At 38.0% G+C, this 144,179-nt stretch overlaps 1 protein-coding gene and 3 pseudogenes across 1 annotated transcript; 2 read left to right on the top strand and 2 right to left on the bottom strand.

The window, feature by feature from the left end:
* The first annotated feature begins 38,067 nt into the window (after window positions 1-38,067).
* LOC142433496 (tubulin alpha-8 chain pseudogene) lies at window positions 38,068-42,464 on the top strand (annotated as a pseudogene).
* Window positions 42,465-57,373: 14,909 nt separating this feature from the next.
* LOC142434174 (sodium/potassium-transporting ATPase subunit beta-3 pseudogene) lies at window positions 57,374-58,215 on the bottom strand (annotated as a pseudogene).
* A 12,508-nt stretch (window positions 58,216-70,723) lies between these two features.
* LOC142433495 (bromodomain and WD repeat-containing protein 3-like) lies at window positions 70,724-135,316 on the bottom strand. Its single transcript, XM_075538389.1, has 6 exons — window positions 135,173-135,316; window positions 129,522-129,672; window positions 127,421-127,519; window positions 86,612-86,772; window positions 85,096-85,317; window positions 70,724-70,843 (listed from the first exon to the last, which is right to left on the bottom strand). Exons 1-6 carry the CDS (start codon window positions 135,314-135,316, stop codon window positions 70,724-70,726), a joined length of 897 nt encoding a protein of 298 aa, XP_075394504.1.
* Window positions 100,456-101,572, top strand: LOC142434708 (tubulin alpha-8 chain pseudogene; annotated as a pseudogene).
* Window positions 135,317-144,179: the final 8,863 nt, after the last annotated feature.

The raw sequence follows: 144,179 nt of genomic DNA, 5'->3' as shown, positions 1-144,179 counted from the left end.
AAATATGAAACTATGACTCTAACGCAGAGGCTAGAAATTACTGGGGAATGTGATAGGTGTTTGAGTATTAAAAATAACTCAGAACATATGAAATGGTGATAAGAGATTCTATTATGGCAACAAAGATATGTGTACTATTAAGTGTGCTGAAGCAATTTGGTAGAAAATATATAGAATTTAGAGTCAAAAGACTTAGGTATGAGACTAAATTTGGATTATGAAAGTAGAATTCCACTATAGTTACATAAGCTGAATAATATTTTCATGAAGATAACTGAAACACTGTAATCTGTGAGCCATTATCATTACAAACATACGTATCTTCCTCTATAATCTAATATAATTACAAATCAGGTTCTTATAACATTTTACACCTTGTAAAGTAACCACACACATCTCATTTGAGTTTACAATAATCCTTTGAGGTTTGCTTCACTTCGTAAAAGAGTGAGATGAAGTCAATTAATAAGCATTTGTAGACACAATCTCTTATGCAATGTATTATAAATACTAGCTTCTATGCCAGTGGTTATAAACCAAATTTGCTGTGATTTTTCTTTTACAAAATTAAGGTGGGGTATACTGATTTCCATCTTAGTAGATAGAAGGTGTGAGATAGTTAAGGTTTATTGTGCCAACGTGGCCAATATACACATGTGGGATGAATTGAAGGGTGGAAAGATAAATGACTTGGTGAGACTTTCCTTTCTAGTTCTTGGGTCTCTTGCTTTCTGATTGTCGGATCAGGGCCCCGCTGCCTTAGCCAGTTCCTGCTTCAGCTGGCAAGGCTCACTTCCTGCAAGACATCCCTGAGGAGAAGCCACATGGACCTAGCCTGATGCAGCCCTGGGTGCTGGAGCAGCCCTGTGGAGACCCCTGCCAGTGCTGGGATGCTTACATGATATGCTCACTGAATCGGCTTTCCTCCTGCAGTTGACGTCATAGTGTGTGTTTTGTGAGATGGAGGAGGACTTTGTGGATTGGTGTCAGACATATGGGTTAATGTTGAACTTGTGGGCTTGGGCAGCCCAGGATTGGGACATTTTCTTGATGTGCACTTAACCTTTATATAAAACTCTCTCTTATACATTTTCTGTGCATTTGTTGCTCTAAAGTACCCAGACTAACACAGCAACTTAAAATAATTACTATTTTCATACCAATGATGTCCTCAGTTCCACTATGCTAATCTCATTTATTATTGTAGATACACAATTCCTAAATTATCCTTGTCTCAAAACAGTACCCCATCCCTGTTTTTTCCCAGCTTCTTCCAAACAGCCTAAGAAACAACTACCAATCCAGGATGAATCTTGAATTCTCTACTCTGACTTATTCAGTAGTAAACCCAAACTTTCAAAAGAAACCTCTCACTCCTCTGCTCTGGAAACCTTACATGATTCCTCAGGGGTACACTCCCTTAGTACAAGTCAATAATTCTGATTTTGTCAAATTAGAGGCTTCCACCATGTGGTCTTTGGCTGATTACTCGTTTATAAGGTAAATTATTTTGAATTTTCCTACAGATTCAGAAATTTGGTGTTGACATAAGACTAACAGATAATATGGAGACTAAACCAGAATATCTCCGACCACAAGAGACTTTCCCTGCCAACACAGAATAACTCATTGAATTCCATTGTTTATATTACCATATTCTGACCAATCATGTTAAGAAATACTATATTTAACCAAGTCCAGGTAAATACAAAATCTGCTGGGAGAAAAAGTTGATCCCTAATTTGGTATCATGTTCCAGATAAAATTAAATGTATATAAATGGGTTTCTGATTTTCAATGCAAAAGAGTCAATTTTATCTATCAACTAAAAGGCATAACCAGTAATAATAATGTATTACACAATAGTCCTGAAATCCTATATTATTGTAGCTTTTAATTTTAAATTTTTAATATGAATTATATGTGCGTGTATAATAGAATGCTACCAATTATTCTGTAATGATAATGAAAGACAAAGGAATCTTATTTTCACTAGTTACAATTGGCTAGAAGAGATCCATATTTGTGCCCATTCCAAAGAAAGGTGAACCAACAGAGAATATGCAAATTATAGAACAATGATCTTTATCACATATAAGTAAAAATTGCTGAAGATCTTCCAAGAATAGTTGCAGCAGTAAAATAACCGGGCACTGCCAGAAGATTCTGAAGAGAATGTGGGACAAAGGCTCTAACTGCTGATATCAGAAGGATCTTGGCTAAAAGCAAGAAAATACCAGAAAGATATTTACTTGTTTTTCCTGACTATGCAAAAGCATTCGACTGTATGGACCATAACCAACTATGATTAGTCTTAGGAAGTATGAGAGTCCCGAAACACTCCATTGTGATCGTTTGGAATCTGTATGTGCATCAAATGGCAGTTGGCAACCAGAAAAAAGGAATACTGCATGATGTAAAATAAATAAAGTCCTGTATCAGGGTTGTATCGTCTCACTCTACTTATTCAATCTGCATGCTGAGCAAATGACCAGAGAAGCACAGTCTATGAAGGGAATGCAGCACCAGGATTGGCAGAAGGTTTATTAACAATCTCTGATATACAGATGACACGACCTTGCTTAGACTTGAAGAACTTGCTGATGAAGAGCAAGGTTTGCAGCCTTCAGTATGGACCACAACTCAATGTCAAGATGACCAAAAGCCTGACACCTGGACCAATAGGTAAAAGCATGTTAAATGGAGAAAAGTTTGAAGTTATCAAGGATCTTGTCTTGCTCGGACCCCCAAACAATGCTCATGGAAGCAGGAGTCAAGAGATAAAAAAAGATGCATTGCATCAGGGAAATTGGATGCAATTTAAATGTTAAAAAGCAAAGATGTTGTTTCGAGGACTGGGATGTACCTGGCCTAAGCCATGGCATTTTCACAGAAAAAGAATCAATACATTTCAATTGTAGTGCTGGAGAATACTCAAAGTGCCATGGTCTGCCACACACACACACACACACACACACACACACACACACACAACAACCAAATAACACACCAAATCTGTCTCAGGAGAAATAGACCCAGAATGCTCTTTAGAAGCAAGTATCTTGGAGAGAAGCAGAAATCCATGTACTCTAGACATATTATCAGGGACACAAGTGTCTGGAGAAGGATCTCATGCTTGACAAAGTAGAGGGGAAGGGGAAAAGGGGAAACCCGAGGTGAGATGGATTGACATAATGGACTCAAATATAGGAACAATGGTGAGGGTGGCACAGGACGGGCAGGGTTTTGTTCGGTCGTCCATAGGGTCACTATGGGTTGGCACTGGCCCGACGGTACCTCACAACAATGGGATTTTCTTTGGAAGCTTGGTTAGGCGGTTCATTCTAAAAGCTCTAGTACCCGAATTAATACAGACAAATATTGTGAAACTTTCACAAATAAATTCATATAAAACCTGACAACTGCAATAAAAGGACAAGACAGCAGAATTATTTATTTGAGGGATTTTATGTTACTAAGAATGAAATTATACCTCCAAAGTTAATCATATGTAACAAAAGCCATATAGCTTCAATGTTTATGCTAATCCCATCTCATAATGGAAATCTGTGGTAACACTTAAATAACACTAGTAAATCTTATAGAGTATTGATATTCATGTTTATTGAATATAGTAGTGTTAGGATAAAGGAATACCAGTGTTGTCCAGGATAATAGTGATGGAAATATGGTAAAGAAACATTATTTCCAATTCCATTTATACTTTCTACGAAGATTACCGAATAGAAGAAGAGATATCCCAAATCTTTATTTTTTCTATCCCTTTCCCAACCTAACTTGGTCTGGTTATTGCACAGGGAAAATTTTAGAGTACCTTTTCATCCAGCTATATAAATCTGACATTACCTTAATTTGCTTTTGTGAATATAAAGTTCCATTTCTACTAGGTATGGAGTTAAATGCATAGCAACAATGCCAAGATTCTTTTACAATGCACTGGTGTATGTTGATAGAAAAGAATGAGGAAATGAAAAAGACGTTCACAGTAGGCTAAACAGAAAATCCAGTAGAGATTCTTTGTGATTTTAAAATAAGCAAAGATCTCTTTTATAGAACAAAAAAGTATAAACTTTAGGGAAAATGTATATATTAAACATAATTAGGATGCATAAACTTCTTTTCCTCAAAGTATAATGTAAGGAAGTGCAAAGGCAAACCTGAAGATTGGGAGAGAATATTGGCAAACATGTATCTGATAAAGTGCCTGCATCCAAAAAGTATGAAGACTTCTTAACAGTCAAAAATAACGAAAAAGCAGCCAATCAGAGCCAATCATGTAGACCTCGCTTGCTAGTAACATTTAGAAGACAGAAGAGTATTATCAGGGATATACTTCAAAGTGTCCTATTTCCCTTAAGAACCTTGGTGTGTTTTAAATCAATGTTCCTCGCTAAATATCTTTTTAATTTATAGCCCCAATTTATTTAATTTTGGGAAAAATTCTATATATCGTGAAAATAAATATGCTTAGAAAAAGAAAAGTTCTTTATTCATTGGAAACATATCCCTTTCAAAACTTAAAGTGTACTCTCTAGACCCTTTATAAAATTATATAATTTCTAGAGTGAAAAAACAGGAAGCAACATGGCAATTATTATCCAGCTATTTGGGTGTTCACATACCTTGTGCAAACTAACTTCAGTATAAAATATATATATTTAAATTTCTTAGTAATAGTTGGGTCAGCATAATCCCAAGAAAACTATGAACAGGAAGGGATTGTTTGGTCTCAAGACATGTAAGCTATCTAAATTAAATCATCATAAGTTTAGCGACAAGCATAAGGAAACCATATTTTTGTTTATTTCTGAAGGTTATCTTTGCCCCTTTTAACATAGTTTCCTATAAAATCCCTGGAAGGTTAAACACAGAGATATGTAACTATACTGCCATACGGCTAAAAACACCTGTGCAACATAAAAAAGCAAATAGGTCTGCTAAAAAAATAAAGGTTTTGCAAGATGAATGAAAAAAAGGCCAAATCTCATATTATCACAACTTTCAAGTAAAAATGTTTTATGCATCAGGACCAACCAAGAAAGTCTTAAATAATAGAATCAACTTATTTATACTTCAAATCGGATTCTGGTGGCTATTTTTGGCTTTCTAGTGAATTTTGGAAGGAATGAATCAAGAAAATGTTTACAACTCACATAAATATTACTTACCCACATTTGGAGGTTTCACACGATTTACAGGTAGTTCTGGAGGCCTCCAGAGCTGCAAAACCAGAGCCATTCCATAGTGTACTCTTACAATCTATGCAAAAATATCACCAGTTAGTCAAAGAATAGAGCAATGTTTTGTTTGACTGTGCAACAAAAGCAAAGGGCTGATTCAGAGTGCATTTGTTGAACATACTTTTAACTATTAGAACCATGATAAAAGTACCATGCATATATTTGAGAACAATAAAAATAACATGTATATGCTAGAAACTAAATTATGACTAGTACCTGCCACCATCTTAACATATCACCAAGATATTTTATTACATCGAATATAACTGAGTCTTAGGTAAATGTGTCAGGGATTAATAGGATTTCTAGTTGGCATTGGGAGTTCCTTGATTGAAGGAGTTAATTTATTGTCAGTTAATTGTGTCAACCTGGCCAATAAACACAGGTGGGATTGATTGAAGGGATAAATGGTTCAGTGAGCCTCGCCTTTCTAGTTCTCAGGTCTCTTGCTTTCTGATGATTGGACAAGGGTGTAGCTGCCTTAGCCAGTTCCTTGCTTTAGCTGGAAAGGCTCACTTCCTGCAAGACATTAGTGGAGAAGCCACATGGACCTCCCCTGATGCAGCCCTGGGTGCTGGAGCACCTGTGTCAAGACTCCTGCGAGTGCTGAGATGCTTACACATTCACTGACTCAGGTTTCCTCCTGCAGTCGGCGTCATTGCGTCTGTTTTGTGAGATGGGGGAGGACTTTGTGCATTGGTGTCGGATATATGGGTTAATGGGTTAATGTTGGACTTGTGGGCTTGGGCAGCACTGGGTTGGGACGTTTTCTTTATGCAGACTTAACCTTTATATAAAACTCTCTCTTATCCATGAGTTTCTGTGGATCTGTTTCTCCAAAGTACCTAGACTAGCACATTGACTTTTAGGCTTCCATATGTAACATTGTATAAGCAAGTACACTACTATCACACAAATTTGCTAGCAAAGTTCAGACCCAATGATACTTGGTGCCTGTCCACGCCATGAGGTTCCTGATAGTTGTGCCATTACAGATAAGAAGACTGCATGTCAGATGATAACAAACCAAACCCATTGCCCACAAGCCAATTCTGAGTCAAAGCCATCCTGTAGGACAGGTGAGAACTGCCCCATTGGGTTGTCCAGGTTGTAAATGTTTTTTATAACAGATTGCCACATCTGTTCCAATCAAGCAACCAGTAGGATCACACTTTTCAATGAACAACTAAGCACTTTGACCACTGACTTCCAGGGCTCCCTGTCACGTGGTCCCTCACTATAAAAAGTTGTGAGTGCTTTTTCTCTGACTTTTAGGCTTAAGTCAAGAGAAGTAAGTATTTTTAGGCAGTTTTGAAATAAAACATTCTATTATAATTCATTTCAAGCTTTCTACATTATTTGAATTAATTTTTTCCTTAACTTACAAGATGAGATGCTTAAAAACTGATACAATTCATGGAACTCTTTCACTTCGTGACTCAGCATTTAAAATAAACACAATACTAATAAAATAAGACATCGATTGTAACTGGCTGTTAGAGATTATTATCACTCCAAAATATGTCCTTAACCCCTAATTTAATAGTTTCTTGTTTATAAAATAACACTATATAGCTTATATATTAACATTCCATATAAATTTCTCATAAAAGATCTGTAAATTGAAAAACACTGCTGTAAAGAATTTGTTATGAAACAGCTCCTAATGGGTTAGTATTTTTGTTTAAATATTTTTCAATTTAAAAAGTAAACATATAATTTTCATTTGTGTGAGGTAAAATGATAAATATGGTTAGGGAGCAATTATCAGGACTCACAAAGCATAAGAGCATTATAGCAGAATAAGAATGTTGAAAGCATTTATACTACACTGATCAGCGTGACAAGGAGCCCTGGGGGTGCTGTATGGTAAGTGTTGGACTGCTAACCACGAGGTCATTAGTTCAAACCGTGGGAGAAATTGGTCCATGGAAGAAAGCTGAGGCCATCTGCTCCTGTGCAGACTGAACGGTCTCAGAAACACCAAATAGGGTGTCTGAGTCGGAAGTGACTTGATGGTAGTGTGTCTCCAATCTGTACTCCACAGAATCAAAGGGATTTACCTTATCTCTACCATATTCTGCCTTTATGTTTTTGTTTGTTTTTTAAAAAGGCCCATAATGATCCCTAAAAATGTACCCATGCATTAAATGAACGAAAATAAGCATTCGCAAGATAAGAGATACCAGATACAAATGAATAGACAGACATGAAAATATTTCCCTAATAAAATAATAGTTTCCTTTTCACAATTTTATTTGATAACCTATGCTATTAACAAGTGAAAATCTTACCTTTAGCATCTCATAACAAAGACTGCAGACCTACACCCAGTAATGTCTGCACCCCAGGAAGGCCCTGAGGATCTCCTTATCTAGTAAAGGACCAATTTGCTCACAAATTTTAAGGAGGTAGTCTGGTGGAATGTGTCTATTGACTACCACCGAAAAGGCATAAAATAAAAATACAGAATCAGGAAGATAAAAATGTTAATGTATCCTACTTTAATACTTCAACCATATGGGCTTTGTTACTCCCCTGCTCAATGGCCACTTGTTTGACTACAAGCCTTTAAGGCCCCAGATACTACGTGTTTTAATAGTCAGGCACCATCAGATTTCTTCACCACATTTGCTTATGCACCCATTTTGTCTTCAGTAATCAGGTTGGAAAAGTGAGTATCATACAGTGCTACATGATTAGAACAGACTGTTCTTGTACGTAGGAAGATGTTGGTCGAGGCATGAATCCCATCTGATTCCTTATTGTGTTTATATATATGTACATGTATAAACAAATACACCTATATTTATATAATTACATATTTACAAAATAATATATGTATATTTATATCTCTACTATATATGTTTTTCGTTCGTCTTTCCTCCTTTTCTTTTTCTTTCCTCCTGCCCCACTATAATGCTTACCCAACGATCACCTCTCAATAATTCCTCAGGCACACTTTTCAAATGATCAGAACCGACCAGGAATACTACACCCTCCCCAACATCAATTTTATAACCCTTTCTATACCCCTGTCCCTGTCACTATTGCCTCACCACTTACCTCTCCGACTCCTCCCCTTCATGGCCCTGCCCCAACCATTGATTGCGATTGCTTATCCAAGAGATGGAGAGAGAGAGAGAAGGACCCTAAAAAGAGTTCCAAGTTTAACTGGTTTCGGGACCCATAGTAGATGAACAGCTCTCTGTTAAAAAGCAGGCAGGCCCTGTTATGACCCCTCAGCCTGATCCCCTTTTCTTTCTGAGTGCCGTATCCCAGGACCCACACACCTACCAGCACTTATCCCCTTTTAGGCCTTAGCCTTTGTGTCTGAAAGGTGTGCATCCTACAGGCCCCTATCGCTCTAGAAGACAGATCTTGAAATGTGCTTTTTGAAAATAAGCATACCATCATTCCTCTTCAATTTCTCATTCCCAGCATAGTTAGCTGACCATAAGAATGTCTGATTCTAAAGGGCCAATAGCAGTGCATTCCAGCTCATTAATGCCTGTGATATTAATCGGTATGTACTGTTTCATTTTAAAAAGTTCCAATTTTGCTATATTCATACTTCATATACAGCCCATGTTGTAAATATTAATAGATGCTTGCAGCCATTTCATTTGAGTTGTAATACATAAGCAAATGAAGGTCCCAAAATGTTAGTGCATTTGCATCTTTAAGATCAACTCCAAGGAAGCAGCTATTCCCCAGTCCTATTTTGAAGTCCTTCCAAGCTGAGGGTCTCATCCTCAGACACTCTAGCTGACAACGTTGGATCGCTCTTCAGAAGGTTTTCAGTGGCCAATTTTTTCAGAAGTAGATCATCTGGTGTTTATTCCTAGTCTATTTTAGTCTTTAACCTCTGCTAAAACCAGTTCAACGTGGGCAAGGCTGTGGTTTTTGAAATACCCGGGGCAGAGCGCCCAGCACCATAGCAACATGCAACATAGCAACATGCAACATGTAAGTTTCCACAGTTTAACAAATGAAACATGAGTGGCAGATTTCTGGCTACACTACCAATTCTTTCATATGCTACAATAAAATATAACTATGTGTTACCACCAAATCTCTCTGATTGTCATTGAGTCTATTCCAATTCAGAGTAATGATACAGGCTGGAGCAGATCTGCCCCTGTGAGTTGCTAAGACTATAACTCTTTACATGAGTAGAAAGCCTCCACTTCCTCCTGCAGAGGAGCTGGTTTCAAACTATTGACCTTGCAGTTAGCCTTCCAGCTGTTAACCCACTATGTCGCTAAGGCTCATATTATTTAGAAATTACCCTTCAAAACAAAGCAAACTAAGTTTACTGTCATTAGTTGATTCTGATTCACAGTGACCCTATAAAACAGGGTAGAAATGCTCCAGGAGTTTCAAAGACTGTAACTCTTAGCAGTAGAGAGTCTTGCCTTCCCCCAAGATATTATCCCTTATTAAAAAAATAATATGAGACAAAAGAATAATTTTATAAATCAGCCCTATAGAACACCTTAAGACTTTGTATGCTCTGTCCGCCCCAGAATGTTGAGCACCCAGATAGTGCCTGGCATGAAGTAGGCAAGTCAAGTATTTGTAGAGTGATTCACTGAATAACTACAAATCAAAGTGAAACTTAAGTACAAACAATGTTTATTTACAGAGCAAATTCTTAAGCTTCAGATCAAAGTTCCTCTGTTTTCTTAGATATTAAAGGTTTAGGAACTTCAAGCAATGTGTTGTCAACATTCAAGAAAAAGTTTTTCTACTGTGAGATTTTAAAAACCTAAAAATCACCAACTTTGAGTTGATTCCAACTCATAGGTGTCCTGTAGGCGGGGTAGAAACGCCCTTGTGAGAACTTCTGAGAAGGGAATTCTTTATGGGAAAGAAGGTTTTGTCTTAACTGCACAGCGTGGCTAGAGGCTTCAAACTGAGATCTTTGTGGTTAACTGCCCAACATGTAACCACTGCGCCACCAGGGTTCCTCTTATTTGGGGTATTATTCTCAAAAAAGTATGCCGCACCAATTTCCTAAAAAGACAACAATTGGAGCGGGGACAACTGATAAAATGCAAGGAAGAATGGTAATTTACACTGTTTATTTTAGGCTTCTATCTACAAAGTTTAGTTTATAGTATAGAACAAAAAAATCAAATAAATTCTTCAAATTATTGCGCATATACCTGATTTTGTTTCTGAAGCAAGTAACTACATAGAATTAACTTTTATCAAAATGCATAGTGAATATTAAAGTCAAACCAAATGACAATTTTATCTAAAAATATTTCAAATTTTCTTTTTAGTGTATAAGAAATTTAGTGTCAATATTACAGAAACCACAGAGGTGAAGTTGACCCAAACAAGTATTCCCATCGCTCAAGTAGAGAGTGCATTTAATATGCTTAGACAAAGAAAAGTATTTTATTCATTTGAAACATATCCCGTTCAAAACTTAATGTATGCACTCTAGGCCCTTTTTAAAAATTATATAATTTTTTTAGAGTGGAAAAGTTGGGAGCAGAATGGCCATTATTTATCCATCTGTTTGAGTTTTCACATGCCTTGTGCAAACTAACTTCAGTATAAAATAAAATTTTTAATTTCTTAGTAATAGTCTGGTCAGCATAATCCCAAGAAAACTATGAACAGGAAGGGATTGTTTTGTCTTAAGGCATATAAGAAATATAAATGACATCATCATAGTTTTAGCAACAGGAATAAGGAAAATATATTTTTGTTTACTTTTGAAAGTTATCTTTCCCTATTTTCAAATAGTTTCCTATAAAATTCCTGGGAAGTTAAACACAGATATATGTAAATACCCTGCTCTGTTGAGATACACATACCACCTCGAAGATTAAAAGAAGAATAAAAAGAATAACAGCAACTTAAAAAATACTTGTGATTATTTCATTATTTGTATCCTATCTTATATTAATCAAAGGATTCTCAAGAAATCCAGGGATATATTCTAATGATTAAAGAATTACTAATTTTTAAAAGAAAATATTACAGAAAATTATTCAAAGAACATTCATATCATTCATCCAATAAAATCTACTATCAGTACATCAAATACAAGTGTTTGGATCTTAAATACTGAAGATCGCAGGCTTAGATATTCCATGCAGAAATCACTTGTCATTGTTTGATCTCATGAGTCGAATAATCTCTATCTACAATTCCCTTTCTGTTGGTTACTGGAGTTGAATTTTAAAAGCTCAATCACAATTATATGTTCATTAAAATCTCAAATGTTTTTTCTTTAAATGGTACGTTTTGGGCATGTTTCTATTATCACTTATATATATATTTTTCACCAAAGAGTTAAGAAATATATCACTTACATCTGAATCTTTTAGTGTTTTGGATACTCAAAACATATTCAACTTTTATACACACCAGAACTGAAAGATGAACAAGGTATCTGAACTCAAGTTCTGGATCTCTCAGGAAATTTCACTGCGTGATCTCTAAAGAGGAAAGTAAGGCGTTTACATTTTTTATCTTGCTCATTTAATGAATAATGATCTCAGCACAATGCTGGCTATTAGCAAATTTACTGTCAATATTACAGACAACCCAAAGGTGAACTGGACCCTAACTACTATTCCCATCACTCAAGTAAAAAGTGCATTTATCCTTAAATACCCCACATCAGTATTAGCAAGAAAGAAATTCTCATATTCCTCACTATCATCATGAGAAGTTCAGTCTTTTCCCAAAACAACAAATGAAACTGCTACTCCTTATAAAATTTGTGTGCATAAATTACTCTTTAACAATGAATAAATGAAATTTTCTTTTTTAAAACACTAATATCTAACTCAAGTATGATTTGAGGGAAAAATGTGTTTTCAGAAAATCACAGAAACATTTCCTAAAACATCCAAATATGCAGCTATTGTTTCATAACATACCCCTCTTCTAGATCTATGGGCTTTTGAAGACAATGCATATTTACATATCTTGAAGCCTTCACTGCAGAATCCTGTGCTCTTTTGTATCTGCTATTTTGACATGTACACCATCACAAATTGTCAGTTTTGATATCCTTAAGGGAGACAAATCGTGTTCCTTTTAAATTTTGAGGTCTGGGAACAAAAACAAACTCTGAAGGGTAAGGTCAGGGTTGTAGGGTAAATGGGGTAAGTTTGCTCAACAAAGTTCTCACAGGATAAGCCTTGCTGACCTTAAAGAGTGAGTGGGTATTTTGTGATTAGGAAAAAAAACTACCTTGGTATAAATTTCCTGTCCTTATTCTCACCAATGTACCTTTCCATCTTCCTAAAAAATTCATAAGCTTCTTTCACCCAGTGTCTCCCAAGAAAATCTCTCAAGATGATGCCTCTGGAATCCCAAAGACAACTGCAAAATCTGAGCTGATCTTATGCTTTGAATTTAGCTGGCCTAGCAGATCTCAGCCTGGTCTTTTTTTCCCCTGAAGCTCCCCGAACAAAATTAAGAGAATTGTCAACAGCTACTCACTACTCAAGGGGACATGGTAACACACTAATCTTAGAATTAACCAGAACATATGAACTAGAGTCCTGTTAGCAATAATTTTTTACTTCCCCGTGTGTATATACAGATACATACAAATATATTTCTCTTTATTTATGTAATTACACTACTAAAAATCTCTCAAGGTACTAAGTAAAAAGGAATATGTGTAATATTTTCACAAAGTTTAAACTTTCAGATTTACCTAAACTTCATTGTTTTCACAACACTTTGCCAGAATCAGATAGTTACATCTGCACCAGCAGAAGTGAGGTATCTGGTTGTGCCTTTAGTTGATGGACACAACTAAAAAATAATAATTTAATTTAAGGAATTTTAAGTACAAACTTATACTTCAAACACAGCATGTTTTATGCTAATTCCTGCCATAGCAAACTTATAGGACAGGGTAAAACTGCCCCCTGAGGGTTTACAAGACTATACATAACTTTTGTTAAAAATCATTTTATTGGGGGCTCATACAATGCTTATCACAACCCATACATACATCCATTGTGTCAAGCACATTTTGACATTTGTTGCCATCATGATTTTAAAAACATTTGCTTTCTACTTGATCTCTTGGTACCAGCTTCTGATTTCCCCCCTCCCTTCCCAGTACTCCCTCCCTCATGGACACTTCATAATGTATAAATTATTATTATTTTGTCACATCTTACAGTCTCTGACGTCTCCCTTCACCCACTTTTCTGTTGTCCACCCCACAGGGAGGTGGTTATATGTAGATCCTTGTAATCGGTTCCCCCTTTCTATCCCACCTTCACTCTACCCTAGTAGTATTGCAACTCTTACCACTTCTCCTAAAGGGTTCCTCTGTCCTGGATTCCCTGTGTTTCCAGTCTCTCTCTGTCCCGGTGGACATCCTATAGTCTAGCCAGATTTGTACAGTAAAATTGGGATCATGAGAGTGGGTGGGAGGAAGTATTTAAGGACCAGAGGAACGATGTATGTCTCATCCTTGCCACACTGCACCCTTACTGGCTCATCTCCTCTCCATGATCCTTCTGTAAGGGGATGTCCCGTTCCAGACAGATACCCCGATCAGCACTCCCCCTCATTCACAATGATTTTTTTTCATTGATGCCTGGTACCTGATCCCTTAGGCACTTCATGATCACACAGGCTGGTGTGCTTCTACCAAATGGGCTTTGTTGCTACTGAACTAGATGGTGCTTTTTTTACATTCAAGCCTTCAAGACTCCAGATGCTATGCTATATCTTTTGATAGCCGGGCACCATCAGATCAGTTTCTTCACCACATTTGCCCATGCACCCATCTGTCCTCAGTGATCATATCAGGAAGGTGAGCACACAATGATATGATTTTTTTCTTCTTTGATGTCTGAAACCTGATCCTTTCAACACTTTGTGATCACACAGGCTAGTGTGATATAACTCTTTATGGGAGTAGAAAGCCTCATCTTTCTCCCATAGAGCTGCCTGTAATTTGAAACTGCTTATCTTGCGGTTAGCAACCCAACGCTAACCCAAAATTAGTCACATAATAAATTCACAATTCATATCAGAGGCCACATAATAAATATGCTTTAAAATACATTACGTAATGAATTTATACCAAGAGATCTTAATATAAATTCTACTGAGTAATAACCACCTTTCAAAACAAACCAACATAACCCACTGCTGTCACGTTTATTTGCACTCACAGAGACCTTTAGGACAGAGTAAACTTGGCCCCATAGGGTTCATAAGCATGTAAAGTTTTACATTGACAAAACTTTCTCCTGCAAAGTAGTTGCTGGTTTCGAACAACTGACCTTCATATGTTAGTAGCGGAGCCCTTTAACCACTCTTCCAGAGTTCCTCAAATTTTTTCCCATAAAGTTAATGTACTAAGAACTGTAGAAAGAATAAATTAGTAATTGAATGTAAGATAGAATATTTTAGTTCTAAAATGAGTTATCCTATACTCATTTGACATCACACCCTAATGGAATTATTGCACAACTTTTGGTTCAATAAACTCACTGACATTACTGGTAAAGACATTGCAAGCTTGCTAATTAGGCTTAAAGAGAAAAAATGTTAGAATTTGTACAGCTTCAATGGGACAACCTTTGAAACTCTATGGAGCAGTTCTACTCTGTGTGTCAAAATCAACTCGAGGACAGCTGGGTATGAATTTGGTATATGAGTAGAGGATTGATGAGTAACTCCAAAAATAGTGCCGAGAAATTGATTAGTACATTTTGGGATTTTAATATTTTGATTTTATACTTCAACTGCAATAACTATGGTATTTTTCATTTTGAAATGTAAATGATATTAACTTGTCACCATGGACAATGCATAATAGGTCAAACATTTGTTCATATCATATTGGGAAAAAGATATTTAAAATAAAGTACTACAATTAGAAACTAAGATAAAACCAAACTAACTGCTATTGAGTCACTTCTGCTCCATTGCTACCCTAAAGGGCAGGGTAGAACTGCCCCTGTGGGTTTCCAAGAGGGCAACTCTTCATGGGAGTGGAAAGCTTCATCTTCCTCTGTGGAGAGACAGGTAATTTCTAACTGCAAACCTTGCATGTAGCAGATGAATGTGTATCCACTATGCCCCCAGGGCTCCATAAGAAATTGAGACATACCTACCTAAATGAATGAACACACCACGTTCATGGATAGGGGAAAAAAATAAAGAAAACATTGTGAAAAAGTTAAAACTACCCAAAGCAATCTAGAGATACAACTCCATTGAAAGGGAAAAAAGGCAGTCTCTTTAACAAATGGGGCTGTCAAAATCGGATATGCTTTGCAGAAAAATTAACCAAGATACTTAACTCACATCATAAACAGAAATTCCTATACATAAATCCTAAAACTATAAGGATAATCAAAGAAATATAGGGCCAAATCTCAGGGCTTTCTTTTATGGCATAAAGTACAAGCATAATCTGAAATTCATAAACAGCAGAATACAAACTATAATCCAGAGATCTCTACAAATTAAGCCCTTATTATGCACATTGAAAGATTTATACAAAAGAGAACCTATTGATTGTGAAAAAAATTGACAATGAGCGAGCCCAAATTGACAATGAACTAATCTCAAAAATTTACAGAAAACTTCACCACCTCTACAACAATAAGACAATTGAAAATTAAATAATATATTTTTAAAATGGACAAGGACCTCATGGACACTTGATTAAAGAAGAGACTCAGGCAACTAACAAATACAAATGATATGAATAAATATCCATATAATCAGCTAGTAAAGACATATAAGTTAAAATAACACTCAGAGATCACTTCACCCCAGCATGAGAGTAAAACTCGATTAAGGACAGTGTAGCAAAGAGCAATTACCAAAAGCCAAATGAAAGCCAAACTTGATAGTATGGTGGGAGGAAAGTAAAAGGAAATAGAGGAAAGACCTGGGAGACAAAGGACATTTACAGAGGTTGAAATAAAGGCAAGTATATATGAAAATACTTTTATATACAGTGACAGGGGAATGACATGTATTTATTTATAAAACATTACGGTAGCAGATGGACATTAGGCCTTCACTCAAAAACTCCCTGAACACAAGAATAATTTGTTCTGCTAACATGGCACTCCGTGATGTTCACCTTCCCTGACACGATTGCTAAAGAGAAAATTGGTGCATAAGCAAATGTGGTTAAAAAACTGATGGTGCCCAACTTGAAGATAAACAAGGGGCCATCTAGCTGAGAAACAAGAAAGTCCACATGGAAGAAGCACAGCAGCCTGTGTGAACAGGAGGTATTGATGGGGTCAGACATCAAAGAACCAAACCAAAACAAACAAACAAGTAAAAAGAATATCAATGGGAACTAGGTGGAAGGCAGAGTGGAGACCCGGAGTCCAATGGTAGAATTGAACACCCCAAGCGAGGGCCAGAAGGAAGAGAAGAGCCAGTCAGGATGCAGAATAACACCACTGAAATACACACCCTGCCTCTAGTTCTTTACTGCCCCAACCCCACACTACCATGACCCCATCCTATCTTGCCAATCTGGCTAGACCAGAACATGTATACTGGTACAGATAAGAGCACACCACACAGGGAATCCAGAGAAGATAAGGCCCTCAGGACCAGATAGGAGGTCAGCTGTACTAGGAGTGTAGGGTGGGGGTAAGGGGGAACCCATCACAATGATCGGTGTATGGGGCCCCTCCCAGATGGATGGACAGCCGATAAGTGGGTGAAATGAGACAAGACTCAGTGTAAGACACGAAAAATAAAGAGAATCTATAAATTATCAGGGGGATGTGGGGCGGGAGGGTAGGTGTGGGAGGGAGAAAAAAATGAGGAGCTGATACCAGGCACTGGAGTAGAAAGAAAATAATTTGAAAAAGATGGTGACAACATATGTACAGATTTGCGTAGCACAATGGATACGTGTATGGATTGTGATAAGAGCAGGAAGAGCCCCCAACAAAAGAAAAAAGTGCTGGTGAGGTGTTAGAGAGATTGGAACCCTCACACCCTAATGGTAGGAGTGTACAATGGTACCAATATTGTGGAAAATGGCATTTCCTTTCATTTATTTTTATTTTAAAAAATCATTTAATTGGGGCTCATACAACTCTTATCACAATCTATAAATATATCAATTGTGTAAAGCACACTTATACATTTGTTGCCCTCATCATTCTCAAAGTTCACTTTCTGCTTGGGTTCCTGGAATCAGCTCCTCATATTCCTTCCCCCCCACCTCCCTCCCTTCTCCCCCCTCCCTCATGACCCCTTAATAATTTATAAATTATTATTTTATCTTATCTTACACTGCCCGGCATCTCCCTTCACACATTTCTCTGGTGCCAAACCCCAGAGAAGGGGTTATATGTAGATCCTTGTGATTAGTTCCCACTTTCTACCTCCCTTTCCTCACATTATAGCCACTCCCACCACTGGTCCTGAGGGATCATCTGTCCTGGATTCCCTGTGTTTCCAGTTTCCATCTGTACTGCTGTGCATCCTCTAGTCTAACCAGGTTTGCAAGGTAGAATTGGGATCATGATAGTTGGGGGGAGGAAGCGTTTAAAAACTAGAGGAAGGTTGTGAGTTTCCTTCTTGCTACACTGAACTCTGAGTGGCTCATCTCCTCCCCACTGCCCCTCTGCAAGGGAGGTCCAGTTGTCTACAGATGGGCATTGGGTCCCCATCATTCGTTTCCCACATTCACGATGATATGATATTTTCCCCCGAACTTGGTACTTGAAACCTGGTCCCCTCAGGCCTTCATGGTCACACATGTTGATATGCTTCTTCCATGTGGGCTTTGTTGCTTCTGGGCTAGATGGCCGCTTGTTTATTTTCAACCCTTTAAGTCCCTAGACGCTATATCTCTCGATAAATCCAGCAATCACACTACTAAGCATATGTCCTAATGAAAATACAGCAGGGATAAAACCATACATACATATATCCATGTCAGTTGCAGAATCATTTATAATAGCAAAATGATAGAAGCAACTGTGGGAGTTATATAAACTGTTACCAATTTGAGAGGATTACAAGTGAAGGGGTGGAGTCTAGTGTGTCAAACATTAGATAGTCAATGAGACCGCTGTGTGTGTGTGGCCTTCCCCTGAGGATTCTGGGAATTCCTATATTTCCTCCTTGAAGGCAAGAGACACACACTCTCATTCTCTGCGAACTCCCTGAGGATGCTCTACTGACAAGACACATGGCTAAGCTGATTGAGCCTGTGCCCTTGGAGCTGGAGAAGCCATGTGGAGACGCCTGCCAGTGCTGAGATGCTTACAATGACACTGGATGCACAAGACTTCCTATGCACTGGCCTATGATCTTCCCATACTTGGTGTTATTGCATGTGTTTCGTGAGTCTGAAAGGAGTTTATTGATTGGTAGTGGATATATGGGCTAATATCAGACTTGTGGATTTGATCTTGAGTGGGCTGGGATGTTTTATCAGTATTCAATTGCTCTCATTTATAAATATCTTCCTTACACACATATGAGTGTCTATGAATTTGTTTCTCTAGTCTATCCAGACTAACGCAGCAACCTAAGTGTCCATCAACACATGAATGCATAAACAAAATTATGGTACATGTATGTGGGAAGCCGCAGCTCTCGCCGCCATTACAAGATGGCGCCGGGCAGTCAGGGCGGTGGCCCAGTTAAGTGGTAAACAACCACTTAGAGCATGCGCACTGCTTAGATGAAGGAGTCATAACTCCACCCTGGAGTATGCTAATAAGGGTTCTGGCGAACGCACCAATCAATGCACAGCATGTCCCCATAGAGCGCATATAAGCAGCAGTAGTTTGGGGCTTCGGGGTCTTTTTCCGCATCTGCAAATTGAACCCGCATTAAACGCCTGTGGAAGAATCCTGTTGTGGGGCATCCTTCTTGCTGGCGAGACTGAGCGCGCGACACATGTACACCATGGAATACTATTAAATGTTGAAAATAAAGTAGTGCTGCATCTCTTAATGTGAATGAATCTGAAGAACATTGTGTTGAGTAAAATTAGCCAATCACAACGGAAAAATATTGCATTAGTTCGCTATTATATTTCACGGAAAGCTTGTCCAAAGAAAATACTATGGTTTGATGTTTACCAGGGATAGAATGTAAGAAAAGGGAATGTCATAACTGGATAACGGGCACGTATTAATATGGGTGAGTAGAAAGACAATATACAATAAGGGGTGATTAGCACAGTATCACTAATGAAAAGGAAAGTAAGGCAAGGGGCACAAACGTTACAGATAACACAGGTAAATACAATGTGTACACAGCCCTGCAATGTAAGTAATAATACACATTCATATGCAAGTGACTGCATAGGCACACAGGCAAAGCAAACAGGGAGGAGGGGACAATAAATAACTACTAATGACCATATATAGGTTTGGCAGATGATATTTCTCTATACATATTTATTTACTGAAAATATGCCGATGCATATAATAGACCTAGCAGGCTATAAAATTGGATCACCTGCTTAGCCATAACCAAACATATTGAGCTGCTGGGCCTTGGGGCTTGGGAACCTATTCTTGAGGGAAACATCAAAGTCAATTGGTAAAAAATAGTCAACCAAGAAAATGTTCTACCACATCATACTTTGTTATGTAGTGACCGGGCCCTGTGAGCAGCCATCTAAGGGGCAACAATTGCGCTTTCTATCAGGAGCAAAAAGGTAAAAAAAAAATTAAAAGCACGTGGAAAGTATTAGTTCAAAGTACTAACCGACCATGTAAACCTCAGCTTCCAGACGCTGAGACCAAAAGAACTAAGTGGTGCCCAGCTGCTACTCTGAAAGGGATCACAGTGTAGAGAGTTCTGAATAGAGTAAGAAAAATGTGACACAAAACTCAGGAACATCTTTATTAGCCCAAGAAAGAATGGTGAAACCCCCAGTACTGTAACGCTTAATCATAATTCTTCAGGTCCGTAACTGAATTCGCCCCACAGGCTCAACTTTCATTCAAACAGCAGGTCTTTAAAAAGAAGTGTGAAACCAGGGAGATATGCACTCCTTATTACAATCAACCATATGGAATCAAAAGGGGAAAAAACTAGAAAATAAGCACAAATAGAAACAGCAAACACTGGAAGGAAGTGGTAAGAGTGAAGTTGCACGGTGGAACTAACCATAAATGTCATGTAACTACATGTTTAGTTGAATGGAAAAACCACTTTAATTTGCTGTGTAAATTTTCACAGAAATCACAATTAGGAGGGAAAAAGAGAGGGAGGGGATATATGTCAGTAGCTATTTTAAAAGACTACTACTATCTCGATTGGTGCGATAAAGCCGTTATCATACAGGCTTCTCAGGCTTTTATTCTCATTATTTTTATACCTCATCAGAAAAGAATCACAAAGAAGGGAACAGTCGTCAGGCTTATAGCATTTAAATGCAATTTTAATCCGAAGCAAAAGAAAAAAGAGAATCCAAATCTGCTGCCATTGCGTTTATTCTGACTCATAGAGCCCTGACTGCAAGGTTAGAACTGCCTCCATGTGATTCTGAGATCGTAATTTTTACAGAAATAGAAAGCCTTGTCTTCCTCCCATGGAGCGGTTGTTGATGTCAGACTGTTGATCTGGTTGCTAGCAGCGTGATGTGTAACTACTCTACCCCCAGGGCTCAGTAACTAAAAGAAAGCTGTCACTAAATATTAGATATCACCAAATATTAGATGTCGGGTTTTACGTAGTCTTTTTCTATGAAAGCACACTCTAAACATCGTGGACCTGACTCCAAACTAACATTAATACTGCGCATTAAGTGATTATAGTAAAAACAAATCAGTACTCAGGTTGAATACTTGTGTTTTCATTTCTGATGTAAAAGAATCCTACACCAAAAAGTGTAATGCATAATCTATGGCAAAAGTTTGCAAACCCTTGTTGCTCCTTGGTTAATTGAATAAAGTCTCATGTGGACGGCCAATCTTTTATATCCATTGCTTATAGCTACTTTTCAACTATATGTAGCAATAGACTTTAGTCCTAAAACGTCTAAAACATAAATTTGTCTTGACAATTGCATATAAAATTGCATAATTTTACTAAGTTTCAAGAAATTCTGAGACTTTATAACTTCTATGTCTCATCAATCACAAGGGGTAGTTTAGTCCATTAATAATAGAACCCTAATTGCGTTGACTCCAACTCTTTGCAATATCATGCATGAGAGAGTAATAGGGTTTTCTATGGCTGATTTTATTTTTAAGTAGGTCACTTTTCAAAGCACCTCTTGGTAGACTGCAATCTCCAACCTTTTGTTTTACATGAACCAGTGACTGACTCCTGGCCTATTAACATGTATCTTAATTGGATGTTTTTAAAATGACAAATCATGTTCAGGAAGGTAGTTGGGTTTGTATATCTAATATACAATTTAATATATTTAGTATAAAAATTTATGAAATGCACAATAATAAGTAAAATTACTTATTGATAATCACTACAGTTATATTGTCTAAACTTTTTTAAGAAAGGAAGCGATGTGAAGGGTAGCAAAGGGAAGGGAAGGGGTGGGAACTAACGTGGGAAGAAAAGAAATTTGGGAAGACAATATCCGATAAATTAGAGCCCGTCAATAAATAATAAATAAAGAATGTGTATAGTATGCAAAATGTCCATCATTACTATGCACAAAAACAAAACTATGAATGAGAAATTGAACGTTTAAATTGAAACACCAAAAACAAACAAATAAACACACTACCAATAAGTCAATACCTACATATATTGACCCTATAGGACAGAGTAGATTGTCCCTGCGCTTCTGAGATTACCACTCTTTATGGGAGTAGAAAGTTCTTTTTTTCTCCCAAGGAGCTTTCGAATTGCTCATCTTATGTTTAGCAGGCCAAGGCCACCAGGACTTCCATAGATTGACATATCTTGCCCCCCCAAAATATTTGTAAATTCTAACTTCTATGCCTGTGGTTTTAATCTCATTTGGTAATGGGTTGTCTTTGTTATGTAAATAAATCAGGATTAGTAAAGGTGTACTGTAAATTAATCTCTTTTGAAAGATAAGAGATTAAATAAGATTAAACAAATAAACCAAGCAGAGATGGGAGAAGAGAGAAACTAACCATATAAAGATCATCCAAGAACAGAAGCTGAAAGAAACATGTACTTTCAGCTCCTGTAGAGCCCTTCCCTGAATCGAGATTGTGATTTTTACCCTCTTAAATGATGAGTCAATGCATTTATTTGTTACAGCCATCCACTTGGGTGTTTTTGTTAGAGTAGCCAATCAGGTGTGGTGTGTGGCTTACAGTTTCAATTACAAAGCACTAAGATGGTCTCAGAGAAGGTATCTCTGAGGTGACCCTTACACACACTACTTATAAAGTGCAGGGAGGTCGGTGGAAAGCCAAGTGGATATTTAAGGATTCTAGAGACAGCAATCAGCCAGCCAAATGGTAGGAAATAGCTAGCGTGTTCAAGATAAAGCAGAGAGGGTAGCAGCTGAAGGAGATTAAGAAAGGGCAAGTGAGTATTGATGAGGTAAGGTCAAAAGGAACAAAGTTTTCTAGGGCCTAGTTGGTCATTTTAAAGACACAGGCTTTAACTCTGAGAGTGGAATCTACAGGGTTTCTGAACAGTCGCGACATGATGTCCTTTCTCTTTTAACATCAATCTGACCGCTGAGGAAAGGCAACACAGGGGCAGGAGCAAAGACAGGAGACACTTGAAGATCAGTTAGGGGCATATTCCAATGTAGGCCTAAAACCTACAATGGAAGGAATGATCAAAGTCCTGAGAATTTGTCAGAATGTGAATATATTTTGACAGTAGAGCAAATATCATTTGTTGGCCAATAAAAAATGGGGTGAAAAAGAAAAAAAGCATGAGATCACCCCAAAGGTTTGATATTCGGTAATTGGAAAAAATGAAGTTTCCATTTGTTGACGTGGGGAGATGCAGATGTGAACATATGCAGGGAAGAAAATGGAGAAGTGAATTACTGAATATGGTAAGATTGAGATGCTTCAGAGACTACCACTTGATGATATGAAAAGATTGAACACACCAGTATGTAGCTAAAAAAGAGGTCCAAGATGATATATCAATATCTATATCTGTATCTATATATATCTACATCTACATCTATATCTATATATTTTTGAAGCCTTGAGACTCAGTAAAATCTCTAATGGAGAGATTGATAGAGAAAATGCCCATGAATCTCTAGGATACACCAATATCCAAAATGTGCAAAAGAAAATGAGAGAACACTAGTAAACCAAAATATAAAGGAATCAGTTTCATAAATATTTTTCAATGTAACCAAATAGACATTATTTTCTGTTTTCGAGAGGGTATACAGGTTCTAGAAATAATCAGTCAGATTACATGGTAGGAATATAAGAAATTGATAATCTCCACAAACAAAATCCATGATATAATCTTGTCTGCTCAAATTCTGACATCAACATTTTTAATTGAATACACATTCAACCCAATTCTTGCTAACTCATCACATAGGTGAAATATTATTTAAGTAATATACAGAAAAACATTAACTTGTATACCAATAGGAAAAGTAAATGAAAATTCTCTCATCCTCAAAAGTGACCTTATTGACTTACATGTAAAAGATCATTTCAGAAAGATTCTGGTTTTGCTTCCAGTATCATAAAGAAGATGGCAAAGTTCTACTTATTAGGTTTTATTAAGTGAAATATTATTTGGTGGTTCCTAAGACTTTTACCATCAATATCTGGTAAAAACATTTTTTCAAGTTAGAATCTATATCTTGTCCAAGAGCTATTAATGTGTTTCCTAAGGCATTTATTTACTAGTCATATCTCCTCTTTACAAACTGAAGAGATATGGAAGTTGTTTCATATTGTATTTGAAGAATATATCTAATCCATTTGATCATTATTACTAAATGAATAGATTCATATGAAAAATATTGATTTTAACAAATTGTCCGCAGTCTAGGAGGAATTCTCCTAAGAGAGGATCATTCTGTTGTTGATATCTCCACAATGTGTGTGTGTGCTTTTGTGTGCATGAATGCTCATCAGAAGTTAGAGGTCTGGATTCATTTTTCTTACCTGTATGGAAGTAATAGAAGCTGAATGTCCCTGAAGCACTGCCACTGGTGCACGCGTTCGAAGACACCACACTCTTACAACCTTATCACAGCTCCGTGTGGAAATCAGGGTATTTTCATAGTTCACAGCCATGTCAGATATTTAAGCAGAGTGACCTCTAAGTGTAGCAAGGAGACGCCCATCATCTGTGGCCCAGATTTTGAGCAGTCATCTGAACCCTGTAGTAACACAAAAGCACAGGTTTACAGTGAAGCAGAAATTGGCCAACACAGACACACACAAGACAGGCCCCCATCCCCCAGATAATCAGAGAGTATTGTATTAAGTTCCTTCAAAGATTTTCAGTTGAAGTTTCTTCTCTGTATAATATGGATCGAGTCATAAAAATAAACACTACATGGTAGCACTAAAGGTGCTATTCAAATTGGCAATGGCAGTTATAAAGACTCCTCACAAAATATCCATAGTCCAGATAACTCTAAATTGTTTTAACTCACTTTTAAGTGACTTGGCATTAATTGACTGATCTGAAGTAGTTTTATTTTCATTGCTTGAATAATTGTCTCTACAAATACTTAAAAATGTAAGTAAAAGTCTACATGCATTTCTTAACAAACCCGAAGCAGTTAAATAATGGCTGTTGAAAATTCTGAATTAAACTTCCTACTGAGATTCTCAAAAGAGTTTTTAAAATTGTAAAAACAATTATTTTCTCATGTGATTGATGGTATTTAGTAGTTCTCTGTTAAGAAAGAGGGCAATTCTCATCCTCATTATGATCCTCAAATACTGACGTGACACCTTTAGAGTCCTAAAGTTGTCAGTGGATGAATTTGCAATGAACTTTAGAGCTATGCTTTCTCCAAGTGCAAACGTCTTCCGATATTGTAGCAAACCATTGTAAAACGAAAATGATGACATGTGAACTTCTGTGTTAATTTAGTACTTATGCATTCAGATTAAGCTTCTTGGGAAAGGTTAGTGTGCTACAATTCTGTATTCAAAAGCATACAATATTTTATGATAAATAAAAAACTTAATTTAAAAAGTAACGCATACTAAAATAAAAATACATGAAACAGCTATAATATTTATAAGCACACAGGTTCAGCTACTCAATGAGAATACTGTAGTTAATAATAAGTAAATTTGGCATTATGCTAAGTGCACTCTGTATTTTAATAAAAGTTTGTAAAATGGAATAAAATTCAGAATCTAAACATGTTTCACATAAATTAACAACCTCTAGACTATAAGTTGATTATATATAGAATATAAAAATTGAAGATTTAAATTTCTTATATTGCTTCCCCAAAGAGATTAGGCACTGTATTATCATTCACCAATTTACCCATACAGTATGAGAAAAAGATGTTCAGTTTCCAGTCATCTTTTTCCACACTCATGCATCCAAAAAGGATAAATTCTCTATAAAGTATAATGCAATGTTATGAAGTCTAGTTCCCATTGCTACAAATTTCCAATATAGTACAGTATCATAAATGTTAAACTCACTGTGAAAATTCTTCTCCCACTGTGGTCAAAGGCTACACTGTAGACAGATGATAAGTGACCCAGAATTCTCTTATGCATCTTAATGTGCTGGTAAGCAAATGAAGGGAAAATATCGCTGCAGCTACTACATCCAGTTAATTGCCTGGCAGAAGTGATATTCCCTGAAAATATCAAAAGATCCACTTCTTAAAAACTAAAATTTACTTTATAAAGTTAATTAATGAATATTAAGATGAGACAAAACAGGGAACACAACACAACACAGCAATTCTAGGCCATGAAAAGTCTAAATTTCCTTCTTTTATAAATTAAGTCCACGATCCAAAACCACAGCCTTATGTTAAATCCCAGGGGTCTGATCTATCTTGTTGTCTTATTATGTTTTCTTAAGCACACGCATCTTTCATGATTCACTCTAGTAAAAAACACTGTCAGTTAAAATGCAAAAGGAACTCTTACTGTACAATGAGAAGTTTTAAAATTAATACTGTATTTGGTTCAAACGTATACCAGGATTTTTTAGGGAACTTGAGCCTCAACCCTGCACATCGGTGAAGCACACTTACAGCTCTCCTTAAACATTGCAGACTAGTTCAAGAGATTTACCCCTTGACAAGAGAAGATAACCCTGGTGGCATCATGATAATGCGTTGGGCTACTAGCCACAAGGACAGCAGTTCAAAGCTACCAGCCAGCTCAGAGGGAGAAAGCCAATATTTTCTACTCTGCTAAAGGTTTACAGTCTGAATAACTCACAGAAGCACTTCTACCCTGCCCTATGGGTTTGTTATGAGTCACAATTGACTTGATAGCAGTGATTTCTTTGGTTTTATCATGTTATTTAGGTTTTAAGTTGTAAACGATCCTTTCTAGGATTGCCTATGTGTGCTCCACTTTTGGGTTTTTGAATCTGTAGACATTCTTCATGTTAACAATGAACTTCAGAAGCATCAACTCCTGTAAAGCCATCTTGGGTTCTGCCGCATTATTTAGTTTGCTTTGCCTTGTTCCTCATTTTCTTAAAAAGCCACTGAAGTAAAGCATAAGTCTACACAACTCTCCAAATACAGCCTGGATTCTCCTCACTCTCCTGAAATGAAAAACTTCATCCCCATGTCAGGATTTACAACCACCCACTGGCACCATAAACTTTCTCCAGACTTCCGTTATACAATGACAATATTTAATACCCAACATCTTCTATTTGAACCCCCTAAATTCAAAGTCACTTTGAATCAAGATCACACCGCATAAATACAATACAAGTGATAATAGCTTTATATTTAAGCAGGGAAAATTAAGGCCAGAGTTGAGTTCTAGCTAGATTAGTACAATTAGAACCATGCCAGAATGAAAACTATGAAACCTTTCAATGTCTCACAATCTTAAGAGCAATGGAGTCTTTCTTTCAGGCAAATGTGGATCCACTGGCCACTTTAAACTGACAAAATGAAACAATGAATGGTGAAGAGCATTATCAGCAACACCTGGGACGTAAATAAAAAAACAAGTTAGAGATCTGAGTACTTATGTGATATTGAGAAGCTGAGTAAGTAATGGTAGAATGTGCATAAGCATCAGTATTATGTAAGGTTTTTCTTGGTAGTGGCTACGCATCTCAACCCCCAGAAAATTCTATAGGTATAAGGTGAGAAGTGCATGTATCTCACTTTGGAACTTTAGAAATAGTCCTCTCATCAAACATGCCTTGTTTTCGATTTTCTTTTCTCAGTATATACTTTGCATGTGGATGGAGGAACAAATATGTTACTTTAAGGCAGAGTTTCTCAATCTTGGACTTGGTGTTATTTTTAGCTGGATTATTCTTTGTTTTAGGGGTCTATGTGACCATTTTTTGGGATTTTTTTTTAACAATTTATTGGGGCTGATACAATTCTTTTCACAGTTCATACATATACATACATCAATTGTATAAAGCACATCTGTACAGTCTTTGCCCTAATCATTTTTTTCTCTTTTCTTCTTTTACATTTTATTAGGGACTCCAACAACTCTTACCACAATCCATACATATACATACATCAATTGTATAAAGCACATCCATACATTCCCTGCCCCAATCATTCTCAAGGCATTTGCTCTCCACTTAAGCCCCTTGCATCAGGTCCTCTTTTTCCCCCCCCTCCCTCCCCTTTCCCCCCTCCCTAATATGCCCTTGGTAATTTATACCTCGTTATTTTGTCATAGCTTGCGCTATTTGGGGTCTCCCTTCCCCCCTTCTCTGCTGTCCCTCTCCCAGGGAAGAGGTCACATGTGGCTCCTTGTAATCAGTTCCCCCTTTCCAACCCACTCACCCTCCACTCTCCCAGCATCTTCCTCACGCCCTTGGTCCTGAAGGTATCATCCACCCTGGATTCCCTGTACCTCCAACCCTCATATGTACCAGTGTACAGCCTCTGTCCTATCCAGCCCTGCAAGGTAGAATTCGGATCATGGTAGTTGGGGGGAGGAAGCATCCAGGATCTGGGGGAAAGCTGTGTTCTTCATCGATACTACCTCACACCCTAATTAACCCATCTCCTCTCCTAAGCCCCTCTATGAGGGGATCTCCATTGGCCGACACTTGGGCCTTAGGTCTCCACTCTGCACTTCCCCCTTCATTTAATATAATATATATATACACATACATATATACATATACACATATATACACATACATACACACACTTATATCTTTTTTTTTTTGCATGATGCCTTATATCTGGTCCCTTGGGCACCTCGTGATCGCACTGGCCGGTGTGCTTCTTCCATGTGGGCTTATTTGTTTCTGAGCGAGATGGCCGCTTGTTCACCTTCAAGCCTTTAAGACCCCAGACACTATCTCTTTTGATAGCCGGGCACCATCAGCTTTCTTCCCCACATTTGCTTGTGCACCCATTTGTCTTCAGCGATCCTATCATGGAGGTGTGCAGTCAATGATATGATTTTTTGTTCTTTGATGCCTGGTAACTGATCCCTTTGGGACCACTCGATCACACAGGCTGGTGTGTTCTTCCATGTGGACTTTGTTGCTTCTGAGCTAGATGGCCGCTTGTTTATCTTCAAGCCTTTAAGACCCCAGTCACTATCTCTTTTGATAGCCGGGCACCATCAGCTTTCTTCACCACATTTACTTGTTCACCCACTTTGGCTCCAGCCGTTGTGTCGGGAGAGTGAGCATCATAGAGTTCCAATTTAATAAAAGAAGGTATTCATGCATTGAGGGAGTGTTTGAGTAGAGGCCCAAGGTCCTTCCGCCACCTTAATACTTGACCTATAAATATCGACACAAAGATCTATTTCCCCAACCTCCTATATATATTTGCATGTACATGTCTTTGTCTAGACCTCCATGAATGCCCTTTGACTCCTAGCTCTTTCCTCCATCTCCCTTGACCTTCCTCCTGCCCTACTACCATGCTTCATCGCCACCTGGGCTAGAGTATACCTCTTCTCTAAGCAACCTTACCCTTGATCATTTCCCATCAGGCCTGCCACTCCCCCTTCTCTACCCTTTGGGGTCCCATGTTTTTCCCTTGTCCCTGAGTTTGTTAACACCACTTCCTTACCCCCCCTACCCCCCACCCCAAGTCCCCCCGGAACTGTCGGTCCCGTTGTTTTTCATCCAGATAGTTCATCCAGCCTGTCCTATTCAGACAGACCTGTGGAGTCACTAACATGCACGAAAACTAGACAGAGGAACACAAAGCAACAGTATACAACCAGACAACAAAACAACCAAAACAAACCACTGAAAAAGAACAGAACAAAACAGTTCACAAGAGAAAAGCTTGTAGTTAGTTCAGGGATCTTTGCTGGCCCTTAGGAGCGTTTTCCAGTCCAGTCTGTTGGGGCACCACGCCCTGGCCCCAAAGTCCACTTTCAGCATTCCCTGGGGACCTTGCCACTCCATTCCCTTGCTGTTCCGCTGCACTCCCCCAGTGATTTGCCTCGGTGTGGTGGGATCAGGTCAGGTGCAATTCCCACACTGTGTCTCCGGTGCTGTCCCCTGTATCGCCCTTAGTCACTGAGGGGCATCATGTCTCATAGTAGGGCCAGCCATGTTGTTCTCTCTGTGGACTGGTTTTTCTTGGTAGTGGCTACGCATCTCAACCCCCAGAAAATTCTATAGATATAAGGTGAGACGAACATGTATCTCACTTTGGAACTTTAGAAATTCTCCTCTCATCAAACATGTCTTGCTTTCGATTTTCTTTTCCCAATCTATACTTTGCATGTGGATGGAGGAAAAAATATGTTACTTTAAAGCAGAGTTTCTCAATCTTGGACTTGTTGTTTTTTTGAGCTGGATTATTCTTTGTTTTAGGGACTATGTGACCATTTTTTGGGATTTAACAATATTTGAGGCCTACACACTAGATGCCAGTAGCAAAAACTTTTCTCAAGGTAGAATAACCAAAATTGTTTCCAGACATTGTCAAATGTCCCCTTAGAGGAGTAAAACTAGCCAGGGCTGAGAACCACTACCTGAAGGTATAAAATAAACCTAAGAAGAACAGGAAAAAGAACACAACAAAAGAGAAAACTTTCAGGGAAAGAAAGAGCCACAGGCAGGAAGGAAGGAAGGAAGGGAGAAAAGAGGTAAACAGTTACCAGTGAGGAAAATCATTCATTTATTCATTCATTCATTCATTCATCCAACAATTAAGTTGTGTTTCTCAAAAGAGTATAAATTAGCATGTAAACACACAGCTTATAACCTTAGTATATAAACATGATGATTTTTATCCACAATAATTAGGATGGCAGACTTTTAAATAGGAACAATTGTGGGGTATTTTGTACATCTTTATAGTACATATAATTTAGCTTTACTTAAAAAAATTCCTTTACCAAAAAGTAAGAAATAATTGAGAAGAATATTGTGAAATATTTGAAATCAATATAGCAAAATTTTAATATTTAAAATGCATATAAAACTTAGCAACCATCAAACCAAAGAGATAATGGGTAAAAAAAATGAACAATAAGGCTCAGCATAGAAAATATGAATAATGACCAGAATCCCAGATAATGTTCGATTTTACCTGTCAAATCCTATTGAGAATAAGGTATAGTTTTGACCCCAGTATGTTAACATTGAAAAATGCTCTAAAATTTAATGCTGGTAATGAAAATGGAAATGGCACAGTCTACTCATTCACTAGTACTGTGGACTAATATGAGCCACCTGGAAAATGATTGGACAATACATTTCAAGAATCATGAAATTGCAACATCCACTGTCTCATCCCTGGGAACCTATCCAACAACTATATATACCCGAGTACCAAGAAAACATGTACATACACTATATATTTACTGGTGTGTCATGAAAATAACTATGAGTTCACTTAACAGGAATGGATAATTAAAGACTATACAATGGACTAATATGTAATCATTAATAGTGAAAATATACAACATTATAGCAATGTAGAAGTTTTTAAGAACTCTAAAACAAGGTATAAAAAACACGATTGAATGTGGACTATGGCTTAAGTTATGTAAAGTGTAAATTATGTCATTGTGTAAATTATGTAAAGTGTACTACTGCTTAAATTATGTAAAATTATGTGTACATAAATGGATAAAATCTAAACAGAACAAAAAGAAATGAAATGAATATCTTTGGGTTGAACATAGTTATTATTTTTCATGAAGTATTTTTTCATATATTTGAAATAAATTTGTTAGTCACTAAAGACTCCATGTCATGTCAGTTTTACTTTTCCTCCATTTTGTAGTTACTCACACTAATATTTAAGTCGACTGTGAAAGGAATGTGTAGGTGTTTTTTGAGGGAGGTCGTTAAAGAAGCAGTGTATATAGTTACTAAATACTTTCAGCCATACTGTTTATCTTACATGTATGTTTTCCATTAGAGTCTTCCCCTAGTCATCAATGCCAGTGCTCTGGTGGTGTAGTGCGTCATACACTGACTGGGCTGCTAACCACACAGTCTGCAGTTCGAAACCACCAGCTGCTCCATAGAAGAAAGATGAAGCTGTCTGCTCTCTGCCAGGCTTACAGCCTCAGAAACCCAGAGCAGCAGGTTCTACACGGTCCCACACGGTTGCTATAAGGCTGAACGGACTTGTCAGAAATTGGTTCAGTTTTGATTTTGAGTCATCACTGAGCCACCACAGCCACTGATGACTCCGTCTCACAGCAACCCCATCTATAGAACTTCCTCACGTGGTAGCTGGGGACTTTGAACCACCAACCTTTCAGTCAACACTTCAACACTTACCCCCACAGTGCCACTGGGGTTCCTTGCTACTCATAACAATTATAAAATGTTCTAATGTGTTGCAAATATAACCTCAGAAATTGTCAAAAATTTATTTATGTATTCCATGAGATGACAAAATCTATACATTTTTCTCAGTCCAGTGAACAGGTAACGTTAGCAAGCCTTTGACTCCACTCAGTTAGGAATTCCAGAAACACTTACTTTTGCATGTTTTCGCCATTTAGTCAGTTTCCCAGTACTGTTTGTTGTTTTATTCAAGTATTGAACAGAGTATTGTGCATTTTAAAATTAATGCACTTAGTTAAATAACATGTGCATACATATTAAGGGGCATCCAAATGGAATGACATCATTTAATTCCAATTTTCCATAAACTTTCTGAAACCCCCTTCTATATAGCACATACCATATCGAAGAAACTAATGTTCAAGGAGAGCGTGGTAGATACATAATCTGGTGTCAATTTGAGAGGATTATGAGAGAAGTGGTGGAGCCTGGTCTGTCAATCAAGACATAACCAATGAGGCTTCTGTGTGGGCATGCCGTTCTCCTGAGAATTCTGGGAACTTCTTATTTTCTTCTTGGAAGTGGGAGACGCTTTGCTCTCATTCCCCTGGAGACTCTACTGACGATGCTGACTTCCTGGGAGACATCCCTGAGGAGAAGTCACATGACTTACCCTGATGCAGCCCTGAGAACTGGAGGATCCACATGGAGACCCCTGCCAGCGCTGAGATGCTTCTACCGCCACTGACTTTGCACCCACTGGCCTGTGATCTTCCTGCATTCAGCATCATGCATGTGTTTCATGAGTCTGAAGAGGACTTTATAGATTGGTATCAGACATATGGGCTAATGTTAGATGTATGGGCTTGGACTGGACTGGGATGCTTTCTTGATGTACAATTGCCCTTTATATAAAACTCTCCCATATACATAAGAGTTTCTATGCATTTGTTTCTCTAGTCTACTCAGACTAGCAAAGGGGGTTTCGAGGTTTGATGCATTATTTGCATAAAAATATGACAACCAATTCCAGTGCATTACCAGGAATCTTTTCCCCAGTTGTGAATGGCTGATAAATGAATAGAAAGAAACAAGGAAAGGGCTCATTTTGACCAATATCAGAATATTCTAGTAAAGAGAAGTAGATCTCATCCTTCTCGCACACGGGTCAGCAAACAGCAGCTCTCAAGCCATATGCAGGTCTCGCAATGTGCACATGAGCCTCTGACGTGAAATTGAAAATGAAAATAAATCTAACATAGTTTTATTTATAACATTTAAAAGGATATTATCAGGTAATGGTGATTTCATTTGTTTTTAAATTTATATCTTGGGCTCTTGAATAATTTTTAAATTGGTGTGAAAGACTGATTGGCTTTCCCATCTCAAAAGGTTGCCTACTAGCAGAATTCTCCTGTCGCTCTTTTGTGGATTGGGAGTGTTCAAAGCCACTTTTCCTTTTCTCAAAAGGAACAGTAAAAGCACACACACTGCATTGCGTAAGAAAGTCTCCATCAAATGCACAATGTGAGTGACTGGTTTCCTCTTACTTCTACTGTAACCATAATTCACATGGAGATATACAATTTATCTTCCAACATGTACCCAAGTTGAATACAGTATTCAAATGCGACAACTACGTGTAGGCCCAAGTTACTGATGTCCAACTTACAAAGCTATAAAGCGCCCTTCTAAAAACCTATTACATTAAAAACTTGAAGTCACATACAATGGTTCACAGTAACAAATGGTGCTACTTTGTGTTATGCATAAAACATTATTATATTGACTGTATTATATTTAGAATGTTTCAATATAGCTGTTGTTTCTTTAATGTTGTTATGCATACAAAGTTAACTCCTTGCCTCAATTCTGATTCATGACTCATTCACTGACATCAAGTTGATTCTGACTCATAGAAATCCTAAAGGACAGGGCAGAACTGCCCCTTTGGGTTTCTGACACTGTAACTATTTATGAGAGTAGACAGCCTCTTTCTTTCAAGGAGCAACTGGTGATTTTGAACTGCTGACCTTACAGTTAGTACCCCGACACATAGGATACTTCAGTGCCATCATAGTAACCTTATATGATTTGAAGAGGGGCCCCTTGGAGGTCAGCGGTTTGAAACCACCAGGTGCTCTTGTGAGAAAGATCAGTAAAGAATTTTAGCCCCAGAAACCCAAAGGAGCAGTTCTCTTCTGCCTTATAGGGTTGCTATGATAGAAAGGAAGACAATATACTAAGATAACAAACCACAATGAACTGTTCTGACAATGTACAAACTTAACTTCAAAAGACAGATTTAGGACAGTAACTTGTTCATAACTGAAGTACTATCTATACAAATAAATGAGAACATAACTGTGCATCCTTCTGATCTACTTTTATTTCATTGTACTTCTTATTCCTACTATTAAACCAATTCATATTCATTATAATTCTTTGTAGTTATGTAATAAGCTTAAAATTTATGTCATTAGTTTAAAAGTTTTCTTATTCAAGGGGGTACGCCCCAAATCTGGAATCCCCTCTGCCGAACTATGTATTTAAATTTGTTTATAAAACCACCTTATCACCTTCAATGTACTCTCCATTGCACTTAATGCATTTGTAAAATCTACTATTTCATTCTTGGAAATATTTTTCAAACTCATCTGTTTGAATGACTAACAGGACACCCCCCTCTCTTTTCCTTCATCACTTCTAAGTTGTCAAATTGCTGTCCTTTCCTGTTCTTCATCATTCAAAGAAACACAAAGAAGTTGCACGTAGTGAGGACAGGGGAATACAGTGTGTGCAGTATGAGAGGCACAACATTGAGATGGCTACTTGAGCAGGTGCATTGTCGTCAGGTCAGAACCAGTCCCCCATCTGCTACAAATCAGGATTTTTTTCATACACTGTTATGCAATCTTTTCAGAACCTCTTCTGGACTGGTGCAACAAACTCGAATGCACTATGAGTCAATATTTTCATCTATTCGGGAAGTTGACAGACCTTCAGAAGGAGCTCTGTCATCAACTGCCATTTCACCTTTTTTGAAACAAGAAAGCCACTCATAAACTTGAGTTTTTCCCATAGCACTGACCTTATACGCTGTGTTCAACATCACAACAGTTTCTGCAGCATTTTTCCCAAGCATGAAACAAAATTTCATAGCCACTTAAATCAGCTATTTACAAAAAAAATGTTTGAGTGCAACTGCTTTTATAAGAAAAAAAAATTCACTGTGACCAGAGAGAACCTTCCCAGGCAATGTCACTGCATGCCCTAACTCAGAGTGATTTGCTTGATGGTATCCTAGTGGGAAAAATTCATACTCAGAAAGCTCTACTCCATCCAATACAATTCCATTTTGGGGGGTTACCAACTCATATATATGCCTCACTGCTATTTCAAAGTTCCAACTTTGAAAACGTTCTCAGGGAGATCCTCCAAATGGACAGGACCCTGTATGAGGATGCCAGTAGGACTGGGGCACCATCCAGAGGGTACCCCAAATAAGCCAGGGGCCTCAGTGACAGCCATGCCACATGAGGGACTATAGACAACCAGCCACAGAATGCCCTCTCTAGTTCTTCCATGACGCCCTGGTCAGACTAAGAGGATACAGGCCAATGGTGAGATGATATGACCTCATTATGCAGACAGGGAGAGGGCAGGTGAGTGCCTAAAGGTGGCCGTGTGGGGCTGTGAGAGTGAAGCCAGGGCACAGAACAATTGGCAGACAATATCTGAGGACCACCTCCGCCAACACCAGCCCTTACAAATTACACAGTAGTAGGAAGGCATGGTGGAGAGGGAATGCCCACCATCACACACACACACACACATACACACACACACACACACACAGATGTACCTGGGTTGCGTGAAGTTTAGTGAGCACGCTGAGTAGGGTTTGGAAGGTACGTGGGTAAGAATGTGGGTGGGTGGGTCGGTGTGTGCATGGGCACTAAAGATAAGGACAAAACCCAACTTGGGCATAATGCTGACTTTGTCCAACAACCTGGGCCTTGGGACCTAATGATGTCGATAAATGAGGAATGGATGTACAATTAATCCTAGTTCGGCATCCATTGACACTGGCGGTATGTTCTGTGAAATATGGCATTACAGGTTTAAACACTGTGCAAACACCATATCTAACTAGATCTAGATCTACATGCAGTCCCTGGATTACAAATAATATCCTTTCCTAAATGTGTCTTCAAACTGAACCTGTATTTAAGTTTGGACAGGTAGGAAACCATTGTATCTAACTTCAGTTAGGCATATGCTTGTCTTAGTCTGTAGAATGTAGGGTACCATTTGATGTACAACAAACATCAAAGGAACACGTCCAGAGACAGAAACATTTTAACATAATAATACAACAATAATGCTTTGAGGTCCACACAGAGCAGTGCCATTTATGATTACAAAACATATACTTTGGTTTTTTAATATAATGGGCTTTATGGGGGTTGGTATCATGTATGTATAATTTATGTGTTCAAACTCTGCCTGAATGGATGTTATAATGCCCATGGTTATGTTTAATCATTTCAAAAGCATCATAAAGGGTGTTATTATTCTGTCCTTTATTTAAGGAATGTAGTTTTACAGTCCTAAAGTCAAATGGCAAACCAATTCCAAATTACTGGTTACAACAGGGTAACCAAGTATGCTAAGTTATGTTGGGTTAAAAAAAGTATACTTCTCCATCCACTAGTGTTAAGGATCAGGCAACTCTTTTTTTAACAGAGTACATTAAAATTATGGGTTTCTAATATGGGGTATGAGATGGTCAAATCATGTCCCAATCATATTTATACATTATATTCTTTTACGTGGAGATGTGAACATAACTTTATCATATAACTTCTTGAGAACTCTCTTTTTGACAGACACTTGGTGTCTAAATATACATTTTTTGTATATAACTATGTGGACAGTTTAACTTAAAAAGCTAATCAAGTACATGTACAAAACATTTTTAAATTTAAAATAATCTATTTGAAATTCATCATGTCTCCTAAATCCTTTTTTATAATTTTGCAAGCTGTGCTTCCAAATTGTTCACATATTAAAAATACGATATGATGTGGCTTCTGTCAGTGATAGATCAAAATTACTTTGAGTCAAGTAATGTCTACAATGCAGTGATCTACATAAATATGGTCCTTCTAACCATAATCCTACATTTTGTGATCTACTGCATATCCTAGCCTCTATGCTTAGGATTATAGTGTCATTTAGTAGTGACTTGTCTGTAACTTAATGATGTGGGATATATCCAATGACTCTCTACCATATTAGGCAAATAGCCAGCTTCTTGCTTAATTAAGAAACGGGGGCAGCTGGGTTGCAGAATTGGCTGAGATAAGATTCAGCACACCTAACATGCACAGTAAAGACTAAATGCCCTCATTGTGACCTTTGGACATCCAAACCAAAAACAACCAATGCTGACTCACAGAAAATTCTCCAAGTAAGGCTGAACTTCTGCCAAATTAGGAACAACCATTTTTATTTACCCCTCACCCACCATGCTAAAGCATTCTTTTCTATAACCATATAAAAAGACAGCAAAGAAAGAAAAGACTAAAGTGGATGTCAGAAGAGACTCTGAAAAGTGCTCTTAGTTGCAGAGTAGCTAGAGCAAATTGAAGAAATGATGAGGCCAAGGAGGCAAATAGAAAATTTCAAAGGTCGCTTTGAGAAGACAAAGTCAAATAAAACAAAATGTGCAAGAATCTAGAATAAGAAAACCAAAAGGGAAAAATTTCAGCATATATGAAACTGAAAGAACTCAAGAAAAATCCAATCGTTGGCGTGCCATTTTAAAAATTTCTACAGGCAAAATACTGAACGAAGCATCAAGAGGAAATGGAAAGAATGCACAGTCACTGTACAAAAGGAGCTCGTTGGTATTCCATCATTTCAGGAGGTAACACAAGATCAAGAACCAATGGTGCTGAAAGAAGAAGTTCAAGCGACACTGGAAGCATTCGCCAAAACCAAGGCTTCAGGAATGGATGGAAAACCCATTGAAATGTTTCAGCAAACTGAAGAAGCACTTGGAGCACTCACTTGTTCTCTGTCAGGAAATTTGGAAGACAGCTATTTGGCCAACTGACTGGAAGAGATGCATATTTGTTCCCCTTGCAAAGGAAGGCGAACCAACAGAATGCTCAAACTACAGAATAATCTTATTGATATGGCATGCACGTAAAATTTTGCTTAACATCATCTAACAACAGTTGCAGCAGTGCATTGATGGAGAAATGCCGAAGATTGAAATAGATTCAAAAGAGGATGTCAGACAAGGCATATTGTTGTTGAAATCAAATGCTTCTTGGCTCAGAAAAGAGAATACTAGAGAGATGTTTACTTGTGCTTCACTGAATGCAAAGGCATTCAACTGTGTGGATCATAATGCTTTGTGGATAACCTTGAGAAGAATGGCAATTCCAGGACACTCCGCTCTGCTAATTTAGAACTTGTATATGACTCGAGACACTTGTTCAAACAGAACACTGCATGGTTCAAAATCAGGACAGGTATAGGTCAGGGTTGTATCCTCTCACCACACTTGTTCTATCTGTATGCCGAGAGAATCATTACAGAAGCTGTACTGTATGAAGAAGAATTGGAGGAAGGCTTACTAAAAACCTGTGGTATGCAGGTGACACAACCTTACCTCCTGAAAATGAGGAAGAATTGAAGCACTTTCTGAGGAAAATAAAGGACTACAGCCTTCAGTGTGGATTAAAATTCAATGTAAAGAAGACCAACATTCTCACAAACGACCCAACAGATAACATCATGATAAAGGGAGAAGACGTTGACATAGTCAAGAATTTTGTCTTCTTTGGTCCCACAATCAATGCTCATGGAAGCAGCAGTGGGGAGATGAAAGATGTATTGTATTAGGTAAAGCTGCTGCACAAGACCTCTTTAGGGTATTGAAGAGTAAGGGGGTTGCTTGGAGGATTAAGGCGCTCCTGACCCAAGCAAAAGCCTTCTCCATTGCATGTGAAAGTAGGATCCTTATTCAGTGTTCTTATTTGGGACGTTCATAGAAAATAGGTGCATTTGAATTGTGGTGCTGGAGAAGAACATTGTAATTACCATTGACTGCTAAAAGGGCAAACTGATCGGTAGTGGTAAAAGGTCCAAGTGTTCCTTAGATTCAAGGATGTCAAAACGTTGTCTTACATGTTTTTGGACATATTGTGAGGAGCGATCAGACCCTGGGGAAGGATATCCTGTTTGGTAAAGTGGAAGGACAGCAAAAAGGAGGAGGCCCTCAGCAAGAAGGATTGACACTGTGGCTGCATCCATGAGCTCAGGCCTGGGAATGATTGTGAGGATGACACAGACTGTGCAGTTTCGTTCTCTTGTGTATGTGGCCGCTACGGCTCAGAGTCGACTCCATGGCACCTAACAGAAGCATGTAACCAGATCACCATTCACTTCCTCCTAAACCTTTCTAGGGGAAAGAAAATTGATATTTCTATAGAATATTCAATTATTCTGTTGAACTCGGCTAAGTTCTATGAGACTTGCGCCCATATGGCTGGACTGTTACCCACAAGGTTGGCAGTTTAAACCCACCAGATATCTGAGGGAGAATGCTGAAACTGCTCCCATACAAAACTATAAAGCTGCAGATAAGTTATATAGGGTCTCTATGAGTCAAAATCCCCTGGATGGCAGAATGTTTTACTTTTCTTGTAAATCTTAAATTACAGAGACAAGGATTTAATAGTAGATATGCTTGTCTTCTCTGAAGGGACCTGGCTCTATTCCTGTCTAATGCACCTCATCAACAGTTACCACCGTTCTGCGGTATATGGCATGTTTATCAGACACTGAATAAATTTCAATAAAACTCTTTACAATGGGCTTCCAGAAACAGAAGTGCTTGAGAAAAATTGTAATGGGAAGTTCCATGAAAAATCTGCCCTGCTGTTGTTGTGTAAGCATCCTGTATTTAAATTAATAATATATTCACTGATAGTTTCATACCCTTAACCAATCATGGAATCCAACATGGTATCCCCAAATCTTAGATAAACTCTAGCTCTTAGGCTTTCAGTTGATTAAAATTTTCTGCCTTGGGCCCTTGCTTCAATTATACTGGAAAGTATGATTCTTCATTATTCAATGGAATGGCCATACTTGCTCTGTGAATTTTAATGTCTTCCCAATATGGAATATTGCTGTACTTTCCAATACACTTTTTTCTTAAGAATACTTTTAAAGAGAGTGTGTGTTCATTTTGGGACATTTACATGTAATAGTCATCTGATTTCCAGATACGTCATTGCTGAACGCATCAGTTATGGGATTTAATCATATTAAATCCAATAGTTATTTATGCTCCAGTTACCTCTCTGGCACTCAGAAGAAGAACCAGGTGAGTCCTCTGGAAACAGTGATCTTCCATACTCTTGTGTTTGAAGCCCTTTTCAAAGTTCAAATTGATCACTTTTTATCCTTTAGGCTACTCTCCAGTGTAGTATCAAAGTACAAATTCATTGTCAAGTCCATTTCCTTTTTCACATTCCCTTTTCAGCCTGTCTGGTCATCACTGTAAAGACAAGTGAGGGTCCACTGTACTGACTGACATCTAGTGGCCTATAATTGTTAAAGCAGTTTAACTTTTTGCAATTTTCTAATACTCAAAACCCACTGCCATCGGGTAACGGCCTACTCACTGTGGCTGTACAGTACAAGGTAGAACTGCCTCTGTGAATTCCCAAGACTAACTCTTTAAGGGAATAGAAAGCCCCGTCTTCTCCCATCGACAGCTAGTTTCAAACCACTGAGTTTATGGTAGCAGCCTACCGTGTGATCACTACACCCTCAGATCTAATTATGGGAAATGCACAGGCTGTGTATTAAGGAACATCTTCCTTGGGAAGATGGGGAATGCTATGTTTGAAGATTAAGCTTGACCTCCCACCAGTGTACCAGTGACATACATATGTATCCACTAAGGGAACCATGACTTTCTCAGGCAGTCAACTTGACATGCAGTTATTAGTGATTCTTTAGAACCTTAATGGACAGAGTTGGGTGGATAGTTTTAATGTACAGAGGTAATTTTCTGCGCAGTCTATTAGAATGTGAAGGTCTCTAGTTAAAACCACCTCATGTCTCACCATAATTTGATTTTGCCCCAACACTGCCATCTACTGGCAGAAACTTTGGCTAAGAGAAAACAAACCATTTTTTCTGAGCAAATTGAATTTTTTTATTTTAACGAGTGCCATCTGTTGGCACTACGATTGTCAAAAAATTACAACCTACTACAGCACAGGCTGGAGCGGTTGGGGCGGGAAAGCAGTCGCGTTGCGGGAATGCATTTCAGTCCATGTGGGCGAAGCAGGAGTCCAGGTTGGCAATGGCTGCTGGGAGCTCTTCTGTCTGGAACAGGGCATCCAGGCGGATGGCACCAGCAAGGTCAACGATGATGAGTCTTTCACCACTTTTTTCTGCGAAAGGAGTAATGGCAAAGATGGACCCTGGTTCCATCATCGTGGACTTGGAGCCGAGCGTTGTGGATGAGGTTCGGGCAGGAACCTACCACCGGCTCTTCCATCCAGAATAGCCGATCACAGGCAAGGAAGATCCAGCTAACAACTATGCCCGGGGCCATTACGCGGGGGGCAAAAGAGCATCGACATTGTTCTGGACCGCAGACGGAAGCTGACAGATACCTGGTCGGGCTTGCAGGGCTTCCTGATCTTCCACAGTTCAGGTGGGGGCACGGGCTCGGGCTCAGGCTTCACTTCTTTGCTGATGGAGACCCTTTCCATGGATTACAGCAAGAAGTCCAAGCTAGAGTTTGCCATCTACCCAGCGCCTCAGGTGTTCACTGCAGTGATGAAGCCCGACAACCCCATCCTGACAAGCCAACCCACACTGGAGCATTCCGATTGTGGAATCATGGTGATCAACAAAGCCATCTATGACATCTGTCGCCGGAACCTTGACGTCAAGCGCCCGACCTACACCCACGTCAACCGCCTCTTCAGCCAGATCGTGTCCTCCATCACTACCTCTCTCCTCTTCGATGGGGCCCTCAATGTGGACCTCACTGTGTTCCAGACCAACGTGGTTCCCTAACCCCGCATCCACTTTCCCCTGCTCACCTATGCCATGATCAACTGCCCAGAAGCCTATCATGAACAGCTCTCTGTGGCCGAGATCCCCAGGTCCTGCTTGGAACCCAACAGTCAGATGGTGAAGTGTGACCGGAGACATGGGAAACACAAAGCCTCCTGTCTGCTCTACCTGGGGGATGTGGAGCCCAAGGATGTGAATGCCTGTTCTAACAAGGTGTCTCTACCCTAACTAAAAACCATAAAAGAAATATCTTCTCTGTGGCCACGCAGATGAAAGATACCATGATCAATCCTCGACAGTTCGTTCTTCTATGGTCAAACAGATGTAGAATGCAATAGCCTATGCCCGAAAGCTCTCAAAATAGAGCATTATCAATCAGTCTTTGCAGGGGACCCTAGAATTGTTATGCTTGAGAAAATAATATAAAAGTAGATTTTCAGAAACCATGTTCTTGTCCTGTGACTATCCTGCAATTAACTAAAGAGCAGGTACATGCAGCTATGTGTCCTTAACCAATTGTATAATCATACATATTTGTCCACCAATCCCTGTCTAACCCCTTCTTCTGACTATCCAATCTTTGCCTCAATGAATGTCATTCAAGGAATCGTGATTCTGGGCTTGAATTCCTGTTTCAGCTGAACTAGAATGCTTGCTGCTTCACTGTCCAACAGAATAGCCACTTCAGCCTCTGAATTTGGTCAACCTCCTAATCCACACTATCTCTAAATTTTCAATAAATATCGTCATTTTAATTTTATGGAACGTGTGTTTTCTCTCTAAGACAAAATCTAATCAAGAGGAGCTTTGACAGAAAGACCTGGGGATCTACTTCTGAAGAATCCACTCTTGGCACCCCCAGGGAGCACAAATCCACCCTGACACACATGAGGTGCATGAATCGTACTCAGTAACTGGTCTAATATTTGATCCTTAAACCTTCTCTCAACATGTGACTCTACAGACATAATATCCTGGCACCTGTCTGTCCTACCACTCTCTAACAAAAAATACCCCTTTACCAAATCACCGCTGTAGTTATTGTCTTCTGAAAATTCTCTCGTTCATCAAGCAATGAGTCTCTTAAAATTACAATAACAAGTGAGCAAAATATTCCCTTGGTATGAACAGCCCCTAAAATAGTAAATTATCTCCTTTGATCGGGAAACTATACTCCCATGAACACAGCTCAAGATTTTAGACATTGCATTAGGTTTCTTAAAATAGCTGCCTTATAGCATTCGATTATAAAGAGGAAATATAGTTTGACATGATCCTAAGGATGTTAACTTCATTAAAGTTGACAGCCTTTGGAGACGATATTTTCATAAAATCACTTTGTTGTTGACTGCTACCGAGTGAGGTTTTGATTCAGGGCCCCCGAAGTAAAAGAGTAGAACTGTCTCATAGGATTTCCTGGGCTGTAATCTTTTTAGAAGCAGATTGCCCATTCTTTCGCCAGCAGAGCTGCTGAGTGACTTTGAATTGTCAGTCTTTAGATTAGCAGTCAAGTACTTAACTATTGTACCATGTGGATCTTTTGAATTTACCTTTAACCCAGATCAAAATTTCAATGTTTAGAAAATGAGGATAGCAACATATATAGACAGCAACAAATGTACAAATACACTTGATACAATTGATGTGTGGATTTTTATAAGAGCTGTAAGAGCCCCCAATAAAGTGTTGTTCTAAAAGAAATTTTAAACAAGCTTATTGAAGAGTAGTTTCTGTGCTCAGTCAAAACTCCGAATATAACTTTTAAGTCCCTCAAAACTTGACTACTTAGAGCCTCTCACTGACCATAACCTTATGAAGCAGATAAAGAATGAACACATTTTGTATATTATATGAATGAAACCTACTGCAACTACATAAAACCTGCATTTTCAATATGAGATACAAAGCGTTTTCATTAAAAACAGAAAGGTTTTAATGCCTGACTTCTTAATATACTCTTTTTGTCATTAAAAGGGTTTACACTAGATTCAGTTATCTTTACATGTCAGGCAACTGCAGATGCAGACCTCAATCAAGCAATTTAAATTTACTTACAATGTTATGGGTTTTCTCTACTTCTTAGGAACATTTCCAGTATTGGTGTGGCACTTAGCTCACACAAAATTGAGTACATCACACAATGTTTTAAATAAAATTCATGTATACACTGTTCAAATTACCTTTGTTCAAAGACCAACTCTATAAACACCTTGGTAGCATCATGGTTAAAGGACTCAGCTACATTGCCAATGGTCAGAGGTTCAAACCATCCAGCCCTTTCTTGGGGACAGATGTGGGTTTGTTTCCATGAAGACCGTCGCCTTGAAAACCTTATATGGCACTTCTACTCTGCCCTTCTGCGTTCCTCTGAGTAGGAACCAAATCAATGTCAACAGGGTTGGATAACCTCCTTACAACACTATAAACAGTATCCCCATTCCAAGTTTTTACACATCTTTATGTTAAAATTTCTAGCTCACTTTGATCAATTTGTTGCATTATACTTAATATTTACAAATCTTGTCCCTAACCTTTAATGTTCTCCCTTGTGAATTACTAGTCACTTCTTCCATTATAGATCTTTTTTGTTAATTTCTATCCTTCATCCTAAAATTTTAAAATATATTAATTTTACCAATAAACCTAATAAAGAGGAAAATCCAGCTCATTTCTATTTAATCCCTATCCCTTGTCAAGACTATTACAGGGTGCTAGTTCTGAAGGAACCAGAAAAAGAAGAGCTCATAGAGTCATAGTTATCTGATAAGAAGTCTCTTCTTACATCAAGATCAACAAATTAAATAATTAGCAAGTGACAAAATTCATGTACAGATTCTAATGAAATTGATTTTTTCTAGTAACATTTTAAAAATACAATTGAGTAAACTTCAGCTGTTAAGGATTCTGAAGTCTTTAAAAAAGAGAAAAATATCAAAAGCTAAATTTATGAATAATAATGTACCATTTCATTAATATATAATCTATGTGTTTCAAAATCTATTTGTTTCAAAATTTCAATAAGGGATAAACGAAGTCATTCCTACTCACTCGCTCAAGATGATTCGGATTCATAGCAACACTACAAGACAGGGTGGAATTGCCCTTGTGGGTTTCTGAGACTGTAACTCTTTCCGGGAGTAGAAAGTTTTGTCTTTATCCCACTGGAGGGGCTAGGGTTTTAAACTGCTAACCTTGCAGTGAGCAGCCTACATGTCACCACTACGATGGCCCAAACAAGAAAACCAAACCAGCCTGTAACTGTCTTCAGGTGTTCTTCAATAATAGCTTTACCCTCCTAATTCTGATAACCTGAGACTTTTACAGAAATGTAATCCTGTCCTTACTTTATTCATTTCTTTGTCGTCCTCTCCATGAACAAACATTCTGTAAAAATGGCATTGCTTCAGGTCCTCTTTCTTGTTTTCCCCTCCCTTCCCCCCTTCTCTGCTGTCCCTCTCCCAGGGAAGAGGTTACATGTGGATCCTTGTAATTAGTTCCCCCTTTCCAACCCACTCACCCTCCACTCTCCCAGCATCGTCCCTCACTCCCTTGGTCCTGAAGGTATCATCCACCCTGGATTCCCTGTGCCTCCAGCCTCATATGTACCAGTGTACAGCCTCTGTCCTATCCAGCCCTGCAAGGTAGAATTCGGATCATGGTAGTTGGGGGGAGGAAGCATCCAGGATCTGGGGGAAAGCTGTGTTCTTCATCGGTACTACCTCGCACCCTAATTAACCCATCTCCTCTCCTAAACCCCTCTATGAGGGGATCTCCATTGGCCGACATTGGGCCTTGGGTCTCCACTCTGCACTTCCCCCTTCATTTAATATGATATATATATACATATACATATATACATATACATATATACATATACTCACATATACACATACATACAGAATTATATCTCTTTTTTTTGGCATGATGCCTTATACCTGGTACCTTGGCACCTCGTGATCACACTGGCCGGTGTGCTTCTTCCATGTGGGCTTTTTTGCTTCTGAGCTAGATGGCCGCTTGTTCACCTTCAAGCCTTTAAGACCCCAGACACTATCTCTTTTGATAGCCGGGCACCATCAGCTTTCTTCACCACATTTGCTTATGCAAGGGGCTTAAGTGGAGAGCAAATGCCTTGAGAATGATTGGGGCAGGGAATGTATGGATGTGCTTTATACAATTGATGTATGTATGTGTATGGATTGTGGTAAGAGTTGTATGAGCCCCTAATAAAACATAAAAAAAGAGGAGAAAAAATGATTAGGGCAAAGACTGTACAGATGTGCTTTATACAACTGATGAATGTATATGCATGAACTGTGATAAGAATTGTATGAGCCCCAATAAATTGTTTTAAAAAATGGCATTGCTATGGTATCTGAGCTCCTCTAACTTCACAAGGGGACAGGAAATAAAGATCAACAGATCACGTTCAATTTCTATGAGGTGGAGGTTTCACAGGCCTCCGTCTTCCAATTTTTTTTTTTTTTTTTACCAAATCGGACACAGTTTTCTCACACTACTCTTTCTTCCTCTGTTGGGGCCATTGTAGTGACCACAGAAAACTCAGACAAAGCTCATGATGACGGAGTTTCTTAGGGCAGTAACAAGATACAATTCATGAACAGAAGTGACTCCGTATAAAGTTCTTCAATCAGAGGACAGACAGTCTCTTCTTTTCTCTTCCCAGCAATCCCTGCATGCATGCTTCCTGTGCGTTTGGCCTTTGGTCCTGTGACCCCAATTGACTTTTGCCATATTTGTTAAGTAATACAAAGCCCTTTTTGCACCAATTAAGTGCTTAGAGGCCCTTTATCCTGCCAGGAAACCTTGGCCACAAGATGCTTTGCTTAAATACCCTAGGTTGGCAAACTTAGCTGCGCCAAGGAGTCTGACACGCACTACTGCACCATAAACCCCTACTCAGTGGCACTTAAACTTTCTCGATTCATTGCCCATGAAACCTTCATGGCTGTCTCCTGGATCTGCTCCGCTCCTGGCACTGCTTTTCCTCAACTACTACTCATCATGTGTCCAGCATTACAGCTCTTCCTCCTCGCTAGTGGTGGTTTCCAGTAAAGATTCTGGGCCAAAGGATGCGCCCCACCCCTAGTTCTTCTTCATTGATGGTTGTGTGATCCCCTTTCTGCTTCTGGGATGGCTCATTTAAAGCCTGGAAAAAAATGGTAAGACTGACAAATCCACAAGTCAGGGTCCATAAGCCCTATTTGTGTTGTTCCACTCCAATAAGTATGGTAGGTACCTTGATTTACATTATTAGCAAGCTATCTCATATCTGGAGGGCCACAAGCACATCACATATGCATCACCCTACCCCATCATTATGTGGGAGTTAAGAAATTATAGGTAGAAGAGTCATATTAAGTAAACCACTACTCTATACAATTGCATAATTTGAAAACCTGCTAAAATCCTACTGCTAGAAAAATTACAAGTACTATAGAGCTTTGTCCAGTGTGGCAAAGAAGTACTATTCATATCTTGACTTAGGAGCCTAGTTCTAGACCCTCAAATAAGGTACCCTTAAATAATAGTACAAAGATAAACTCCTTCCATGAGATGGAATAATGCAATAGCTAACCCAAACATTCCAACAATTTTGCGGATGGCACATCATCAGGCAATATTTCATTCAATGGCAACTAACAAAGAGAAGGGAGGACATAGCCTACAAGCTACCATGGTTTCCTTTTCCAACTTTTAAACTAGTATCCATTATAGAATTGTGCTAACAGTTGAGGGGGCTTTGAAGAGTAATTTTTTATCCTAATGCCCAATGTTAAACATAATAAAACTAAAATTCATAGTGTTGAATCAAGTATTTCAAAGTCATAGAGCTAACAAGTGACAGAGAATGGGTTTGAACTTGGGTCCCATGTTCTTTTATCCCATCATCTGCCTCTCAACACTCCATGTTTAACTATACTGGTGATGTTCTCTAACCAAATAAAAGAACCTGATTACATCTAAAGCAGTCAGCCCTCTTCCTTGTGTTTCCAGGTGTCACATATCTATCCATTATCCAAATGTCACATGCACACAAGCATTTTCATATGTGGGTGGAGGGTAAGTAAGGTAGGGAACTTAGGAGGTAAAACACAGTGATCATCTTGGGAAATTAAAGGGCCTGGCAAGTAGCCCCATAGGTAGAGCGCTAGCACAGCTGTCTCTAGCTTTACTTTGGGAGAAGGATATTGTGAAAACGTAACAATAGCTCAGAGAACAGGATAAGTGGCCTAAGGGTTCATAAACATAAAATTAGGATAATAACACTTTGCTTGAGAATTAGGTGAAATGAATTTTGTAGGAAAAGTTAGCATAGTAGGTACTCATATAGAAAAACTTATTACCGATTCCCCTTTCCTTGCATTTCCTCTGTGGTCTCAGTCCTCTAACCATCAAGCATGGAAAGGGATAGAAGGAGGAGGGACAAGGGAGGGAAGGAGGTCTAGTATTAAACTGGTGATCTTAATGGATAGTAATTCTTACACTAAAGAAAAATTTTTAAACATTTTATCTATAGTCTGCTGAAAGAAGGTTTTTTAATTTGTGCCCAGAGCTTTATAAACACTAATTTATATCATCAGTTGACATTTTATTTATTACTTATATGTGTCAGGTACTGTTCTAAGCTATTTACATTGTTAACGTATTTAGCCCTGTTAAAGGAGTCTCAGTAGTGTAGTACAGGAGGTCTAGTGGTGTACTGGTTACGCACTGGGCTAAGATCCCCAAGGTCTGCAGTTTGAAACCACCAGTTGCCCCGCTGGAGAAAGCTCTTTCTACTCTTGAACAGTCACAGTTTCAGAAACTCATAGAGGCAGCGCTCATCGCCTCAATGGTAGCGAGTCTGGCTTTCAGTACAGTGTTTAAGTGCTCTGCTGTGATACCAACTGTAGGAGGCTCCAACCCACCAGCCACTCCATGGGAGAAAGATGTGATCATCTGCTCCTATGGAATGTCACAACCTTAGAAACCACATGGGCCTATGTCATAGCGTTGTGCTTTGGGGTCGACTCAACATTTTTAAAACCATATTTAGTGGTACATTATACCCCCCCTTAATATAGATGCTGAAATTGAGCCATGGAGGGGCTAAGTAACTTGTCTCAAAGCAAGTAGGTGACCGAGTGAGCATCTAGACAGCTCACCTGGCATCAAAGGGTGATTTCTTATACATATTCTTATACTATATTCTCTAAATAGGAGAGAAACATGAAAAATACCATTTGACCCCACAGTAAAACTGTAAAGTCTGCCATATCATACAATTTAATAACTGAATTGTGGTTTTTAAAAAAGGAAAACAGAATATGCTTTCAAAGGAAGTTTGAACGCCTAGATCTGATAAGTGAGTTCAATAGTGTTACAGAAGATATAATCAACTCACAAACACCCAATGTGTTTCTACACACATGGCAGAAACCAAAACTAAATCACAATACCATTTATATTTGCTCCAAAGGAAATTAAATACTTAAGTAGAGACATGACAAAATGTGTGGAAAATCCATATATAGAAAATGACAAAATAATAAAATCAAAGACTTTAATGGATGGAGAGACACATCAAATTCATGTATTAAAAGACTTAATAAAAAACACTTAAAAACTCCCCAAATTGATTTACATAGTTAATGCACCTATCAAAACCACAGCAAGATTTTTACAAACAGAGAAAAGTTTACCCTAATATTTAAAGGAAAAGGCCTAGCCTCACAACAAGTTTGAGAGAGATTAACTTATAGGAATTACTCTCCCCCCTGTTAAGGGTTACTAGAAAGCTAGAGGACTTAGACAATGTGCCTGTGATGAGGATATATCTATAAGGAACAATGGAACAGAAAAAGGGTCTAAAAATAGATCTATACAAACATTCTCAAAGATAAGTCAAATTCAGTGGAGGAAGGATAGCCTTAAAAAAAGTGCTGAACCAATTGGACATCTATAGAACAAAATCAGAGAGTAATAATGAACCTTGACCTTACCTTAAAACATTAACTTAACTGATCCTTAGAATTAAATGTAAGACATAAAGGTATCACAATTCTGGGGGGGGGGCGGGGGAGGACGCAAATAATCTCCAAAACCTGAGACTAAGGGAAAAATTCTTAGATCTGACAATAATCCACAAAAGTAAAAAAAAAATCCATAAAATGGACCTCTTCAAAAGCAAAATCTTTTGCTTTGAAAGCCTACGTATAGGGGATGATAAGAAAAGTTATAGATTAAGAGAACATATTTGCAAACCACATGTTTAACAAAGGACCAGTATCTAGGATATATAAAGAATTCTGAAAACTCAATTGTAAAACAAAAAGTAAATAATCCAATTAGAATTTGGGTAAAATATAGGAACAGACATGTCCATAGAGAATATACAGATGGAAACGATACACATGAAAAGATGTTGAACATCAGTAGCTACTAAGGAAATGCAAACTAAAACCACGAGATAGCACACCACACACCTACGAGGACAGCTAGAAATAAAAATTAGTGACACAACATTGGTGAGGATGTGGAGAAATGGATTACTTGTACATTGCTGGTAGAAATGTAAAATGCTACAGTTACTCGGGAAAACATTTTGGAGGTGTCTTAAAAACTCAACATGCAATTACCATACGATCCACAGTCGCACTCTGGGGCATTTAACCTAGAGAAATGAAAACGTATGTTCACAAAAATATCTGTACATGAAAACAAATAGAAGCTTTATTTTAATAGTCAAAATTAGAATCAGCCCAGAATAAACATTTCACCAAAAAGGGTATACAATTGGCCATTAAGCCCATGAACGATGCTCCAGGTAAATATTAGATATTAAGTCATTCTCACCAAGTTGATTCCTACTCATAGTAGCCCAATGTGACAGAATAAACTGCCCCACAAGGGTTTCCAAGGATACAGACATCCAGGAAAGCAGTCTACCATATCTTTCTCCTGAGGCTCAACCTGTGGGTTTCCATTTCCAATCTCTTGATTGTGTGCTTAATCACTTCATGACGCTCTACAACAATAGCTCCTTATTAGGCATTCTGTACCCAAATCGGTGGCCCTATGACAAATTCTGATTCACAGCAACCTTAAAGGACAGAGTAGAATTGAACCATAGTCTCCAAGGCTATAAATCTATACGGAACCATACCGCCACATATTTTCCCTAGGAGTGACTGGTCATTTGAACTACTACCGATGTTTTGGTTAGCAACTGAGTGCTTAACCAATGTGCCACCCGAGCTCATTAAACCAAACCAAAAACCAAACTCAGTGCCACCAAGTCCTTGCCGCTGCAGACTCGTAGCAACCCGGCACGGCCGGGTCGAACCGCCCCTGTGAGTTTCTCAGACAGTTACTCGTCCCATAGTAGAAAGCCTGCTCTTTCTTCAGCAGAACGGCAGAGCACTGATGGTGTTGATTGATGATCGCGGCCCAATGCGCAACACCTGGCCACCAGGGCTCCTTCCTTTATTAAAGTAATCATTCACATTAAATCAAACTGCTGTCATCAAATTGATTGCAATTGAGAGCAATTCTGCATGGGTTTATTAACAATGTACACTTTACGGGAACGGATAGCTTCCAAGGCTGCCCCTGCTTCTGAGAGTAGGAAGCCCCTTTGTTCCACCAGGGAGTGGGTGGGTGCTTAGAACTGTGGATCTTGCGGACTGTAGCCACATGCGTAACCACGACCACACCAGGGCTCCCTAGATCAAGAACTGGCCGAGCTCAGTTCTTTGGAGGCAAAAGGTAGTCAAGCATTTATTTAGTGTGTTCCCAGACTTCACAAAATATCAAGTTTAATTCCTATTCCTCCTAGGCATAACTTCTCCATTAAAAAAAAATCACACATGCTTCCCACCCTGACCTACACAGATATTCTCTCCCCTAGTCTAGCCTACAAGTTACAAGAAGCCATTAAAATAATTGTCTTAAAGGTCATTTGTTCCTTAAAGCCTTTCCTTGTTTCTATGATCAATTTATTTCTCCCTCCTCACCATTATACTCTACATTTCCCTAAACCAATATCTATGTCCTGCACTATAATATTTGAGCATCTGTCTCAACATCTCAAATTCAACAATGAATTCCTTGACAGCAAAGATGGCCCCTAGCACTCTGGAAAAAGCTTTGCATATATTTTATACTCATTACATATTTTTGGAATTAAATAAAAGTATTTTAAAAGGTAAGTAATTTTAATTCTTGTTTTTAACTTTTCAAGACAACTAATAATTATACATTCTCTGGAATAATTAAATTTTATAGGGAACATTGATCAAATCCTAGTTTTCTTATGACATAAAATATTATTCCACATTTCCCTACTACATCTCTAAACCTTGCTTCTCTGCTTCTTTACTATTTCTTCTACATGGATTAACTCAGATTGAAATGCTAAAGGCTCCTTCTAGTTCTACCCTGAGCTTTCCTCTCCCTATTCTTGTGCTCTTGAGTCATTTTGAATATACCCACATACTAATTTCTTTCTCATCTTTCATCTCTAAATCTACCTGTATCCTCAGTGTCATAGTTTTTATTTTCTAATTCACACCCATCCCCTCTACAGGATGTACCACAGATGGAGACTTCCCCCAGACAGTTCATTATCCTTGCATTACAAGCTTTTTCCTTAACTTTGTACTAACTCAAGACTGTTTCACTTTCTTCTTTTATGATCATATCCAACCAAACTCAATTAATCTCATCTCTATAATCGCACACGAATCAATCCAGTCATCTCTAATGTTATTGTTTGGACCTCTACACACCTCATCTCCTGCTTATGTGTACAGTAGCCTCCCCTCTGAGTTCTCTGCCTTCCGTTCACTTCCCTTGCCCTGCATTTCTTTTCCCCATTTTAACCCAGATATGAGCCATCTTTTTAAATTAAAAAAATACAAAGCCTGAAGCTCAAATGGGTCAAAAATCTTTGAGAGATAGAAAACTCATATATTTTTTCACTAAAATGAAGAAAACTTTGAAATACAGCACTATGTCAAAGGTAAAATTTTTAACACCCCGATAAACAAGGCATTACCATGGAGTTCTGCGTCTAGCAGGTTTCAGTTCAATTACTCTCTTCCAAAACACCCAGTGAGTGCATACGCAAATGTGGTGAAGAAAGATGGTGGTGACTGGCTATCAAAAGACATAATATCTCTGGGGTCTTAAAGGATTGAAGACCAACAAAGGGCCATTTAGCTCAGGAGCAACAGAGCCCACATGGAAGAAGTACACAAGCCTGTGTGATCATGGGGTATTTATGAGATCAGTTATCAGGCATCTAAGATCCAGACAAAATCATATGCAATGTGAATAGGGGGTGGGGGCATGGAGTGGGGACCCAATGCCCATCTGTACACAGTTGGGCATCTCCTCACAAAGGGGTCACATGGAAGAGATGAGCCACTCAGGGTGCAGTATAGCACCGAAAAGCACAACTTTCCTTTAGTTCTTTGGTGTTTCCTTCTCCACACTATCATGACCTCAATTCTACCTTATAAATCGATTTAGACCAGAGCATGTACACTGCTACAGATAAGAGCCCACAACACAGGGAATCCAGGATATATAAACCCCTCAGGGCCAACAATGATAGTAGAGCTACCAGGGGGATAAGGACAATGTTGGTGGATACAGGGGGAATCAATCACAACAATCAACTATAACTCCCTCCCAGGGGAATGAATTACAGAAAAGTGGGTGAAGGGTGACTGAAGATAATGTAAGATATGAAAATAATAATCAATAACTTGTCAAGAGTTCGTGAGGGAGTGAGAGAGAGCAGGGGCTGGGGGGAAGAAATGAGGAGGTGATATCAGGGGCTCAAGTGGTAAGAGAATGCTTTGAAAATGATGATGGTGGCATATGTGCAAATGTCCTTGACACACTGAACGAATACTTGGATTGTGATAAGAGGTGTAAGAGCCCCCAATTAGAGCCCCCAATGAAAGTATTTTTTTTAAAAAACAACAAAAAACACCCAATGTGCCCCTAGTGCCTACAGGGTAAAGTCAAAACTTCTTACTATAACCAAGGTTGACAACTATTATTTGGGGACAAAATTCAACCGACTGTCTCTTTGAGAAAATTCTGTTATTGAAAAAACAGACAAGTTTATTCATTTGTATAATTTATATGGTTACTTTCACAGAAGGTCCAGAATAAATGGTTTCAACAGAACTTTCCCGTCTCTTCTCCCACTATAAATGCTAGGTTCTTATCATATCATGTGTCAACAATCAGGCCCTTCATGTTTCAGTCAAAGTGTTACATATGATGGGGCTCAGAATATATGGAATAATATGACTGTTGCTTTACGTGCTGTCAAATCAGTTCCTGCTCACACCAATTCTTACCCTATTCTACCATGCTTTATTTAAAACACATACAACAATGTGAAACTATGACTCTAATGCAGAGGCTAGAAATTACTTGGGAGTGGGTAGGTATTTGAGTATTAAAAGTAACTCAGAACATTTGAAATGGTTGATAAGACATTCTATTATGACAACAAAGGAATGTGCACTACTGACTTTGTTGAAGCAATTTGGTGGAAAATATACAGAATTTAGAGTCAAAAGCACTAGGTATGAGACTAAATTTGGACTATGAAAGTCGAGTTCCATTATAGTTACATAAGCTGAATAATATTTTATGAAGATAACTGAAACACTGTAATCTGTGAGCCATTATCCTTACATTATCTTCCTCTATGAGCTAATATAATTACAAATCAGATTATTATAACATTTTACACCTTGTAAAGTAACCACACACATCTCATTTGAGTATATATTAATCCTCTGAGATTTGTTTCACTTCGTAAAAAGTGAGATGGAGTCAATTAAATAAGCATTTGTAGACACAATCTCTTATGCAATGTATTATAAATTCTAGCTTCTATGCCAGTGGTTATAAACCAATTTTGCTGTGACTTTTCTATTTCAGAATTAAGGTGGGATGTACTGAGTTCCACCTTAGTAGATAGAAGCTGTGAGATAGTTAAGGTTTATTGTGCCAACCTGGCCAATAAACACATGTGGGATGAATCGAAGGGTGGGAAGATAAATGGCTTGGTGAGATTTACCTTTCTAGTTCTCGGGTCTCTTGCTTTCTGATGGTCGGACCAGGGCCTTGCTGCCTTAGCCAATTCCTCCTTCAGCTAGAAAGGCTCACTTCCTGCAAGACATACCTGAGAAGAAGCCACATGGACCTACCCTGATGCAGCCCTGGGTGCTAGAGCAGCTGTGTGGAGACCCCTGCCAGTTCTGGGATGCTTACATGTTTTGCTCACTGATTCAGCTTTCCTCCTGCAGTTGGCCTCATAGTGTGTGTTTTGTGAGATGGAGGAGGATTTTGTGGATTGGTGTTGGACATATGGGTTAATGTTGAAGTTGTGGGCTTGGGCAGCCCAGGATTGGGATATTTTCTTGATGTGCATTTAACTTTTATATAAAATTCTCTCTTTTACATGAGTTTATGTGCATTTGTTTCTCTAAATTACCCAGACTAACACAGCATCTTAAAATAATTACTATTTTCATACCAATGATGTCCCTAGATCCACTTTACTAATCTCATTTATTACTCTAGATACTCAATTCGTAAATTGTCCTTGTCTGAAAACAATCCCTGATTTTTTCCAGCTTCGTCCATACAGCCTCAGAAACAACTACCAATCCAGAAAGAATCTTGGCTTCCCCGCTCTGAATTATTCAGTGGTAAACCCAAACTTTCAAAGGAAACTTCTCTCACTCCTCGGCTCTGGAAACCTTAGATGATTCCTCTGGGGTACACTCCCTAACTACAAGTCAATAAAGCTGATTTTGTCAAATTAGAGGCTTCCACCATGTGGTCTTTGGCTGATTATTTATTCGTTTATAAGGTAAATTATTTAGAAATTTCCTACAGATTCAGAAATTTGGTGTTGACGTGAGACTGACAGATAATATGGAGACTAAACCAGAATATGTCCAACCACAAGAGACTTCCCCTGCCAACACAGAATAACGAAATGGAATTAGATTGTTTATATTACAATATTCTGATCAATCATGTTAAGAAATACTATATTTAAGCAAGTCCAGGTAAATACAATATCTGCTGGGTTAAAGAGTTGATCTCTAGTTTGGTATCATGTTCCAGATAAAATTAAATGTATATAAATGGGTTTCTGATTTTCAATGCAAAAGAGTCAATTTTATTTGTCATCTAAAAGACATAACCAATAATAATGATTTATTACACTATAGTCCTGAAATAATATAATATTGTAGCTTTTAATTTTAAAATTTTAATATTAATTTTTATGTGCATATATAATAGAATGCCTCCAATTATTCTGCAATGATAATGAAAGACAAAGAATCTTCTTTTCAATAGTTACAATTAGAATTGTTTTACACACAAATCAAGTTACTCTAACAGAAGTCACGTTTCACTTAGTATACAACAGAATAATAATGTTTTATAAAGGATGACAGAAACAACCCCCGACACACCTACAAATGTTACTTTACTTATAAAGCTTTTGCAGGTCAAGATATTTTTAATAATCTCAACTCAACTTTGATAGATTGATTTTTTAACACTTTCAAATCCACTTTTAATATCTTTTTTCCTCCTCACACACACGGCATCAGGGGTCTCCACCCACCCACATTTATGGCAGCGATGAAGTAACTTGATGTTGGTCAGGTACCATTTATTCTTCCATCATTGCATCCCTAAAATTAACTGTGTTGGCATCAACATGACAATGAACCAGTTTTAAATCCATACAATATTTACACAGCACAGCACATTAAGCTTTAGAACTTGGCAAGTAAACCACATAAAAATAGGATAAGACCCCCACCCATTACACATGGTCTCCACCAGGCATTTACCAGCCCCTCACATGGCATCTGTACACTGGTCCAAAGGGCAGCAGAGGCAACAGGCAGTAACTTCGGAGGTCATGGAACCTAAGGTCTAGAAGCACATTGTGGTGTTACCCCAGTGTCACGTACCACCCACCTTTCTCCAAGGTGCTCTCGTTCTAGAATGGTATCCAGCTGATACAAGATGAAGACAGACACACATTTACTTCGTAGAATACCCTACTCATGTCATGCATTCACTGTGATCTTGAATGAAATTCATCCCCAAAACTTGTAACAATCATCCTCGTTTTTTAGGTTGGATGATCCATCAATCTTGCAGTCGATTGTCGCTTCCTTCTTGATACCATTAAGAGGAGCAAAGAATGCTTGGACAGCAACTATTGGCTGTCCATACCCCACGTGCAATTTTTACCCATAATACGGAAAATATTTTAAGTCTGTAAGTCCAGTGGGAGGATGAGCTGCTATATTTTCCACTTGTTCACTCTTGGAAATACACGTTATCTTTGGCTCTCCTTCAGGTTTTAGTCCAATTATTCTGTTCATTTTCACAAGAATACATGGGTTTCCTGCCGACTAGCCATAGTTAGGATCAGTGATGCCGCTGCACGCGTCCAGTAACTGCAGAGGAAACTGACACGCAGTGTACACAGGGCCTTTCTGCTCAAAAAGTACGCCATCAGGACAGACGGGAGATTCTTCTGTTCTTCTGCAGTGTATGCCTTTAGAAAACGACTGAGATCTTCAACATATCCTTGATAGGATCTGGCATCAGACAAACTGAATGAGGACTCCAAAGCAGTAGCTGGTTTTGGAAAAACCATAAGTCCTGGGCTGGGAATCAGGTCTCGATATTTTGGAACCTCATCATTCAGAGTCTGAAGCATGACCCACATTGTGAAGGAGAAGAGAGCAGCCAAGAACCCATAGAAGACTAGGGAGAAGAGCAAGATCAAACCCCGACTCTTTGCGGTGCGCCCGAGAAACTCCCTGGTGCTGGCCTTATAGATGAAGAGCTTCCACTCGGCCAGGGACAGGTGGAAGGACTTCTTGTCTTTCTTCCTCATGTTGTGAGGGGACACAGAGGGGTGCGCGGCGGGCGCAGGGGTAGATGCTGCAAGGAGCAGGAGGCAAGTCCTGGCTCAGGTGACACAGCTGCTGTGGCGGTGGAGGGCGGAACAGATGAAGAAACCTCCGTTCAGCTGGATAGCGCGCTGAGCCGGGCAGCCTACGGAAGCCACGGGAGCCTCCATAGATTGGTTTTATAACAGGGAATGACGGGCAAAAAGTACTAAGATTATGTTCAATTATAATGTTAGAAAGTCAGTAAGTAACTTCAAACCAATGAAGCAGCTTTTTATCTTTTAACAAATAGTAGCTGCAAGACCACCTCAGAATACAAACCTCAGGAGTGTGGGGAATGAGATAGGAAATAAAGTAGGGGAAAGCAAAATGATAAAAATTAATAAAAAACAGCCCCAAGCTCAGCAAATAACTGCTAATAAATTAACAATTCCCAGGCTGTACACATACAGAGGGCAGCAAAAACTACTCTTCACAGGTCAGATTTCTTGCCTCCCATCCATCACCATGTATGTTCTCATCTCTCTCTATAAATTATTTTTCAGGAAACAAGTTATATGTAAACAAAGCTGAAATACTCTTGAGTTAATATTTTCTCAATAAGATTCACATAGCCAAAGCTATATTTTTTGTTTTCTTGTTTTTAATTTAAATAAGAAAATAGAATGACTATATGCAACCTTCACATTGGTTAACGTGCAGTAAACAGAATTAATTATCTTGTAAGTGGAGAGGACAATTATAATCCAAGAAATTACTCGGGCAGAAACATTGGAGTGACTTATGATATCAGTCTCTGGATTTAAAATGTCTAATATAGTTTTCCCGCCATTTGTCTTTCAGTTAGTTGTACTGTGGTAGCTTGTGTACTGCTGGGATGCTGGAAGATATGTCACTAGTGTTTTCAAATATCAGCAGGGCCATCCAAAGTGAACAGGTTTCACCAGAACTTCCATCATAAGAACAGACTATGAAGAAGGACTTATCTTTCCACCTGAGAGGAAGTCGTCACTAAACACGTTACGGATAGCAGCAGAAACTTGTCGGATATTGATAACGTCATAATTAGCAGCTAAACATTGTCAAAGACAGTGCCAGACGATGAGGCGCTCAGTCCAGAAGTCAGCTTTCTCAAAAGAGTCAACCATAATGAGGTGGATGGAGGAAAGCCTGTAGGAGTACAACCTCCTGGACCTTCCTTTGCTGATGAGACACGACTCAAATTGAGAAGAAATGGCTGCCAACGTGCGTTCATGATTGGAACTGGGAATGTGCAGTATATGAATCTGAGAAAGTTGAAAACTACCAAAAAGGAAATAAAGATTGGTGTTCTACAAATTAGTGAGCTGAGATGCACTGGTACTGACCATTTTGAATCAGAAAATCATATGGCTTACTATGCTAGAAATGACAGATTCTGAAACAATGGCATGGCATTCATTGGCAAAATGAATTTATCTTGAAATACAATGCTATCTGTGATGGTAATAGCTATCGGCATGGAAGGAAATCTAGTCAATACAAGTGATATTCAAATTATGCAGCAACCACTAAATCTAGTGATGAAGATATCAAAGAATTTAACGAATGTCTGAAATTGATCAAACATGCCATCAACATGCACTGATTGCCTGTTTCATTCCAGGAATTGGTCACTGGTATGAAAATGTTGGAAACAAAATGAAGAAACTGTAGTTGGAACACATGGACTTGGTTATAGAAATGAAGCTGAGATGACATGAGAAAATTTTATAAGGTCAATGACTTTATGGCAAATACCTTTTTACAGCAACATGTGGACTTTTTCAGATGGTATACAAAGAAATAAAACTGACTACATCTGTAGGAAGAAAAAATGGAGAAGCTCAATATCAGTAGCTAATATTAAGGCAGGGGCCAAGATGGGACAGACCATTAATTGTTCCTTTGCAAGTTCAAGTTGAAGTTGAAGAAAATGAACTGAAATTAATGAGAGTCAAAATAAAACCTTGAGTCTACCGAATTTGAATCTCAAGAATTTCAAGAATAGATTTGATGCATTAAACACTAATGAGAGAAAACCCTAGGAGCTGTGGGATGACATCAAGAACAACACTGAGAGAAATCAAAAGGTTACTAAAAATACAGAAAAGAAGGAAAAAGTCAACGTGTATGTCAGAATCGATTCTGAAACGTACTCTGAGTCATAGAATAGCTAAGGAAAACAGAAGAAAAGATGTCAAAGAGCGGAACAGAAATTTTCAAAGGGCAGCACAAGAAGACAAAGCTATTACAATGAAATGCACAAAGCTCTAAGATTATCAAATAAAAGTAAGAACATGCACATCATATCTTAAGGTGAAAAAACTCAAGAAATAACCAAAGCTACAAATTGCAATAGTGAAGACTTTACGGGGGAAATCTTGACTCGATTCAGGAAGCATCTCAAGAACATGGAAAGAATGTACAGTTACTGAGCCAAAAAGACCTGGTCAGCATTCCAGCATTTCAAGAGATGAATGAAAAACCAATGATCCAATGACTCCGGAGAAAGAAGTCCAAGCTGCACTGAAAGCAGTAGCCAAACACAAGGTTCCAGGAAAGGATGGAAAACCAATTGAAATGTTTCCACATGCACATGACTCACTGGAAGTACTTACGGGTCTATGCCAGGGAATTTGGAAGATGCCTACTTGGCATACTGGCAGGAAGAGATCCATATTGGTGCCCATTCCAAAGAAAGGTGACCCAACAGAGAATGTGTAAATTATAGAACAATTACCATTATCACATACAATTGAAAATTGCTGAAGATCTTCCAAGAATAGTTGCAGCAGTAAAATAACCGGGCACTGCCAGGAGATTCAGAAGAGGATGTGTGACAAAGGCTCTAACTGCTGATATCAGAAGGATCTTGGCTAAAAGCAAGAAAATACCAGAAAAATATTTACTTGTATTTTCCTGACTATGCAAAAGCATTCAACTACATGAACCATAACCAACTATGAATCGTCTTAGGAAGAATGAGAATCATGAAACACTCCATTGTGATCATTTAGAATCTGTATGTGGATCAAAAGGCTGTTGATCAAACAGAAGAAAGGAATATTGCATGATTTAAAATAAATAAAGTTCTGTATCTGGGTTGTATCATCTCACTCTACTAATTCAATCTGTATGCTGAGCAAATGACCAGAGAAGCACAGTCTATGAAGGAGAATGCAGCAGCAGGATTGGCAGAAGACTTATTAACAGTCTCTGTTATGCAGATGACACAACCTTGCTTAGACTTGAAGAACTTGCTGAGGAAGATCAAGGTTTGCAGCCTTCAGTATGGACCACAACTCAATGTCAAGATGACCAAAAGCCTGACACCTGGACCAATAGGTAACAGCATGTTAAATGGAGAAAAGGTTGAAGTTATCAAGGATCTTGTGTTGCTTGGACCGCCCCCCCCCCAAAAAAATGCTCATGGAAGCAGGAGTCAAGAGATAAAAAAGATGCATTGCATCAGAGAAATTGGATGCACTGAACCTCTCTAAATGTTAAAAAGCAAAGATGTTGTTTCGAGGACTGGGATGTACCTGGCCTAAGCCATGGCATTTTCACAGAAAAAGAATCAATACATTTCAATTGTAGTGCTGGAAAATACTCAAAGTGCCATGGTCTGCCACACAAAAAATAAAAAACCCAAAAAACACACCCAATCTGTCTCAGAAGAAATAGAGCCAGAATGTTCTTCAGAATCAAGTATCTGGGAGAGAAGCAGAAATCAATGTACTCTAGACATATTATCAGGAGACAAAAGTGTCTGTAGAAGGATCTCATGCTTGACAAATTAGAGGGGAAAGGGAAAAGGGGAAACCGAGATGAGCTGGATTGACATAATGGACTCAAATACAGGAACAATGGTGAGGGTGGCACAGGACTGGCAGGGTTTTGTTCGGTCGTCCATAGGGTCACTATGGGTTGGCACTGGCCCGACGGTACCTAACAACAATGGGATTTTCTTTGGAAGCTTGGTTAGGCGATTCATTCTAAAAGCTCTAGTACCCAAATTAATACAGACAAATATTGTGAAACTTCCACAAATAAATTCATATAAAACCTGACAACTGCAATAAATGGACAAAACCCACCCAAAGGTACCTTGGAAGATAGACCTGGCAACGGAGTCGATTCCCACTCATAGAGATCCTATAGGACAAGCTAGAACTGTCCCTGTGGGGCTCCTAGGGGAATAGAAGGTCTCATCTAGCTCCTAAGGAACAACTGGTGGGTTTTGAACTGCTGACCTCACAGTTTGCAGCCCAACACATAACTACTATGTCACCAGAGCTCACAGCCAAGAAACCATAAGAAATGCAGTTCTATCCTATAACACAAGGGGTCATTTTCATGCGTCAGAATCCACATTAGGGCAACTGATGTTTTTACATTTAGTAAGAGATAGCGGTTTCCCAACAAAGAGAGCGAATGAGTTGTAAACTGACGTTTATAGAAATTCGTTTAGTTTAAAATAAATGCAATCCTCGTGAGTGGCAGGTCATATATATTATAGGCCTGCTATGAAAATTACAGGAAGAAAGGTAAAAGGGGAGAATGTAGTCTTCTGGCATCATGGCCATGACTCAACTCAGAAGAGTAAGCCTGTTCAAGTGCTCCTTGGGTTGTGACTTGGGTTTGTCAGTGTCAAATTAGAACAAATAATTTTTTTGATATTTCTAAGGGAAATTTTGTAAAAATTATTTAGAATGTCATCATTGGGGACATGTTATGGAATTATTACTGTGAGGGATAATACAAGGTTTTACAAAATTATTTAAAATTGACCCAAAGGACCCTTTTTAAAAAATTACTCCTGATCTTGGAGCACTGGGTTGAAGTCTGGTCCTTCTTTCCCTGTGGTGATAGCAGGGAACCAATAGAGAGGTCTGAGGGGTGGGCCGCAAACCCAACTTTGTGGACAGCCCCTCCTGCCCCCAGAAGAATCTACTTCAGAAGACAGCACTGAAGCTACAGCTCAAGGAGAGAGCATGTCTGATCAGAGTGCACAGAAGCAAATGAAGGGGGAGGAAGAGAGAGTGGAGCCCAACCTGGCCCACCAAGCCTTGAGAATGACATCCCAGCTCACAGCAGCCAATGCACAGAGAGGACCACATGGCCGTCCCCACTACAAGACACAACATCATAACTCACCGACTCATAGCCCTATGGGGAAAAACACTGGAGACACAGTGTAGGAATTGTGCCCGATCTGACCTCACCACACCAAAGCAAAACACTAAGGGTGTGCAAAAGAACAGCAAGGGGAACAGAGCAACGAGTTCCAGAGGGAATACCAAGAATAGACGTATGGGACAGTGTGGCAACCCACCAGATTCAACTGGAAAACACTCCTAAAGGTCAACAAACAGACCTTGAACTATTTAAAGGCTTGTCTTTTTTCTGTGTCATTGTGTGCCTTTGTTGTTTTCTTTTGTTGCATTGTTTTGCTCTCTTGTTCTTGTGCATACTATTATCTCTCCAGGTCTATCAAGAAGAGAGAGGCAGGATAAACAATCTGGAGGAGAAAACCAGGGGAATGACAGTTCTAGGGGGCCATGGGAGAGGGGAGGTGGGGGAAAGGAGGTGGGTGTTAAAAACCCAGGGACAAGGGATTAACAAGTGGTGCAAAATCAATGGTAAGGTGGGTGCAAGAGGTCTGGTAGGGCGTGATCAAGGGCATTGCAACCGAGAGAATTTACTGAAACCCAAATGAAGACTGAGCATGATAGTGGGGCAAGAGGAAAGTAAAAGAAAATAGAGGAAGGAACCAAGAGGGAAAGGGCATTTAGAGAGGTCTATTTATATATGACAATGGGAAATAGAACTATGTTCATATATTTATAGGTTTAGTATTAAGGTAGCAGATTGACAGTGGCCTCTATTCAAGTACTCCCTCAATGCAAGAACACATTTTTTTCTATTAAACTGGCATTCTCTGATGCTCACCTTCTCTACACGATTGCTGAAGACAAACAGGTACATAACCAAATGCGATGAAGAAAGCAGCTGGTGCCCAGTTCTCAAAAGATATAGCATCTGGGGTCTTAAAATTGTGAAGATAAATAAGCGTCCATCTAGTTGAGAAACAACAAATCCCACATGGAAGAAGCACACCAGTCTTTGTAATCATGAGATGTCAATTGGATCAGGTATCAAAGAACAAAAAATCCTATCATTTTGAATAAGGAGGAGTGCGGAGTGGGGACCTGAAGTCCATGTGTAGGCAACTAAACATCCCCTTACAGAAGGATCACAGAGCCAGTCAGGGAGCACTTTGGCACTGATGAAATATACAATTTTCTCTAGGTCTTTAATGCTTCCCCCCACCTCTATCATGATCCCAATTCTACCTTACAAATTCAGCTAGACCAGAGGATGTAACCTGGTACAGATAGGAACTGGAAACACAGGGAATGCAGGACAGATGAACTCCCTCAGGACCATTAATGAGAGAAGTGATACCAGGAGGGTAAGGGGAAGGTGGAGTACAAAGAGTGAACCAATCACAAGGGTCTATGTTTAACACCCCATCCCTGTGTGATGGACAAAAGAAAAGTGGGTTAAAGGAGATATCAGACAGTGTAAGTTATGAAAAAATAACCACAATAATTTATAAATTATCAGGGGTTTGTGATGGAGGGGGCTAGGGAAAGAGGGGGAAAATGAGGAGCTGATAGCAAGGGCTCAAGTAGAAAACAAATGTTTTGACAATGATGATAGCAACAAATGTACAAATGTGCTTGACACATGGATAGATGTAAGGATTGTGATCAGAGTTACATGAGCCCCAATTAAAATGGTTTTAAAAAGAGAAAAATCACTCCTGAAATGACAAAGTAGCCAAGCAGAAAAGTTGTTGTTCAATTTCAAATTCTAGTTTAACTACCACAGAATTTTACAAACAGATCCTAATTTTCAAAGGATCACAAAAAAATAATCCTTAATGAAGACAGTGCAAGATCTAAGCAATTGTCCAAATATTAACTATACATGCCCCAATAATTCACTGAGTTGTGATTTAGTTTTATATTATGTTGAATTTAGTAGAATTTTCTTATTAATTATAATTTTCTAATTTAATTTGGTCACATGTAACACACGTTTGTTACTTAACAGTTAATGTAATGACAAGACTGGACCCTAGAGATCTAATCATGAAGCATTTTCACTCTTGCCTTAGGGGAGTCACAGTAGATAAACTTGAATACACATAAATTTTAAGTGTTACAATAGTGTGGTGAGTGGAATCTGCAAATTAAATAAAAAAAACATCTCAATGATACTTCATCTTCATTTCATTAAATTACTAACTAGCATAGTTGATTAATTGCCCACAAAATAGTAAAGAATCACATACACTATTATCTTTAAATTAAGTTACTAACCTCAAAATAAGAAAAGCCAAAGGTAGTTTCTTAATATAGATAGCATAAAAAGTAATATGAGTCATTAGTCAACATGTTACCAAATTATGCACATATTTAGAAAATAGATTATCAGTGTATCTTTCCAACTATCCTGCCCAAACAATATACACTACCGATGGGTAGTTGCTGAATTTTAAATAACTTAAAATTAAATGCAATTTAAAATTGAGTTTTTCATTAAAATAGACACATGTGGGTAATAGCTGTTTTACAAATCAAAAATTGAGCAGCCAATTGAAATGAGCCCCAAGATATTACTGTGTAATTCTAAATACACTGGACAAATTAAAAAGTAATGCGGACATAGCCACTTGCAATAAAAATTCTATACAAAAAGAAATTGAAGGAAACGTCCTTAAGCTGGGATCTAGTGTTTATGGTTGTATTGAAAGATGAAAGACTGCCTACTTTACACAGGATTAAGATTTGTTATGAGAAAAGAAATGCCAGTATCACAGCTTCTACTAATCATTATGCTAGAAGGACTAGCTAGTTCATTAACAGAGGGAAAAGAAATATAAAGCTAACCAGATTGGAAAGGAAAGTAAATCTGCCTTTATTTGCAGAAAGTTTTATATACAGAAAATCATAATCTCAAAAAAGCTAATATAAAGGCACTTCAAAAATTTCATGGAAAAATGGAATAAAAAGATAATGGAAATATTCCCATGAAACTTTTGAATGCACCTAGTAGGTCTAGTAAGTAAATGTTTTGTTCTTAGGAGTCATGGAGTCACTTCACACTCTTATGATCCCTATGTACAAAGAACAAAGCCTGCCTGGTCAAGCACCACCCTCACAATTTAAAAATTTCAAACTTCAAAATCCTAATTGTGTTTCAATTTAGTAGGAAAGAGCAATTAAATTAAATTAGCTAAGTTTTGAATTCAAATTAAAAAAATACTACATAAAATGGCACTAAAGAACATGAAATCCTTAAGGGAAATTTTCATAATAGATGCTCAAGACTGGTACAATGAACATTACAAAACAATATTATTAGGAAATAAAGATCTAAATATGTGGAAAGATATACTCTGTTCCTGGATTGGTGGGCTCAATTTTAAGAAGCCAGTTTTCCTCAAATTGGTCTGCAGAATCAAGCCAATCCAAAATAAAACCCAATAGATTTTCTTTGGTTGATATTGAGAAGGTAAGTCAGGTATTTCTATAGAAATGACAAGGATTTAGATAAGTCTAAACAATTTTGAAACAGTAAGAGTAAAGCTGGAGATCCCACATAGCTGAGAATCCAGAAAGAGAAGTACACATATGGGCAACGGTCTCAGCAAATGTGACCTGGGAATTCAGCTGGTAAAGGCTGGTCTTTTAAAAAATGGTACTAGAATAACTAACTATCCACATGCAAAAATATGAACTGAACCTTATAATACACTTCATAAAAAGTAACTCAAAACAGATCTAAATACAAATCGTAACAATTCTAAAACTTCTAGCAGAAAATCAAGTAGAAATTCTTTGTGATTTTAAAATAAGCAAAGATCTCGTTTATAGAACAAAAAAGTATAAACTTTTGGGAAAATGTATATATTGAACATAATTAAGATGCATAAACTTCTTTTCCTCAAAGTATAATGTAAGGATGTGCAAAGGCAAACCTGCAGATTGGGAGAGAACATGTGCAAACATGTATCTGATAAAGTACCTGCATCCAAAAAGTATGAAGACATCTTAACAGTCAAAAATAAAGAAAAAGCAGCCAATCAGAGCCAATCATGTAGACCTCGCTTGCTAGTAACATTTAGAAGACAGAAGAGTATTATCAGGGATATACTTCAAAGTGTCCTAGTTCCCTTAAAACCTTGGTGTATTTAAAATCAATGTTTCTCCCTAAATATCTTTTTAATTTATAGCCTCAATTTATTTAATATTGGGAAAAATTCTATATATTGTGAAAAAATATGTTTAGAAAAAGAAAAGCTCTTTATTCATTGGAAACATATCCCTTTCAAAACTTAAAGTATATACTCTAAGCCCTTTTTAAAAATTATATAATTTTTAGAGTGAAAAAACTGGAAGCAGAATGGCAATTATTTATCTATCTCTTTGGGTTTTCACATACATTGCACAAACTAATTTCAGTATAAAATACATTTTTTAATTTCTTAGTAATAGTCTGGTCAGCGTAATCCGAAGAAAACTATGAACAGGAAGAGACTATTTACATATAAGATATGTAAATTACATAATCATAAGATTAGCAACAAGCATAAGGAAAATGTACTTTTGTTTACTTCTGAAAGTCATCTTTGCCTATTTTACACAGTTTCCTATAAAATCCCTGGAAGGTTAAACACAGAGATATGTAAATACCCTGCCGTATGGCTGAAAACACCTAAGAAAGCAAGGATGTCTGCTAAAAAAATAAAGGTTTGAAAAATGAAAGAAATACAAAGGCCAAATCTCATAAAATCATGACTTTCAAGTAAAAATGTTTTATACATCAGGACCAACCACGAAAGTCTTAAATGATATAATCAGCTTATTTATACTTCAAATGGGATTCTGGTAGCTATTTTTGGCTTTCTAGTGAATTTTGGAAGGAATGAATCAAGGAAATGTTTACAACTCACATAAATATTACCCACATTTGGAGGTTTCCCATAATTGACAGGGAGTTCTGGAGGCCGGTCTCTATGTAGAGCTGCAAAAGCAGGGCCATTCCATAGTGTACTCTTACAGTCTATGCAAAAATATCACCAGTTAGTCAAAGAATAGAGCGAAGTTTTGTTTAATTGTGCTTCAAAAGCAAAGGGCTGACTCAAAGTGCATTTGTTGAACATATTTTAACTATTAAAACCATGATAAAAATAGCATGCATATATTTGAGAATAAAAATAACATGCATATGCTAGAATCTAAATTATGAATAGTATTTGCCAACACCTCAACATATCACCAAGATATTTTATTTCTTTGAATATAACTGAGCCTTAGGTAAATATGTCATTGATTAATAAGATTTCTAGTTGGCATTGGGAGTTCCTTGATTGAAGGAATTAGTTTATTGTCAGTTTATTGTGCCAACCTGGACGATAAACACACGTGGGAATAATTAAAGGGATAAATGGCTCAGTGAGCTTCGCCTTTCGAGTTCTCAGGTCCTTGCTTTCTGATCGTTGGACCAGGGTGCAGCTGCCTTAGCCCGTTCCGTGCTTTAACTGGCAAGGATTACATACTGCAAGAAGAAGCCACATGGACCTCCCCTGATGCAGCCCTGGGTGCTGGAGCACCTGTGTCAAGACCCCTGCCAGCGCTGAGATGCTTACACATTCACTGACTCAGCATTCCTCCTGCAGTCAGAGTCATTGTGTCTGTTTTGTGAGATGGAGGAGGACTTTGTGGATTGGTGTTGGATATATGGGTTAATGGGTTAATGTTGGACTTGTGGGCTTGGGCAGCACCCCTTTGGGACGTTTTCTTGATGCACACTTAACTTTTATATAAAACTCTCTCTTATCCATGAGTTTCTGTGGATTTGTTAATCCAAAGTACCTAGCACATTGACTTTTAGGCTTCCATATATAACATTGTATAAGCAAGTACACTACTATCACACAAATTTGCTAGCAAAATTCAGACCCAATGGTACTTGGTGCCTGTCCACGCCATGAGGTACCTTATAGTTGTGCCATTACAGATAAGGAGACTGCATGTCAGATGATAACAAACCAAACCCATTGCCCACAAGACAATTCTGACCCAAAGCCATCCTGTAGGACAGGTGAGAACTGCCCCATTGGGTTGTCCAGGTTGTAAATGTTTTTTATAAGAGATTGCCCCATCTGTTCCAATCAAGCAACCAGTAGGATCACACTTTTCAATGAACAACTAAGTACTTTGACCACTGACTTCCAGGGCTCCCTGTCATGTGGTCCCTCACTGTACATAGTTCTGAGTGCTTTTTCTTTGACTTTTAGGCTTAAGTCAAGAGAAGTAAGTATTCTTAGGCAGTTTTGAAACAAAATATTCTATTATAATTCATTTCAAGCTTTCTACATTATTTGAATTAATTTTTTCCTTAACTTACAAGATGAGATGCTTAAAAACTGATACAATTCATGGAACTCTTTCACTTTGTGAATCAGCATTTAAAATAAAACACAATGCTAATAAAATAAGACATCGACTGTAACTGGCTGTTAGAGATAATTATCACTCCAAAATGGGTCCTTAACACCTTATTTCATAGTTTCTTGTTTATAAAATAACACATTATATATCTTACATATTAACGTTCCATATAAATTTCTGGTAAAATATCTATAAATTGAAAACCACTGCTGTAAAGAAATTGTTATGAAACAGTTCTAATAGGGTAGTATTTTTGTTTAAATATTTTTCAATTTTAAAGTAAACATATAATTTTCATTTGTGTGAGATAAAATGATAAATATGGTTAGGGTGCTATTATCTGGACTCACAAAGCATAAGAGCATTCTAACAGAACAAGAATGTTTAAAGCATTTATACTGCACTGATCAGCGTGACAAGGAGCCCTGGGGGTGCTGTATGGTAAGTGTTGGACTGCTAACCACAAGGTCATTAGTTCAAACCGTGGGAGAAATTCGTTCATGGTGGAAGCTGAGGCCAGCTGCTCCTGTGCAGACTGAAGGGTCTCAGAAACACTAAATAGGGTGTCTGAGTCGGAAGTGACTTGATGGTAGTGTGATCTGCAATCTCTACTCCACAGAATCAAAGGGAATTTACCTTATCTCTACCACATTCTGCTTTTTTGTTTTTGTTTGTTTGTTTGTTTGTTTTTTAAAAGGCCCCCTAATGATCCCTAAAAATGTGCCCATGCATTAAAAATGATCCCTAAAAATGTACCCATGCATTAAAAATGAACAAAAATAAGCATTCGCAAGACAAGAGATACCAGATAAAAATGAATAGACATACATGAAAATATTTCCCTAATAAAACAATAGGGTCCTTTTCACTATTTTATTTGATAAAGTATGCTTTTAACAAGTGAAAATCTTACCTTTAGCATCTCATAACAAAGACTGCAGACCTACACCCAGTAATGTCTGCACCCCAGGAAGGCCCTGAGGATCTCCTTATCTAGTAAAGGACCAATTCGCTCACAAAGTTTAAGGAGGTAATCTGGAGGAATGTGTGCATTGGCTGCCACCTAAAAAGCATAAAATAAAAATACAGAATCAGGAAGATAAAAATGTTAATGTATCCTACTTTAATACTTCAACCATATGGGCTTTGTTACTCCTCTGCTCAATGGCCACTTGTTTGACTACAAGCCTTTAAGGCCCCAGATATTACATGCTTTAATAGTCTGGCACCATCAGATTTCTTCATCACATGTGCTTAAGCACCCATTTTGTCTTCAGTGATCAGGTTGGAAAAGTGAGTATCATACAGTGCTACATGATTAGAACAGACTGTTCTTGTATGTAGGTGAGATGTTGGTCGAGGCACAAATCCCATCTGATTCCTTATTGTGTTTATATATATGTACATGTATAGACGAATACACCTATATTTATATAATTACATATTTACAAAATTATGTATGTATATTTAAATCTCTACTATATATGTTTTGCCTTCTTCTTTCCTCCTTTTCTGTTTCTTTCCTCCTGCCCCACTATAATGCTTACCCAACGTTCACCTCTCAATAATTCCTCAGGCACACTTTTCAAATGATCAGAACTGACCAGGAATGCTACACCCTCCTCAGCATCAATTTATAACCCTTTCTATACCTCTGTCCCTGTCACTATTGCCTCACCACTTACCTCTCCGACTCCTCCCCTTCCATGCCCCTGCCCCAAGCGTTGGTTGGGATTGCTTATCCAAGAGAGGGAGAGAGAGAGAGAGAAGGACCCTAAAAATAGTTCCAAGCCTAACTGGTTTCGGGACCCATAGTAGATGAACAGCTCTCTGTTAAAAAGCGGGCAGGCCCTGTTATAATCCCTCAGCCCGATCCCCTTTTCTTTCTGAGTGCCGTATCCCGGGACCCACACACCTACCAGCACTTATCCCCTTTTAGGTCTCAGCCTTTGTGTCTGAAAGGTGTGCATCCTACAGGCCCCTATCGCTCTAGAAGACAGATCTTGACATGTTCTTTGTGATAATAAACATACCATCATTCCTCTTCAATTTCTCATTCCCAGCATAGTTAGCTGACCATAAGAATTTCTGATTCTAAAGGGCCAATAGCAGTCCTTTCCAGCTCATTAATGCCTGTGATATTAATGTGTATGTACTGTTTTATATTTAAAAGTTCCAATATTCCTATATTTGTAGTTCATATACAGCCCATGTTGTAAATATTAATAGATGCTTGCAGCCATTTCATTTGAGTTGTAATACATAAGCAAATGAAGGTCCCAAAATGTTCATGCATTTGCATCTTTAAGGTCAACTCCAAGGAAGCAGCTATTCCCCAGTCCTATTTTGAAGTCCTTCCAAGCTGAGGGTCTCATCTTCGGACACTCTAGCCGACAACGTTGGATCGCTTTTCAGAAGCTTTTCAGTGGCCAATTTTTTCCGAAGTAGATCATCCGGTCTTTCTTCCTTGTCTATTTTAGTCAAACTCTGCTAAAACCAGTTCAATGTGGGCCACGCTGTGGTTTTTGAAATACCCGGCCAGAGCGCCCAGCACCATAGCAACATGCAAGTTTCCACAGTTCAACAAATGAAACATGAGGGGCAGATTTCTGGCTACAGTACCAATTCTTTCATATGCTACAATAAAATATAAATATGTGTTACCATCTAATCTCTCTCATTGAAATTGAGTCTATTCCAATTAAGAGTCATGCTACAGGCTGGAGCAGATCTGCCCCTGTGAGTTGCTAAGATTGTAAATCTTTACATGAATAGAAAGCCTCCTCTTTCTCCTGTAGAGGAGCTGGTTTCAAACTACAGACCTTGCAGTCAGCCGTCCAGCTGGTAACCCATTATGTCGCTAGGGCTCATATTAATTAGAAATGACCCTTCAAAACAAACCAAACCAAGTTCACTGCCATTAGTTGATTCTGATTCATAGTGACCCTATAAAACAGGGTAGAAATGCCCCAGGAGTTTCAAAGACTGTAACTCTTAGCAGTAGAGAGTCTTGCCTTCCTCCCAAGATATTATCCCCAAGTAAAAAAATAATATGAGACAAAAGAATAATTTTATAAATCAGCCCTACAGAACACCATGAGATTTTGTATGATCTGTCCACCGCAGAATGTTGAGCACCCACAGAGTGCCTGGCATGAAGTAGGCAAATCAAGTAGTTTTTGAGTGATTCACTGAAGGACTACAAATCAAAGTGAAACTTAAGTACAAACAATGATTATTTACAGAGCAAATTCTTAAGCCTCAGATCAAGGTTCCCCGATTTTCTTAGAGATTAAAGGTGTAGGAACTTCAAGCAATGTGTAGTCAACATTCAAGAAAAAGGTTATTCTACTGTGAGATTTTTAAAACCTAAAAATCACCAACATTGAGTTGATTCCAACTCATAGGTGTCCCACAGGGCGGGGGAGAAACGCCCTTGTGAGTACTTCGGGGAAGGGAATTTTTTATGGGAAAGAAGGCTTTGTCTTAACTGCACAGCGTGGCTAGAGGTTTCAAACTGAGATCTGTGTGGTTAACTGCCCAACATGTAACCACTGCGCCACCAGGGTTCCTCTTATTTTGGGTATTATTCTCAAAAAAGTATGCCGCACCAATTTCCTAAAAAGACAACAATTGGAGTGTGGACAACTGATAAAATGTGAGGAAAAATGGTAATTTACACTGTTTATTTTAGGTTTCTATCTACAAAGTTTAGTTTATAGTATAGAACAAAAAAATCAAATAAATTCTTCAAATTATTGCGCATACACCTGATTTTGTTTCTGAAGCAAGTAATTTCATAAAATTAACTTTTAGCAAAATGCTTAGTGAATATTATAGTCAAACCAAATGACGATTTTATCTAAAAATATTTCAAATTTTCTTTTTAGTGTATAAGAAAATTAGTGTCAATATTACAGAAACCACAGAGGTGAAGTTGACCCAAAATACTATTCCCGTCACTCAAGGAGAAAGTGCATTTAAATATGCTTAGAAAAAGAAAAGTACTTTATTCATTTGAAACATATCCCTTTCAAAACTTAATATATGCACTCTAGGCCCTTTTAAAAATGACATAATTTTTTTAGAGTGGAAAAACTGGGAGCAGAATGGCCATTATTTATCCATCTGTTTGGGTTTTCACATACCTTGTGCAAACTAACTTCAGTATAAAATAAAATTTTTAATTTCTTAGTAATAGTCTGGTCAGCATAATCCCAAGAAACCTATGAACAGGGAGGGATTGTTTTGTCTTAAGGCATATAAGATATATAAATAACATCATCATAATTTAAGCAACAGGAAAATATATTTTTGTTTACTTCTGAAAGTTATCTTTCCCTATTTTTACATAGATTCCTATAAAATTCCTGGGAAGTTAAACACAGATATATGTAAATACCCTGCCCTGTTGAGATACACATACCACCTCGAAGATTAAAAGAAGAATAAAAAGAATAACAGCAACTTAAAAAAATACTTGTGATTATTTCATTATTTGTATCCTATCTTATATTAATCAAAGGATTTTCAAGAAATCCAAGGATATATTCTAATGATTAAGGAATTACTAATTTTTAAAAGAAAATATTACAGAAAATTATTCAAAGAACATTTATATCATTCATCCAATAAAATCTACTATCAGTACACCAAATACAAGTGTTTGGATCTTAAATACTGAAGATCGCAGGCTTAGATATTCCATGCAGAAATCACTTGTCATTGTTTGATCTCATGAGTCGAATGATCTCTATCTACAATTCCCTTTCTGTTGGCTACTGGAATTGAATTTTAAAAACCCAATTACAATTATATGTTCATTAAAATCTCAAATGTTTTTTCTTTAAATGGTACATTTTTGGCATGTTTCTATTATCACGTATACGTATATTTTTCACCAAAGAGTTAAGAAATATATCATTTACATCTGAATCATTTAGTGTTTTGGATACTCAAAACTTTTATACACACTAGAATTGAAATATGAACAAGGTATCTGAACTCAAGTTGTGCATACCTCAGGAAATTTCACTGTGAGATCTCTACAGAGGAAAGTAAGGCGTTTACATTTTCGATCTTGCTCATTTAATGAATAATAATCTCAGCACAATGCTGGATATTAGCAAATTGACTGTCAATATAACAGACACCCCAAAGGTGAAGTGGACCCTAACTACTATTCCCATCACTCAAGTAAAAAGTGCACTTAACCTTAAAAACCCTACGTCAGTATTAGCAAGAAAGAAATTCTCGTATTTCTCACTATCATCATGAGAAGTTCAGTCTTTTCCCAAAACAACATATGAAACTGCTACTCCTTAGAAAATCTGTGTGCATAAATTACTCTTTAACAGTGAATAAATGAAAATTTCATTTTAAAAACACTAATATCTAACCCAAGTATGATTTGAGGGTAAAAAATGTATCTAGAAAATCATAGAAACATTTCCTAAAACAAAAACATCAAAATATTCAGCTATTGTTTCATAACATACCCTTCTTCTAGATCTATGTGCTTTTGAAGACAATGCATATTTACATATCTTGAAGCCTTCACTGCAGAATCCTGTGCTCTTTTGTATCTGCTATTTTGACATGTACACCATCACAAATTGTCAGTTTTGATATCCTTAAGGGATACAAATTGTGTTCCTTTTAAATTTTGAGGTCTGGGAACAAAAACAAACTCCAAAGGGTAAGGTCAGTGTTGTATGGTAAATGGGGTAAGGTTGCTCAACAAAGTTCTCACAGGATAAGCCTTGCTGGCCTGAAAGAGTGAGTAGGTGTATTGTTGTGATTAGGAAAAAACTACCTTGGTGTAACTTTTCTGTTCTTATTCTAACCAATGTACCTTTTCATCTTCCTAAATATTCATAATCATCTTTCACCCTGCGTCTCCCAAGAAAATCTCTCAAGATGATGCCTCTGGAATCCCAAAGACAACTGCAAAACCTGAGCTGATCTCTGTGCTTTGAATTTAGCTGGCCTAGCAGATCCAAGCCTGGTCCTTTTTTTCCCCTGAAGCTACCCGAACAAAACTAAGAAAATTGTCAACAGCTACTCACTACTCAAGGGGACATGGTAACACACTAATCTTGGAATTAACCGGAACATATGAACTAGAATCCTGTTAGCAATAATTTTTTACTTCCCCGTGTGTATATACAGATACATACAAATATATTTCTCTTTATATATGTAATTACACTACTAAAAATCTCTCAAGGTACTAAGTAAAAAGGAACATGTTTAATTTTTTCACAAAAATTATACTTTCAGATTTACATAAACTTCATTGTTTTCACAACACTTTGCCAGAAGCAGATCGTTATATCTGCACCAGCAGAAGTGAGGTATCTGGTTGTGCCTTTAGTTGATGGACACAACTAAAAAATAATTTATTTTAATGAATTTTAAGTAAAAACTTATACTTCAAACACAGCATGTTTTACGCTAATTCCTGCCATAGTAAACTTATAGGACAGGGTAAAACTGCCCCCTGAGGGTTTACAAGACTATACATAACTTTTGTTAAAAATCATTTTATTGGGGGCTCATACAACGCTTATCACAACCCATACATACACCCATTGTGTCAAGCACATTTTGACATTTGTTGCCATCATGATTTTAAAAACATTTGCTTTCTACTTAAGCTCTTGGTACCAGCTTCTAATTTCCCCCCTCCCTTCCCAGTACCCCATCCCTCATGGACCCTTCATAATGTATAAATTATTATTATTTTGTCATATCTTATAGTCTCTGACATCTCCCTTTACCAACTTTCTGTTGTCCACCCACCAGGGAGAATGTTATATGTAGATCCTTGTAATCGGTTCCCCCTTTCTACCCCAAATTCACTCTACCCTAGTAGTATTGCAACTCTTAACGCTTGTCCTAAAGGGTTCCTCTGTCATGGATTCCCTGTGTTTCCAGTCTCTATCTGTACTGGTGGACATCCTATAGTCTAGCCAGATTTGTACGGTAAAATTGGGATCAGGATAGTGGGTGGGAGGAAGAATTTATGGATCAGAGGAATGTTGTATGTCTCATCGTTGCCATACTGCACCCTTACTGGCTCATCTCCTCCCCATGATCCTTCTGTAAGGGGATGTCCAGTTCCAGACAGATACCCCGATCAGCACTCCCCCTCATTCACAATGATTTTTTTTCATTGATGCCTGGTACCTGATCCCTTCGGCACCTCGTGATCACACAGGCAGGTGTGCTACTTCCATGTGGGCTTTGTTGCTTCTGAGCTAGATGGCTGCTTGATAACCTTCAATCCTTTAAGACCCCAGACATTATATCATTTGATAGCCAGACACCATCAGCTTTCTCCCCCACATTTCCCTATACCCCCATTTGTCTTCAGAGATCGTATCAGGAACCTGAGCACACAATGATATAATTTTTTTTCTTTGATGCCTGATACCTGATCCCTTCAACAACTCATGATCACACAGCCTGGTGTGCTTCTTCCATGTGGGCTTTGTTGCTCCTGAGCTAGATGGTGCTTTTTTTTTTACCTTCAAGCCTTTGAGAATCCAGACACTATGCTATATCTTTTGATAGCCGGGCACCATCAGATCAGTTTCTTTACCACATTTGCCCATACACCCATCTGTCCTCAGTGATAATATCAGGAAGGTGAGCACACAATGATATAATTTTTTTGCCTTTGATGCCTGAAACCTGATCCTTTCAACACCTTGTGATCACACAGGCTAGTGCGATATAAATATGTATGGGAGTAGAAAGCCTCATCTTTCTCCTATAGAGCTGCCTATAATTTGAAACGGCTTATCTTGCTGTTAGCAACCCAACGCTAACCCAAAATTAGTCACTTAATAAATTCACAATTCACATCAGTGGCCACATTATAAATATACTTTAAAATACACTATGTAATGAATTTACACCAAGAGATCTTAATCTAAATTCTACTAAGTAATAACTACCTTTCAAAGCAAATCAACATAACCCACTGCTGTCACGTTTATTTGCACTCACAGAGACCTTTAGGACAGAGTAAACCTGGCCCCATAGGGTTCATAAGCATGTAAAGTTTACAGTGACAAAACTTTCTCCTGCAAAGCAGTGGCTGGATTCAAATAACTGACCTTCACATGTTAGTAGCTGAGCCCTTTAACCACTATTCCAGAGTTCCTCAAATTTTTTCCCATAAAGTTAATGTATTAAGGACTGTAGAAAGAATAAGTTAGTAATTGAATATATGATAGAATATTTTAGTCCTAAAATGAATGATCCTATACTCATTTGACATAACACTCTAATGGAATTATTGCACAACTTTTTGTTCAATAAACTCACTGACATTACTGGTAAAAACATAGCATGCTTACTTATTAGGCTTATAGAGAAAAAAATGTTAGAATTTGTACAGCTTCAATGGGATAACCTTTGAAACTCTATGGAGCAGTTCTACTCTGTGAGTCAAAATCAACTCGAGGACAGCTGGGTATGAATTTGGTATATGAGTAGAGGATTGATGAGTAACTCCAAAAATAATGCCGAGAAATTGATTAGTACATTTTGGGATTTTATTATTTTGATTTTATACTTCAAATGCAATAACTATGGTATTTTCCATTTTGAAATTTAAATAATATTAACTTGTCACCATGAACAATGCATAGTAAGTCAAACATTTGTTCATATCATATTTGGAAAAAGATATTTAAAATAAAGTACTACAATTAGAAACTAAGATAAAACCAAACTCACTGCTATTGAGTCACTTCCGCTCCATTGCTACCCTAAAGGGCAAGGTAGAACTGCCCCTGTGGGTTTCCAAGAGGGCAACTCTTCATGGGATTGGAAAACTCCATCTTCCTCTGTGGAGATGCAGGTAATTTCTAAGTGCTAACCTTGCAATTAGCAGCCTAATGTGTATCCACTACGCCCCCAGGGCTCCAGAAGAAATTGAGACATACCTACCTAAATGAATGAACACACCACGTTCATGGATAGGGGAAAAAAATGAAAGAAAACATTGTGAAAAAGTTAAAACTACCCAAAGCAATCTAGAGATACAACTCCATTGAAAGGGAAAAATGCAGTCTCTTTAACAAATGGGGCTGTCAAAATTGGATATCTTTGCAGAAAAATTAAACAAGATACATACTTCACATCAAAAATAGAAATTCCTATACATAAATCCTAAAACTATAAGGATAATCAAAGAAATATAGGGCCAAATCTCAGGGCTTTCCTTTATGGCATAAAATACAAACATAATCAGAAATTCACAAACAGCAGAATACAAACTATAAACCAGAGATCTCTACAAATTAAGCCCTTATTATGCACATAAAAAGATTTACACAAAAGAGAACCTATTGATTGTGAAAAAAATTGACAATGAGTGAGCCCAAATTGACAATGAACTAATCTCAAAAATTTACAGAAAACTTCACCACCTCTACAACAATAAGACAATTGAAAATTAAATAATATATTTTTCAAGTGGACAAGGACCTCATGGACACTTGATAAGAGAAGAGACTCAGGCAACTAACAAATACGAATGATATGAATCAATATCCATATAATCAGCTAGTAAAGACATATAAGTTAAAATAACAGCCAGAGATCACTTCACCCCAGCATAAGAGTAAAGCTCAATTAAGGGCAGTGTAGCCAAGAGCAATTACCAAAATCCGAATGAAGGCCAAACTTGATAGTATGGCAGGAGGAAAGTAAAGGAAATAGAGAAAAGACCTGGGAGGCAAAGGATATTTACAGAGGTTGAAATAAAGGCAAGTATGCATGGAAATGCATTTATATACAATGACAGGGGAATGGCATGTATTTGTTTATAAAACATTACAGTAGCAGATGGACATTAGGCCTTCACTCAAAAACTCCCTGAGCACAAGAATAATTTGCTCTGCTAACAGGCACTCTGTGATGTTCACCTTCCCTGACACGATTGCTAAAGAAAAAATGGGTGCATAAGCAAAAGTGGTTAAAAAACTTATGATGCCCAACTTGAAGATAAACAAGGGGCCATCTAGCTGAGAAACAAGAAAGTCCACATGGAAGAAGCACAGCAGCCTCTGTGAACATGAGGTATTGATGGGGTCAGGGATCACAGAAGCAAACCAAAACAAACAAGTAAAAAGAATTCAATGGGAACTAGGGGGAAGGCAGAGTGGAGACCCAGAGTCCAATGGTAAAATTGAACACCCCATGCGAGGGCCAGAAGGAAGAAAAGAGCCAGTCAGGATGCAGTATAACACCACTGAAATACACACCCTGCCTCTAGTTCCTTACTGCCCCAACCCCACACTACCATGACCCCATCCTATCTTGCCAATCTGGCTAGACCAGAACATGTATAGTGGTACAGATAAGAGCTCACCACACAGGGACCACAAGAAGATAAGCCCCTCAGGACCAGATAGGAGGTCAGCTGTACTAGGAGGGTAGGGTGGGGGTAAGGGGGAACCCATCACAATGATCGGTGTATGGGGCCCCTCCCAGATGGATGGACAGCCGATAAGTGGGTGAAATGAGACAAGACTCAGTGTAAGACACGAAAAATAAAGAGAATCTCTAAATTATAACGGGGATGTGGGGAGGTAGGGTAGGTGTGGGAGGGATTAAAAAATGAGGAGCTGATGCCAGGCACTGGAGTAGAAAGAAAATAATTTGAAAAAGATGATGACAACAAATGTACAGATTTGTGTAGCACAATGGATATGTGTATGGATTGTGATAAGAGCTGCAAGAGCCCCCAACAAAAGAAAAAAGTGCTGCTGAGGGGTTAGAGAGATTACCCTCGCACCCTAATGGTAGGAGTGTACAATGGTGCCAATATTGTTGAAAATGGCATTTCCTTTCATTTGTTATGTAGTGACCGGGCCCTGTGAGTAGCCATCTAAGGTGCAACTATTGCACTTTCCATCAGGAGCAAAGAAGGGTGAAAAAATTAAAAGCACGTGGAAAGTATTAGTTCAAAGTACTAACCGACCACGTAAACCTCAGCTTCCAGACCCTGAGGCCAAAAGAACTCAATGGTGCCCAGCTGCTACTCTGAAAGGGATCACAGTGTAGAGAGTTCTGAATAGAGTAAGAAAAATGTGACACAAAACTCAGGAACAGAAAACGAACCAGCTTTATTAGCCCAAGAAAGAATGGTGAAGCCCCCAGTACTGTAACTCTTAATCATAACTCTTCAGGTCCGAAACTGAATTTGCCCCACAGGCTCAACTTTCATTCAAACAGCAGGTCTTTAAAAAGAAGTCTGAAACCAGGGAGATATGCACTCCTTATTACAATCAACCATATGGAATCACAAGGGAAAAACTAGAAAAGAAGACAAATAGAAACAGCAAACACTGGAAGGAAGTGGTAAGAGTGAAGTTGCATGGTGGAACTAACCATAAATGTCATGTAACTAAATGTTTAGTTGAATGGAAAAACCACTTTAATTTGCTGTGTAAATTTTCACAGAAATCACAATTAGAAGGGAAAAAGAGAGGGAGGGGGATATATGTCTGTAGCTATTTTAAAAGACTACTACTATCTCGATTGGTGCGATAAAGCCTGTATCACACAGGCTTCTTAGGCTTTGATTCTCAGTATTTTTATACCTCATCAAAAAAGAATCACAAAGAAGGGAAGAGTCACCAGGCTAATAGCATTTAAATGCAATTTTAATCCAAAGCAAAAGAAAACATGGAATCCAAATCTGCTGCCATTGAGTCTATTCTGACTCATGGAAACCCTACTGGACAGTTTAGAACTGCCCCCATGTGAAGCTTTCTCCCATGGAGCGGTTGTTGATGTCAGACTGTTGATCTGGTTGCTGGCAGCGTGATGTGTAGCTACTCTACCCCCAGGGCTCAGTAACTAAAAGAAAGCTGTCACTAAATATTAGATGTCGGGGTTTCCGTAGTCTTTTTGTATGAAAGCACACTGTAAACATCGTGGACCTGACTCCAAACTAACATTAATACTGCGCATTAAGTCACTAAAGTAAAAACAAATCAATACTCAGGTAGCATACTTGTATTTTCATTTCTGATGTAAAAGAATCCTACACCAAAAAGTGTGATGCATAATCCAGGGCAAAAGTTTGCAAACCCTGGTTGCTCCTTGGTTAATTGAATAAAGTCTTATGTGGACGGCCAATCTTTTATATCCATTGCTTATAGCTGCTTTTCAACTATATGTAGCAATAGACTTTAGTCCTAAAACGTCTAAAACATAGATTTGTCTTGACAATTGCATATAAAATTGCATAATTTTACTAAGTTTCAAGAAATTCTGAGACATTATTACTTCTATGTCTCATGAATCACAAGGGGTAGTTTTGTCCATTAATAATAGCAACCTTATTGAGTTGACTCCAACTCTTTGCAATATCATGCTTGACAGAGTAATAGGGTTTTCTGTGGCTGATTTTTATTAAGTAGGTCACTTTTGCAAAGCACCTCTTGGTAGACTGCAATCTCCAACCTTTTGTTTTACATGACCCAGTGACTCCTGGCCTATTAACATGTATCTTAATTGGATGTTTTTAAAATGACAAATCATGTTCAGGAAGGTAGTTGGGTTTGAATATCTAATGTACAATTTATTATATTTAGTATAAAAATTTATGAAATGCACAATAAGTAAAATTACTTATTGATAATCAGTACAATTATATTATCTCAACTTTGTTAAGAAAGGAAGCGATGTGAAGGGTAGGAAAGGGAAGGGAGGGGTGGGAACTAACGTGGGAAGAAAAGAAATTTGGGAAGACAATATGCAATAAATTAGAGCCCGTCAATAAATAATAAATAAAGAATGTGTATAGTATGCAAAATGTCCATGATTACTATGCACAAAAACAAAACTATGAATGAGAAATTGAACGTTTAAATTGAAACACCAAAAACAAACAAATAAACTCACTGCCAACACATCAATACCTACATATATTGACCCTATAGGACAGAGTAGAATTGTCCCTGCGCTTCTGAGATTACCACTCTTGATGGGAGTAGAAAGTCCTTTTTTTCTCCCAAGGAGCTTTCGAATTGCTCATCTTATGTTTAGCAGGCCGAGGCCACCAGGACTTCCATAGATTGACATATCTTGCCCCCCCAAAATATTTGTAAATTCTAACTTCTATGCCTGTGGTTTTAATCTCATTTGGGAATGGGTTGTCTTTGTTATGCAAATCAATCAGGATAAGTAAAGGTGTACTGTAAATTAATCTCTTTTGAAAGATAAGAGATCAAATAAGATTAAACAAATAAACCAAGCAGAGATGGGAGGAGAGAGAAACTAACCATATAAAGATCATCCAGGAACAGAAGCTGAAAGAAACATGTACCTTTTACCCAGAGCCAAGAGAAGACAATGCCTTCCTGTAGAGCCCTTCCCTGAATCTAGATTGTGATTTTTACCCTCTTAAATGATGAGTCAATGCATTGATTTGTTACAGCCATCCACTTGGGTGTTTTTGTTAGAGTAGCCAATCAGGTGTGGTGTGTGGCTTACAATTTCAAGTCAAGCACTAAGATGGTCTCAGAGAAGGTGTCTCTGAGGTGACCCTTACACACACTACTTATACAGTGCAGGGAGGTCAGTAGAAAGCCACGTGGACATTTAAGGATTCTAGAGACAGCAAACAGCCAGCCAAATGGTAGGAAATAGCTAGCGTGTTCAAGATAAAGCAGAGAGGGTAGCAGCTGAAGGAGATTAAGAAAGGGCAAGTGAGTATTGATGAGGCAAGGTCAAAAGGAACAAAGTTTTCTAGGGCCTAGTTGGTCATTTTAAAGACACAGGCTTTAACTCTGAGAGTGGAATCTACAGGGTTTCTGAACAGTCGCGACGTGTTCTCCCTTCCCTTTTAACATCAATCTGACCGCTGAGGAAAGGGCGACATAGAGGCAGGAGCAAAGACAGGAGACACTTGAAGATCAGTTAGGAGCATATTCCAATGTAGGCCTAAAACCTACAATGGAAGGAATGATCAAAGTCCTGAGAACTTGTCAGAATCTGAATATATTTTGACAGTAGAGCAAATATCATTTGTTGGCCAATTAGAAATGGGGTGAAAAAGAAAAAAAACACGAGATCACCCAAAGGTTTGATATTCGGTAATTGGAAAAAAATGAACTTTCCATTTGTTGACGTGGGGAGATGCAGATGTGAGCATATCCAGGGAAGAAAATGGAGAAGTGAATTACTGAATATGGTAAGATTGAGATGCTTCAGAAACAAGCACTTGATGACATGCAAAGATTGAACACACCAGTATGTAGCTAAAAAGAGGTCCAAGGTGATATATCTATATCTGTATCTATATCTCTGTCTGTATCTATATCTACATCTACATCTATATATTTTGAAGCCTTGAGACTCAGTAAAATCTCTAATGGAGAAATTGATAGAAAAAATGCCCCTGAATCTCTAGGATACACCAATATCCAAAATGTGCAAAAGAAAATGAGAGAACACTAGTAAACCAAAATATAAAGGAATCAGTTTCATAAATATTTTTCAATGTAACCAAATAGACATTATTTTCTGTTTTCGAGAGGGTCTCCAAGTTCTAGAAATAATCAGTCAGATTACATGGTTGGAACATAAGACATTGGTAATCTCCACAAACAAAATCCATGATATAATCTTGTCTGGTCAAATTCTGACGTCAACATTTTTTAATTGAATACACCTTCAACCCAATTCTTGCTAACTCATTACATAGGTGAAATATTATTTAAGTAATATACAGAAAAACATTAACTTGTACACCAATAGGAAAAGTAAATGAAAATTCTCTCATCCTCAAAAGTGACCTTTTTGACTTACATGTAAAAGATCATTTCAGAAAGATTCTTGTTTTGCTTCCAGTATCATAAAGAAGATGGCAAAGTTCTACTTATTAGGTTTTATTAAGTGAAATATTATTTGGTGGTTCCTAAGACTTTTACCATCAATATCTGGTAAAAACATTTTTTCAAGTTAGAATCTATATCTTGTCCAAGAGCTATTAATGTGTTTCCTAAGGCATTTATTTACTAGTCATATCTCCTCTTTACAAACTGAAGAGTTATGGAAGTTGTTTCATATTGTATTTGAAGAATCTCTCTAATCCATTTTATCATTATTTCTAAATGAATAGATTCATATGAAAAATATTGATTTTAACAAATTGTCCGCAGTCTAGGAGGAATTCTCCTAAGAGAGGATCGTTCTGTTGTTGATATCTACACAATGTGTGTGTGTGCGTTTGTGTGCATGAACGTTCATCAGATGTTAGAGGTCTGGATTCATTTTTCTTACCTGTATGGAAGTAATAGAAGCTGAATGTCCCTGAAGCACTGCCACTGGTGCACAAGTTCGAAGACACCACACTCTTACAACCTTAGCACAGCTCACTGTGGAAATCAGGGTATTTTCATAGCTCACAGCCATGTCAGATATTTCAGCAGAGTAACCTCTAAGTGTAGCAAGGAGACGCCCATCATTTGTCGCCCAGATTTTGACCAAACAGTCATCTGAACCCTGTAGTAACACAAAAGCACAGGTTTACAGTGAAGCAGAAATTGGCCAACACAGACACACAAGATACGCCCCCATCCACCCCCAAACCCGAGAGTATTGTATTCAGTTCCTTGAAAGATTTTCAGTTGAAGTTTCTTCTCTGTATAATATGGATTGAGTCATAAAAATAAACACTACATGGTAGCACTAAAGGTGCTATTCAAATTGGCAATGGCATTTATAAAGACTCCTCACAAAATATCCATAGTCTAGATAACTCTAAATTGTTTTAACTCACTTTTAAGTGATTTGGCATTAATTGACTGATTTGAAGTAGTTTTATTTCCATTGCTTGAATAATTGTCTCTACAAATACTTAAAAATGTAAGTAAAAGTCTACATGCATTTCTTAACAAGCCTGAAGCAGTTAAATAATGGCTGTTGAAAATTCTGAATTAAACTTCCTACTGAGACTCTCAAAAGAGTTTTTAAAATTGTAAAAACAATTATTTTCTCATGTGATTGATGGTATTTAGTAGTTATCTGTTAAGAAAGAGGGCAATTTTCATCCTCATTATGATCCTCAAATACCGACGTGACACCTTTAGAGTCCTAAAGTTGGCAGTGGATGAATTTGCAATGAACTTTAGAGCTATGCTTTCTCCAAGTACAAACGTCTTCCGATATTGTAGCAAACCATTGTAAAATGAAAATGATGACATGTGAACTTCTGTGTTAATTTGATACTTATGCAGTCAGATTAAGCCTCTTGGGAAATGTTAGTGTACTAAAATTCTGTATTCAAAAGCATAAAATATTATATGATAAATAAAAACTTAATTTAAAAAGTAACACATACTAAAATAAAAATACATGAAACAACTATAATATTTATAAGCACACAGGTTCAGCTACTCAATGAGAATAATGTAGTTAATAATAAGTAAATTTGGCATTATGCTCAGTGCACTCTGTATTTTAATAAAAGTTTGTAAAATGGAATAAAATTCAGAATCTAAACATGTTTCACATAAATTAACAACCTCTAGACTATCAGTTGATTATATATAGAATATAAAATTTGAAGATTTAAATTTCTTATATTGCTTCCCCAAAGAGATTAGGCACTGTATTATCATTCACCAATTTACCCATACAGTATGAGAAAAAGATGTTCAGTTTCCAATCATCTTTTTCCACACTCATGCATCCAAAAAGGATAAATTCTCTAAAAAGCATAATGCAATGTTATGAAGTCTAGTTCCCATTGCTACACATTTCCAATATAGTACAGTATCATAAATGTTAAACTCACTGTGAATATTCTTCTCCCACTGCGGTCAAAGGCTACACTGTAGACAGATGATAAGTGACCCAGAATTCTCTTATGCATCTTAAGGTGCTGGTAAGCAAATGAAGGGAAAATATCGCTGCAGTGACTACATCCAGTTAATTGCCTGGCAGAAGTGATATTCCCTGAAAATATCAAAAGATCCACTTCTAAAAAACTAAAATTTACTTTATAATGTTAATTAATGAACATTAAGATGAGACAAAACAGGGAACACAACACAACACAGCAATTCTAGGCCATGAAAAGTCTAAATTTCCTTCTTTTATAAATTAAGTCCACTATCCAAAAACACTAAGCACAGCCTTCTGTTAAATCCCAGGGGTCTGATCTATCTTGTTGTCTTATTATGTTTTCTTAAGCACACTCATCTTTCATGATTCACTCTAGTAAAAAACACTGTCAGTTAAAATGCAAAAGGAACTCTTACTGTACAATGAGAAGTTTTAAAATTAATACCGTATTTGGTTCAAACGTATACCAGGATTTTTTAGTGAACTTGAGCCTCAACCCTGCACATCGGTGAACCACACTTACAGCTCTCCTTAAACATTGCAGACTAGTTCAAGAGATTTACCCCTTGACAAGAGAAGACAACCCTGGTGTCATCATGATAATGCGTTGGGCTACTAGCCACAAGGACAGCAGTTTAAAGCTACCAGCCAGCTCAGAGGGAGAAAGCCAATATTTTCTACTCTCCTAAAGGTTTACAGTCTGAATAACTCACAGAAGCACTTCTACCCTGCCCTATCGGTTTGTTATGAGTCACAATTGACTTGATAACAGTGATTTCTTTGGTTTTATCATGTTATTTAGGTTTTAAGTTGTAAATGATCCTTTCTAGGATTGCCCATGTGTGCTCTACTTTTGGGTTTTTGAATCTGTACATATTCTTCATGTTAACAATAAACTTCAGAAGCATCAACGCCTATAGAGCCATCTTGGGTTCTGCCGCATTATTTTGTTTGCTTTGCCTTCTTCCTCATTTTCTTAAAACGCCACTGAAGTAAAGCATAAGTCTACACAACTCTCCAAATACAGCCTGGATTCTCCTCACTCTCCTGAAATGAAAAACTTCATCCCCATGTCAGGATTTACAACCACCCACTGGCACCATAAACTTTCTCCAGACTTCCGTTATACAATGACAATATTTAACACCCAACATCTTCTATTTGAACCCCCTAAATTCAAAGTCACTTTGAATCAAGATCACACCGCATAAATACAATACAAGTGATAATAGCTTTATGTTTAAGCAAGGAAAATTAAGGCGAGAGTTGAGTTCTAGGTAGATTAGTACAATCAGAACCATGCCAGAATGAAAACTATGAAACCTTTCAATGTCTCACAGTCCTAAGAGCAATGGAGCCTTTCTTTCAGGCAAATGTAGATCCAGTGGCCACTTTAAACTGACAAAATGAAACAATGAACGGTGAAGAGCATTATCAGCAACACCTGGGACGTAAATCATAAAAACAAGTTAGAGATCTGAGTATTTATGTGATATTGAGAAGCTGAGTAAGTAATCGTAGAATGTGCATAAGCATCAGTACTATGTAAGGTTTTTCTTGGTAGTGGCTACGCATCTCAACCCCCAGAAAATTCTATAGATATAAGGTGAGACGAACATGTATCTCACTTTGGAACTTTAGAAATTCTCCTCTCATCAAACATGTCTTGCTTTCGATTTTCTTTTCCCAATCTATACTTTGCATGTGGATGGAGGAAAAAATATGTTACTTTAAAGCAGAGTTTCTCAATCTTGGACTTGTTGTTTTTTTGAGCTGGATTATTCTTTGTTTTAGGGCCTATGTGACCATTTTTTGGGATTTAACAATATTTGAGGCCTACACACTAGATGCAAGTAACAAAACCCTTTCTCAAGGTAGAACAACCAAAATTGTTTCCAGACATTGTCAAATGTCCCCTTAGAGGAGTAAAACTAGCCAGGGCTGAGAACCATTACCTGAAGGTATCAAATAAACCTAAGAAGAACAGGAAAAAGAAGAACATAACCAAAGAGAAAACTTTCAGGGAAAGAAAGAGCCACAGGCAGGAAGGAAGGAAGGAAGGAAGGGAGGGAGGAAAGAGGTAAACAGTTACCAGTGAGGAAAGTCATTCATTCATTCATCCAAAAAATAACATGAATTTCTCAAAGGAGTATAAAATAGCATGTAAACACACCTTATAAACTTAGTATATAAACATGATGATTTTTACCCACAATAATTAGGATGGCAGACTTTTAAATAGGAACAATTGTGGGGTATTTTGTACATCTTTATAGTACATATAATTTAGCTTTACTTTTAAAAAATTCCTTTACCAAAAAGTAAGAAATAATTGAGAAGAATATTGTGAAATATTTGAAATCAATATAGCAAAATTTTAATATATAAAAAATGCATATAAAACTTAGCAACCATCAAACCAAAGAGATAATGGGTAAAAAAATGAACAATAACGCTCAGCATAGAAAATATGAATAATGACCAGAATCCCAGATAATGTTCGATTTTCCCTGTCAAATCCAATTGAGAATAAGGTATAGTTTTGACCCCACTATGTTAACATTGAAAAATGCTCTAAAACCTAATGCTGGTAATGAAAATGGAAATGGCACAGTCTACTCATCCACTAGCACTGTGGACTAATATGAGCCACCTGGAAAATGATTGGACAATACATTTCAAGAATCATGAAATTGCAACATCCACTGTCTCATCCCTGGGAACCTATCCAACAACTATATATACCTGAGTACCAAGAAAAAATGTATATACACTACATATTTACTGGTGTGTTCATGAAAATAACTATGAGTTCACTTAACAGGAATGGATAATTAAAGACTATATAATGGGTTAATATGTAATCATTAACAGTGAAAATATACAACATTATAGCAATGTAGAAGTTTTTTTTAATTAATTAATTAATTTTTTATTTTTTAAACAATTTATTCGGGCTCATACAATTCTTTTCACAGTTCATACATATACATATATCAATTATATAAAGCACATCTGTACAGTCTTTGCCCTAATCATTTTTTTCTCTTTTCTTCTTTTACATTTTATTAGGGACTCATACAACTCTTACCACAATCCATACATATACATACATCAATTGTATAAAGCACATCCATACATTCCCTGCCCCAATCATTCTCAAGGCATTTGCTCTCCACTTAAGCCCCTTGCATCCGGTCCTCTTTTTTCCCCCCACTCCCTCCCCATTCCCCCCTCCCTCATATGCCCTTGGTAATTTATACATCGTTATTTTGTCATATCTTGCCCTATCCGGAGTCTCCCTTCCCCCCTTCTCTGCTGTCCCTCTCCCAAGGAAGAGGTCACATGTGGATCCTTGTAATCAGTTCCCCCTTTCCAACCCACTCACCCTCCACTCTCCCAGCATCGTCCCTCACACCCTTGGTCCTGAAGGTATCATCCACCCTGGATTCCCTGTACCTCCAACCCTCATATGCACCAGTGTACAGCCTCTGTCCTATCCAGCCCTGCAAGGTAGAATTCGGATCATGGTAGTTGGGGGGAGGAAGCATCCAGGATCTGGGGGAAAGCTGTGTTCTTCATCGATACTACCTCACACCCTAATTAACCCAATGTAGAAGTTTTTAAGAACTCTAAAACAAGGTATGAAAAACACGATTGGATGTGGACTATGGCTTAAATTATGTAAAGTGTAAATTATGTCATTGTGTAAATTATGTAAAGTGGACTACAGCTTAAATTATGTAAAATTATGTGTACATAAATGGATAAAATCTAGACAGAACAAAAAGAAATGAAATGAATAACTTTGTGTTGAAAGTAGTTATTATTTTTCATGAAGTATTTTTTCATATATTTGAAATAAATTTGTTAGTCACTACAGACTCCATGTCATGTCAGTTTTACTTTTCCTCCATTTTGTAGTTACTCAGACTAATATTTAGGTCAACTGGGTAAGGAATCTGTAGGTGTTTTTTGAGGGAGGTCGTTAAAGAAGCAGTGTATATAGTTACTAAATACTTTCAGCGATACTTTTTTTTCTTACATGTATGTTTTCCATTAGAGTCTTCCCCTAGCCATCAATGACAGTGCTCTGGTGGTGTAGTGCGTCATACACTGAATGGGCTGCTAACTACACAGTCTGCAATTCGAAACCACCAGCTGCTCCATAGAAGAAAGATGAAGCTGTCTGCACTCCCAGAGGCTTGCCGCCTCAGAAACCCAGAGCAGCAGGTTCTACATGGTCCCACACGGTTGCTGTAAGGCAGAACGGACTTGTCAGAAGCAGGTTCGGTTTTGATTTTGAGTCATCACTGAGCCACCACAGCCACTGAGTGACTCCGTCTCACAGCAACCCCTTCTATATAACTTCCCCACGTGGTAGCTAGGGACATTGAGCCACCAACCTTTCAGTCACACTTCAAAACTTACCCCAACAGTGCCACTGGGGTTCCTTGCTACTCATAACAATTATAAAGTGTTCTAATGTGTTGCAAATATAACCTCAGAAATTGTCAAAAATGTATTTATGTATTCCCTGAGATGACAAAATCTATACATTTTTCTCAGTCCAGTCAACAGGTAACGTTAGCAAGCCTTTGACTCCACTCAGTTAGGAATTCCAGAAACACTTACGTTTGCATGTTTTCGCCATTTAGTCAGTTTCCCAGTACTATTTGTTGTTTTATTCAAGTATTGAACAGAGTATTGTGTATTTTAAAATTAATGCACTTAGTTAAATAACATGTGCATACATATTAAGGGGCATCCAAATGGAATGACATCATTTAATTCCAATTTTCCATAAACTTTCTGAAACCCCCTTCTATATAGCACAAACCATATAGAAGAAACTAATGTTCAAGGAAAGAGTGGTAGATACATAATCTGGTGTCAATTTGAGAGGATTATGAGAGAAGTTGTGGAGCCTGGCCTGTCAATCAAGACATAACCAATGAGGCTTCTGTGTGGGCATGCCGTTCTCCTGAGAATTCTGGGAACTTCTTTTTTTCTTCTTGGAAGTGGGAGACGCTTTGCTCTCATTCCCCTGGAGACTCTACTGACAATGCTGACTTCCTGGGAGACAACCCTGAGGAGAAGCCACATGACTTACCCTGATGCAGCCCTGAGAACTGGAGGAGCCACATGGAGACCCCTGACAGTGCTGAGATGCTTCTACCGCCACTGACTTTGCACCCACTGGCCTGTGATCTTCCTGCATTCAGCATCATGCATGTGTTTCATGAGTCTGAAGAGGACTTTATAGATTGGTATCAGACATAAGGGCTAATGTTAGACCTATGGGCTTGGACTTGACTGGGATGCTTTCTTGATGTACAATTGCCCTTTATATAAAACTCTCCCATATACATAAGAGTTTCTATGCATTTGTTGCTCTAGTCCACTCAGACTAGCAAAGGGGGTTTCGAGTTTTGATGCATTATTTGCATAAAAATACGACAGGCAATTCCAGTGCATTACCAGGAATCTTTTCCCCAGTTGTTAATGGCTGATAAATGAATAGAAAGAAACAAGGAAAGGGCTCATTTTCACCAATATCTGAATATTCTAATAAAGCGAAGTAGATCTCATCCTTCTGGCACACGGGTCAGCAAACAGCAGCTCTCAAGCCGTATGCAGCTTTCGCAATGTGCACATGAGGCTCTGACGTGAAATTGAAAATGAAAATAAATCCAACATAGTTTTATTTATAACATTTAAAAGAATATTATCAGATAATGGTGATTTCATTTGTTTTTAAATCTATATCTTTGGCTCTTGAATAATTTTTAAATTGGTGTGAAAGACAGGATTGGCTTTCCCATCTCAAAGGTTGCCTACCAGCAGAATTCTCCTGTCGCTCTTTTGTAGATTGGGAGTGTTCAAAGCCACTTTTCCTTTTCTCAAAAGGAATAATAGTAAAAGCACACACACTGCATTGTGTAAGAAAGTCTCTATCAAAAGCACAATGTGAGTGACTGGTTTCCTTTTACTTCTACTGTAACCATAATTCACATGGAAACATACAATTTATCTTCCAACATGTAGCAAAGTTGAATACAGTATTCAAATGCGACAACTACGTGTAGGCCCAAGTTACTGACGTCCAACTTACAAAGCTATAAAGCACCCTTCTAAAAACCTATTACATTAAAAACTTGAAATCACATACAATGGTTCATAATAACAAATGGTGCTACTTTGTGATATGCATAAAAACATTATTATATTGACTGTATTATGTTTAGAATGTTTCAATATAGCTGAAGATGTTTCTTTAATGTTTGTTATGCATACAAAGTTAACTCCTTGCCTCAATTCTGATTCATGACTCATTCACTGACATCAAGTTGATTCTGACTCATAGAAATCCTAAAGGACAGGGCAGAACTGCCCCTGTGGGTTTCTGACACTGTAACTATTTAGGAGAGTAGACAGCCTCTTCTTTCTCTCAAGGAGCAACTGTTGATTTTGAACTGCTGACCTTACACTTAGTACCCCGAAATATAGCATACTTCAATGCCATCATAATAACCTTATATGATTTGAAGAGGGGCCCCTTGGAGGTCAGCGGTTTAAAACCACCAGGTGCTCTTATGAGAAAGATCAGTAAAGAATTTTAGCCCCAGAAACCCAAAGGAGCAGTTCTCCTCTGCCTTATAGGGTTGCTATGATAGAAAGGAAGACAATATACTAAGACAACAAACCACAAGGAACTGCTCTGACTTAATGTTCAAACTTAACTTCAAAAGACAGATTTAGGACAGTAACTTGTTCATAACTGAAGCGCTTTCTGTACAAATAAATGAGAACATATCTGTGCATCCTTCTGATCTACTTTTATTTCATTGTACTTCTTATTCTTTCTATTAAACCAATTCATATTCATTATAATTCTTTGTAGTTATGCAATACGCTTAAAATTTATGTCATTAGTTTAAAAGTTTTCTTATTCAAGGGGGTACCCCCCAAAACCGGAATCCCCTCTGCCGAAGCTATGTATTTAAATTTGTTTACAAAACAACCTTATCACCTTCAATGTACTTTCCATTGCACTTAATGCATTTATAAAATCTACTATTTCATTCTTGGAAATATTTTTCAAACTCATCTGTTTGAATGACTAACAGGACACACCCTCTTTTTCCCTTCATCTCTTCTAAGTTGTCAAATTGCTGTCCTTTCCTGTTCTTCTTCATTCAAAGAAACACAAAGAAGTTGCACATAGTGAGGACAGGGGAATACAGTGTGTGCAGTATGAGAGGCACAACATTGAGATGGCTGCTTGAGCAGGTGCATTGTCGTCAGGCAGAACAAGTCCCCAATCTGCCACAAATCAGGCTTCTTTTCATACACTGTTATGCAATCTTTTCAGAACCTATTCTGGACTGGTGCAACAAACTCCAATGCACTATGAGTCAATATTTTCATCTATACGGGAAGTTGACAGACCTTCAGAAGGAGCTCTGTCATCAACTGCCATTTCACCTTTTTTGAAACAAGAAACGCACTTATAAACTTGAGTTTTCCCCATAGCACTGACCTTATAAGCTGTGTTCAACATCACAGCAGTTTCTGCAGCATTTTCCCCAAGCGGGAAACAAAATTTCATAGCCGCTTAAATCGGCTATTTACTTAAAACAAACTGTGGTTTGAGCGAAACTGCTTGTGTAAGAAAAAAAAAATTCCCTGTGACCAGAGAGAACCTTCCCAGGCAATGTCACGGCATGCCATAACTCAGAGTGATTTGCTTGATGGTAGCCTAGTGGGAAAAATTCATACTCAGAAAGCTCTGCTCCATCCAATACAATTCCATTTTGGGGGGTTACCAACTCATATATATGCCTCACTGTTATTTCAAAGTTCCAACTTTGAAAACGTTCTCAGGGAGATCCTCCAAATGGACAGGACCCTGTATAAGGATGCCAGTAGGACTGGGGCACCATCCAGAGGCTACCCCAAATAAGCCAGAGGCCTCAGTGACAGCCATACCACATGAGGGACTATAGACAACCAGCCACAGAATGCCCTCTCTAGTTCTTCCATGACGCCCGGGTCAGACTAAGAGGATACAGGCCAATGGTGGGATGATATGGCCTCATTATGCAGACAGGGAGAGGGCAGGAGAGTGCCTAAAGGTGGCCATGTGAGGCTGTGAGGGTGAAGCCAGGCTACAGAACAATTGGCAGAAAATATCTGACGACCACCTCCGCCAACAACAGCCCTTACAAATTACACAGTAATAGGAAGGCATGGTGGATAGGGAATGCCCACCATCACACACACACACACACATACACACACACAGATGTACCTGGGTTGCGTGAAGGTTAGTAAGCACGCTGAGTAGGGTTTGGAAGGTTCGTGGGTAAGAATGTGGGTGGGTGGGTCGGTGTGTGCATGGGCACTAAAGATAAAGACAAAACCCAATTTGGGCATAATGCTGACTTTGTCCAACAACCTGGGCCTTGGGACCTAATGATGTCGATAAATGAGGAATGGATGTACAATTAATCCTAGTTCGGCATCCATTGACACTGGCGGTATGTTCTGTGAAATAAGGTATTACATGTTTAAACACTGTGCAAACACCATATGTAACTAGATCTAGATCTACATGCAGTCCCTGGATTACAAATAATTTCCTTTCCTAAATGTGTCTTCAAACTGAACCTGTATTTAAGTTGGGACAGGTAGGAAACCATTGTATCTAACTTCAGTTAGGCATATGCTTGTCTTAGTCTGTAGAATGTAGGGTACCATTTGATGTACAACAAATATCAAAGGAACACGTCCAGAGACAGAAACATTTTAACATAATAATACAACAATAATGCTTTGAGGTCCACACAGAGCAGTGCCATTTATGATTACAAAACATATACTTTGAGTTTTTAATGTAATGGGCTTTATGGGGGTTGGTATCATGTATGTATAATTTATGTGTTCAAACTCTGCCTGAATGGGTGTTATAATGTTGTAATGGTTATGTTTAATCATTTCAAAAGCATCATAAAGGGTGTTATTATTCTGTCCTTTATTTAAGGAATGTAGTTTTACAGTCCTAAAGTCAAAAGGCAAACCATTTCCAAATTACTGGTTACAACATGGTAACCAAGTGTGCTAAGTTATGTTGGGTTAAAAAAAGTATACTTCTCCATCCACTAGTGTTAAGGATCAGGCAACTCTTTTTTTTAACAGAGTACATTAAAATTATGGGTTTCTAATATGGGGTATGAGATGGTCAAATCATGTCCCAATCATATTTATACATTATATTCTTTTACGTGGAGATGTGAACATAACTTTATCATATAACTTCTTGAGAACTCTCTTTTTGACAGACACTTGGTGTCTAAATATACATTATTTGTATATAACTATGTGGACAGTTTAACTTAAAAAGCTAATCAAGTACATGTACAAAACATTTTTAAATTTAAAATAATCTACTTGAAATTCTTCATGTCTCCTAAATCCTTTATAATTTTGCAAGCTGTGCTTCCAAATTGTTCACATATTAAAAATACGATATGATGTGGCTTCTGTCAGTGATAGATCAAAATTACTTTGAGTCAAGTAATGTCTACAATGCAGTGATCTATATAAATATGGTCCTTCTAACCATAATCCTACATTTTGTGATCTACTGCGTATCCTAGCCTCTATGCTTAGGATTATAGTGTCATTTAGTAGTGACTTGTCTGTAACTTAATGATGTGGGATATATCCAATGACTCTCTACCATATTAGGCAAATAGCCAGCTTCTTGCTTAATTAAGAGAAGGAGGCAGCTGGGGTTGCAGAATTGGCTGAGATAAGATTCAGCACACCTAACATGCACAGTAAAGACTAAATGCCCTCATTGTGACCTTTGGACATCCAAACCAAAAACAACCAATGCTGACTCACAGAAAATTCTCCAAGTAAGGCTGATCTTCTCGCAAATTAGGAACAACCATTTTTATTTACCCCTCACCCACCATGCTAAAGTGTTCTTTTATATAACCATATAAAAAGCCAGCAAAGAAAGAAAAGACTAAAGTGGATGTCAGAAGAGACTCTGAAAAGTGCTCTTAGTTGCAGAGTAGCTAGAGCAAATTGAAGAAATGAGGCCAAGGAGGCAAATAGAAAATATCAAAGGTTGCTTTGAGAAGACAAAGTCAAATAAAACAAAATCTGCAAGAATCTAGAATAAGAAAACCAAAAGGGAAAAATTTCAGCATATATGAAACTGAAAGAACTCAAGAAAATCCAATCGTTGGCGTGCCATTTTAAAAACTTCTACAGGCAAAATACTGAACGAAGCATCAAGAGGAAATGGAAAGAATGCACAGTCACTGTATCAAAAGGAGCTGGTTGATATTCCATCATTTCAGGAGGTAACACAAGATCAAGAACCAATGGTGCTGAAAGAAGAAGTTCAAGCGACACTGGAAGCATTAGCCAAAACCAAAGCTCCAAGAATGAATGGGACACCCATTGAAATGTTTCAGCAAACTGAAGAAGCACTGGGAGCACTCACTTGTTCTCTGCCAGGAAATTTGGAAGACAGCTATTTGGCCAACTGACTGGAAGAGATGCATATTTGTTCCCCTTGCAAAGGAAGGCGAACCAACAGAATGCTCAAACTACAGAATAATCTTATTGATATGGCATGCACATAAAATTTTGCTTAACATCATCCAACAACAGTTGCAGCAGTGCATTGACGGAGAAATGCCGAAAATTGAAATAGATTCAAAAGAGGATGTCAGACAAGGCATATTGTTGCTGAAATCAAATGCATCTTGGCTCAGAGAAGAGAATACCAGAGAGATGTTTACTTGTGCTTCACTGAATGCAAAGGCATTCAACTGTGTGGATCATAATAATTAGTGGATAAGCTTGAGAAGAATGGCGATTCCAGGACACTTCGTTGTGGTAATTTAGAACTTGTATGTGACTCGAGACACTTGTTCAAACAGAACAGGGAAATACTGCATGGTTCAAAATCAAGAAAGGTATAGGTCAGGGTTGTATCCTCTCACCACACTTGTTCTATCTGTATGCCAAGAGAATCATTAGAGAAGGTGTACTATATGAAGAAGAATTGGAGGAAGGCTTACTAATAACCTGTGGTATGCAGGTGACAGAACCTTACCTCCTGAAAGTGAGGAAGAATTGAAGCACTTTCTGATGAAAATAAATGACTACAGCCTTCAGTGGGGATTAAAATTCAATGTAAAGAAGACCAACATTCTCAATAATGACCTAACAGATAACATCGTGATAAAGGGAGAAAACGTTGACACTGTCAAGAATTTTGTATTTTTTGGTCGCACAACCAATGCTCATGGAAGCAGCAGTCAGGAGATGAAAGATGTATTGTATTAGGTAAAGTTGCTGCACAAGACCTCTTTAGAGTACCGAAGAGTAAGGGGGTTGCTTGGAGGATTAAGGCGCTCCTGACCCAAACAAGAATAATCTCCATTGCATGTGAAAGTTGGACCCTTATTCAGTGTTCTTATTTGGGACGTTCATAGAAAATAGATGCATTTGAATTGTGGTGCTGGAGAAGAATAATGAAAGTACCATTGACTGCTAAAAGGGCAAACTGATCGGTAGTGGTAAAAGGTCCAAGTGTTCCTTAGAGACAAGGATGGACAACTTTGTCTTACATGCTTTGGACATATTGTGAGGAGCGATCAGACCCTGGGGAAGGATATCCTGTTTGGTAAAGTGGAAGGACAGCAAAAAGGAGGAGGCCCTCACCAAGAAGGATTGACACCGTGGCTGCATCCGTGAGCTCAGGCCTGGGAATGATTGTGAGGACGACACAGACTGTGCAGTTTCGTTCTCTTGTGTATGTGGCCGCTATGGCTCAGAGTCGACTCCATGGCGCCTAACAGAAGCATGTAACCAGATCACCATTCACTTCCTCCTAAACCTTTCTAGGGGAAATAAAATTGATATTTCTAAAGAATGTTCAGTTCTACTGTTGAACTCTGCTAAGTTCTATGAGACTTGTGCCCATATGGCTGGACTGCTATCCACAAGGTTGGCAGTTTAAACCCACCAGATCTCTGAGGGAGAATGCTGAAACTGCTCCCATAAAAAATTATAAAGCTGCAGAAAAGTAATATAGTGTCTCTATGAGTCAAAATCCACTAGATTCCTGTATGTTTTACTTTTCTTGTAAATCTTAAATTACAGAGACAAGGCATTAATAGTAGATATGCTTGTCTTCTCTGAAGGGACCTGGCTCTATTCCTGTCCAATGCACCTCATCAACAGTCACCACCGTTCCGCGGTATATGGCACGTTTATCAGACACTGAATAAATTTCAATAAAACTCTTTACAGTGGGCTTCCAGAAACAGAAGTGCTTGAGAAAAATTGTAATGGGAAATTCCATGAAAAATCTGCCCTGCTTTTGTTGTGTAAACATCCTGTAATTAAATGAATAATATATTCACTAATAGTTTCATACCCTTAACCAATCATGGAATCCAACATGATATCCCCAAATCTTAGATAAAATCTAGCTCTTAGGCTTTCAGTTGATTAAAATTTTCTGCCTTGGTCCCTTGCTTCAACTATACTGGAAAGTATGATTCTTCATTATTCAATGGAATGGCCATCCTTGCTCTGTGAATTTGTATGTCTTCCCAATATGGAATGTTGCTGTACTTTCCAATACACTTTTTTTCTTAAGAATACTTTTAAAGAGAGTGTGTGTTCATTTTAGGACATTTACATGGAATAATCATCTGATTTCCAGATATGTCATTGCTGAACGCATCAGTCATCGGATTTAATCATATTAAATCCAATAGTTATTTATGCTCCAGTTACCTCTCTGGCACTCAGACGAAGTACCAGGTGAGTCCTCTGGAAACATTGATCTTCCATACTCTTGTGTTTGAAGCCCTTTTCAAAGTTCAAATTGATCACTTTTTATACTTTATGCTACTCTCGAGTGTAGTATCAAAGTACAAATTCATTGTCATGTCCATTTCGTTTTTCACATCCCCTTTTCATCCTGTCTGGTCATCACTCTAAAGACAAGTGAGGGTCCACTGTACTGACTGACATCTAGTGACCTATAATTGTTAAAGCAGTTTAACTTTTTGCAATTTTCTAATAATCAAAACCCACTGCCATCGGGTTACGGCCTACTCACAGTGACTGTACAGGACAAGGTAGAACTGCCTCTGTGAGTTCCCAAGACTAACTCTTTAAGGGAATAGAAAGCCCCATCTTCTCCTGTCTACAGCTAGTTTCAAACCACTGAGTTTACGGTAGCAGCCTACCGTGTGACCACTACACCCTCAGAGCTAATTATGTGAAATGCACAGGCTGTGTATTAAGAAACATCTTCCTTGGGAAGATGGGGAATGCTATGTTTGAAGATTAAGCTTGACCTCCCACGAGTGTACCAGTGACATACATATGTATCCACTAAAGGAACCATGATTTTCTCAGGCAGTCAACTTGACATGATTAGTGATTCTTTAGAACCTTAATGGCAGATGGGTGGATAGTTTTAATGTACAGAGATAATTTTCTGAGCAGTCTATTAGAATGGGAAGGCCTCCAGTTAAAACCACCACAGGTCTCACTGTAATTTGATTTTGTACCAACATTACCATCTATTGGCATAAACATTGGTTAAGAGAAAACAAGCCATTTTTTCTGAGCAAATTGAATTTTTTTATTTTAACGAGTGCCATCTGTTGGCACTACGATTGTCAAAAAATTACCACCTACTACAGCACAGGCTGGAGCGGTTGGCGCGGGAAAGCAGTCGCGATGCGGGAATGCATTTCAGTCCATGTGTGTGAAACAGGAGTCCAGGTTGGCAATGGCTGCTGGGAGCTCTTCTGTCTGGAACAGGGCATCCAGGCGGAAAGCACCAGCAAGGTCAACGATGATGAGTCTTTCACCACTTTTTTCTGCGAAAGGAGAAATGGCAAAGACGTACCCTGGGCCGTCATCGTGGACTCGGAGCCGAGCCTTGTGGATGAGGTTCGGGCAGGAACCCACCACTGGCTCTTCCATCCAGAGCAGCCAAACACAGGCAGGGAAATGCAGCTAACAACTATGCCTGGGGCCATTATGCGGTGGGCAAAAGAGCATCGACATGGTTCTGGACCGCAGACGGAAGCTGACAGATACCTGGTCGGGCTTGCAGGGCTTCCTGATCTTCCACAGTTCGGGTGGGGGCACGGGCTCGGGCTCAGGCTTCACTTCTTTGCTGATGGAGACCCTTTCCATGGATTACAGCAAGAAGTCCAAGCTAGAGTTTGCCATCTACCCAGCGCCTCAGGTGTTCACTGTAGTGATGAAGTCCGACAACCCCATCCTGTCCAGCCAACCTACGCTGGAGCATTCCGATTGTGGGGTCATGGTGATCAACAAAGCCATCTATGACATCTGCCGCCGGAACTTTGACGTCAAACGCCCGACCTACACCCACGTCAACAGCCTCATCAGCCAGATCGTGTCCTCCATCACTGCCTCTCTCCTCTTCGACGGGGCCCTCAAAGTGGACCTCACCGAGTTCCACACAAGCGTGGTTCCCTAACCATGCATCCACTTTCCCCTGCTCACCTATGCCCCCATCGGCTCTGCTGAGAAAGCCAATCACGAACAGCTCTCTGTGGCCAAGATCCCCAGCTCCTGCATCGAACCCAACAGTCAGATGGTGAAGTCTGACCCGAGACATGGGAAACACATAGCCTCCTGTCTGCTCTACCTGGGGGATGTGGAGCCCTAGGATGTGAATGCCTGTTCTAACAACACTGTCTCTACCCTAACTAAAAACCATAAAAGAAATATCTTCTCTGTGGCCATGCAGATGAAAGATACCATGATCAATCCTCAACAGTTCTTTCTTTTATGGTCAAACAGATGTAGAATGCAATAGCCTATGCCCGAAAGCTCTCAATATATAGCATTATCAATCAGTCTTTGCAGGGGACCCTAGAATTTATATGCTTGAGAAAATAATATAAAAATAGATTTTCAGAAACCATGTTCTTGTCCTGTGACTATCCTGCAATTAATTAAATAGCACGTACTTGCAGCTATGTGTGCTTAACCAATTGTATAATCATACATATTTGTCCACCAATCCCTGTTTAACCCCTTCTTCTGACTATCAAATCTTTGCTTCAATGACTGTCATTCAAGGAATCGTGATTCGGGGCTTGAATTCCTGTTTCAGTTGAAGTAGAATGCTTGCTGCTTCACTGTCCAACAGAATAGCCACCTTCAGCCTCTGAATGTGGTCAACCTCCCAGTCCACACTATCTCTAGATTTTCAATAAAGATCGTCATTTTAATTTTATGGAATGTGTGTTTTCTCTCTAAGACAAAATCTAATCAAGAGGAGCTTTGGCAGAAAGACCTGGGGATCTACTTCTGAAGAATCCACTCTTGGCAGCCCCAGGGAGCACAGATCTACCCTGACACACATGAGGTGCATGAATCGTACTCAGTAACTGGTCTAATATTTGATCCTTAAACCTTCTCTCCACATGTGACTCTCTACAGACATAATATCCTGGCACCTGTCTGTCCTAACACTCTCTAACAAAAATACCCCTTTACCAAATCACCGCTGTAGTTATTGTCTTCTGAAAATTCTCTCATTCATCAAGCACCGAGTCTCTTAAAATTACAATAACAACTGAGCAAAATGTTCCCTTGGTATGAACAGCTCCGGAAATAGTAAATTATCAACTTTGATCGGGAAACTATACTCCCATGAACACAGCTCAACATTTTAGACATTGCATTAGGTTTCTTAAAATAGCTGCCTTATGGCATTCGATTATATAGAGGAAATATAGTTTGACATGATCCTAAGGATGTTAACTTCATTAAAATTGACAGCCTTCAGAGACGATAGTTTTATGAAATCAACTTTCTTGTTGCTGACTGCTATGGAGTGAGGTTTTGATTCAGGGCCCCCGAAGTAAAAGAGTAGAACTGTCTCATAGGATTTTCTGGGCTGCAATCTTTTTAGAAGCAGATTGCCCATTCTTTGGCCAGCAGAGCTGCTGAGTGGCTTTGAATTGTCAGTCGTTAGATTAGCAGTCAAATACTTAACTATTGTACCATGTGGATCTTTTGAATTTACCTTTAACCCAGATCAAAATTTCAATGTTTAGAAAATGAGGATAGCAACATATGTAGATAGCAACAAATGTACAAATACACTTGATACAATTGATGTGTGGATTTTCATAAGAGTTGTAAGAGCCCCCAATAAAGTATTGTTCTAAAAGAAATTTTAAACAAGCTTCTTGAAGACTAGTTTCTGTGCTCAGTCAAAACTCCGAATATAACTTTTAAGTCCCTCAAAACTTGACTACTTAGAGCCTCTCACTGACCAAACCTTATGAAGCAGATAAAGAATGAACACATTTTGTATATTATATGAATTAAACCTACTGCAACTACATAAAACCTGCATTTTCAATATGAGATACAAAGCTTTTTCATTTAAAACAGAAAGGTTTTAATGCCTGACTTCTTAATATACTCTTTTTGTCATTAAAAGGGTTTACACTAGATTCAGTTATCTATACATGTCAGGCAACCGCCGATGCAGACCTCAATCAAGCAATTTAAATTTACTTACAATGTTATGGGTTTTCTCTACTTCTTAGGAACATTTCCAGTATTGGTGTGGCACTTAGCTCACACAGAATTGAGTACATCACACAATATTTTAAATAAAATTCATGTATACACTGTTCAAATTACCTTTGTTCAAAGACCAACTCTATAGACACCTTGGTAGCATCATGGTTAAAGGACTCAGTTACATTGCCAATGGTCAGAGGTTCAAACCAACCAGCCCTTTCTTGGGGACAGATGTGGGTTTGTTTCCATGAAGACCATCGCCTTGGAAACCTTATATGGCACTTCTACTCTGTCCTTCTGTGTTCCTCTGAGTAGGAACCATATGAATGTCAACAGGTCTGGATAGCCTCCTTACAACACTTTAACAGTATCCCCATTCCAAGTTTTTACATATCTTTATGTTAAAATTTCTAGCTCACTTTGATCAATTTGTTGCATTATCTTAATATTTACAAATCTTGTACCTAACCTTTAATGTTCTCCCTTGTGAATTACTAGTCACTTCTTCCATTATAGATCTTTTTTGTTAATTTCTATCCTTCATCCTAAAATTTTAAAATATATTAATTTTACCAATAAACCTAACAAAGAGGAAAAATCAGCTCATTTCTATTTAATCCCTATCCCTTGTCAAGACTATTACAGGGTGCTAGTTCTGAAGGAACCAGAAAAGAAGAGCTTATAGATTCATAATTATCTGATAGGAAGTCTCCTCTTACATCAAGATCAACAAATTAAATAATTAGCAAGTGACAAAATTCGTGTACAGATTCTAATGAAATTGATTTTTTCTAGTAACATTTTAAAAATACAATTGAGTAAACTTCAGCTGTTAAGGATTCTGAAGTCTTTATAAAATAGAAAAATATCAAAAGCTAAATTTATGAATAATAATGTACCATTTCATTAATATATAACCTATGTGTTTCAATATCTATTTGTTTCAAAATTTCAATAAGGGATAAATCAAGTCATTCCTACTCACTCGCTCAAGACGATTCGGATTCATGGCAACACTACAGGACAGGGTGAAACTGCCCCTCTTGGTTTCTGAGACTGTAACTCTTTCCGGGAGTAGAAAGTTTCGTCTTTATCCCACTGGAGGGGCTAGGGTTTTAAACTGCTAACCTTGCAGTTAGCAGCCTACATGTCACCACTACGATGGCCCAAACAAGAAAACCAAACCAGCCTGTAACTGTCTTCAGGTATTCTTCAATAATAGCTTTACCCTCCTAATTTTGATAACCTGAATCTTTTACAGAAATGAAATCCTGTCCTTACTTTATAAATTTCTTTATCTTCCTCTCCATGAACAAACCTTCTGTAAAAATGGCATTGCTTCAGGTCCTCTTTTTTGTTTTCCCCTCCCTTCCCCCCTTCTCTGCTGTCCCTCTCCCAGGGAAGAGGTCACATGTGGATCCTTGTAATCAGTTCCCCCTTTCCAACCCACTCACCCTCCACTCTCCCAGCATCGTCCCTCACACCCTTGGTCCTGAAGGTATCATCCACCCTGGATTCCCTGTACCTCCAGCCCTCACATGCACCAGTGTACAGCCTCTGTCTTATCCAGCCCTGCAAGGTAGAATTCGGATCATGGTATTTGGAGGGAGGAAGCATCCAGGATCTGGGGGAAAGCTGTGATCTTCATCTGTACTACCTCGCACCCTAATTAACCCATCTCCTCTCCTAAACCCCTCTATGAGGGGATCTCCATTGGCCGACATTGGGCCTTGGGTCTCCACTCTGCACTTCCCCCTTCATTTAATATGGTATATATATACATATACATACATACATATACACATACATACACACACTTATATATATTTTTTTGCATGATGCCTTATACCTGGTACCTTGGCACCTCGTGATCGCACTGGCCGGTGTGCTTCTTCCATGTGGGATTTTTTGCTTCTGAGCTAGATGGCCGCTTGTTCGCCTTCAAGCCTTTAAGACCCCAGACACTATATCTTTTGATAGCCGGGCACCATCAGCTTTCTTCACCACATTTGCTGATGCAAGGGGCTTAAGTGAAGAGCAAATGCCTTGAGAATTATTGGGGCAGGGAATGTATGGATGTGCTTTATACAATTGATGTATGTATATGTATGGATTGTGGTAAGAGTTGTATGAGTCCCTAATAAAATGTAAAAAAAGAAAAGAGGAGAAAAAATGATTAGGGCAAAGACTGTACAGATGTGCTTTATACAACTGATGAATGTATATGCATGAACTGTGATAAGAATTGTATGAGCCCCAATAAATTGTTTTAAAAAATGGCATTGCTATGGTATCTGAGCTCCTCTAACTTCACAAGGGGACAGGAAATAAAGATCAACAGATCACGTGCAATTTCTATGAGGTGGAGGTTTCACAGGCCTCTGTCTTCCAATTTTTTTTTTTTTACCAAATCGGACACAGTTTTCTCACACTACTCTTTCTTCCTCTGTTGGGGCCATTGTAGTGACCACAGAAAACTCAGACAAAGCTCATGATGATGGAGTTTCTTAGGGCAGTAACAAGATACAATTCATGAACAGAAGTGACTCCGTATAAAGTTCTTCAATCAGAGGACAGACAGTCTCTTCTTTTCTCTTCCCAGCAATCCCTGCATGCATGCTTCCTGCGCATTTGGCCTTTGGTCCTGTGACCCCAATTGACTTTTGCCATATTTGTTAAGTAATACAAAGCCCTTTTTGCACCAATTAAGTGCTTAGAGGCCCTTCATACTGCCAGGAAACCTTGGCCACAAGATGCTTTGCTCAAATTCCCTAGGTTGGCAAACTTAGCTGCGCCAAGGACTCTGACGCGCACTACTGCACCATAAACCCCTACGCAGTGGCACTTAAACATTCTCGATTCATTGCCCATGAAACCTTTATGGCTGTCTCCTAGATCTGCTCCCCTCCTGGCGCTGCTATTCTGAAACTACTACTCATCATGTGTCCAGCATTACAGCTCTTCCTCCTCGCTAGTGGTGGTTTCCAGTAAAGATTCTGGGCCAAAGGATGCGCCCCACCCATAGTTCTTCTTCATTGATGGTTGTGTGATCCCCTTTCTGCTTCTGGGATGGCTCATTTGAAGCCTGGAAAAATGGTAAGACTGACAAATCCACAAGTCAGGGTCCATAAACCCTATTTGTGTTGTTCCACCCCAATAAGTATGGTAGGTACCTTGATTTACATTATTAGCAAGCTATCTCATATCTGGAGGGCCACAAGCACATCACATATGCATCACCCTACCCCATCATTATGTGGGAGTTAAGAAATTATAGGTAGAAGAGTCATATTAAGTAAACCACTACTCTATACCATTGCATAATTTGAAAACCTGCTAAAATCCTACTGCTAGAAAAATTACAAGTACTATAGAGCTTTGTCCAGTGTGGCAAAGTAGTACTATTCATATCTTGACTTAGGAGCCTAGTTCTAGACCCTCAAATAAGGTACCCTTAAATAATAGTACAAAGATAAACTCCTTCCATGAGATGGAATAATGCAATAGCTAACCCCAAACATAGCAACAATTGTGCGGATGGCACATCATCAGGCAATATTTCATTCGATGGCAACTAACAAAGAGAAGGAAGGACATAGCCTATGAGCCACCACGGTTTCCCTTTCTAACTTTTAAACTAGTATCCATTATAGAATTGTGCTAACATTTGAGGGGGCTTTGAAGAGTAATTTTTTATCCTAATGCCCAATGTTACACATAATAAAACTAAAATTCATAGTGTTGAATCAAGTATTTCAAAGTCATAGAGCTAACAAGTGACAGAGAATGGGTTTGAACTTGGGTCCCATGTTCTTTTATCCCATCATCTGCCTCTCAACACTCCATGTTTAACTATTCTGGCGATGTTCTCTAACCAAATAAAAGAACCTGATTACATCTAAAGTAGTCAGCCCTCTTCCTTGTGTTTCCAGGTGCCACATATCTATCCATTATCCGAATGTCACATGCACACAAGCATTTCCATATGTGGGTGGAGGGTAAGTAAGGGAGGGAACTTAAGAGGGAAAACACAGTGATCATCTTGGGAAATTAAAGGGCCAGGCAAGTAGCCCCATAGGTAGAGCGCTAGCACAGCTGTCTCTAGCTTCACTTTGGGAGAAGGATATTGTGAAAACCTAACAATAGCTCAGAGAAAAGGATAAGTGGCCTCAGGGTTCATAAACATAAAATAGGGATAATAGCACTTGACTTGAGAAAAAAGGTGAAAGGAATTTTGTAGAAAACACTAGCATAGTAGGTACTCATTGAGAAAATCTTATTACCGATCCCCGTTCCTTTCATTTCCTCTGTGGTCTCAGTCCTCTAACCTTTGAGCATGGAAAGGGATAGAAGGAGGAGAGACAAGGGAGGGAAGGAGCTCTAGTATTAAACTGGTGATCTTAATGGATAGTGATTCTTACACTAAAGAAAAAAATTAAACATTTTATCTGTAGCCTGCTGAACAGAAGGGTTTTTTTTTAAATTTTTGGCCAGAGCTTTGTAAACCCTTATTTATATCATCAGTTAACATTTTATTTATTACTTATATGTATCAGGTACTCTTCTGAGAAATTTACATAGTTAATGTATTTAGCCCTGTTAAAGGAGTCTCAGTAGTGTACTACAGGAGGTCTAGTGGCGTACTGGTCACGCACTGGGCTACGATCCTTAAGGTCTGCAGTTTGAAACCACCAGTTGCCCCGCTGGAGTAAGGTCTTTCTACTCGTGAACAGTTACAGCTTCAGAAACTCACAGAGGCAGTGCTCATCACCTCAATGGCAATGGGTCTGGCTTTCAGTACAGTGTTTAAGTGCTCTACTGCGAATCAAATTGTAGGAGGCTCGAACCCACCAGCCACTCCATGGGAGAAAGATGTGATTGTCTGCTCCCATGGAATGTCACAACCTTAGAAATTACATGGGGCTATGTCATAGCGTTGTGAATTGGGATCGACTCAACATTTCTTTAAACCCTATTTAGTGGGTACAATATACCCCCTTGTCATAGATGCAGACATTGAGCCATGGAGGGGCTACATAACTTGTCGCAAAGCAAGTAAGTGGCACAGGGAGCATCTAAACAGCTCACCTGGCATCAAAGGGTGATTTCTTATACATATTCTTATACTAGATTCTCTAAAAAGGAGAGAAACATGAGAGTTTACCATTTGACCCAACAGTAAAACTGTGCCCCAATGGCATCAACAGAACTTATCCCAAACCTTAAGTTCTCAACCAGAGCAAAGTTTGCCAAATCACCCAATTTAATATATATTGTAGTTAAAAAAAAAAGGAAAACAGAATACGCTTTCAAAGGAAGTTTGAATGCCCTAGAAGTGATGAGTGAGTTCAATAATGTTACAGAAAACATAATCAACACACTAACACCAAATGTATTTCCATACACATTGCAGAAACCAAAATTAAATCACAATACCATTTATATTTGCTCCAAAGAAAGTTAAATACTTAATTAGAGACATGAAAAAACATGAAGAAAATCCATATATAGAAAATTACAAAATAATAAAATAAAAGACTTTAATGAATGAAGAGACACAGCAAATTCATGTACTTGATATAAAAAGCAATTAAAAACTCACAAAATTGATTTTTGTAGTTAATACAGCTATCAAAATCACAGCAATTTTTCCAGACATAAAAAATTTTGCCTTAATATTTGAAGGCAAAGGCATAGGCTCACAACAACTTTGAGAGAGATTAAGTTATAGGAATTACTCTCCTCCATGTTAAGGGTTACTAGAAAGCTAGAGGACTTGGACAGTGTGATACTGATGAGGATATTTCTATAAGGAACAATGGAACAGAATAAAGGTCTAAGAAATAGATCTACAGAAACATTCTCAAAGATAAGTCAAATTCAGTGGAGGAAGGATAGGCTTAAAAAAGTGCTGAACCAATTGGATTTCCGTAGGACAAAATCAGAGAATAATCATGATCTTTGACCTTACCTTAAAAAAAATAACTTAAAATGATCCTTAGAATTAAATGTAAGACATAAAGCTATCCCAGTTCTGGCGGGGTGGGGGGATACAAATAATCTCCAAAACCAGAGACTAAGGAAAAAATACTTAGATCTGACAATAAAAGCATAATCCACAAAAATAAAAAAAATCAGTAAAGTGGATCTCTTCAAAAACAAAATCTTTTGATTTGAAAGCCCATGTATATGGGATGAAAAGAGAAGTTAAAGATTAAGAGAAAATATTTGCAAACCACATATTCAACAAAGGACCAGTATCTAGGACATATAGAGAATTCTTAAAACTCAATAGAAAAACAAAATGTAAATAACCCAATTAGAAAGTGAGTAAAATATAGGAACAGACATGTCCATAGAGAATATACAGATGGAAACTATACACATGAAAAGATGTTGAACATCAGTAGCTACTAAGGAAATGCAAACTAAAACCACGAGATAGCACACCACACACCTACGAGAACAGCTAGAAATAAAAATTATTGACACAACATTGGTGAGGATATGGAGAAATGGATTACTTGTACATTGCTGGTAGAAATGTAATGCTCTGCAAAACATTCTGGAGGTGTCTTAAAAAACTAAACATGCAATTACCATACGATCCACAGTCGCACTCTGGGGCATTTAACCTAGAGAAATGAAAACTTATGTTCACAAAAATATCTGTACAGGAATATTAATAGAAGCTTTATTTTAATAGTCAAAATTGAAATCAGTCCTGAATAAATATTTCATTAAAAAGGGTATACAAATGGCCATTAAGCCCATGAACGATCCTCCAGGTAAATATTAGATATTAAGCCATTGTCATCAAGTTGATTCCCACTCATAGCAACCCAATGTGACAGAGTAAACTGTTACACAAGGGTTTCCAAGGATACAGACATTCAGGAAAGCAGACAACCATATCTTTCTCCTGAGGCTCAACCTGTGGGTTTCCATTGCCAATCTCTTGATTGTGTGCTTAATCACTTCATGACAATCTACAACAATGGCTCCTTATTAGGCATTCTGTACCCAAATCGGTGGCCCTATGACAAATTCTGATTCACAGCAACCTTATAGGGCAGAGTAGAATTGAACCATAGTCTCCAAGGCTATACATCTTTACAGAACCATACCGCCACATATTTTCCCTAGGAGTGACTGGTCATCTGAACTACTACCGATGTTTTGGTTAGCAACTGAGTGCTTAACCACTGTGCCACCCGAGCTCATTTCATTAAACCAAACCAAAAGCCAAACTCACTGCCATCAAGTCCTTGCCGCTGCAGACTCATAGCAACCCGGCAGGACAGGGTAGAACCGCCCCTGTGAGTTTCTGAGACTGTTACTCTTCTCAGGAGTAGAAAGCCTGCTCTTTCTTCCACAGAACGGCAGAGTACTGATGGTGTTGATTGATGATCACGGCCCAATGCGCAACACCTGGCCACCAGGGCTCCTTCCTTTATTAAAGAAATCATTCAAATTAAACCAAACCGCTGTCATCAAATTGATTCCAATTGAGAGCAATTCTGCACGGGTTTATAACAATGTAAACTTTACGGGAACAGACAGCTTCCAAGGCTGCCCCTGCTTCTGAGAGTAGGAAGCCCACATCTTTCCACCAGGGAGTGGGTGGGTGCTTAGAACTGTGGATCTTGTGGACTGTAGCCAAATGCGTAACCACTACCACTCAGGACTCCCTAGATCAAGAACTGGCCGAGCTCAGTCCTTTGGAGGGAAAAGGTAGTCAAGCATTGATTTAATATTTTCCCAGTCTTCACAAAATATCAAGTTATAATTCCTATTCCTCCTAGGAATAACTTCTCCATTTAAAACAAATCACACATGCTTCCCACCCTGTCCTACACAGATATTCTCTCCCCTAGTCTGGCCTACAAGCTACAAGAAGCCATTAAAATAATTGTCTTAAAGGTCATTTGTTCCTTAAAGCCTTTCCTTGTTTCTATGATCAATTTAATTCTCCCTCCTGACCATTATACTCTACAAATCCCTAAACCAATATCTTTATCCTGTACTATAATATTTGAGCATCTGTCTCAATATCCAGAATTCAACAATAAATTCCTTGACAGCAGAGAAGGCCCCTAGAACTCTGGAAAAAGCTTCGCATATATTTTATATTCATTATGTATTTGGGGAATGAAATAAAAGTATTTTAAAAGGTAAGTAATTTTAATTCTTGTTTTTAACTTTTCAAGACCACAAATAATTATACATTCTGTGGAATAATTAAATTGTATAGGGAACATTGATCAAATCCTAGTTTTGTTGTGACATAAAATATTATTCCACATTTCCCTACTACATCTCTAAACCTTTGCTTCTCTGCTTCTTTACTATTTCTTCTACATGGATTTACTCAGGTTGAAATGCTAATGGATCTTTCAAATTTTATCTAGAGCTTACTTCTCCCTTTTCTTGTGCTCTTGAGTCATTTTGAATATACCCACATACTAATTTCTTTCTCATCTTTCATCTCTAAATCTACCTGTATCCTCAGTGCCATAGTTTTTACTTTCTAATTCATACCCATCCTCCCTACTGGATGTACCGCAGATGGAGACTTCCCCCAGACAAGTTCATTATCCTTGCATTACAAGCTTTTTCCTTAACATTGTACTAACTCAAGATTGTTTCACTTTTCTTCTTTTATGATCATATCCAACCAAACTCAGTTAATCTCATCTATATAATCGCACAGGAATCCATCCAATCATCTCTAATATTACTGTTAGCAACTTTACACACACCATTTTCTGTTTATGTGTACAGTAGCCTTCCCTCTGAGTTCTCTGTCTTCACTTCCCTCATCCTGCCTTTCTTTTCTCCAATTTAACCCAGCATGACATGAGCCATCTTTTCCAATTAAAAATCTACAAAAACTGGAGCCCATATGGGGCAAAAATCTTTGAGAGATGGAAAAGTCAAATATTTTTCACTAAAATGATGAAAAATTTGAAATACCACACTCTGTGAAAGGTAAAAGTTTTAACATCATGATAAACAAGTCAGTACCATGGAGCTCTGGCTCTAGCAGGTTTCAATTCAATTACTCTATTCAAAAACACCCAGTGAGTGCATAAGCAAATGTGGTGAAGAAAGCTGGTGGTGCCTGCCTATCAAAGATATAGTGTCTCTGGGGTCTTAAAGGATTGAAAAAAAAAAAGTGGCACTTTAGCTCAGAAGCAACAGAGCCCACATGGAAGAAGTACACAAGCCTGTGTGATCATGAGGTGTTGATGAGATCAGTTATCAAGCATCTAAGATCTGGAAGAAAATCATGCTCAATTTGAGTAGGAAGTATGGGCATTGAGTGGAGACCCAATGCCCATGTGTAGACAATTGGACATCCCCTCACAAACGGGTCACAGGGAAGATATGAGCCAGTCCGTGTGCAATATAGCAACGATTAAACACACAACTTTCCTTTAGTTCTTTGGTGCTTCCTTCTCCCCACTATCATGACATCAATTCTACCTTATAAATCGGTTTAGACCAGAGCATGCATACTTTTACAGATAAGAGCCCACAATACAGGGATCAACAATGAGATTAGAGCTACCAGGGGAAAAAGGCAACGGCTGAGGGACACAGGGGGAGTCAATCACAAGAATCAACTATAACTATAACTCCCTCCCAGAGGAAAGAATAACAGAAAAGTGGGTGATGGGTGACGGAGGACAATGTAAGATATGTAAATAAAAATCAATAAATTGTCAAGAATTTGTGAGGGAAGGAGAGCAGGCAATGGGGTGAAGAAATGCGGAGCTGGTATTAAGGGCTTAAGTGGGAAGAGAATGCTTTGAAAATGATGATGGCGGCAAATGTGCAAATGTCTTTGACACACTGAATGGAAATATGGATTGTGATAAGAGATGTAAGAGCCCCCATTGAGAGCCCCCAATGGAAGCATTTTTAAAAAAACAACCAAAAAACTCCCAATGTGTCCCTAGTGCCTACAGGGTAAAGTCAAAACTTCTTACTATAGCCAAGGTTGTCAACTATTATTTGGGGACAAAATTCAGCCTACAGTCTGTTTGTGAAAATACAGTTATTGAAAAAACAGACAAGTTCATTCATTTATAAAATGTCTATGGTTACTTTCATGGAAGGTCCAGAACAAATGTCTTCAACAGACCTTTCCAGTCTCTTGTCCCAGTACAAACTCTAGGTTTTTATCATATCATGTGTCAACAATCAGGCCCTTCATGTTTCAGTCAAAGTGCTACATATGATGGGGCTCAGAATATATGGAATAATATGACTGTTGCTTTACGTGCTGTCAAATCAGTTCCTGCGCACACCAATTCATACCCTATTCTACCATGCTTTATTTAAAACACATACAACAATGTGAAACTATGACCCTAACACAGAGGCTAGAAATTACTTGGGAATGTGATAGGTATTTGAGTACTAAAAATAACTCAGAACATTTGAAATGGTGATAAGAAATTCTTTTATGGCAACAAAGGAATGTGCACTACTGACTTTGTTGAAGCAATTTGGTGGAAAATATACTGAATTTAGAGTCAAAAGAACTAGGTCTAAGACAAAATTTGCAATACGAAAGAGAGTTCCACTATAGTTACATAAGCTGAATAATATTTTCATGAAGATAACTGAAACACTGTAATCTGTGAGCCATTATCATTACAAAAATAAGTATCTTCCTCTATGATCTAATATAACTACAAATCAGATTCTTATAATATTTTATACCTTGTAAAGTAACCACACACAGCTCATTTTTGTTTACAATAATCCTCTGAGATTTGCTTCACTTTGTAAAAGAGTGAGATGGAGTCACTTATTAGCATTTGTAGACATAATCCCTTATGCAATGTATTATAAATTCTAGCTTCTATGCAGTGGTTATAAACCAATTTTGATGGGATTTTTCTTTTACAGGGTGAAGGTGGGATGTACTGAGTTACACCTTAATAGCTAGAAGGAATGAGATAGTTAAGGTTTATTGTGCCAAGCTGACCAATAAACACATGTGGGATGAATTGAAGGGTGGAAAGATAAATGGCTTGGTGAGACTTGCCTTTCTCATTCTCCGGTCTCTTGTTTTCTGGTGGTTGGACGAGGGTAGTGCTGTCTTAGCCAGTTCCTGCTTCAGTTGGCAAGGCTCACTTCCTGCAAGACATCCCTGAGGAGAAGCCACATGGACCCACCCTGATGCAGACCTGGGTGCAGGAGCAGCCCCATTGAGAACAGGCCAGTGCTGGGATGCGTACATGATTTGCTCACTGATTCGGCTTTCATCCTGCAGGCGGCGTCATAGTGTGTGTTTTGTAGGATGGAGGAGGACTTTGTGGATTGGTGTCGGACATAGGGGTTAATTTTGGACTTGTGGGTTTGGGCAGCACTGGAATGGGATGTTTTCTTGATGTGTACTTAACCTTTATATAAAACTCTCTCTTTTACATGAGTTTCTGTGAATATGTTTCTCTAAAGTACCCAGCCTAACACAGTACCTTTAATAATTAATATTTTCATACCATGATGTCCCCAGATCCACTTTGCTAATCTCTTTTATTTTTGTAGATAACCAATTCCTAAATAATCCTTGTCTGAAAACAGTACCCATCACTGACTTTTCCCAGCTTCTTCCAAACAGCCTCAGAAACAACTACCAATCGAGAATGAATCTTGGCTTCCCTACTCTGAATTACTCAGTGGAAAACCCAAACTTTCAAAGGAAACTTCTCTCACTCCTCTGCTCTGGAAATCTTGCATGATTCCTCTGGGGTACACTCCCTTACTACAAATCAATAAATCTGATTTTGTCAAATTAGAGGCTTCCAACAGGTGGTCTTTGGCTGATTACTAGTATATAAGGTAAATTATTTGGACTTATCCTACAGCTTCAGAAATTTGGTGTTGACATAGGACTAACAGATAATATGGAGACTAAACCAGAATATCTCCAACAAGAGACTTTCACTGTCAACACAGAATAACTCATTGAATTACATTATTTATATTACAATATTCTAATCAATCATGTTAAGAAATACTATATTTAACCAAGTCCAGGTAAATACAATATCTGCTGGGTGAAATATTTTTTTCCTAATTTGGTACCGTGTTCCAGATAAAATTAAAAGTATATAAATGGGTTTCTGATATTCAATAAAAAAGAGTCAATTTTATCTATCAACTAAAAGACATAACCAATAACAATAACATATTAGACTATAGTCCCAATATCATATAATATTGTAACTTGTAATTTAAAATTTTTTAAATGAATTATATGTGAGTGTATAATGCCTTCAATTATTCTGTAATGAGAATGAAAGACAAAGAAATCTTATTTTCACTAGTTACAATTATAATAGTTTTACCCACAAATCAAGTTACTCTAACAGAAGTCACATTTCACTTAGTATACAACAGAATAATTATATATTATAGAGGATGAGAGAAACAACCCCCAAGACATGTTACTTTACTCCTAAAGCGTTCGCAGGTCAAGATATATTTAATAATCCCAACTCAACTTTGATAGATTGATCTTATAACGGGAATGACAGACAAAAAAGTACCAAAACTATGTTCAATTATGATTTCCGAAGTCAGTAAAGTAATTTCAAAACAATGAAGCAGCTTTTGATCTTTTAACGCAAGCCCACTTCAGAATACAAACCTCAGGAATGTGGGGAATAAGACAGGCAATAAATCAGGGGAAAGTAAATGATAAAAATAAATGAAAAACAGTACCAAGCTCCAGCAAATAACTGCTAATAAATTAACAACCCCCAGGCTGTACACATACAGAGGACAGCAAGAAGGACTCCTCACAGTTCAGATTTCTTGCATCCCACCCATCACCAGGTATGTTCTCATCTCTCTCAATAAATTATCTTTCAGGAAACAAGTTATATATTAACAAAGCTGAAATTATCTTGAGTTAATATTTTCTAAATAAAGTCACATAGCCAAAGCTATAATTTTGGGGGGTTTTACTTTTAATTCAGATCAGATAATAGAATGGAATCTATGCAACCTTCACATTGGTTAAAGTGCAGTAAACAGAATTGTCTTGTAAGTGGAGAGGACAATTATAATCCAAGAAATTACTCGGGCAGAAACATTGGAGTGACTTATGATATCAGTCTCTGGATTTAAAATGTCTAATATGGTTTTCCCGCCATTTGTCTTTCAGTTAGTTGTACTGTGGTAGCTTGTGTATTGCTGGGATGCTGGAAGATATGTCACTAGTGTTTTCAAATATCAGCGGGGCCATCCAAAGTGAACAGGTTTCACCAGAGCTTCCAGAATAAGAAAAGACTATGAGGAAGGTCTTATCTTTCCACCTGAGAGGAAGTCGTCACTAAACACGTTACAGATAACAGCATTACATACTATTAGTATTGTCAGATACTAATAACGTCATAATTAGCAGCTAAACATGGTCAAAGACAGTGCCAGAAGGTGAGGCCCTCAGTCCAGAAGTCAGCTTTACCAAAAGAGTCAACAATCATAAGGTGGATGGAGGAAAGCCTGTAGGAGTACAACCTTCTGGACCTTCCTTTGCTGATGAGTCACGACTCAAATTGAGAAGAAATGGCTGCCAACGTGCGTTCATGATTGGAACTGGGAATGTGCAATATATGAATCTGAGAAAATTGAAAACCACCAAAAAGGAAATGCAATACATAAAGAGTGATGTTCTACATATTAGTGAGCTGAAATGGACTGGTATTGACCATTTTGAATCAGAAAATCATATGGCTTACTACGATAGAAATGACAGATTCTGAAAGAATGGCATGGCATTCATTGGCAAAATGAATTTATCTTGAAATACAATGCAATCTGTGATGGTAATAGCTATCGACATGGAAGGAAATCTAGTCAATACAAGTGATATTCAAATTATGCAGTAACCACTAAATCTAGTGATGAAGATATCAAAGAATTTAACGAATGTCTGAAATTGATCAAACCTGCCATCAACATGCACTGATTGCCTGTTTCATTCCAGGAATTGGTCACTGGTATGAACATGTTGGAAACAAAGATGAAGAAACTGTAGTTCGAACACATGGGCTTGGTGATAGAAATGAAGCTGAGATGGCATGAGAAAATTTTATAAGGTCAATGACTTTATGGCAAATACCTTTTTGCAACAACATGTGGACTTTTCCAGATGGAATACACAGAAATATAATTGACTACATCTGTGGGAAGAAAAAAATGGAGAAGCTCAAAGTCAGTAGCTAATACTAAGGTAGGGGCCAAGGATGGAACAGACCATTAATTGTTCCTATGCAAAATCAAGTTGAAGTTGAAGAAAATGAAATGAAATTAATGAGAATCAAAATAAAACCTTGAGTCTAACCCATTTGAATCTCAAGAATTTCAAGAATAGATTTGATGCATTAAACCTTAATGACAGAAAAACAGAGGAGCTGTGGGATGACATCAAGAACAACATTCGGAGAGAAATCAAAAGGTTACTAAAAATACAGGAAATAAGAAGAAAGTCAAAGTGGATGTCAGAATAGATTCTGAAACTTGCTCTTAGTCATAGAACAGCTAAGGAAAATGGAAGAAATAATGTCAAAGAGCAGAACAGAAATTTTCAAAGGGCAGCTCAGGAAGACAAAGCCAACCATTGCAATGAAATTCAAAAGCTCTAGAGTTATCAAATAAGAAAGAAATATGCACATCATATATTAAGGTGAAAAACTAAAGAAATAACTAAAGCTACAAATTGCAATGTTGAAGACGTTAGGGGCAATATCTTGACTTGATTCAGAAAGCATCAAAAGAACATGGAAAGAATGTACAGTTACTGTACCAAAAAAAACTGGTTGTCCTTCCACCATTTCAAGAGATGAATGAAAAACCAATGACTCTGGAGAAAGAAGTTCAAGCTGCACTGAAAGCAGTAGCCAAAAACAAGGTTCCGGGAATGGATGGAAAACCAATTGAAATGTTTCCGCATGCACATGACGCACTGGAAGTACTCACGGGTCTATGCCAGGTAATTTGGAAGACGCCTACTTGGCCAACTGGCGGGAAGAGATCCATATGTGTGCCCATTCCAAAGAAAGGCGACCCAACAGAGAATGTGAAAATTATAGAACAATTAACATTATCACATACAATTGAAAATTGCTGAAGATGTTCCAAGAATAGTTGCAGCAGAAAAATAACCTGGCACAGCCAGAAGATTCAGAAGAGGATGTGGGACAAAAGATCTAACTGCTGATATCAGAAGGATCTTAGCTAAAAGCAAGAAAACACTAGAAACATATTTACTTGTATTTTCCTGACTATGAAAAAGCTTTCAACTATATGGACTATAACCAACTATGTATAGCCTTAGGAAGAATGAGGATCCCAAAACACTCCATTGTGATTATTTGGAATCTGTATGTGGATCAAAAGGCAGTTGGGCAAACAACAAAGCAATATTGCATGATTTAAAATAAATAAAGTTTTGTATCTGTGTCATCTCACTCTACTTATTCACTCTGTATGCTGAGCAAATGACCAGAGAAGCACATTCTATGGAGAATAATGCAGCAACAGGATTGGAAGAAAGCTTATTGACAATCTCTGATATGCAGATGACACAACCTTGCTTAGCCTTGAAGAACTTGCTGAGGAAGAGCAAGGTTTGCAGCCTTCAGTATGGACCACAACTCAATGTCAAGATGACCAAAAGCCTGACACCTGGACCAATAGGTAACATCATGTTAAATGGAGAAAAGTTTGAAATTATCAAGGATCTTGTGTTGCTTGGATCCCCAAAAAATGCTTATGGAAGCAGGAGTCAAGAGATAAAAAAGATGGATTGCATTAGGTAAAATGGATGCACTGGACCTCTCTAAATGTTAAAAAGCAAAGATGTTGTTTTGAGCACAGAGATGAACCAAGACTACGCATGGCATTTTCACTTGCTTTATATGCATTGGAAAGGTGAACATTGAATAAGGAAGACAGAAAAACAATCAATACATTTCGATTGTGGGGCTGGAGAATACTGAAAGTGCCACGGTCTCACAAAAAATAAAAAAATAAAAACCCAATAAAAACACCAAATCTGTCCCAGAAGAAATACAGCCACAATGCTCTTTAGAAGCAAGTATCTGGGAGAGAAGCAGAAATCAATGTACTCAAGACATATTATCAGGGACACAAGTGTCTGGAGAAGGATCTCATGCTTGACAAAGTAGAGGGGAAGGGGAAAAGGGGAAACCCGAGGTGGGATGGATTGACATAATGGACTCAAATATAGGAACAATGGTGAGGGTGGCACAGGACGGGCAGGGTTTTGTTTGGTCGTCCATAGGGTCACTATGGGTTGGCACTGGCCCGACTGTATCTCACAACAATGGGATTTTCTTTGGAAACTTGTTTAGGGGGTTCATTCTAAACAATCTAGTACACAAATTAACATAGACAAATATCGTAAAACTTTCACAAATAGATTCATACAAAACTTGACAACTTCCAAAAAAGGAAAAAACAACAGAATTATTTCTTTTAGGGATTTTATGTTACTATGAATGAAATGATAGCTCTAAAATTAATCACATGTAACAAAAGCCATATACCTTCAATATTCATGCAAATCCCATCTCATAATGGCAATGTATAGTATGACTTAAATAACACTAGTAAATCTTACAGGGTAGTGAAATTCATGGTTATTGAATATAGTAGTGCTAGGATAAAGGATTACCAGTGTTTGCCAGGTTACTAGTAAGTGAAATGTGGTAAAGAAACATTATTTCCAATTCCATTTATACTTTCTACAAAGTTTACCGAATAGAAGAAGAGATATCCAGATCTGTGTTTTGATCAGATATTTGCACAGAGAAAATTTTAGACTGCCTTTTCCTCCAGCTAAATAAATCTGACATCATATTAATTTCCTTTTGTGAATATAAAGTTCCATTTCCAGTAGGTATGTTGCTAAATGCATAGCAAAAATACCAAGATTCTTTTACAATACACTGGTGTATGGTGATAGGAAAGAATGAGGAAATGAAAAAGAAGTTCACAATAGGACTAAACAAAGGTATATCACATTATATCTTATATAATGTAAGTAAAGCCATGGATGAAAAGAGGGTCCCTGTTTCTTTACATCTTAATCAGAATTCATAGGAGACTTGCAACAGTCGCATAGGTACTTATTCAGCATGACTTTAGTGCAAGCAATGCAGTCTCGGGAGTGCAGGGTATTAAATGTTGGGCTATTAGTGGCAAGTCTTACCAGCTACTCCATGGGGAAAGATGAGATATTTTGGATTAATATTTTATCCACTGTAGAAGTCAAAGAAGTAACATTATTAGTTTTTATTTCAATCAGAAAATAGAATGGCACATTTACAACCTTCTGATTAATTAAAATGCTGTAACCAGATTAATTGTTATAAATAGGGTAATGACAGCCTAAAAAATTACTGTGACAAAGACACTGCTCTGGTGCCACAGTGGTTAGGCATTCATCTGCTAACCAAATGGTCAGTAGTTTCAACGCAGCAGGCAGCTGCCTTGTGGAAAAAGATGCAGGGGTCTGCGTGAATACAGATCTGCAACCTTGGAAATGATGCCATCGTTCCACTCTGTCCTGTAGGGTCATTATTTATCAGAATCCATTCAATAGCCAGGGGTTTCTCCTTCCATTTGAAAGTCCCTGGGTGTCACAAAGCAGTTATGGTGGAGTAGTGCATTACAAGTTCGGCTGCTAACTGCAAGGTCAGAAGATCAAACCCACAGCCACTCCAGAGAATCATAAAGGCTTTTGGTTCTGTAAAGATTTCCAGCCTTGGAGGCAATAAAAGGGCAGTACTAATTTGTCATATAAGATTGCTATGAGTCAGAAACAATGACAGTGGCTTAATTTGGGGTGTGAGAAACACTTGACTAGGAACAAAATGATTGGAAGTTCAAATCCACCCAAAGGTACCTTGGAAGACAGGCCTGGCAATGGAGTTGATTCCAACTCATAGAAATGCTAAAAGACAAGATAGAACTGTCCCTGTGGGGAGAATAGAAGCCCTCATCTAGCTCCTAAGGAACAACTTGTGGGTTTTGAACTGCTGACCTCACAGTTTGCAGCCCAACGCATAACTACTATGTCACCAGAGCTCAAAGTCAACAAGCACAAGAAGTGCAGTTCTACTCTACAACACAAGGGGTCATTATCATGCATCAGAATCCACTTTAGGGCAACTGATGTTTTCACATTTAGTAAGAGATAATGGTTTCCCAACAAAGAGAGCCAATCAGTGCTAACCTGACATTTATAGAAATATATACACATTCATTTAGTTTAAAATAAATGCAGCCTCGTGAGTGGCATGTCGTATAAATTACAGGCCTACTATGGAAATTACAGAACGAAAGGTAAAAGGGGAGAAAAAGTCTTCTGGCATCACGGCCATGACTGAATTCAGAAGAGTAAGCCTGTTCCAGTGCTCCTTGGGTTGTGACTTGGGTATGTCGGTCTCAAATTAGAACAAATAACTTTTTGATATTTCTAAGGGAAATTTTGTAAAAATTATTTAGAATGTCATCATTAGCCCCTAATAAAATGTTAAAAAAAGAAAAGAAAAGAAAATGATTAGTGCAAAGAATATACAGATATGCTTTATACAATTGATGTATGTATATGTATGGATTGTGATAAGAGTTGTATGAGCCCCTATTAAATGTTTTAAAAAAAGAGAATGTCATCAGTGGGAAAAATTTATGGAATTGTTACTATGATGAATAATACTAGTTTTTACAAAATTATTTAAAATAGACCCAAAAAACCCTTTTTAAAAAAATTACTCCTGATCTTGGAGCACAGGGTTGAAGTCTGGTCCTTCTTTCCCTGTGGCCATAGCAGGGAACCAATAGAGAAGTCTGAGGGGTGGGCCCCAATCCCAACTATGTGGACAGCCTCTCCTGCCCCCAGAAGAATCTACTTCAGAGGACAGCACTGAAGCTACAGCTCAAGGAGAGAGCATGTCTGATCAGAGCACGCAGTAGCAAAAGAAGGGTGAGAGAGTGGAGCACAACCTGGCCCACCAAGCCTTGAGGATGACATCCCTGCTCACAGCAGCCAATGCACAGAGAGGACCACATGGCCTGCCCCACTATGAGACACAAGATCACTCACTGAGCCATAGCCCTATGGCGAAAAACGCTGGAGACACAATGTGGGAATTGTGCCGAATCTGACCCCACCACAATGATGCAAAACACTAAGGGTGTGCAACAGAACAGCAAGGGGAACAGAGCTATGAAGTCCAGAGGGAATGCCAAGAATAGACTTTGGGGCCAGTGTGTGGCACCCTATCAGTTTCAACTGGAAAACACTCCTAAAGGTCAACAAAACAGACCTTGAACTATTTACAGGCTTTTCTTTCTTTGTGTCATTGTTTGTTGTTGTTGTTCTCTTTTCTTGCTTTGTTTTGCTCTGTCTTATTTTTGTGCATTCTATTATCTCTCCAGGTCTATCTACATAAGAGAGGCAGGATAAACAATCTGGAGGAGAAAACAAGGGGACATACAGTTCCAGGGGGCCATGGAAGAGGGAAAGGTGGGGAAAAGGAAGTGGGTGTTAAAAACCCAGAGACAAGGGAATAACAAGTGATACAAAATCAATGGTAAGGAGGGTGCAGGAGGCCTTGAAGGGCTTTGCAAAGGGTTTGCAACTGAGATGATTTACTGAAACCCAAATAAAGGCTGAACATGATAGTCGGACAGGAGGAAAGTAAAAGAAAATAGATTAAGGAACCAAGCGGCAAAGGGCATTTAGGGAGGTCTAAATACAGGCATGTACATATGTAAGTATATTTATATATGACAATGGGAAAATTGATCTATGTGCATTTATTTATAGGTTTCCTATTAAGATAGCAGATGGACAGTGGGCCTCTATTCAAGTACTCCCTCAATGCAAGAACACTTTTTTCTATTAAACTGGCATTCCATGATGCTCACCTTCAGTCTTCTGCTGAAGACAAAGCAGGTGCATAAGCAAATGCAGTGAAGAAAACTGATGGTGTACAGCTATCAAAAGATATAGCATCTGGGGTCTTAAAGGTGTGAAAATAAATAAGTGTCCATCTAGTTGAGAAACAATGAATCGCCCAAGAAAAAAGCACACCTGTCTGTGTGATCACGAGATGTCAATGGGATCAGGGATGAGGCATCAAAGAACAAAAAATCCTATCATTGTGAATAAGGAGGAGTTCAGAGTGGAGTCACTAATCCATCTGTAGGCAACTAAACATCCCCTTACAAAAGGATCACAGAGCCAGTCAGTGTGCACTGTGGCACCAATGAAATATACAATTTTCTCTAGGACTTTACTGTAACCCCCCCACCTGTATCATGATTCCAATTCTACCTTACAAATTCGGCAACACCAGAGGATGTTCCCTGGTACAGATAGGGACTGGAAACACAGGAAATCCAGGATAGATGAATCCTGTCAGGACCATTAATGAGAGCAGTGATACCAGGAGGGGAACGGGAAGGAGGGGTGTAAAGAGTGAACCAATCACAAGGATCTACGTTTAACATCCCCTCCCTGAGGGATGGACAACAGAAAAGTGGGTTAAGGGAGATGTTGGACAGTGTAAGGCATGAAAAAATAATGATAATAATTTATAAATTATCAGGGGTTTGTGAGGGAGGGCAACCAGGGAGGGAGGGGAAAAATGAGGAGCTAATACCAAGGGCTCAATTAGAAAGCAAATATTTTGCCAATGATGATAGCAACAAATGTACAAATGTGATTGACAAAGGATGTATGTATGGATTGTGATAAGAGGTGTATGAGCCCCAATAAAATGATTTTAAAAGAGAATAATTACTACTGAAATGACAAAGTAGCCAAGCAGAAAAGTTGTTGTTCAATTTCAAATTCTAGTATAACTACCACAGAATTTTCCAAACAGATCCTAATTTTCAAAGGATCACAAAATAATAATCCTTAATGAAGACGGTGCAAGATCTAACCAATTCTACAAATATAAATCATACGTGCCCCAAAACTTCACTGAGTTGTGATTTAGTTTTATATTATTTTGAATTTAGTAGAATTTTCTTATTAATTAGAATTTTCTAATTTAATTTGGTCACACAAAGCACACGTTTGTTACTTAAAAGTTAATGAAATGACATGATTGGACCCTAGAGATCTAATAAGGAAGCATTTTCACTCCTGCCTTAGGGGAGTCACAGTAGATAAATTTGAATACACATAAATGTTAAGTGTTAAAATAGTGTAGTGAGTGAAATCTACAAATTATATCCCAAATAACATCTTAAAGATACTTCATCTTCATTTTATTCAATTACTAACTAGCATAGTTGATTAATTACCCACAGAATAGTAAAGAATTGTATACACTATTATCTTTAAAGTAAGTTACTAACCTCAAAATAAGAAAAGCCAAAGGTAGTTTCTTAATATAGATAGCATTCAAAGTTTATGAGTCATTAGTCCACGCATTACCACATTATGCACATATTTAGAAAATAGCTTATCAGTGTATCGTTCCAGAACTATGCTGCCAATACAATATACACTACCCACGGGTAGTTGGTGAATTTTAAATAACTTAAAATGAAATTCAATTTAAAATTGAGTTTTTCTTTAAAATAGACACACGTGGGTAATAGCTGTTTTACAAATCAAAAATTGAAGATCTCTATCACCACAGAAAGTTCTATTGGACAGCACTGTTTTATGTAAATACCAATTGAAATGAGCTCCAAGATATTACTGTGTAATTGTAAATATACCCTACAAATTAAAAAGTAATACAGGCATAGCAACTAACAATAAAAATTCTAAACAAGAAGAAATTGAAGGAAACGTCCTTAAGCTGGGATCTGGTGTTTGTGGTTGTATTGAAAGATGAAAGACCGCCTACTTTACACAGTATTAAGGTTTGTTAAGAGAAAAGAAATGCCATACCACAGCTTCTACTCATTATTATGCTAGAAGGACTAGCTAGTTCATTAATAGAGAAAAGAAATATAAAGCTAACCAGATTGGAAAGGAAAGTAAATCTGCCTTTATTTGCAGAAAGTTTTATATACAGAAAATCATTATCTCAAAAAAAGCTAATATAAAGGTGCTTTGAAAATGTCATGGACAAATGGAATTGAAAGATAATGGAAATTTTCCATGAAATTTTTGAATGCACCTAGTAGGTCTAGGAAGTAAATGTTTTGTTCTTAGGAGTCATGGAGTCAGTTCACACTCTTATCATCCCTATGTACAAAGAACAAAGCCTGCCTGGTCAAGCACCACCCTCACAATTTAAGAATTTCAAACTTCAAAATCCTAATTGTGTTTCAATTTAGTAGGAAAGAGCAGTTAAATTAAATTAGCTAAATTTTGAATTCAAATTCAAATAAATACAACATAAAATATCCCTAAAGAACATGAAATCCTGATGGAAAATTTTCATAATAGATGCTAAAGACTGGTACAATGAACATTACAAAACACTATTGTGAGAAAATAAAGATCTAAATAAAAGGAAAGATATACTCTGTGCCTGGATTGGTGGGCTCAGTGTTAAGAAGCCAGTTTTCCTCAAATTGGTCTGCAGAATGAAGGCAATCCAAAATAAAACACAATAGTTTTTCTTTGGTTGATATTGAGTAGTTGATTCAGGTATTTATATAGAAATGACAAGGATCTAGAAAAGTCTAAATAATTTTGAAACAGTAAGAGTAAAGCTGGAGAACCCACATAGCTGAGAATCCAGAAAGAGAGTTACACATATGGGCAACGGTCTCAGCAAATGTGACATGGGAATTCAGTTGGTAAAGGTGAGCCTTTTCAAAAAATGGTTCTAGAATAACTAACGAAACCATAATAAAAGTATGAACTAAACCTTATATTACACTTCATAAAAAAGTAACTCAAAACAGATTTAATATAAAACATAACAATTCTAAACTTCTAGAAGAAAATCCAGTAGAAATTCTTTGTGATTTTAAAATAAGCAAAGATCTCTTTTACAGAACAAAAAGGTATAATATTTAGGGGAAAATGTATATATTGAACATAATTAAGATGCATAAACTTCTTTTCCTCAAAGTATAATGTAAGGAAGTGCAAAGGCAAACCTGCAGATTGGGAGAGAATATTAGCAAACATGTATCTGATAAAGTACCTGCATCCAAAAAGTATGAAGATTTCTTAACAGTCAAAAATAAAGAATATTATCAGGGATATACTTCAAAGTGTCCTATTTCCCTTAAAACCTTGGTGTATAGAACCTCGCTAAATATCTTTTTAATTTATAACCTCAATGTGTTCAATATTGGGAAAAAATTCTATATATTGTGAAAATAAATAAGCTTAGAAAAAGAAAAGTTCTTTATTCACTTGAAACATATCCCTTTCTGGTTAGGGTTAGGATTAGGAGAAACAAAAAAAAGAAACATATCCCTTTCAAAATTTAAAGTATACTCTCTAGGCCCTTTATAAAATTATATGATTTTTCGAGAGAGAAAAAAAATGAATCAGAATGGCAATTATTTATTCATCTCTGGGTTTTCACATACCTTGTGCAAACTAACTGCAGTATAAAACACATTTTTTAATTTCTTTGTAATAATCTGTTCAGTGCAATCCCAAGAAAACTATGAACAGGAAAGGACTGTTTGGTCTTAAGACATATAAGCTTTATAAATTACATCATCATAAGTTTAGCAACAAGCATAAGGAAAACATATTTTTGTTCATTTCTGAAGTTATGTTTGCCTATTTTTACATAGTTTCCTATAAAATCCCTGGAAGGTTAAACACAGAGATATGTAAATACCCTGCCGTATGGCTAAAAACACCTGTGCAACATAAGAAAGCAAATATGTCTGCTAAAAAAATAAAGGTTTTGAAAAATGAAAGAAATACAAAGGCCAAATCTCATAAAATCATGACTTTCAAGTAAAAATGTTTTATACATCAGGACTAACCATGAAAGTCTTAAATAATATAATCAGCTTATTTATACTTCAAATTGGATTCTGGTACCTATTTTTGGCTTTCTAGTGAATTTTGGAAGGAATTAATCAAGAAAATGTTACAACTCACGTAAATATTACTTACCCACATTTGGAGGTTTCCCATAATTGACAGGGAGTTCTGGAGGCCGGCCTCTATGTAGAGCTGCAAAAGCAGAGCCATTCCATAGTGTACTCTTACAGTCTGTGCAAAAATATCACAAGTTAGTCAAAGAATAGAGCAATGTTTTGTTTAACTGTGCCTCAAAAGCAAAGGGCTGATTCAAAGTGTATTTGTTGAACATAATTTTACCTTCTAGAACCATGATAAAAATAGCATGCATGTTATTGAGAACAATAAAAATAACATGCATATGCTAGAAACTAAATTATGAGTAGTATCTGCCAACATCTCAACATATCACCAAGATATTTTATTTCTTTGCATATAACTGAGTCTTAGGTAAATGTGTCACGGATTAATAAGATTTCTAGTTGGCATTGGGAGTTCCTTGATTGAAGGAGTTAGTTTATTGTTAGTTTATTGTGCCAAATTGGCCGATAAACACAGGTGGGATTAATTGGAAGGATAAATGGTTCAGTGAGCCACGCCTTGCTAGTTCTCAGTTCTCTTGCTTTCTGATGGTGGGAGCAGGGTGCACCTGCCTTAGTCAGTTCCTTGCTTTAGCTGGCAAGATTCACTTCCTGCAAGACATTCCTGAGGAGAAGCAGCATGGACCTACCCTGATGCAGCCCTGGGTGCTGGAGCACCCTAATGGAGACCCCTGCCAGTGCTGAGATGCTTACACATTCACTGACTCCGCTTTCCTCCTGCAGTTGGCAACATTGCGTCTGTTTTGGGAGATGGAGGAGGACTTTGTGGATTGGTGTCAGATATATGGGTTAATGTTGGACTTGTGGGCTTGGGCAGCACTGGGTTGGGATGTTTTCTTGATGTGCACTTAACCTTTATATGAAACTCTCTCTTATCCATGAGTTTCTGTGGATCTGTTTCTGCAAAGTACCTAGACTAGCACATTGACTTTTAGGCTTCCATATATAACATTGTATAAGCAAGTACACTACTATCACACAAATTTGCTAGCAAAGTTCAGACCCAATGATACTTGGTGCCTGATCCCTCAGTATAAATAGTTGTGAGTGCTTTTTCTCTGACTTTTAGGCTTAAGTCAAGAGAAGTAAGTATTCTTAGTAAGTCAGTTTTGAAAAAAAAAATTCTAATTCATTTCAAACTTTCTACAGTATTTGAATTAATTTTTTTCTTAAATTACAAGATGAGATGCTTAAAAGCTGATAAAATTCATGGAACTCTTTCACTTTGTGACTCAGAATTTAAAATAAAACACAATGCTAATAAAATAAAACATCGAATGTAACTGGCTGTTAGAGATAATTATCACTCCAAAATGCATCATTAACCCCTAATTTCATAGTTTCTTTTTTATAATGTAACACGTTATATATCTTACATATTAACATTCCATATTAATTTCTGCTAAAAAAATCTGTAAGTTGAAAAACACTGTTGTAACGAAAATTTTATGAAACAGTTCCTAATGGGTTAGTATTTTTGTTTAAATATTTTTCAATTAAAAAGTAAACATATAATTTTCATTTGTGTGTGATAAAATGATAAATATGGTTAGGGTGCTATTATCAGGACTCACAAAGCATAAGAGCATTCTAACAGAATAAGAATGTTTAAAGCATTTATACTGCACTAATCAGCGTGACAAGGAGCCCTGGGGGTGCTGTATGGTAAGTGTTGGACTGCTAACCACAAGGTCATTAGTTCAAACCATGGGAGAAATTGGTCCATGAAAGAAAGCTGAGGCCATCTGCTCCTGTGCAGACTTAGGAGTCTCAGAAACACTAAATAGGGTGTCTGAGTCGGAAGTGACTTGATGGTAGTATGATCTGCAATCTCTACTCCACAGAATCAAAGGGAATTTACCTAATCTCTACCATATTCTCCTTTTTTGTGTGTTTGTTTGTTTTTTAAATGGCCCCTAACGATCCTTAAAAATTTACCCATGCATTAAAAATGAACAAAAATAAGCATTAGCAAGATAAATGATGGCAGATGAAAATGAATAGACAGACATGAAAATATTTCCTTAATAAAAGAATATTGTCCTTTCACTATTTTATTGATAACCTATGATTTTAACAAGTGAAAATCTTACCAGTAGCATCTCGTAACAAAGACTTCCGGCCTACACCTAGTAATGTCTGCACCCCAGGAACGCTCTGAGGGATCTCCTTATCTAGCAAAGGACCAATTCGCTCACAAATTTTAAGGAGGTAATCTGGAGGAATGTGTGCATTGGCTGCCACCTGAAAAGCATAAAATAAAAGTACAGAATCAGGAAGATAAAAATGTTAATGTTTCATACTTTAATACTTCAATTATATGGGATTTGTTACTCTACTTCTCAGTGGCCACTTGTTTGCCTACAAGCTTTTAAGACCGCAAACACTACATTTTTTAATAGTTGGGCACCATCTGATTTCTTCACCACATTTCCTTATGCACCCATTTTGTCTTCAGTGATCAGGTTGGGAAAGTGAGAATCATACAGTGCTACATTATTACGGCAAACTGTTCTTGTATGTAGGTGAGATTTTGGTCGAGGCCCAAAGTCCCCTGCCCCAACCATAGGTTGGGATTGCTTATTCTGCTTATCTTATAAAGTGAGACACCCCCCTCCAAAGAGAGGGAGAGAGAGACGGACTGGAAAAATAGTTCCAAGTCTAACTGGTGTCGGGACCCATAGTAGATGAACAGCTCTCTAGTCTATTTTAGTCTTCAAACTCTGCTAAAACCAGTTCAATGTGGGCCACGTTGTGGTTTTTAAAATAAACGGAGCATAGCTCCCAGCACCATAGCAACATGCAAGTTTCCTTAATCCCACAAATGAAACATGAGTGGCAGATTTCTGGCGACAGTACCAATTCTTTCATATGCTACAATAAAATATATATATGTGTTACCATCGAATCTCTCTCATTGTCATTGAGTCTATTCCAATTCAGAGTCATGCTACAGGCTGGAGCAAATCTGCCCCTGTGAGTTGCTAAGACTGTAACTCTTTACATGAACAGAAAGCCTTGTCTTTCTCCTGCAGAGGGGCTGCTTCAAACTACTGACCTTGCAGTTAGTCGTCCAGCTGGTAACCCACTATGTCGCTAGGGTTCATATTATTAAGAAATTACACTTCAAAACAAACCAAACCAAGTTCACTTCCATTAGTTGATTCTGATTCACAGTGACCCTATAGAACAGTGTAGAAATGCCCCAGGAGTTTCAAAGACTGTAACTCTTAGCAATAGAGAGTCTAGCCTTCCTCCCAAGATCTAATCCCCAAGTAAAAAAATAATATGAGATAAAAAATAATTTTATAAATCAGCCCTACAGAACACCATAAAATTTTGTATGCTCTGTCCGCCGCAGAATATTGAGCTCCCAGAAAAGTGCCTGCAATGAAGTAGTCAAATCACGTATTTGTTGAGTGATTCACTGAAGGACTACAAATCTAAGTGAAACTTAAGTACAAACAATGTTTATTTACAGAGCAAATTCTTAAGATTCAGAGCAAAGTTCTTCTGTTTTCTTAGAGAGTAAACGTGTAGGAACTACAAGCAATGTGGAGTCAACATTCAAGAAAAAGGTGATTCTACTGTGAGATTTTAAAACCTAAAAATCACCAACTTTGAGTTGATTCCAACTCATAGGTGTCCCATAGGGCGGGGTAGAAACGCCCTTGTGAGAACTTCTAAGAAGGGAATTCTTTATGGGAAAGAAGGCTTTGTCTTAACTACACAGACTGGCTAGTGCTTTCAAACTGAAATCTTTGTGGTTAACTGCCCAACATGTAACCACTGCGCCACCAGGGTTCCTCTTATTTGGGGTATTATTCTCAAAAAAGTATGCCGCACCAATTTCCTAAAAAGACAACAATTGGAGCGGGGACAACTGATACAATTCGAGGAAGAATGGTAACTTAGACTGTTTATTTTAGATTTCTATCCACAAAGTTTTGTTTCTAGTTTGGAACAAAAAGAAATCAAATAAATTCTTCCAATTACTGCTCACACATCTAGTTTTTTTTTCTGAAGCAAGTAACTACATAAAATTAACTTTTAGCACAATGCATAGTGAATATTAAAGTCAAACCAGATGATGATTTTATCTAAAAAGACATTTCAAATTTTCTTTTAAAAAGTCATTTTATTGGGGGCTTTTACAGCTCTTTTAATAATTCATATATCAATTGTATCAGGATATTTGTACATATGTTGCCATCATAATTGTCTAAACATTTTCTTTCTGTTTGACCCCTTGGTATTAGCTCGATCATTGCTGACATACAAATGCATATATTAAATTTAGAAATTAATATTAAATGCAGTAAGAATAGTAATAATCACAGTAATATTTATTGCCTATATTAAATACTAATTTATTGTTTAAAGAGAAAAACCTTACAAGAACTCTATATTAACAACTAGGCTGTTTTGTTCCAAACATTGTCCTATATAAACGTCTATATCCATTACTTTACATCAAGTAAATGCTATATAAGGGCTTTAGGTAGGGTGGTAGTTGCTGTTTTTCATGAGAAATTTTCTTTTCTCCATCCCTTGACCAAGGAGCCCTGGTGGTGTAGTTATGCCTTGGGCTGCTAACTGCAAGGTCAGCAGTTCAAAACCACAAGCTGACCCTCAAGAAAAGACTAGGCTATCTACTCCCATAAAGAGTTACAGTTTCAGAAACTTACAGCAGCAGCACTACCATATCCTACTGGGTCAGAGTGAGTCGGCACCAACTTGATGACAAGGTTTGACCAACTGGAGTCATTCACTTGGTGCCAAGAGCTAACCCAATACAGTAGATTTGCTTCAGCCTCCTGGTTAGTAGAAGATAGAGTAGAACTCCCCCCATAGGGTGTCTCAGGTTGTAAATCCATATGGAAGCAGAATCCCACATCTTTGAACCACCAAGCTTTCAGTTAGCACTTAAGCATTGTGCCACCAGGGGTCCTACAAGAAAACTACCCTAGAAATAGCAATGTGTCTAGTAAGTTGTCTCTTTAGAATTTTTAGAATTACCATATTCAGAAACCATGTGGAAATGATATCTTAAAGTGACATCTTAAGACTGCTGGTTCCCTTAGTTTATATATACTGTGATGTTTAATTTTCAGCCAGTTATATAAAATCTTCACCAATTCCTTTAGATTAATTGTAAAACATTAATGGTTATAAAAACTGTATATATGGTGTTCAGCAACTAAATAATGCTTTTCTACTCCTAAGTTTTCCCCCTTGAGATTTGTATAGTAAATTAATAGCTAAATCTGACAAGTGTGTATTCCCACCCTATTCAAAAACCTTCATTTCTAAGTGGTCCCATTAAAAAGTCAATTTCTCTAAAATCAATAAAAACATTGAATATAACACAATATTAGAAAACATAAGTTCTACCAATATTATGGCATGTGAGAATTCCAGTTTATCTTTTAAATATTAATAGTTTCTCAAAGTATATTTGGGTCATCTTTACAACAACAGTTGTACATCAAACTTCAGGACTTATAACTTATACTTAATTTTTCCTTATATTAATGTTTAATTTGGATTTAAGATAGATACAAGCAGTGCTTTCTACTCCTGTAAAGGGTTACAATCTTGGTAAACTCACAAGGGGATGTCTACCCTGTCTTATAGGGTTGCTATGAGTCAACATAAACTTGATGGCAGAGAATTTATCATTTTTGTTTTTTTATTATAGATGGTCTTTTGTAACAAAAACTCAGTATCTACCAATTTCAAGTTTTAAAAAATAATTTTCACTAAAATTACATATAAAATAATACATAATAAATAAAAGTAATTATTCTAAAATTCTCCACTAAATTCATAGTTTAATCTCATAAACAACTCTTTTCCATAAAAGTGTATCATTATACGTTTAATTCTTCAAACTTAGTATATTATGTTAGGCAAGGAAAAGTCACTCAATCACACATTTCTCACTATGTAACACAATGTACCAAGTAGCACTTAACAAGTCTTTTGAGATCTGTAAATGAAAAGCATTCTCTAAATACAAAGTTCAAAAGAGGAGATCTATAAATCTTTAACTGAAATAAAGTAAATTACCGTATGTGACTCTAATTGTGCGACTTTCTCAGGGATCTCAGAACCCAAATAATATATTCGAATCACATGATCAGTGCTCCCTGTTGTGATAAACATACCACCAAAAGATTAAAAGAAGAATAAAAAGAGTAACAGCAATTAAAAAACAACCCTTGTGATTATTTCATTATTTGTATGCTATCTTATATCAATCAAAGAGTTTTAAAGAAATACAAGGTTATATTCTAACCATTAAAGAATCACTAATTTTTAAAAGAAAAAATTACAGAAAATTATTCAAAGAATATTTGTATCATTCATCCAAAAAAATCTACTACCAGTATACCAAATACAAGGCTTTGGATCTTAAATAGTGAAGATCGCAAGCTTAGATATTCTATGCAGAAACCACTTGTCATTTTTTGGTGTCAGGAGTCAAATGATCGCTATCTACAATTCCCTTTCTCTTGGCTACTGGAGTTGAATTTTAAAAACTCAATCACAATTATAAAGTTCATTAAAATCTCAAATGATTTTTCTTTAGATGGTACATATTTGGCATGTTTCTATTATCACTTGTACATATATTTTCACCAAACAATCAAGAAATATATCATTTACATCTGGATCATTTAGTGTTTGGGATACTCAAAACATATTCAACTTTTATACACACCAGAACTGAAAGATGAACAAGATATCTGAACTCCAGGTCTGGATCTCTCAGTAAATTTCACTGTGAGATCTCTAAAGAGAAAAGTAAGGGGTTTACATTTTCCATCTTGCTCATTTACTAAATAATAATCTGAGCACAATGCTGGCTATTAGCAAATTGACTGTCAATATTACAGACACCACAAAGGTGAAGTGGACCCTAACTACTATTCCCATCACTCAAGTAAAAAGTGCATTTAATCTTAAAAACCCTACGTCAGTATTAGCAAGAAAGAAATTCTCACATTCCTCACTATCATCATGAGAAGTTCAGTCTTTTCCCAAAACAACAAATGAAACTGCTACTCCTTATAAAATCTGTGTGCATAAATTATTCTTTAACAGTGATTGGATGAAATTTTTATTTTAAAAACTCTAATATCCAACTCAAGTATGATTTGAGGGTAAATAAAAAAAGTATTTCTATAAAATCATAGTTACATTTCCAAAAACAAAAATATCAAAGTATGAAGCTATTGTTTCTTAACATACCCTTCTTCTAGATCTATATGTTTTCATGGCAATACGTATTTACATCTCTTGAAGGCTTCCCTGGGGAATTCTGTGCTCTTCTCTATCTGCCATTTAGACACACACACCATCACATATAGGCAGTTTTGAGATCCTTAAGGGCTACAAATTGTGTTCCTTTTAAGTTTTGAGTTCGGGGAACAAAAACAAACGCTGAAGGGTAAGGTCAGGGTTGTAGGGTAAATGGGGTAAGGTTGCTCAACAAAGTTCTCACAGGATAAGCCTTGCTTGCCTGAAAGAGTGAGTAGGTGTATTTTTGTGAATAGGAAAAAATACCTTGGTGTGACTTTCCTGCCCTTATTCTCACCAATGTAGCTTTGCATCTTCCTAAAAATTCATAAGCTTCTGTTCACAGACCCCCCACAGCCAAGGTCAGGCTCCCCAGTCCTCCATCACACTACATCAGCAGGTGTCCCTGCCCTGCTGAAGTCAGGCCACTGCTCCCCACCCTCGTGCTCCCCAACTTCGAGTGTGCGTGTGCATGCGTGGGCTGCCGCCTTTGCTTCAGGATGCCCGTGTGGCCGGATGCCTCCAGGGCAGCATGGGCAGGATGGCCCTCCGCTGCCTCAAGTCCCAGGCCCCGTCTGTCCATTTTCTATGTGGGTCACCAGAGTATTTAAATGCTCTCTCCCACCCTATGCTGCAGATCACCCTGCAGCCTTCATTCGCCGTGGCTTCCCCCAGTCATCTTCGTGAGCTCACGGAGAGCTCTCATTTCCCCTATTCACACGAATCATGCTCGCCTTGACCAGTCCCCTCCGGTCAGGGGCCGGGGGCCTCCCACGTGCATTTAAGAGCTCCTTATTTGAGCCTCTTGGTGCAAAGCGCAGTCTTCCCCATTTGCTTCTCCAGCCCCTCCACTAGCTCTTCCAGGCCACTTTGTCAGTTCTGCAGTGCCCTCTCAGCCACTGTCTGTTGTTCCCCCCATCTCCCCAGCTTCCCATCCGTGTTGCCCTTTTTTGCTTTCACTTAAATAAATGCAGCTGTTACCCCCCCCAAATTTTTTTTAAATGCATAATCTTCTTTATCACCCTGTCTCCCAAGAAAATCTCTCAAGATGATGCCTCTGGAATCCCAAAGACAATGGCAAAACCTGAGCTGATCTCTGTGCTTTGAATTTAGCTGGCCTACCAGATCTCAGCCTGGTCCTTTTTTTCCCTGAAGCTACCTGAACAAAACTAGGAGAATTGTCAACAGCTACTCACTAATCAAGGGGACATGGTAACGCACTAATGTTGGAATTAACAGGTACATATGAACTTGAATCCTGTTAGCAATAATTTTTTACTAATCTCTGTGTATAGACAGATACATACAAATATATTTCTCTTTATATATGTAAGTACACTACTGAAAATCTCTCAAGGTACTAAGTAAAAAGGAATATGTTTAATTTTTTCACAAAATTGAAACTTTCAGATTTCCCTAAACTTCATTGTTTTCACATGCCTTTGCCAGAAGCAGATCATTCCATCAGCACCAGTAGAAGTGAGGTATCTGGCTGTGCCTTTATTTTATGGACAAAACTAAAAAAAATTAATTTAACTTTAGGAGTTTTAAGTACAAATTTAAATTTCAAACACAGCATATTTTACACTAACTCCTGCCACAGCGATTTTATAGGACAGGGTAAAACTACCCGCTGTGTGTTTACAAGACTATAAATAGCTTTAAAAAATCCTTTTATTTGGGGCTCATACAACGCTTATCACAATCCATACATACATCCATTGTGTCAAGCACATTTTTAAATGTGTTGCCATCATGATTCTCAAAACATTTGCTTTCTGCTTGAGCCCTTGGTATCAGCTCCTCATTTCCCCCGACTCCCCACTATCCCCTCCCTCATGAACCCTTGCTAATTTATAAATTATTATTATTTTGTCATATCTTATACTCTCTGATGTCTTCCTTCACCAACTTTCCTGTTGTCCATCCCCCAGGGAGGAGGTTATATGTAGATCCTTGTAATTGGTTCCCCCTTTCTACCCCACCTTCTATCTATCCTCCTCGTATGGCCACTATTACCACTGGTCCTGAAGGGATCATCTGTCCTGGATTCCCTGTGTTTCCTGTTCCTATCTGTACCATTGGACATCTTCTGGTCTAGCCAGATTTGTACGGTAAAATTTGGATCATGATAGTGCATGGGAGGAAGCATTTAAGAACTAGAGGAAAGTTGTTAAGTCTCCTCGTTGCTACACTTCACCCTGACTGGCTTGTCTCCACCCCATGACCCTTCTGTAAGGGGATGTCCAGTTGCCCACAGATACCCCAATCTGCACTTTCCCTCATTCACAATGATATGATAATTTTTCATTGATGCCTGGTACCTGATCCCTTCGAAATCTCGTGATCACACAGGCTGGTGTGCTTCTTCCATGTGGGCTTTATTGCTTCTGAGCTAGATGGCTGCTTGTTTACCTTCAATCCTTTAAGACCCCAGAGACTATATCTTTTGATAGCCAGGCACCATCCGCTTTCTTCACCACATTTGCCTATGCACCCATCTGTCTTCAGCGATCATATCAGGAAGGTGAGCAAACAATGATATCATTTTTTGTTATCTAATGTCTGATACCTGGTCCCTTCAACAACTCATGGTCACACAGGCTGGTGTGCATCTTCCATGTGGACTGTGTTGCTACTGACCTAGATGGCGCTTGTTTACCGTCAAGCATTTACAACTCCAGATGCTATGCTATATCTTTTGATAACCGGGCACCATCAGATCAGCTTTCTTCACCAAATATGCCCATGCACCCATCTGTCCTCAGCGATCATATCGGGAAGGTGAACACACAATGAGATGATTTTTTTCTTCTTTGATGCCTGAAACGTGATCCCTTAGACACCTTGAGATCACACAGGCTGGTGTGCTATAACTCTTTATGGAAGTAGAAAGCCTCATCTATCTCCCACGGAACTGCTAACAGTTTGAAACTGATAATCTTGCAGTTAGAAACCCAATGCTAACCCAATAATAGTCACCTAATAAATTCGCAATTCATATAAGGGGCCACATAATAAATATATTTTAAAATAACTTCTTTAAAGAATTTATTTCAAGAGATCTTAATCTAAATTCTACTGAGTAATAAACACCTTTCAAAGCAAACCAACAGAACCCACTGCTGTCACGTTTATTTGCACTCACAGAGACCTTTAGGACAGAGTAAACCTGGCCCCATAGGGTTCATAAGCATGTAAAGTTGTGCATTGGCAAAACTTTGTCCTGCAAAGCAGCTGCTGGTTTCCAACGACTGACCTTCATATGTTAGCAGCTGAGCTCTTTAACCACTATTCCCAGTTCCTCAAATGTTTTCCATAAAGTTCATGTATTAAGAACTGTAGAAAGAGCAAGTTAGTAAATGAATGTAAGATAGAATATTTTAGTCCTAAAATGAATTATTCTACACTCATTTGACATCACACTCTAATGGAATTATTAAACTACTTTTAGTTCAATAAACACACTGACATTACTAGTAAAGACATTGCAATCTTGCCAATTAGACTTATAGAGAAAAAATGTTAGAATTTTTACAGCTTCTTTGGGACAACCTTTAAAACTCTAGGGGCAGTTCTACTCTGTGAGTCAAAATCAACTCGAGACCAGATGGGTTTGGGTTTTGGGATATGAGTGGAGGATTGATAAGTAACGCCAAAAATAGTACCGAGAAATTGATTTGTACATTTTTGGATTTTAATATTTTTATTTTATACTTCAACTGCAATAAATGTTATTTTTCATTTTGAAATTGAAATGATATTAACTTGTCCCCATGGACAATGCATAGTAGGTCAAACATTTGCTCATATCATATTGGAGAAAAGATTTTTAAAAATAAAATACTACAATTAGAAACTAAAATAAAACCAAACTCACTGCCAGTGAGTCACTGCTGCTCCATTACTACCATACAGGGCAGGGTAGAACTGCCCCTGTGGCTTTCCTGACAGTAACTCTTCATGGGAGTGGAAAGCTTCATCTTACTCTGTGGAGAGGTCGGAAATTTCTAACTGCTAACCTTGCATTTGGCAGCCTTATGAGCTCTTTAACCACTATTATCCACTACACCACCAGGGCTCCATAAGTAATCAAGACATACCTACGTAAATGAATGAACATACCATGTTCATGGATAGGGGGGAAAAAAGGAAAAAAAAAAACATTGTGAAAGAGTTAAAACCACCCAAAGCCATCTAGAGATACAACTCCATTGAATGGGAAAATGGCAGTCTCTTTAACATATGGGGCTGGCAAAATTAGATAACCTTTCCAGAAAAATTAACCAAGATACATACCTCACATCATATATAGAAATTCCTATATATAAAACTATAAGGATAATTAAAGAAAAATAGGGCCAAATCTCAAGGCTTTCATTTGTGGCATAAAGTACTAAATATAATCTGAAAATCACAAACAGCAGAATATAAAGTGCAGACCAGAGATCTCTACAAATTATGCCCTTATTATGCACATCAAAAGATTTATCCAAAAGAGAACCTACTGGTTGTGAAAAAAAATTGACAGTGAGCGAGCCCAAATTGACAATGAACTAACCTCACAAACTTACAGAAAACGTGACCACCTCAACAACCTTAAGACAATTGAAAACTAAATAATATTTTTAAAATGGATGAAAGATATGAATGGACACTTGATTAAAGAAAAACTTCAGGCAACTAACAAATGTGAATGATATGAATAAATACCTATATCATCGCCCAGTAAAGAGTTATAAGTGGAAATAACAGTCAGAGATCACTTCACCCCAGCATGAGAGTAAAGCTCAATCAAAGGCAGTGTGGCCGAGAGCAATTACCAAAACCCGAATGAAGGCCAAACTTGATAGTATGACGGGAGGAAAGTAAAAGGAAATAGAGGAAATACCTGGGAGGCAAAGGACATTTATAGAGGTTAAAATAAAGGTAAGTATATATGGAAATACTTTTATATACAATGACAGAGGAATGATATGTATTTATTTATAAAACATTACGGTAGCAAATGGGCATTGGGCCTTCACTCAAGGACTGCCTCAACACAAGATAATTTGTTCTGCTAACATCGCACTCTGTGATGTTCACCTTCCCTGACACGATTGCTAATGACAAAATGGGTACATAAGCAAATGTGGTGAATAAACTGATGGTGCCCGGCTATCCAAAGGTGTAGCATCTGGGGTCTTAAAACTTCAAGATAAGCAAGCAGCCATCTAGCTGAGAATCAAAAAGTCCACATGAAAGAAGCACAGCAGCCTGTGTGATCATGAGGTATAGATGGGGTCAGGTATCAGGCATCAATGAACCAAACAAAAGCAAACAAACAAAAATAGTATCAGTGGAATGAGGCGGAGGGCAGACTGGAGACCCAGAGCCCAAGGGTAGTCAATTGGACACCACCTGCCTGAGGGACAGAAGGAAGAGAAGAGCCAGTTAGGATGCAGAATAACACCGCTGAAATACACACCTTTCCTCTAGTTCTTTACTACTCCAACCTCCACACTACCATGACCCCATCCTATCTTGCCAATCTGGCTAGACCAGAACATGTATAGTGGTACAGATAAGAGCTCACCACACAGGGACCACAAGAAGATAAGGCCCTCAGGACCAGATAGGGGGTCAGCTGTACTAGGAGTGTAGGGTGGGGGTAAGGGGGAACCCATCACAATGATCGGTGTATGGACCCCCTACCAGGTGGATGGACAGCAGATATGTGGGTGAAATGAGACAGCAGTCAGTGTAAGACATGGGGAAAAACCCCGGAATCTATAAATTATCAGTGGGATATGGGGAGGGAGGGTAGATGAGGGAGGGAGAAAAAAATGAGGAGCTGATGCCAGGCACTGGAGTAGAAAGAAAATGGTTTGAAAAAGATGGTGACAACATATGCACAGATTTGTGTAGCACAATGGATACGTGTATGGATTGTGATAAGAGCTGCAAGAGCCCCAACAAAAGAAAAAAGTGCTGGTGAGGGGTTACAGAGATTGGAACCCTAATACCCTAATGGTAGGACTGTACAATGGTGTCATATTGTGGAAAATGCATTTCCTTTCATTCATTTATTTTTAAAATCAGTTTATTGGGGCTCATACAACTGTTATCATAATCCATACATACATCAATTGTGTAAAGCACACTTATACATTTCTTGCCCTCATCATGCTCAAAGTTCACTTTATGCTTGGGCTCCTGGAATCAGCTCCTCATTTTCCTTTTCTCCTCCCCCTCCCTCTCCATTGCCCCCTCCCTCATGAACCCTTAATGTGGGAAGCCCCAGCTCTCGCTGCCATTACAAGATGGCGCCGGGCAGTCAGGGCGGTGGCCCAGTTAAGTGGTAAACAACCACTTAGAGCATGCGCACTGCTTAGATGACATAGTCATAACTCCACCCTGGAGTATGCTAATAAGGGTTCTGGCGAACGCACCAATCAATGCACAGCACGTCCCCATAGAGCGCATATAAGCAGCAGTAGTTTGGGGCTTCGGGGTCTTTTTCCGCATCTGCAAATCGAACCCGCATTAAACGCCTGTGGAAGAATCCTGTTGTGGCGCGTCCTTCTTGCTGGCGAGACTGAGCGCGCGACACCTTAATAATTTATCAATTATTTTATCTTATCTTACACTGGCTGGCATATCGCTTCACCCACTTTTCTTTTGCCCATCCCCCAGAGAGGAGATTATATGTAGATACTTGTGATCGGTTCCCCCTTTCTAGCCCCCTTCCCTCCTGGTATCGCCACTCTCACCACTGGTCCTGAGGGGTTCATCTGTCCTAGAACCCTGTGTTTCCAGTTCCCATCTGTACTACTGTGCACCCTCTGGTCTAACCAGGTTTGCAATGTAGATTTGGAATCATGATAGTTGTGGGGAGGAAGCATTTAAGAACTAGAGGAAGGTTGGGAGTTTCATGTTTGCTAGACTGAACCCTGAGTGACTCATCTCCTCCCCACTACCCCTGTGCAAGGGATGTCCAGCTGTCTACAGGTGGGCATTGGGTCCCCATCATGCGCATCTCATAATGTGTATGAATCTGAAGAACATTGTGTTGATAAAATTAGCCAATCACAACGGACAAATATTAATTCACTATTATATTTCACGGAAAGCTTATACAAAAAAATACTAATGTTTGATGTTTACCAGGGATAGAATGTAAGAAAAGGGAATGTCATAACTGGATAACGGGCACGTATTAATATGGGTGAGTAGAAAGACAATATACAATAAGGGGTGATTAGCACAGTATCACTAATGAAAAGGCAAGGAGCACAAACGTTACAGATAACAAAGGTAAATACAATTGTGTACACAGCCCTGCAATGTAAGTAATAATACACATTCATATACAAGTGACTGCATAGGCACACAGGCAAAGCAAACAGGGAGGAGGGGACAAAAAGGACCATTAATAACCATATATAGGTTTGGCAGATGATATTTCTATATGCATATTTTTATTTACTGAAAATATGCCCACATACATAATAGAGCAAACAGGCCACAAAAATGCATCAACAGCTTAGCCATAACCAAATATATTAAGTTGCTGGGGCTTTGGGCTTGGGATCCTATTCTTGAGGGAAACATCAATTGGTAAAAAAAAATTCAACCAAGAAAATGTTCTACCACATCATACTTTGTTATGTAGTGACCGGGCCCTGTGAGCAGCCATCTAAGGTGCAACTATTGCACTATCAGAAGCAAAGAAAGGTGAAAAAAATTAAAAGCACGTGGAAAGTGTTAGTTCAAAGTACTAACCGACCATGTAAATCTCAGCTTCCAGACGCTGAGGCCAAAAGAACTCCATGGTGCCCAGCTGCTACTCTGAAAGGGATCACAGTGTAGAGAGTTCTGAATAGAGTAAGAAAAATGTTACACAAAACTCAGGAGCATAAAAAGAACCAGCTTTATTAGCCTGAGAAAGAATGGTGAAACCCCCAGTACTGTAACTCTTGATCATAACTCTTCAGGTCCGTAACTGGATTCACCCCACAGGCTCAACTTTCATTCAAACAGGAGGTCTTTAAAAAGAAGTCTGAAACCAGGAAGATATGCACTCCTTACTACAATCAACCATATGGAATCACAAGGGATTAAAAACTAGAAAATAAGCACAAATAGAAACAGTAAACACTGGAAGGAAGTGGTAAGAGTGAAGTTGCATGGTGGAACTAACCATAAATGTCATGTAACTACATGTATGCGAGTAGTTGAATGGAAAACGACTTTAATTTGCTGTGTAGATTTTCACAGAAATCACAATTAGAAGGGAAAAAGAGAGGGAGGTGATACATGTCAGTAGCTATTTTAAAAGATTACCACTATCTCGATTGATGCGATAAAGCTGTTATTATACAATCTTCTCAGGCTTTGATTCTCAGTATTTTTATACCTCATCAGAAAAGAATCACAAAGAAGGGAAGAGTCGTCAGGCTAATAAAGTTTAAATACACTTTTAATCCAAAGCAAAAGAAAAAAGCGAGTCCAAATCTGCTGCCATTGCGTTTATTCTGACTCACAGAGACCCTACCGGACAGGTTAGAACTGCCTCCATGTGATTCTGAGATCGTAATTTTTACAGAAATAGAAAGCCTTGTCTTTCTCCCATGGAGCGGTTGTTGATGTCAGACTGTTGATCTGGTTGCTGGCAGCGTGATGTGTAGCTACTCTACCCCCAGGACTCAGTAACTAAAAGAAAGCTGTCACTAAATATTAGATGTTGGCTTTTCCGTAGTCGTTTTCTATGAAAGCACACTAAACATCGTGGACCTGACTCCAAACTAACATTAATACTGAGCATTAAGTCATTGCAGTAAAACAAATCAGTACTCACGTAGCATACTTGTATTTCCCTTTCTGATGTAAAAGAACCCTACACCAAAAAGTATAATGCATAATCCAGGGAAAAAGTTTACAAACCCAGGTTGCTCCTCGTTTAATTGAATAAAGTCTTCTTGACATGGCCAATATTTAATAAACATTGTTTATAGCAATTTTTGAACTATATGTTGAAACAGACTAAAGTCCTAAAAAGTATAAACTATAACTGTGTCTTGACAATTGCATATGAAATTGCACAATTTTACTAAGTTTCAAGAAATTCTGAGACTGTATAACTTCTATTTCTCATCAATCACAAGGGGTAATTTAGTCCATTAATAATAGCAACCAGATTGAGTTGAGTCCAACTCTTTGCAATATCATGCATGAGAGAGTAATAGGGTTTTCTGTGGCCGATTTTTTTTTAAGTAGGTCAATTTTCCAAAGCACCTATTGGTAGACTGCAATCTCCAACCCTTTGTTTTCCATGACCCAGGGATTCCTGGCCTATTAAAACGTATCTTAATTGGATGTTTGTAAAATGAAAAATCATGTTAGAGATGGTGGTTGTCGTTTTTATATCAAATGTACAATTTAATATAGAAAATTTATGAAAT

The sequence above is a fragment of the Tenrec ecaudatus genome, chromosome X, assembly GCF_050624435.1.
Source record: "Tenrec ecaudatus isolate mTenEca1 chromosome X, mTenEca1.hap1, whole genome shotgun sequence".
Taxonomy (NCBI): domain Eukaryota; kingdom Metazoa; phylum Chordata; class Mammalia; order Afrosoricida; family Tenrecidae; genus Tenrec; species Tenrec ecaudatus.
This window is presented reverse-complemented; position numbering and strand designations above follow the sequence as displayed.

Excerpts from the sequence above, each read along its gene's own strand:
- LOC142433495 (XM_075538389.1), bottom strand. The coding sequence starts at position 135,316 with ATGGACAGACGGGGCCTGGGACTTGAGGCAGCGGAGGGCCATCCTGCC. Across the intron at positions 86,773-127,420 it reads TGGGAAACCTCCAAATGTGG|GGAATATCACTTCTGCCAGG; the intron begins GTAAGTAATATT and ends TGATATTTTCAG. Across the intron at positions 85,318-86,611 it reads GTGGGAGAAGAATATTCACA|GGTTCAGATGACTGTTTGGT; the intron begins GTGAGTTTAACA and ends GTGTTACTACAG.